The sequence below is a fragment of the Stegostoma tigrinum genome, chromosome 5 (genome assembly GCF_030684315.1).
Source record: "Stegostoma tigrinum isolate sSteTig4 chromosome 5, sSteTig4.hap1, whole genome shotgun sequence".
Taxonomy (NCBI): domain Eukaryota; kingdom Metazoa; phylum Chordata; class Chondrichthyes; order Orectolobiformes; family Stegostomatidae; genus Stegostoma; species Stegostoma tigrinum.
Window position 1 is genome coordinate 83,278,860 of NC_081358.1, and position 144,179 is coordinate 83,423,038.

General features: G+C 39.6%; 3 protein-coding genes across 6 annotated transcripts; 1 reads left to right on the forward strand and 2 right to left on the reverse strand.

Annotated features, from left to right (window-relative positions):
- Positions 1-8,055: 8,055 nt before the first annotated feature.
- On the reverse strand, positions 8,056-27,975 carry zfand1 (zinc finger, AN1-type domain 1). Its single transcript, XM_048528730.1, has 8 exons — positions 27,470-27,975; positions 19,096-19,138; positions 18,909-18,948; positions 16,269-16,393; positions 16,099-16,190; positions 14,918-15,042; positions 9,900-10,055; positions 8,056-8,827 (listed from the first exon to the last, which is right to left on the reverse strand). The coding sequence occupies exons 1-8, from the start codon at positions 27,522-27,524 to the stop codon at positions 8,657-8,659; spliced, it is 807 nt and encodes a 268-aa protein (XP_048384687.1). The 5' UTR covers positions 27,525-27,975; the 3' UTR covers positions 8,056-8,656.
- Positions 27,610-68,991, forward strand: chmp4c (charged multivesicular body protein 4C). Its single transcript, XM_048528733.2, has 6 exons — positions 27,610-27,924; positions 49,001-49,178; positions 57,895-58,009; positions 61,861-61,966; positions 63,873-63,984; positions 67,365-68,991. The coding sequence occupies exons 1-5, from the start codon at positions 27,699-27,701 to the stop codon at positions 63,938-63,940; spliced, it is 693 nt and encodes a 230-aa protein (XP_048384690.1). The 5' UTR covers positions 27,610-27,698; the 3' UTR covers positions 63,941-63,984; positions 67,365-68,991.
- A 635-nt stretch (positions 68,992-69,626) lies between these two features.
- On the reverse strand, positions 69,627-107,255 carry snx16 (sorting nexin 16). 4 transcript variants are annotated; one of them, XM_048529546.2, is made up of 8 exons: positions 107,136-107,255; positions 104,270-104,722; positions 99,223-99,309; positions 94,683-94,831; positions 87,418-87,487; positions 79,091-79,227; positions 77,979-78,095; positions 69,627-74,130 (listed from the first exon to the last, which is right to left on the reverse strand). In XM_048529546.2, exons 2-8 carry the CDS (start codon positions 104,642-104,644, stop codon positions 74,025-74,027), a joined length of 1,041 nt encoding a protein of 346 aa, XP_048385503.1. In that variant the 5' UTR covers positions 104,645-104,722; positions 107,136-107,255; the 3' UTR covers positions 69,627-74,024. The 4 variants fall into 4 exon arrangements, with proteins under 4 accessions (XP_048385503.1, XP_048385500.1, XP_048385502.1 ...); XM_048529543.2 differs by lacking the exon at positions 107,136-107,255 and adding an exon at positions 106,722-106,841; XM_048529545.2 differs by lacking the exon at positions 107,136-107,255 and adding an exon at positions 106,594-106,715.
- Positions 107,256-144,179: the final 36,924 nt, after the last annotated feature.

The window sequence follows — 144,179 nt, forward strand, 5'->3', positions numbered from 1 at the left end:
AAAACCACAGAAGGAAATATTAAATTCAAATTACAAAAAGATTTGTCAAAGAATATTTTGAGGAGCATCTTTAAGAAGAAACACACTAGACTGTGGAAAGGTGTGTGTTGCTATATTCCATGGTCAGTATGTTTGTATATCTTTAAGAGACTTGCTTATGATATTATTCAGGGTAGCTTAGCATGTGACCTGAAGGTACAAAATTTTCATACTTTGCCTTACTCAAGATCATTTGGTGCATGGAAGTGTGTTGCTCAATGTTGTTCTGTTGCCATCTCATAGCTTAATGGAGCTCAAATACTTGGAGTATCTGAGAAATGGAATGTCTGTATATAATAGTTAGCTATATTTAATGTCTGTTAGATTTTTTGGTACTATGATATCCATGCCTTGTTTCTTGTTATGAATGATAACATAAACATTGCTGTAACCTGCTCAAGGCAAAATCACAACACTGCAGAGATTCTAGCCCAGAACATGGGTTAAGACAATTGAAGGCACGGCCACCAATTTTGGACGAAATAAAATTGAGATAAGAAGACATGAAAAAGAGGAGTGTGCATTTCTCAGAGAGTTTTGGGACTGGATTATAGAAATCGGAAGAATGGGAAGAGGGAGAGCACAAGTCCAGAAGGTATTTCAAAACAGGGATGATCATTTTAAAATCAAGAGTTTGTTTGACTAGAATTAAAATCCCAATCAATCCTCACAGTGTGCACACACATTTCCGATGCAAGTCATACTGAATTAGTTATTGTTGAGTGCATAAGGGGGTGCATAGAGTTGACAGAGCCAGAAATATGCAGAGCAGGGATATTGTGATGTCTGTGTATTATTGTACTTTTTTCACAAGGTTATCAATGGCTTAGAAAGTATTTATTGTCTGTACTTAATTATCCTTGAGAAGGTGGTGGTGAGCTGCCTTCCTGATTGCTGTAATATGTAGTTGGTAAGTACACCCATTGTGCTGTTAGGAAGGAAATCTCCATATTTTGACACCAGCAGTGATATTTTGGAACTTGCTTCTTGGGCTAACATCATAAAATCACAGACAGTCGAATAGAGTCCATTATATAAAAAATAACAGCAAAGTGCTTGGGGTCAAACTGGATTGATAAGTCCGTTTGAATTTTTCAAGGATGGAATTAGTAATGTTGATGAGGGAGAGTCAGAGGATACTAGGAGAGTCATGGTTTGTTTGGACTTTCAGAAGGCTTTCAATAAGGCCCCATATGAGAAATTAGCATGTAAAATGAAGGTGCAGGCATTGGTGGGGTAGTGTACTGACATAGATAGAGAACCATTTAGCAGACAGGGAATAAAGAGTAGAAACAAATGGGTAAAAGCCAAAAGAACTGTGGATGCTGTAAATCAGGAACAAAGACAAAGTTTCTGGAAAAGCCCAGCAGGTCGGGCAGCATCTGTGAAGGACAAAACAGAGTTAATGTTGCCAGTCTGGTGACCCTTCCTCAGAACTGATGGTGATTGGGAAAATGTCCGTTTATGTGCAGAAAATAGCGAGGGGGTGGTGTAGGGAATCAACGATATGATAGAGCCTGAAGAGAGAGAAGAACACTTGGACAGAAAAAGAGCTGATAACCATCAGGTTGGGAGGGTAAATAATTGTTAATGGGGACTGTTAGTGTCTAACAACAGGGGTTGTGCGGTGGCAGGCTATGTGGTAACAAGGCCAGGTGTGTGTTGCAGGGGCATGGGACATGGGAGAGTTTAGGCCCGAAAATTATTGAATTTGATATTGAGCCTGGGGGGCTGCAGAGTCCCTTAGCAGAAAATGAGGTGCCGTTCCTCCGGGTTGCATTGAGATTCGCTGGAACACTGCAGCCAGCTAGAGACAGAACTGTTGGCCAAGGAACAGGGTAGTGCATTAAAGTGGCAGGCAACAGGTGATTCAGGGTCATTTTTGTGAGCAGAATATAGATGATCTGTGAAGCAGTCACCCAGACTACATGTCGTTTCCCCAATGTGGAGGAGACCACATTGAGAGCAGTGAATGCAGTAGAGCAGTGAAGTGTTGCTTCACCTGGAAGGTATGTTTGGGCCCTTGGATACTGGGGACGGAGGAGGTAAAATGGGCAGGTGTTGCATCTTCGCAGTTTACAGGGGAAGGTGCCGTAGGGCTGTGGTGGGTTGGTGTTGGGCTTGAAGGAAATGTGGAACAGGGTGTCCCGGAAGGAACGGCCCCTGTGGAATGCAAACGGTGGGGGGAGGGGAATGTACCTGGTGGTGGCATCTCGCTGGAGGTGGTGGAAATGGTGCCTGATGATTTTCTGGATGTGGATACTGGTGGGATGGTAGGTAAGAATAAGAGGAACCCTATCGCTGTTGTGGCAGGGAAGAGAAAGGATGAGGGTGGATGAGTGGGAGATGGTTCGGACCCAGTTGAGGGCCCTGTCAACGATGGTACTGGGGTGCCTTCAGTTGTGGAATAAGGTGGGCATTTTGGAGGCTCCCTTTTCAAAGTTGGTCTCATCTGAACATATACGGTAGAGATGGATGAACTGAGAGAATGGGATTGAGTCTTTACAGGAAGCAGGGAGTGAGGATGAATAGTCCAGGTAGCTGTGGGAGTCAGTGGGTTTATAGTGGATATTAGTGTCCAGTTTAACCCCAGAAATGTCAAGGAAGGGAAGGGAGGAGTCAGAGATAGACTGTTTGGAAGTGAGGGCAGGGTGGAAATTGGAGGTGAAGTCAAAGAACTTTTCCAATTCTGGACGAGAGGGAAACAGCACCGATGATATCATTGATGTATCGGAGAAAGAGTTCTGGGTGGGGGCCAGAATAGGACTGGTTGAAGGAATGTTCTTTGTGCCCCATGAAGAGACAGGCATTACCTGGGCCCATGTGCATACCCATAGTCACCCCTCTTCGCTGAAGAAAATGAGAGGAGTTAAAGGAGAAATTGTTGAAGGTGAGGACGAGCTCAGCCGAGTGGTGGAAGGTGGGGGTGGGTAGGGATGCTTTAGGTCTTTACTCCAGGAAGAAGCAGAAAGCCCTTAGACCCTCCTGGTGGGGAATGGCTGTGTAAAGGGGTTGCACATCCATGGTAAAGAGGAGGCAGCTGGAACCTGCAAACTGGAGTAAATGGGTCTTTTTCCAAATGCAGCCGGTGACTAGAGGAGTATCCCAGGTATTAGTGATCAGTCTCTGGGTATTTACAACATGTATTAGTGATTTAGATGAGGGAACTAAATGTAATATCTCCAGATATGCAGATAACAAACGCTGAGCAGCTGGATGAACTGTGAGGAGGATGCAGAGATGCTTCACTGTGATTTGGACAAGTTGAGTGAGTGGGCAAATGCATGGCAGGTGAATTATATTGTGAATAAATGTGAGGTTATCACATATTCAATTTTATGTAAAGGTCTAGCTTCCAGAGCAAATTTTCTTCTGAATGGACATGAATGACCATGGAAAATCAATTGATAAAGGATAAAATTTGGAATTCTTTGATCCAATGTGTTGTATTGATTAGCTTCTGTGAGAAATTACACTGAAATCTAGTGGAAACATCTATTCACAGTGTTTTATTGGTTTTGCATTTTTTTCCTGCAGTTGTGATATCTTAACAGAAATGTTAACTCATAAGCTGCACCTAGAGCTCACAATGAAAGGAGCAGCAGAGCTTAAGCCATCTTCTACTTTTTACCTAGCTACACTTTCTATTGCCAAAGGGAGTTTTTAATATGCTGATAGCTGAGTACTCATTAAAGAGACCGCATAGCAATCCATTGGAAAACAAATTAGGGTCAGTCCTCTGCGGGGGTGTAGATGGATCTCGTCACAACCAAGAGGGAGAATTGAATTGACTTGTTTTATGTGTCTTTTCTGAGCATGCGAAGTAGATTTTTCTTTACAAAAAGCAGAAATTGCTGAAGAAGCTCAGCACATCTGGCAACATCTGTGAAAAAAAAGCAGAGGTAACATTTCGAAACTGGTGACACCATTTCAGTACTGTTAGTAGCTAGGAAAAACTAATATTTATGCTGAAGCTGAAGTGGTAATGCGGAGGTGCCAGTTTTGGACTGGAGTGGACAAAGTCAGAAATCACATGAAACTAGGGTATCATCCAACAGAATTATTTGTAAATACAGGCTTTCGAAGCCTCAGTCCTTCTTCAGGTGTTAGTGGAAAGAAAACCTGCATTTTCAAATAAACTACAACCTGGTGTCGTGTGACTTCTGAAGCTGAAGTGGGGTGGTGGGGTGGCTGGAGAAGGGGTGAGGTGAGTGGATAGGTGGAGGTGGTGATAGAGTCCAGAGAGATATGAAAGGGTAAGTAAACAAGGAGATTATGGATAGCAGGCCAGGACACAAAAAAAAATATTGAATAAGCGTTAATAAGAGCTAAGAGGGAGAAAATGTGTGAGCTGGGCTGAATGCAACACATATAATTTGATAGTGGGCCTAGCAGTATGTGAGAATGGGTGACTTTGCTAAAAGCAACCAGTCTCATAAAAGGACCTGGTGCGGGGTCAATGTTGGATCCTAGATGCTACATGGTCCCCAAGTGGGAAATGAGATTTTGTCCCTTTTAGCTTGTGCTGAGGCTCACTGGAAAACCGCTGCAGGCTTGTAGACATGGGAACATGGTGTCTGTCACATGCAGGTAACTGGAAGCTCGGGGTCTATGGACAGATGTATGTGTTCTGCAAAGTGGACAACCAGCCTGTGCTTTGTCTCCCCAGTGTAGAGGAAACTTTTGTTTTCTTATTTGACGTATTTTATCCTCTAAATTAGACCCGGATGCGTTTTCAAAACCAGGGATGATAAATTTTGCCAACACAAGCATACAAGAAACAAAAGCAGTTGTTACAGCTATGAATAGACAATAGACAATAGGTGCTGGAGTAAGCCATTTGGCCCTTCGAGCCAGCACAACCATTCATTATGATCATGGCTGATCATCCACAATCAGTATCCTGTTCCCACCTTATCCCCATAACCCTTGATTCCACTATCTTTAAGAGCTCTATCCATCTCTTTCTTGAAATAGCTTCAAACAAAGACATTGATTCATTAATAAGCATGTGAATCTGAGTCCAGAAAGTATGAGTCTAGTGAAAATTCTTGCAGTTAGCTAGTCTGACAGAATTCCTTATAGTGTGAATTCAGATGCATTTGAAGGGGTAAGAATACAATTCTTATAGATTGGCAAATAGTTTACCTTGCAACTGTAATACAGGATTCTTCCTAGGAATAAGGTTTTGACAGAAGTCATGACTGGAGACTAGTTTTAGTTGAGTTTGGAATTGCTTGTCATCTGTTCCAATGTTAAAAATCAGTCAGTGAATTGTATAAAAGTTGGTGGGTAGTGCAACAAACGTGCATATAAAAATATAAAGCAAGCTTCATTTATAAATGATAGCAATGACTGCCCTATTCAGTTTAACCTGGCACTAAGTTTCTTATCTGGGGCCTGAGGCCACCATTAGGTTTTTATGAAGCCTCCTCATTCATTCAGCTGCCTCTATTGCATTCCTACAGTTAGCTGTCTTTTATGTATTAGGGAGTTAATGGCTGCTTCCTTTGAACTGCAGCAGCACATTGAATGTGTGTCAACCATACTCTCAAAGTGTATGGTTGTGAGGTGATGATGTCAGCCATGTATGTGCAGCTGACCCTGATGTCTATCATGGCTGGCTGGCCCCAGCTCCACATGCACTAGAACCATTTTGATTTTTGGAGTAATCACTCCTTCTGAAATAAGAGCTAACAGCTGTACATCAAAGCAATTTTTTAAAAAAAGTCATGTAACAGGATTATTGGATAGCAATATTTCAGTTGAACAAGGTGATTTAGATGTCTATCATGAAAAACCATTGGACATTATAGTCCCCAGCTTACAGTGCCTTCTTACTCTTACTACTCTCCATTCTTCTTTCAACATAAACCAAGGGAGAGCTGTTGGTCATAATCACCTGTATCTTTCCATGTCTACGTTGAGACGCCATATGCCTGGAATCAATAAGAACTTTTGGAGCCGCTTCATACATTAGTGTAGCACTGCGATGTGACCTCTGGTACATCTGACTTGCTGGTAGGAGAGGACATTTGCAAGAAGAGTGATGGAGAATTGCATGTTGGCAGACATGTGTTATTATGATTACACTAAATTGGCAGACAGGACCAGATGTATCTATATCATGTCAAAATCCTAAGTCATGGCAAGTGGTTTAACTTCTACACATACTTAAAATACACTACACACACTTAAACAAGCAGAGCCTCAGTTAAATATCATATCAGGATGACGGCACTTCTGACCTGACAGTACAACACTGCTTGCTTAGTACCGTATTTAAGGGGCAGGGGTGGGAGTAAAAAGGGGAAAGGGGGAAGGGGAGGAAGAGGAAGAGAGGGGCGAAGAGGAGAGGGTGGGAGGGAAGGGAGAGGTGAAGGGGAAGGGGAGAGGTGGGGCAGGGGGACAGGGGAGGGGAGGGGGAGATAGGAGTGGGAGGGATGAGGGGGGGAGGGGTGAGGGGGAAGGAGGGGGAGGGGGAAGAGAGATTCCAGAGACCAATAGGTATCACTAAGTTGTTGAGTCTTGTGTGCTTTGATGCCTGAAAGGAAAAGTTTATTAGAATGTCAATGAGGTATAGGGCGAAGTGGAACTGTGGAAGTGGTGCAGCCCTGAGCCAGTGTGGTGCAGTGCTGTTGGGGAGAGAGGCCAAGTGTGTATATGATAACACATAGCACTGTGTGGATCTCAGATAGTGACGGCAGCAGCATGTCTGTGGAACATCAAACAGCACGAAGATATCTATGGACCTGGTGGATTCAAAGCATGAAGGATGAAACTTGAGTTGGAATCCACGGCGGGTGAGTCTGAGCAAGAGACAATCACTGTGGAATGTGATGTGGCTGTAGGAACGGATTTTTGTGAATACCTGGTCAAACACCGGGAGCAATACTGAAATTAATGTCAGTTGACAAGAAAATGATTGGAACAGAAATCCCGTCGACAAGAAGAGCAGAACTTTTTCACGGTGGGCATGCCTAGAAATGGCAATGAGTTAAATACTAAATAAAAACTGAAAGAACTGCGGATGCTGTAAATCAGAGACAAAAGTAGAAATTGCTCGAAAAGGTTAGCTAGTCTAGTAGCATCCGTGGAGAGAAAACAGAGTTAACAATTCAAGTTGAGTGACCCTTCCTCAGAACTTGTTCACTATTGTTAATTTAGGGAAAGTAACTGCCTTCCTTACCTGGTCTAGCCTCCAAGTGACTCCAGACCCACAGCAATGTGTTTGACTGTAACAGCCCTTTGGGCAAAAAATGCCTATTAGTCAACTATGCCTGCATCCCATGAATGAATTAAAATAAACACAAATTGTTGCTAGATCTCTCAATTTTGTCTCAAGGGTAATGTTGTCTACAAATTAGCATTAGATGTATTTGTTTACTAAAACTGTCACCTCTGCTTTAGTTTCCTCAAAATTTCCCACTGGGTCAACATTTAACTGACTGCAAACTTGTTTTACAGGGATTACCTCACTCAGCAAGCCAACTAACCACATACTGTTCTGTATAATTATGTGCATGGCACACAATTTTTAATTGCTGAATTAAAACAACACACTTTGATCCAATAACATTCCACCACAGATGAAGTCTGCTCTTGATGCCAGTAAGCTAGGCCACAGAAAATCAATAGGTTTTTAATTTTGTATGTATTTGACTTTGTCCAGTTTCTGGTCGTAATGTTTTTTGATTAACTTGAATATAAAGTGATTGTGGAAATCACATGGGTGAGTAAACTCTGCCCAGAAGGTGGCAGCGATTCCAAAGTTTCTTTCCCAACTATCAATGGCCTATACATAAAAAAACTTTTCCCTCAAATTTTAGCGTTGCTCATGTTTTGTGACTTGACTCCACTGCATTTTTACAAATGATTACTTCAGTGACTTCAGCGATACAAGAAAATCAGTGGAGAGACACCACTGAATATAACTTCAACTACAAGCAAATACTGCATAAATAAAACATCTGTCTGCAAAATCTTTCATCAAATTCAAGTATTTTAATACTGTGCAGTGTTTACATGACTTGTGGGGTAAAACCTTGTAATGATAGTTTACGTTAATCCAGTAATTTAACAAATAACCTTTTGACATTTGCATCAAGCTGATTAAACTTTCAGATGTCATCTCTGCCCATTCCATTAAGAGACACTTCCAAAATACCAAGTTGCCAAAAAAACCTGTTTAAAATGTAACACTCTTATATACTCCGTTTTTAATTTAACATTTACATTAAGATTTTCTCACATTATTCCAAGGGCAGTTACATAATTTTATATGGCGAAGGAGAGTCCCTAACGTGATTTAAGTAATAGATTATCCAGATGAAAAAAGCATCAGATATAGAAGACATAATTTGGGAAATTTATTTTTTCTCTAAATAGAGGAAAGGTTAAACATCATCTGAAATTACCCATCAAGCATGTAACAATTACATTAGACAGATTTATTCTAAATAAAACGTTTTACACTTAAATAAATGACAACAGCTAGCAATATAAAGAAGGCTGTATAATTTACAGTGTTTAAAGGTCATCTTGGATATGATAACAGAATAAATTTTCTTCAGAGTACTTTCCTACAAATGATTACATTTGTTCACTTTAATAACTGTCATTCCATGTATGAATTTATGTTTTCTACTTTCATACAATCATTGTCTAAATATTCAAGGATAATTGTTCCTCCATTGATTAGTGGGCTGTCAGTATTTGATATCCACAATTCCAAAGTTTGGCCCATAGGCAAGGCATTTCCTGATTCACCGTGGCAGAGTCGCAATTTCTAGGGAATAAGAAGAAAAAGAGAATGAGAAAGGTTGCGGTGGCAAAAAGCTGTCTATTCCTGAAAAACTTTTCTGTATGCTACATTAACTGTCACAGAATGCAGGCAATAAAACCTTATTTTTTTAAAAACTTTATTATATTGCTTGATTATTTCAAAAACCATTTGAGTAGAAACAGTTTTCTTGATAGCCATTATATATTTATGTTTAACTAAATTCCATATGTCCTCTAGTCCTATTTTCTTGGTATAATTTGAAGTACTGTTTATCATCATATGCATGCACATTTATATTTTTGAATGGATATTCTCTTACCAATCATTTTGCTAAACTTCAGCAATCTAGTCTCATTAATCTTTCACCTAGCTCAACCTTTTCAACTTGGGATTAGTCTTGTTGCTCTTTTTAGTATCCTTTCTCTTGGAAATGTTTTGTTTTGTAAAGTGATGGGATAACATCTTTAGACTTTTATTTTGCTGTTTGGTAATACTGTGCTGTAACCACATGAAAAGTAGCATATCTACTTGATTCAAATTCTCTCCTTAACCATGTGCTGTTCAATGCCTCCATTGTACACCCATGTCTTAGCTTGCATTTGTCAGCTTTAAGTTTCATTTGCTATTTATTCACCTAATATCATACCTATGTCATTATATTTGCAAATTGCTGCAGGGTGCTTTGTGTCCACTGTTCACCTAATTTTTTGGTTTTAAAGTAAGAGTAAAATTACACTGTTTTAGCAAATCAATTTTTTAAAAAAAGTTTACTTTTGTACCATACGATTTCCAGCCATGTCCTACTTGTAACTTCCAACTATGTAAAAGGATGCTATATAAATGTTCAACACGACAAGAGACTTATTCATGTTCTTCATACCGCAATATTGCAAATCTGTGCTCAAGCCACTGTAACACTTTCAATTTTGTTGAATCTTTGAATTATCAATATTAAATAAATAAAATACCACTAGATAGCTAAATAATGGACATAACCTAGAAGAGACAACAACAGTGATACCAAGTAGGCAAAAGATGAATGCAAAATCGTATGATTTTATTATACGATTATTACCTTAGATGCCAAAATATTATTGTCATTCCGAAGGTTTAACAGTGAAGCAGCATTATCCACCATTTTTCCAATACTCCATTTGCAACAAAAGAACATCGAGCTGCTTTTCTCTTTGCTTCCTTTTGGCAAAAAAACTTGGAAATATCGTCGCTCACTCTGCATATAACAAATTAAATTCAATGATTTTTGGTCATTTTTACATTTGAGAAAAAACAGCTTCAACTTCCATAACCTTGCCTCATTATCCATTGCAAATGTAATACTGGGAACACTAACTTAAAGAAGAGATAACAAGGTGTAGAGTTGGATGAACACAGCAGGCCCAGCAGCACCAGAGGAGCAGAAAGGCTGACATTTCAGGCCTAGGCCATTCTTCAGAAATGGAGGAGGGGACAGGGATCTGAATAGAAGATGGATGGAGGAGAAGATAGGTGGAGAGTAGACAGACAGGTCAAAGAGGCAGGGATGGAGACAGCAAAGGTGAGTGTAGATGGGGAGTTAGGAAGGAGATAGGTCACTCCAGGGAGGACGGATAGGTCAAGGGGATGGGATGAGATAAGCAGGTAGAAGATAGGGAATGGGGCTTGAGGTGGGAGGAAAGACAGGTTAGGGAGGTGGGGACAAGCTGGGCTGGTTTTGGGATGCGGTAGCGGGAGGGGAGATTTTGAAGCTCGTGAAGTCCGCAGTGATACCACTGGGATGCAGGGTTCCCAAGCGGAACGTGAGGTGCTGTTCCTGCAACCTTCGGGTGGCATCACTGTGGAGCTGCAGCAGGCCTGGGATGGACATGTCGTCTCAGGAATGGGAGGGGGAGTTGAAATGGTTCGCGACTGGGAGGTGCAGTTGTTTAGTGTGAACCGAGCATAGGTGTTCTGCCAAGTGGTCCCCAAGCCTCCGCTTAGTTTCCCTGATGTAGAGGAGGCCACAACAGGAACAGCAGATACAGTATACTACATTTGCAGATCTGCAGGTGAACATCTGCTTGATGTGGAAAGTCTTCTTGGGGCCTGGGATGGGGTTGGCGTGGTGGGGGGGAGAGAGTGTAGGGGCAGGTGTAGCACTTCCTGCGGTTGCAGGGAGAGTTGCTGGGTGTGGTGAGGCTGGAGGGGAGTGTGGAGCGGACAAGGGAGTCACGGAGACAGTGGTACGTCCAGAAAGCAGATAAGGGTCGGGAGAGAAACGTAAAGCTCCATGCAAGTTCCAGGCCTGAGAATCAAACTCTATTTCACTAACCAAAATTTGAAATCATAGAAAATTAGAACATGAGTAGGCCACTTGGCCCTTAAAAGCCTGCTTCATCAGAGAATGACAGAGAATATGGCAGAGAATTCCACAGGCTCACCACTCTCTGACAAGAAATTTCTCCTCATCTCAGTCCTAAATGGCTTAGGCCAAATCCTTAGACTGTCGCCCCCTGAGTCTGGGCACTCAGTCATCACGAACATCCTTTCTGTGTTTACCTTGACTAGCCTTGTTAGAATTTTCTAGGTTTCTATGAGATGTCTACTCCACTCCCCACCAATTCTTTTAAATTCTGGTGAATATCATCCGGACCAGTCCAGTCTCTCTTCATACATTAGTATTGCCTATCCAGGAATCAGTCTGGTAAATCTTCATTGCACTCCCTCCATAGTCAGAACATCTGTTGTTATTTTGGTGAAATTTGATTCAAACACTTAAGAATTATACAAGAACTAGACCTCAGTCATGTGGTGCCACAGAACAAGGGGTGAAAAAAATTTAACACCAGTCTTTTCCACCTCACTCCTCGCCATCCAAGATCACAAACACTGACAATCAGAATTCTATAGCACGGAGACAGGCCCTTTGGCCAAAACTGGTCCATGCCAACCAAAAATGTCCATCCATACTAACCCCATTTCCCTGCGGTTGGCCCATATCCTTCTAAACCTTTCCTATCCATGTAGTCGTCCAAATGCCTCAACCACTTCTGCTGGCAGTTCATTCCATATGCATACTACCCTCTGTGTAAAAAAGGTGCCCCTCAAGTTTCCATGTATTCTTTTCCCTCTTACCTTTGAGTGATGTCCTTCAGTCCTTGATTCTCAACCCTGGGAAAAAGACCAAGTGCATTCACCTTATCCACGCCTCTTATGATCTTATACACTCGTATAAGATCACCCCTCAGTCTCTTATGCTGTAAAGGAAAATGTCCTAGCTTGTCCAACCTCTCCCTATAACTCAGTCCCTTGAGCCCTGGCAATATCCTTATAAATTTTTTCTACACTCTTTCCAGCTTAATGACATCCTTCCTATAGCAAGGTGACCAAAACTGAACACAATACTCCAAAGTGTGGCCTCACCAACATCCTGTACAAATGCAACATAACTTCTCAACTTCTATATTCAACGCCCTGACTGATGAAGGCCAGTATGCTGAAAGCCTACTTCACTGCCCTCTCCTACCTGTGTCTCCACTTTCAGAGAATTCTGCACCTGAACTCCAAGGTCTGTTCTACTACACTTCTTGATGCCCAGCTTTCACCACGAAACTCCTACCTTTATTTGACTTTCCAAAATGCAATACCTCCCATTTATCTATATTAAACTCCATTTGGCATTTCACGGCCCACTTGCCCAGCTATTCAAGATCCTGCCAGAATTTCTGATAAGCTTCCTCACTGTCGACAATACTGCTTATTTTAGTGTAATTCACAAACTTACTAATCATATCTAGTACATTCTCCTTTCAAGTGAAGCAGTGACTTGCATGCATTTCTTTCAATCTGGTGAAAAACATTTATTGCTTACAGTAAGTGCTCTCCTTTACACTGGGGACATTGAACATAGACAGGGCAACCATTTTTGGTGCACTTCCATTCCGTTTGCAACCAGAGTTTCAGATGGCTTTCCATTTTAATCACTTTTATGCCACTGCTCTCGGATAGAGATCTCTTTGTTCTTAGCTTGTCTGCTTGTCAGTGAGGCTATATGTAGCTTGAGGAACAGCAACTCATTTTTCCATTTGGTACTTTCCAGCCTCCTGAACTCAATATGTAGATCAACAACTTCAGACCATAAAGTCTGTTTCCTTTCCTTTGCCTTCTTTCAGCCAGCATCACACTTGCTCTGGGCAAAACATTTACTGCTTTCTTTTCTTACCCTATCACCATTCCCTCTGGCCCAAAGGACTAACTTTTCTGCTATTCAACGTTTCCTGTCTTTCACCTTATAATAGACATTCCTTTTGTTCCTGTCCCACCTACATTTACTCAAAACCTTTTCCACCTTTATCTTTTCTCAGTTCTGAGGTAAGATCACAAACCTGAAATGATAGCAGTCTTTCTTGCTAAACATATGCTGCATTTTTTCCCAGCATCTTCTGGTTTCACCATGGAATCACGTTAGTTGTCTGGATATTTTCTTCTCATCAAGGATATGGACTATTGCAAAATATTACTGGCAATTGCAGATTCATAGTATACATGGACAAGAGTTTGGTGGAAGTCAATATCACCATACACAAAATAGGTAGGTAGGTAGCAGTTTAGGCAATTAGCCTGTGGTCATTTATCTCTTGGCCTTAAAAGGCAACAGAAGCAGAGTCTTTGAACATCTTTCAGGCAAGGGTAGATAGATTATTGATAAGCAAGGTGCTAAAAGATTATCAGTCACAGATAGGAATGCGTAGTAATCAGCTCAGTCCTGATCTTACTTAATGGCAGAATAGGCTTGAGAGGCTGCCTAAATAAAAACCAAAAGAACTGTGGATGCTGTCAAATCAGGAACAAAAACAAAGTTGCTGAAAAAGCTCAGCAGGTCTGGCAGCATCTGTGGAGGAGAAAACGTTTCGGGTCTGGTGACCCTTCCTCAGAACTCTGTTCCTGATATGTTCATATTGTCTTTTAGTGGTTGGGAAGGAATTTCACAGAATTATTTGTTGTAAAATACCTTATGGATTTTTAATTTTGTTTTACATTACGCAAAGAATACTAGAGCTGCTAGAGGCCACAGTAGAAATTGTGATGCTTAGCTGCAACATGACTTTTTAATTCATACATGGGATATAGGCATTGTTGGCAAGGTCACTTCTTTTGTAACCACATACCTATGACCAGGTTTAAATATAAGAGACACCAAGGAAACAGGTTAACCATCTTCTAATCTTAAAAAGATACAATTAAGTACAATTACAATTATTAGTCCAATTTAGGGCCGCACAGTGGCTCAGTGGTTAGCACTGCTGCCTCACAGTGCCAGGGACCCAGGTTCAATTCCAGCCTCAGACGACTGTCTGTGTGGAGTTTGCATTCTCCCATTGTCTGCGTAGGTTTCCTCTGAGTGCTCCAGTTTCCTCCCACAGTCCAAAGATGTGCAAGTTTGGTAGATTGGCTACGCTAAATTGCCCATAGTATTCAGGGATGTGTAGATTAGGTGGGTTATAGGGGGATGGGTCTGGGCGGGAGGGTCTGAGGGTCAGTGTGGATTTGTTGGGCTGAAGGGCCTGTTTCCACACTGTACGGATTCTATGATCTTCTATGATCTATGAAGTATTTAAAATCACAATGCACGGAAATAAATTTTTAAAATTCAGTACTTTTATGTTCTAATCATTTTGATAGAGATAAAACCCTATTATTCTGGCCTTACAAATGTAACTGTCTCCACAAACAGTGCAATCCACCACATCCTTGACTTTGAAAAAATGTACAATTTGGACAAACCCTTGGCCTTCTTGCTAATTCTGGCAATCCATTAAGGTGGTGACAAAACTTTGTACTTAAATCAAATTTCTGACTATTGAAATATTATGAAAATTTTGACCTATTTATGTTGCCTTTACAATCCACACAAAATTTGATCAGTGTACAGAATGGTTAAAGACATACTAGAAATGAGCTCTGCTTATTTTCACACTTTATCTTAATCTATTTGAAGATAAGATGACACTAAAAATCAGCTCCAAGACATCATTTGAAAATTCAGAAATCCAACATATCATGTACTATCCTCATTAAGAGAGCTTCAATAAAGATTTCACCTTAAATAACATTAACCTGTGGTACGGAGTTGTCTCCAACAGCATGTAACTTCATCTTCATAAGTGCTACTTTTGCAGCTGTTGCATCGTTCTTTGCACCTCTTCTACCTTTCTTCAGTGGAACAGAGACTGCATCTCTGGCTTTTGATGTTAAAAAAATGATTGAAACAAGGCAAATGCAATACTGATAATGGTTAAGTTAATCATTTTTCCTATCCATTCTAAATCAATGTGATAATTCTACATCTAAATTCATATCACCTATCCCTGTAATAGATAACATCATAAAGAGGCTTGCATTTTTATATGTTGAGCCACTTTGTGGTAGGGAAAACAAAGTACTTTGGAGCCAATGAAGTACTTTTGAAATATAGTTATGGTTGTAATGCATGGAACATGGCTGCTACTTTACACAAAGTAAATTTCTAGAAACAACAGTTATAAAGCCAAGATAATCTACAATTTTTCTGTGATGTTGATTGAGAGGCAAATATTGGCCAGTACACAAGTATACAAATAGTTCTTCTGTCCTTCCTTAAAATAATGCTGTGGTATTTTTATGTCCACCCAAGGGGATATCAGAGGCCTTGGTTTAACATCTTATCCAAAGTCTGGCACGTTTGACTGTGGACCACTCCCTCAATGATTGCTTTGTTTAAGTCTTACAGCGGGACTTGATCCTCCAAATTGGCTCACTGCCAAAAGTGCACTTACTGATCCACAGCAGAAGCTATACAATACTGCACAATAATAAAGGCGAAGAAGAGAAGCAAATTGACGATAGGGTATTAATGTTTTGTGCTGCTGAACAGTACATGAAAGATTAGCCTCAGTTATTCAGCAAATGAAGATCCCAGCGAGAAGAGAACACATATTCTTCCAAAATAATCGGAAAGTGTTAATCTGCACTATAGTCATAAACCCACCAACAGCAGATTATAGTTCCTTTAGAAAAGGTGTGTCTGGTTTTATTGTTTCATTAAGTATCAGCACATAAGTAAAACAATATTCACAAAATTCTAATTGTTTCCTGTCCTACTACAAAGAGCACACAATTATATTTGTAATTGTAATTTTTACTGAGCTGATTTGGGGTTTATATGCATGCGATTAAACTCTAAAGACTAATTTACTAGTAGCCAGGTCATAGATAATAGAAAGGCTACAATAGTTTCTGAAAGGTAACTCAATACTTACCAAATGACTCTTTAACCACTTGCTGAGAAACACCCAAGTGTGATTTAGGCAACTCTTGTTTTTCACAATTGTGATCTGACTGGTGTCGATGACTGCAACAGAAACATCAACATTCTAAAGTGTAAATCTTAACCAAAACTACAGGAAATTCAGCTTATACAAATACTCACCCCAAACAAAAATGTTTCTTGCAATGTGAGCAAATTACTGGCAAGACTTCTTTTGCCTTACAGCTTTCATATGTACATTTGTAAGAATAGGTTCCTTCAGATTTCACTGGTTTTCTTAAACATACCTGAAATTGGAATTTCAGACTGTAAATATTTAACTCCATTTTTTAGCATCCGAAATTTTGCTTTATATTAGATCTCCCCTTCTATTGCTCACAGCAGATAGATGCATCTACAACATATCAGGCATAGCGTTCTGACAACTGGTTAAATTAAGAAGTTAAATTTCTGTTTTTACTATAATATATTTTTTCCGTGAAATAATAATTCAACAGTTTATTAGTTAATGAAAATTGAAACTGAGTTTTTTGTCTATGTAATGAAATAAATAACAGAAACAATATTATGTTGTAGAACAGAAACTGCACAATGCACCATGCTTTGTCAGTTGAATCTAGATAATCAATAATTAATACTGTAGGCAGAGGCAGTGAAGTTAGCTACGTTAGGGACATCAGCCTTTTTGTTGCACAGGCAGGACTGTCCAGGGCTTTGCAAGAACTGGAGGAAGAGTCAGGGAGCTTACAATAGATTGCTTTGATTCATCATATTTCCAAGCCAGGACCACGAGTGGCTTAAAGGAGTACTTGTAAGTGGTGGTACTTCAGCATATCTGTTACCCTTGTCCTTTTAGATGAAAATGGTTGAGAGTTTGGAACATGTTGTCTATGAAACTTGGTGCTTATAGAACACAGAACATAGAACAGTACAGCTGTTGTGCTGAACTTTTACCATAACCCTAAAGTCTATCTAACCTCCATCCTATCTTATACTATCATCCATATGCCTATCTAATAGCCGCTTAAATGTCCCTAACGAGGCTGACTCCACTACCCTCTCAGGCAAGGCATTCCACTCCCCGACCACTCTCTGAGGAAACAGCCTACCTCTGGCGTCTCCCCGATATCTACCTCCACTCACTTTAAAACTTTGCCCCCTCATAATAGCTACCTCCACTCCAGGAAAAAGTCTCTGGCTGTCCACTCCATCTATACCTCTGATCGTTCTTTTACACCTCAATCAAGTCACCTCTTATCCTTCATCGATCCAAAGAGAAAAGCCCGAGCTCTCTCAATCTTTCCTCGTAAGAGCTTCCCTCCATTCCAGGCAACATCTGGTAATTCTCCTCTGCACCTTTTCTGATGCTTCCACATCTTTCCTGTAATGAGGCGACCAGAACTGGACACAATACTCCAGATGTGGCTGAACCAGGCTTTTGTATAACTGGAGCATAACTTCATGGCCCTTGAACGCAATCCCTCTATTAATGAAAGCTAACAAACCATATGCCTTCTTAACAACTCTATCCACCTGGGTGGCAACCTTCAGGGAACTGTGGACATGAACCCCAAGGTCCCTCTGCTTCTCCACACTTCCAAGAATCTTTCCATTAACCCTGTTCTGCGTTCAAGTTTGTCCTTGCAAAATGAATCACCTCACACTTTTAACTTATGATGGTAGGATTTCTTGCAAGAGTACTTCTGGAGATTGTCTCTGCCTATTCCATAGAAATAAATATTAATTTATTTTATTTATTATTGTCACATGCACCAAGATACAGTGAAAAATATTGTTTTGCATGCTATCAAGGCAAATAGTACTTTACATAAGCCCATCAGGGTAATAGAACAGAATGAAGAATACGGTGTTACAGCGAAACAGAAAGTGCAGAGAAATGTTAACATTAATATATGAGGTCCATTCAAGAGTCTGGGAACAGCAGGAAAGAAGCTGTTCCTGAAACGGTTGGCTCTTGTGTCAAACTCTTGTATCCTCTTTGACATAAGAGGTGGGCATTTATATTTTCCTCTTATATTTCTAGGACACATGTGATTTTTGGTAAGGCTATACTTATAGACTATCTTTATCTGCCTAGAGATGGCAACGGTGATGAATCCTTCCGTTGTACATGGAGAGGGCTCATGCTGAAGATATTGCAGAAATATACTGACCCAGCATCATCTGGAGGTATATGTCCAAACCAATGTGGCTTGGAGAGGGTGGTGATCCCATGACATTGTTGTGATTGTTTTACTGGACAGTTGTAGAAGTCAATGGGAAAGCAGGTGTTTTTGAAGTAATACCAAGGAATGCAGTGCCTTTTGTCCGTGACTGTAGTGTCACTATGACTTTTCCGACTCAAATTTTGAAGTTTACAAGTGTCAATACTTCTGTTTCTGTTACCATTTAAGACACTAATTTGTGAAATAAGATTACATGAGAAATACACCACAGACAGATAGCATTAATTCCAGTGACAGAAATTTTAATATTTCCTTTGAAAAAATTTCCACTTTATGTTCCTCATATTATTAGCAAGTTCAAGTAGATAATGGTCCCTGAAAGTCCTGACAAATATTTGTTGTAATATTCATTAGGAAATGTAAAACTGGAATTTCCTCGTTAAAACAGTGGAAAAAGTATGTTAGGTTTCCTGGAACATTTCTGGCAAAGACCTGGAGCACAAGTCAAATCATGACGTGCGATCAATTTAAACAGGGAAAGTGGCCCAGCTATAAGCAGATATTAACTGAAAGAAGAAATAAAGTATTAATTGCACAATTTTTTTGTACAACTCACCCCAGAGCAGCCATGAGCATCTTTACCTCTATGTTCAAGGCTACAGAAAAAGAAGAAGATGTCATACCCTTGCATTATTTTAAAAACGACTGCAAGCAGTAAGAAGACATCGACCCAATCTTTTATTTGTAAAGCTTGTATTCCTGTTTAAAAATGTAGGTGTTTATTTTGATGAACAATACTATACCAGTAAATTCCTGAACATCCATCACAAACAAATGGTAGAAAATCTGAAAGAGTGAAGAATTCTTATTAGTTTAATAAAGCTCAGCCAACTTGACAGCATATTTGTTATTCATTTAAAATTACTTTAGAGCTTATAGGATGGTTATTTGTCAATTATACTGAGGACAGGAAAAAAGTTAACTCCCTAAGTTCAAAATGGACCACCAAATATTATCATAAAGGAAGGTTAACGATCACATGATAATATACGAGTATGATTTGATTTCAAATTACTAGTAAATAAGCCTACTTAAAATACGTCATTTATACACAAAAAACCAAAAGAATTGTGGATGCTGTAAATCAGGAAGAAAAACAGAATTTGCTAGAAAAAGCTCAGCAGATCTGGCAGCATCTGTGAAGGAAACATCAGAGTTAAGGTTTCGGGTCCGGTGACCCTTTCACAGAACTGAGAAAGGGCCACCAGACCAAAAACGTTAACTCTGATTTTTTCTTCACAGAAGCTGCCAGACCTGCTGAGCTTTTCCATCAATTTCTGTATATTTCATTGTCTACTAGACGAAAAACTTTTGGGCTCATGTGTGCACATACAAATGCGGTTGAAAATGGACATTCCACTCCCTAGCAGATACTGGGAACTTCACACTACAATTGTGGAGATATTAAGATAGTAATTTCCTCTCACTACTTTTTTTCATTACCTTTCCCCTCATTTGTTTTTACTGCTCATTTTAAGATCAAATGCAATCTAGCTGGAGAAATACAGGATTATTGGAGAAACTGGGAGAGAGATGGCTTCTCTTGACTTGGTAAATGTAAGTAAATCAAAGCAGAAAAAAGGGAACATGTGGCAACCTTGAGGGCATCAACTATAAATTGATCAAGCCTAACTTAAAGACAGAATAGCAAAAGTTTTCTAAATAACTTTCTCTTCCAAGTAATTACTTGAAAGTAGTTAAGCAATAATAAAATCCCAAATTTGATTTATTACAATAAAGAATCAATGTATTTAATATTAAAAAAATAAGTTTCCAATAGGGTGAAAGGGCACAAAAAACATACTCAGAAACAGTTGGGTATTTATGTCAATGCTGAAGTTGGCTAGGAAGGAGATGTGACAACATTAGGGCTTCATTCAATATTACGAAAGCAACATTCTACATAGACCAAAGCAGCAACAAGATTCAAAACAGCCTCAAGCAACGAAGAAATAATTGTCTCTTATTTTAATTGTGCAAACAAATTGATTTTATGCAATCATTTAATTAGCAACAAAGAATAGATTCAGAACAGAAATATGGTCCTTAACTTCAGAGTGTATTATCCCAAAAGGATGATGGTAATCTTAACAAAAACGTATGGTGGCTAGAAGTTGAGAAGGTCTCCAAAAACGTTCCGAATGAAAAGGTATTATGCATAAAGTTGAATTAGATCACAGAAAAGAAATTAACTACAAAGAACAAAATAACAAGAATTTATCAGAATTACAATGACAAAATGGTGAAAGATATTATTTCAAATTTATATCTATGACTTAGAAAGCCGACACACATCAGCCAAAATTGCAGATGATACCAAATTATAAGGAGCAGAGGAATTATGGGAGCAAGTACAGTGAGTATAAAATAAACTGGATTAAAACAAGTTGAAGATGTCAAAGGAAAATTAATTGAAAAAGATACAAGGTACAACGAGTTGGAAGGAAGTGGGCAACCACATACTTGTTTCAAACCTAAAGCAGAAATTTTTAGAGAAATTCATCAAGATTGACAGCATCCATGGAGAGAAAGCAGAGTTAACATTTCAAGTTCAGTGACTCTTCTTCCGAACTCACTGGACTTAAAATCTTATATCTGCTTTCTTTATAGCAACTTTTGTTTTTATTTCAGATCTTCAGCATTCACAGTTCTTTATTTTTCTTACATGTACTTGATTTCTGATTTTGAAAAAACTTCAGGATGAGGCTGACAAAGACCTAGGTATCTCACATAACAAAATGCTTAATCAATGCATAGCACCAGTTAACCAAATCAACAAAACTGGCAAATCTGGAAAAGGAATAGGTCAATAGAAATAAGTGGATGACATTGATGGCGATACTTCAGAATACCAGGAAGAATTACATTCCAACAAATAAGAAATTTCCAAGGGAGAACACACTATTTGTAGTTTACTCAGAAAAACTAGACATAGTATCAAACTTAAAGAAAATGGATATATGTGTGCAAAGATAAGTGGCAGGTCAGAAGATTGGACAGAATGTGAAAACTCAATAAAGAATGGCTAAAAGATTAATAAGGGGAGAGAATGAGTTTGAGAGAAAGATAGTTAGAAATTGATAGACAGTAAGTGTTTTTTTAGTAGACAAAAATAGTTGACAAAGTGAGAAGGTAAGAGACAGATGGTGGCTGGGAGCGGTTGTTCTTCTGGACTAGAGGCCTATGACCAGTGGCGTGCCACAGGGATCGGTGCTGGGTTTGTTGCTTTTTGTCATTTATATAAATGATCCGGATGTGAATATAGGAGGTATAGTAAGTAAATTTGCAGGTGACACCAAAATTGGTGGTGTAGTGAACAGTGAAGAAGGTTATCTCAAGGAACAATGGGGCTTTGATCAGATGGGCCATGGAGGGACAGATGGAGTTAAATTTATATAAATGTGAGGTGCTGCATTTTGGTAAGGCAAATCAGGACTTATACAGTAAATGATAGGGTTCTGGGTAGTGTGGCTGAACAAAGCAACCTGTTAGGGAAGTGGAAGGGAGGGGGAGGGGGATGCATAGTTCCTTGAAAATGGAGTTGCAAGTAAATAAGGCAGTGACAAAGGCATTCAGCCCACTTGCCTTCATTGGTCATTGCATTGAGAATCAGAGTTGGGATGTCATATTGTGGCTATGCAGGACATTGATGAGGTTACTTTTAGAATACTGTACTCAATTCTGGTCTCCCTGCTGTGGGAAATATGTTGTGAAACTTGAAAGGGTTCAGAAAAAAATTTACAAGGTTGTTGCTGGGATTGGAGGGTTTGAGCTACAGTGAGAGGCCGAATAGGCTTGGGCTTTATTCCCTGGACTGTCGGAGGCTGAGGAGAGCTATTATAGAGGTTTTATGAGGGGCATGGATAGGGTGAGTAGCCAAGGTCTTTTTTCCAGAGTACGGTTCTCCAGAATAACAGAGCATGGGTTTAAGGTGATTTGGAAAGGAGTTAAAAGGGTCTTAAGGGGCAATGTTTTCATGGAGAGGGTGGTGCATGTATGGGACAAGCTGCCAGAGAAGCTGGTGGAGGTGGATATACTTACAACATTTAAAAGGCACCTGGATGGGTATATGAATAGGAAGGGTTTAGAAGGACATGGGTCAAATGCTAGCAAGTGGGACTAGATCAGTTTAGGTGATCTGGTTGGCACTCTCGAGTTAGACCAAAGAGTCTGTTTCCATGCTGTATAACTCTATGACTCTATGCTGAAAATCTGAAACAAACAGAGTGTATGCTGGCAGCATCTGCGGAGAGAAATAGACTTAACATTCCAAGTCCAATATCTGAGTGGGTTCAAATCTGGCAAATGGATATTATGTGGGTAAAATGCAGTTGTCCACTTTGGCAGAAATTAAAAAAACTATACTATCTAATGGAGTGTGTACTCTCAACACAACTGATTATTCAAGATAACCATCGAGAGCTACTCGCATATGGGCAGCACAATACATGTTTGCACATTGTCCCATAATGTTGACAAAGATCTGGGTTGTGCCAGTGTGCCTCTGTGCGTGCATGAGGAGATTCTGGCACAGGTGAGCATCAAACTCTGAGTCAGTTGCTGCAGTACTGGATCAGGGATTTTATTGTTTCCAAACTGTTTGTGCATTTTGAAGCTCCAGGGAGTCCTTAAAACAGCACAAAAACCATATCAAAGTCTCAGAACTCCACACATAGACTACGCATTAAACTGTGCTAGGCAAGATCACTTCATTCCAATTTCAGGCTTCAGAAGCCAACGACTCAGTCTTATTCCAACATCACCTGAAGGGCGCTGACAAGGCTGGTTTGAGGAATTGTGTTCCCTACTCCATTACGACCCTACCAGTAGATTCTCTGGAGTTTGTTTCCACCTTGTGATTATATAGGCAATGCCATCTTTATGAAAGACAATCAGATATAGGAGAAGTAGACAATTTGGCCTATCAAGTCTACTGTTTTCAATGAGATCGTGGCTGATCTGAATCTTCAATTCTTCTTGCCTTTTCAACACAACCATTGCTGGTTTAAAATCTGCTTACTTGAGCGCTGAATATACTTCATCACCCAACCTAAACAGCTCTCTGTGATAAACAATTCCACAGACTCACAACCATCAAAAGAAATTCCCCCTCAACTCTATCTTAAATCTATAACACCTTATTCTAAAATTATGCCCCAGACTCCCCAGTAGGAGGAAACAACCTATCCGCATGTCCCCTATCAAATATGTTTCAGTAAGGTTGCCTCTTACTCTTGTAAATTCCAAGGAGTACAGGCTCAACCGCCTCAATTATCAGTATATCTCTCTTTAGGTAAGAGGTCTCAGTGGTTCACAGTGTCGCAGCAGTGTTCCACCTAGCACTTTAAACAATTCTAGCAAATCCTTCCTATTTTTAACTCCATTCTCTCTGAAACGAAGGCCAACATTTCATTTGCTTTTCATCTTACGTCCTGAGCTTGGGTGTTAGCTTTTCGTGATTCATGAACGATGACTCCCGAATCCCTCTGTTCTGTTGTAGGTTTCTGCAGTCTTTATATATTTAAATATATTCAGCTCCAGGATTCTTTCTGCCAAAGTGCATAACCTACATTTCCCAACATTATATTCTATCTGCCAGGCTTTTGCCAATTGCTTTAACCAATCTACATTCTTCTGCAGACAGCTTGTTTACTTGGCAATGGCAGTACTACAAATTCCATTTCTGCAAGTAAGCACTCATTTCTCCACCAAGCATTGACACAACCCACAAAGAGAACTATTATTTAAATGGTGAGAGATTGCAAAGCTCAAAAATATATAAGTATTTTGAAGATCTAGTGCATAAATTGCAAAAATTAGTAAGCGCAGCAAACAATGAGCAAAGCTAATAAAATGTAATTGTTTACTGAAGGGGAACTGAATACAATAGAAAGGAGGTTATGTTTCAGTTCATTGATGAGATCACATCTGAAATACTGCGTATAGTACATTTTCCTTATTTAAGGGAGGAGGTAAATGTGCTGAAAACAGTTCAGAAAAGGTTCACCAGACTAATGCCTGAAATGTCTTATGAGGAAAGGTTGGTCAAGCTAGACTTGAATTTGAATCAATTTGAAACATACAAGATCCTGACTGGTCTTGACAGGTCAGATGTGGAAAGGATCTTTCCACGTGCAGGAAAATACAGAACCCGGCTCACCGTTTAAAAATAATGTTCACCCATTAAAGATAGAGATGAGGAGAACATTTTTCTTTGACTTTTGGCTACAGAATTCAGCCATTATCTTATTTAACAATAAAACAGCCTTGAGGGGCCAAGTAACCTAATGCCGCCCCTAATTTGTCAGCATGTTTATAAAATGTTGAAAGTGCATATACAGTAACTGAAAATTTATAAAAGTCTAGCAATACTTCGAGATAAAGATGTGGTAGACCAGTGGAATTGGGCCGGCATGTGTCATTCACAGATTTTACTGGTGTTTATTTCTAGGGTTTGCTATTGAATGAAAAGTATGTTCTGATACTATATCAGATGATAGTCCAAGTACCATGTTCAATCACCAAAAGCAGTGCAGCAAATTGGACTTTCAGTCTAAATAATGCATCTAAGTGTTGATTTTAGAGAAATTTACAAGATTATAAATAACATGGAAGGTACAAAACTGTAAAACTGCTTTAAACCGTGACTGCATGAACCAACCTCAAAATAAAACATAAAAAAAAAGAATGGAGTATGTTGGAAATCAGAAACAAAAACAGAAGCTGCTGAAAACTCAGCAGGTCTGGTAGCATCCGTGGAGAGAAATCAGAGTTAATGTTTCAGGTCCAGTGACCCTTCTTCAGAATTTCACAGATAGAAACAGAAGATAGGAGCAGAAGGAGACAATTCAGCCCTTTGAGCCTGCTCTTCTATTCGTCATGATCACTGCTGATCATCCAACTCAACAGCCTAATCCTGCTTTCTCCCCGTAACCTTTGATCCCATTTGCCCAAAGTGCTATATCTAGTCGTCTCTTGAATACATTCAATGTTGTGGCATCAACTACTTCCTGTGGAAATGAATTCCACAGGCTCACCACTCCTCGGGTGAAGAAATGTCTCCTCGTCTCTGTCCTAAATCACCTACTGAATCCTCATACTGTGACCTCTGGTTTGGGACAGACCCACCATGGGGAATATCCTCCCTGCATCTAACCTGTCCAGTCCTGTTAGAATTTTATAAGTTTCTACGACATCCCCCTTCAATCATGTGAACTCTAGTGAAAATAATCCCAACGTAGTCAAACTCTCCTCATATGTACGACTGGCTGTCCCGGAAGCAGCCTAGTAAACCTTCAGTGCACTCCTTCGAGAGCATGAGCAACCTTCCTCAGAAAAGAAGGTCAAAACAGCACACAATATTCCAGGTGTAGTCTCACAAGGCCCTGTACAACTGAAATAACACATCCCTACTCCTGTACTCGAAACCTCTCACAATGAAGGCCAACATATTATTTGCCTTCTTTACAACCTATTGCACCTGCATGCTTACCTTTAGCAACTGGTGCACAAGGATGCCCAGGACCTGCTGTACACTCCCTTCTCCCAATTTACAGCCATTCAGGTAGTAATCTGTCTTCTTCTTTTTGCTTCCAAAATGAATAATCTCACATGTATCCAAATTATACTGCACCTGCCATGGATTTGCCCACTCACCAAACCTGTCAACATCATGCTGAAGGAGCTCTGCATCCTCATCACAGTTCAGATTTCATCCAACTTGGTATCATCTGCAAACTTGGAGATGTTACATTTTGTTCCCTCACCCAAACTATTAATACATATTGTGAATAGCTGGGGTCCCAGCACTGATCCTTGTGGCACCTCACTTGTTACTGTCTGCCAGTTTGAAAAGGACCCATTAATTCCGACTCTTTGTCTGGTCTCTGCCAACTGGTTTCCTATCCATCTCAAAACACTTCCCCAATCCCATATGCTTTAATCTTGCACATTAATCTCTTTGTCAAATGCTTTCTGAAATTCCAAATATACTACATCAACCAGCACTAAGGGGCACTCCTTAAAGTCAGATGTTGGCAGACCTGAGTTTTTCCAGCCACTTGTCCAAATAAAACATTAGAGGCAAACAAAATAAATGGAAATTTTTGGAAAAATTTAGCAAATCTGGCACCATCTGTGGAAAGAAAACAGAGATAACATTTTGAGTACAGTGAATCTTCTTCATAAAAGCGTAATTACTCTGGGTCCTTGGTTAGTAGGGAGGGGTTGGTAAATGGGCAGGTGTAATACCTTCACTGGTTGCAGGAAAAGGTGCCATGGGGCTGTGAGGTGTTGGTAGTGAAGGAAGAGTGGACCAGGGTGTCCCAGAGGGAATGGTCCCTGCAGAAAGTAGACAGGAAAGGAGAGGGGAATATGTAATTCTGAAAGGTTACTGGATTTGAAACAACAGATCTGCTGAGTTTCTCCGTAATTTGTTTTTGTTTATGATCTTCTGCATGCACAGTTCTTTGCCTTATCACAGCTGAAAAAAATCCCTTAAATTATTTTAGGACTAGAAACGACAAGAGAGAGGCACTCCTTACAGTCAAAACTGAAAGAACTAAAATGCCGTAAATCAGGAACAAAAACAGAAGTAGTTGGAAAAGCTCAGCTGGTCTGACACCATCTATGAAGAATAAAATCAGAGTTAATGTTTCGAGTCCGGTGACCCTTCTCAGAACTGATGGTAGCTGGGAAAACGTCAGTTTATTTCCAGAAAATGGGAAGAGCAATGGGGTACGGAGTGAACGACAGGTTAGAACTCGAAAAGAGAGAAGAGCAGTTGGATAGACAATGGAGTTGATAACGATCTGGGTGGGAGGGTGAATAGTTGTAAATAGGGACTGTCAGTGACTAACAACGTGTAATGGCAGGCTATGTGACAATAAGGCCTGGTGTGTCAGACCTGTTGAGCTTTTCCAGCAACTTCTGTTTTTTTAAACTCCATGAAGTCAGTCTGGGAGGAGGAGGTTTAATCGCTTTCCTATCTTTAATCTTTGTCCGATCCAAGCAAAAGCAACGAGCAGCATTCTTCCGCTTGAAACAATTAAATATTCCCTCCCCCATTGCAAACAGGGTTCAGTACAGAAGTACAATTTTCCATGATTTACAACCTACCTAACTGACGGCAATGCTGTACCTCACAATGTTTACCAATCTCCAACTCCGCCATTTTGACACCAGGCGGACTCCCCGCCCCCTCATCGATTGAGAGGCGCGTTTCCCGGAGTGACGTCAGACACAGCCCAGCGCCCTCCGGTTGATTGACAGCGTAGCAGCCGGAAGTGTGCTCCAGTAGGTCGCGAGCTGTGTTTTTGTGTCGGGCTCGAGGCGCCGGATTGTCGTTATGAACAAAATTTCCAACATCTTCAAGAGCGGATCGAGCTCCGGCTCGGGGTCCGGCTCGTCCCGGTCCCGATCCCACTCCCGGAAACAGGGCCCGAGCCCGCAGGAGGCTCTCCACCGGCTCAGGGAGACCGAGGAGATGTTGACCAAGAAGCAGGAATTCCTGGAGAACAGAATCCAGAGAGAGCTGGAGATCGCGCGGAGAAGCGGCACCAAGAACAAGAGAGGTAGGAGCTCTCCCGGCCCGCTGCAATCCTGGGGGTAAAATGAGGATAAACTTCACTCGTCCACCCCCGCACACCACCACCACCTAAAATCCTCCCTCTGCCCTCGCCTGGGTAAGGACCCATCCCACACTCCTGCGTATACTCCACACTGAGGAAAAAACACATCTACCCTACACCTCCGACTATGTACAACACTGAAGGCAGGGACGTACCAACCCACACTTCCTGAGTAGACACTCCAAGGGCTGCAGGAACTCATACCCCGCTTTCCTGTATGTACGCTCCAGGGGTTTCAGGAACCCTTTCTGAGGAAGGGTCACTAGACCCTAAACGTTAACTCTGTTTTCTCCTCCACAAAGGCTGCCAGACCTGCTGAGCTTTTCCAGCAGCTTTGTTTTTGTTCAGGAACGCATGCCCCGCTTTCTTGTATGTACGCACTACAGGGAGGGAGCCGGGAACAGCAGGAACACCAGGAACACACATCCCCACACCGAATATACGCCACAGCGGTGGAATGGACAGATCTACCCCACACCCTCACATATACACAACAGGGGGAGGAACACATCTACCCTACATTCCTGAATATAAACTCCCGGGGAATGAATGCTCACATTCCTGAATCACCTTATTAGGATTGTACTATTAATCCCCCTCCCCCCAAAAAAAATGTTCACGGGAAATTGAGAAAAAAAATTGTAAGGAGTTCTTAGTTATGTGTGAAAATAATAGGGTGGTTATGGAATGGGATTTTAATTTTCCAAACATAGATTGGGATTACTATACTGTTAAGGGCTTTGATGGAGAGGAATTTGTTAAGTGTGCTCAAAAATGTTTCTGTTTCAGTATAGGCATGTGCCTACTTGAGAGGGTGCAAAACCTGACCTACTGTTCGGCAAAAAGGCCGTGCAGGTGACCGAGGTGTCAGTGGGGGAGCACTTTGGGGCCAGTGATTATAATTCAATTAGTTTTACAATTGTGGTGGAAAGGGATAGAATGGATCTAAAAGCAAGGCCAATTTTGATGGGATTGGGCAAGAACTTTCAAAAGTTGGTTGAGGGTGGATGTTTGCAGGCAAAAGGACAGCTAAAAAATGGGAAACATTCAAAGTGAGATAATAGACCAGAGACAGTAGGTACCTGTTAGGGTGAAGGGCAAGGCTGGTAGGCATAGGGAATTCTGGATGTCTGGAGAAATTGAGGGTTTGGTCAAGAAAAAGAAAGAAGTATATGTTAGGTTTAGACAGCAGGGATTGAATCCCTAGAAGAGTATAAAGGTAGTAGGAGTATACTTAAGAGGGAAATCAGGAGGGCAGAAAGGGGAAATGAGATAGCTTTGGCAAATACAATTAAAGAGAATCCAGAAGGATTCTACAAATACATTAAGGACAAAAGAGTAACTAGGAAGAGAATAGGCGCCCTGAAAGATTAGGAGGGCCACTACATGTGGAACCGCAGGAGATTGGTGAAGATACTAAATGAGTATTTTACATCGGTGCTTACTGTGGAGAAGGATATGGAAGATTGAGAACTTAGGGAAATAAATAGCGATATCTTGGAAAAATGTTCATATTACAGAGGAGGAGGCGTTAAACATCTTAAAATGCATAATAGTGGATAAATAGCCTAGAACTCTGAGGGAAGCGAAGGAAGTGATTGCTGGGCACCTTGCTGAGATATTTATATAAATCAATAGCCACAGCTGAGATGCCAGAAGACTGGAGGTTGGCTAACATGGTGCCACTATTTAAGAAAGGTGGTCAGGAAAAGCGAGGGAACTGTAGACTGGTGAGCCTGACATTGGTGATGGGCAAGTTGTTGGAGTGAATCCTGATGGACAGGATTTACATATATTTGGAAAGGCAAGGACTGATTAGGGATAGTCAACACGGCTTTTTGCTTGGGAAATTTTATCCTACTAACTTGATTGAGTTTTTTTGAAGAAATAGCAGAGGATTGATGAAGGCTGATTTTATGTGAACTTGAATAAGATGTTTACCAAGGTTCCACATGTTAGACTAGTTGGCAAGGTTAGATCACATGGAATACAAGAAGAACTAGCTATTTGGATGCAAAATTGTCTCAAAGGTAAAAGACAGAGGTTGGTGATGTAGTGTTGCTTTTCAGACTGGAGGCCTGTGACCAGCAGTGTGCCACAAGGATCAGTGCTGGGTCCATTGCTTTTTGTCATTTACCTAAATGACTTGGATGTGAATATAGTAAGTGTGTAGCTGACGCTAAAACTGGAGGTATAGTGGACAACGAAAGAGGTTACCTCAGAGTACAGTGGAATCTTGATCAGATGGGCCAATGGGCTGAAGAGTGGCAGATGGAGTTTAATTTAGACAAATATGAGGTATTGCATTTTGGAAAGGCAAAACAGGGTTGGATGTACACACTTAATGGTGAGATCCCGGGGAGTGTTGCTGAACAAAGAGACTTTGGAGTGCAGGTTCATAGTTCCTTGAAAGTGGAGTCGCAGGTGGATAGGATTCTGAAGAATGCATTTAGTATACTTGCCTTTAATGGCTAATTCATTGAGTATTGGAGTTGGGAGGTCACGTTGCGGCTGGGCAGGACATTGGTTATGTACTTTTGGAATACTGTATTCATTTCTGGCCTCCCTGCTATTGGAGGGATATTGTGAAACTAGAAAGTGTTCGGAAAGGATTTACAAGAATGTGACTATGGTTAGAGGGTTTGAGCTATGGGGGAAGCATGGAGAGGTTGAATAGACTGGAGCTTTTTTCTCTGGAGTGTCGGAGGCTGAGGGGTCACTTTATAGAGGTTTAGAAAATTATGAGGGGCACGGATAGGAAAAATAGGCAAGGTCTTTTTCTGGGGTGGGGGATTCCAAAACTGGAGGGCACAAGTTTAAGGTGAAAGGGGTAAGATATGAAAGGGACCTAAAGGGCAACATTTTCACGCAGAATATGGAATGAGCTGCCAGAGGAAGTGGTGGAGGCTGGTACAATTACAAACTGTAAAAGGCATCTGGATGGGTATGTGATTGGGAAGGGTTTAGAGGGATATTGGCCAAATGCTAGCAAGTGGGACTAGATCTATATAGGATATCTGGTCAGCATGGACGAGTTGGACCGAAGAGTCTGTTTCCGTGCTGCTTGTTCCTATGACTCTAACTGGAGCAGGAACACATGAACAAACATTCCTGAGTGCTCCCTATACTGGGTGCAGCAACACACAGACCCCACGCTCCTGAGTACACACTACATGGGGTCGGGCAGGAAGATCTCTACCTTAAATTCATGAATGCACTACATCAAAAGCTTAACAATCCTATTCCTGGGAATCAGTCTTTTCTGTCCTTTGTATAATGGGCAGGCACAGAAAATCAGAATAATAGTCCAACATTAAGAAACTCTCTCAAAACAAAACAGGTAATAAATTAGGTTAGAAACACAGCTTCAATAGCAACAGGACAGATCAAACTGCTACTTCTACCTCTCAAGTATCAAATCTGTCTTTCATTCCCTAATATATTGCAATACTGCAGCAAAAAAGTGACAATAACCATGCCAAGAGTAAAAGTTAGAGAAATTAGAATAGCCTCAGAGCAAAGAAAGCAGGAACATACTGTATCTACCCTCCTCACAGAGCAAGCGTGACAAATAGAATGACGGCAAGATTGAAATATCAAGGCCAAGGAACACCAAAATTAGTACAGCCCAAAAAGTAACAGTACAAGTATGTAGCAGTGAAGTTTCATAAAGAATGATGGTATTGCTAGTAACCTATATTGTACCTTTAACATCCAATAATAAGAAAAATATAAATTAGAAACACATTAAGAAAGGCAGGCTTTAGTTTTTGTTCACTGCGAAGGCCAGCAATTATTTCTGATTCTTAATTACCCAGATGGCATTCTAAGATGCAGTGTGTTGTTGTGGGTCATTTATCACATGTCGGCCAGATGAGGTAAGAATGACAGATTTCCTTCCCGAAGACATAGAAGTATATTTTACTAATGGGTATTGATGACAATTGACAGTGGTTATATGGTTGTCATTGAGTCAGCTTTTTAGTGAATTCACATTTTGCCATTTGCCATGGTGAGATTTGAACCATTATCCCCAGAATATTTGCGTGCGGCTGTAGATTACTAGTCCAGTGACATTACCACTGTGCCATCACCTCCAACAACAGTGAAGAAGAAAAGGTTAGGGCCTTTTTTAATCCCTGATATGTAAGTACTATTTCTTATAGATACAATGATGAGAATAAAGACTGTTGATTAACACTACTTCTCCCTTCTTCCTGAAACCAAACAACTCTATGCAAACATGGAAGAATAAGATTAGCAACAGACAGCTAATTGAAACATCTGCAAATACCAAGTATATAATCCAGCGATATTGAACCAAGGAAAAGAATCTGGGAAGTTGCAACAAATGAATTGGACATATTCCAATGACTGGATTATCTAGAGCTATAGCGTAAAGATTGATTTAAGCTAGGCAAACTTAGAATATATCAGGTGCACATTAAAGTCAGATGCCTATATAAAATGTGTCTGTAAACAAAACTAGCAACAAAGAGCAGCACCAGGAAAAGAAGAATGACACGATAATTGTAAAGGCGCAAAAATAAAAATTGGGGTGATTTAATGGAGAAGAGAATACTAGAGCATAAAAAGGAAATCGATGTAGAATGGTGTTATGGGACAATTTGATTACTTAACTATACTCACTTCACTGTGGGAGAAACTTCAGGCTAAGTTATTATTGGATCACTGTTTTGTGCTTCTAGTTGCAGAGTTCAAAGTTGCATTGTGAAAGACCTGCCTTCAAAGCGCCAAGTGTTATGCAACACGAAAATCTGTATGGAAAGTAAAAGAAATACAAGCATTTCCTAAGTTACCATGTCTTTTTTGTAAGAGTGCAGAATGGAGACTGCACTAGAGTTAATTTAGTAATTAATAATGAGTTAATAGTGATCATGCTTTACATTTCCGAGCCACCCTGAGTGCATAATTTTTTGTCCACTGACATTAAACTACACCTTTCTCTTGGAAGTGTGTGTATATTCTGGTCTTGCTGAAGGCAATCAACCACAGTATACTGTTTCCTCAAATTTCACATGGTCAATATTCCAGGGTGGGGTAAGAAAGACACTACAAAGACAGCCTGTAATTTTCTTTGAATACAGTAGCACTCATTTTAATGATAGTGGAACTTCCTGCCCATCTTTCAAAATGGCGACAACTTGCCCATCAAATTGCAAACTTTGAGTCTCAGCATTTTCATGCTGAAGTAGAATGGTTGCAGGAAAGGGAAGAACAGGAAGTAAATCCTGTAGATTCATGGCAGAGACCTGCAACCTCAGTAGAGATAGCCCTCGAGTTGAGGGACAACTGACAATGCTTAATACAGCTTTATACTTGGAGATTTATGGATTAGTTGCAGAAAATCATAACAGAAAAGGCCATACATTCATCTAATTTGTCTTTTTGTGATCCTAAAAACTTGTAATTGATGAAATGATTCTCTGAACGATGTGTCCAATTCACATTTGAAGAGATCTAAACCAATTGTCCTTTCAGTCTCTCAGAAAAATACACCAAAGTATCAGTGAAAGTATTGCTTTGTGTACTGCTTGAATCAGCTTGTACTGGTGCACTACTTTTTTTTAACATGGAGCCATTCTTGAGCACACGAAGTTTTACTAAATTTTATATTTCAATATCCTTATAAAGATTTTTTGGGTGGGTATGTGAGCTGTGAGGTATTTTAAGTGTGATTTAGACAAACTGAGTAGGCAACTGCAGGGCCGATGCAGTATGATGTGGGTAAATGTGAGGTTATCCATTTTGAGGAAAAGTAGGAAAGTAGATTATTATCTGAATGACTATAAATTGAAAGAGGGGAATGTGCAACAAGACCTGGGTGTCCAGTCAGTGACGGTAGGTATGCAGGTACAGCCCTCTGTCAAGAAGGCAAATTGTATGTTGGCCTTTGTAGTGAGAGAATTCGGGAACGGGAGCAGAGATGTCTTGCTGCAGTTATCCAGGGCTTAGGTGAGACCACATCTGAAATATTGTGTACAGTATTGGCCTCCTTCTTTGAGGAGGATTGCTCTTGTTTCAGACAGAGTGTAGCAAAGGTTTACCAAATTGCTTCCTGGGATGGCAGGACTGAATGTGTAAGGAGAGGTTGAATTGTTTGGGATTACATTTGCTAGAATACAGAAGAATGAGGAGGCATCTCATAGAAACCTACAGTGTTTTAACAGGACTAGACAAGCTAAATGCAGCAAGGGTGTTCACGATTCTGGCAGAAGTCTAGAACCAGGGGTCACTGTCCAAGGATATGAATTAAAGCATTTAGGACTGAGATGAGAAATTTCTTCAACCAGGATATTGCCAAGTATGGAAGGTTTCAGTTATAAGTAAAGGCCTGATAGGCTGGGACTTATCCTACTGGAGCGTAGGAGCTTGAGAGGTGATCTGATAGAAGTTTATAAAATAATGGGAGGTATAGATAGAGTTGATGGCAGTTGTCTTTTTCCCAAATTGGGGAATTCTAAGACTGGGGGTACATTTTTAAGGTGAGAGGAGAGATTTTTAAAAAAGATATAAGTGGCAATTTTGTTTTTTTACAGAGGTTTATTCGCATGTGGAATGAACTTCCTAATAAAGTGGTGGATGCAGGTACAATTACAACATTTAAAAGACATTTGGATGGATATCTGAAGAGGAAAGCTTTGGAGGGGTATGGGCCAGGACCAGGCAGATGGAACTAGCTTAGTTTGGGATTATGTTCGGCATGGATTGGTTGGACCAATGGGTCTGTTTCTATGCTGTATTGCTCTGTTTGCTTAATGTCTTTTGAGATTTATCTCTCACTGTTGGATCCCTTTCCGGATCCATCCTAATCTTATAGTTGTCCTTCTTAGCACTTTATGTAGTTTGTCCCCATTTTCTACTATACTAAGAAGGGGTTAAAAAGGAACTTTTGCTTATAAGCTGAATTGCACTTCCTCAGAACTTCCAGAGCATTTCAATTAAGTACTTTTGAGTTATAGTCGGTTGCATTATATAGACAAATATGGCAACCAATTTTTGCAAAGTTTCTCAAATATTTAAGGACATTTAAAAGTAGCTATATAAGCTGCTCTAGGTAGGGTGGAAATCACTGAGGGTCTGTCCACAATCTTGCAATTTGAGATGGTGCAGGAAAGCTGGAGGATTGCAAATCTTACATTGGTTTAGAAAAGGGCGTATGACAAACCAGGTAACTGTAATTTAATCAGCTAAACATTGCTGCTGGGCAAACTGAGGCAAGAATCCAGAGGAAAATTATTTATCATTTAGAGAACTATTGGCTAATGCGTGGAGATAGATTTGTTAAGGGTGTATTGTGCTGGGCTGATGTAATTTAAATTGTAGACGATTATGTGTTTGATATTGTCTGTAAATTTTCAGTAGTGTTTGACAAAGTTTCACACAATATTTGTACGAAAATTAATTTTGAAAGCTGACAAATCACCTGGTATTGAGGCACTGGAAGTGACATTGGCAATCTCAGTCCTATTAATCTTGCAATGTCCTCACCTATATTGTGGGGCTAGTGCCAAAACTGGGAGAACTGTCTTACAGACCAGTCAAACATCACCTGACATGGATACTCTGTGAATTATACTTTACATGCCACCCCAGACAATACCATCACTCTGGGTATTTATTGACTGACTGAGAGTAGGACAGGCCAGTGGTAGGCAGTCAGGAGGGAGTTGCACTGAGAGCCCTCAACACTGACTGACTGCATGTTGCATGAAGTGTGATAGAGTCAGGATAAACATGAATGAGGAAACATGATTACCATGCACCCCCACAACCCCAAACCCACCACTTTATTAGGAAGTTCATTCCACATGCAAATAACTCTGTTTAATAAAAAATCGCCACTTAGATCTTTTTTAAAATCTCTCTCCCCTCACCTTTAAAAATGTATCCCCAGTCTTGGAATTCCCCATTTTGGGGAAAAGACAACTACTATCAACTCTATCTATACCTCCGATTATTTTATGAACTTCTATCAGGGCACCTCTCAAGCTCCGATGCTCAAGTAGAAAAAGTCCCAACCTATCCAGCCTTTTCTTGTAACTCAAACCTTCCATACTTGGCAGTATCCTGGTAAACAGCTGTTACAAAGAAAACAAACAAATATAATGAACTCAGTACTCCTCCATATTGAACTCCACTTGAAGGAAGAGGACGAATTCAATGTTCATCGCCAAGAGTGACCCAGCAGTTACACCACTGACTGCGATAGTTGAGTCATAAAGGACATAGCTGTTAGACTATGTTTGTGGCAGGTGGTGAGAGAGCCAACAAGAACAAAAAAACACACTTTACCTCAGTCTCACCAATCAGCCTGTTATAGAAGGCACCAATTGTGACAGTGTCAGTAGGAGTGACCACTGCACAGTTCTTGTCGGTATGATGTGCCATATTTGCATTAATGATACCCTCCATTATGTTATATGGCACTGTCATTCATGTTAAATAGGAAATACTTCAAACAGGTTTGGCAACTATGGGCATCCACAAAGGGCTGTGGGCTCTCAGCAGCAGCAGAAATATATTCAAACACAATGTGCAGCCTCATGACCTGTATGCTTCATCTCCAGAACTTCCCAACAAGCACCAAAACATTGCATGCTTGTTGATGAAAAGGGCACAACCTGTGAGATCCTTCATGTACACGGGGTTGGTCTGCACCGCTACGTGCTGCCCTCAAAGCGACTGTGGGAGGGTTGAGACAGTCTTGCATCTCCTGCTAGAATATACCTTTGCAAAGGAAGTCTGGAGAAAGATGCAGTGGATTTTGCTGAGGTTTGTCCTGATCAGCTCTGTGATGCAGGGCCCTCCACTCTATGGTCTGTTCCCCAGGATGCTTACTGAGACAAAAATGGACTACATCTGGAAGGCTATCAACTCGCTGGAAAACACTCACTGGTCTGCCCAAAGCTCGTTGGTCTTCCAGAACAAGGAGTTGACCTCGACTGACTATTGCAGCATGGCACATTCCAAGGTCCAGGATGAGTGCTGAGGGGCCCCCTAGAGCTTGGGGCAAAACCACCATAAGGTCTTTTTGCTGATGTTAAATGGGGGTCCGTTTGGTTGTCCATCCCTCCTAGTGCCTCAAATGCACGTAAATATAGTCTTGTATGTGTAAAAGATGTCTTTGCTCTGTTTGGATAGAGTCAAACTCCAATGTTTGTTTGTTTCCTTCATACAAACCGAACTGCACTTGTGACTCTGTGTAAATACAAAGATATGATTTACGATAAGTATATTTTTGAAACAAGAAAAATCTCCAAACTCTACCATTACCATCAAGCTAAGTGATCAACGGATCAAGTTAAAATGTAAGGCAAAAGCATTTGCAACAACCCTTAGCCAGTTGATCCAGTTGGAGTCCGAGAGTCATACAACATGGAAACAGACAATTGGGTCCAACTCATCCATGCTGACCAAGTTTAACAAGATAAACTAGTCCCCTTTGCCTGCATTTGGACCACATACCTGACCAAATGCCTTTTAAATGGTGTAACAGTATTTGCATCTACCACTTCTGGCAGTTCATTCCACATACAAGCCACCGTCTCGTGAAAAATTCACCCCTTCGGGCCCTCCTAAAAATTATGCTCTCTAGTTTTGAACTGCCCTACCCTCGGGGAACAACCATTACTATTCACCTTATCTGTGTCTCTCATGATTTTATAAACTCTATAAAGTCATCCCTCTACCTCCTACTCACCATTGGAAAAAGTCCCAGCCTGTCCTTAACTCAAATCCTCCAGTCCTGGTAACATCTCTAAGTCTTTTCTGCACCCTCTCCGATGTAATAATGTCCTTACTATGGTAAGGCAACAAGAACTATATACATTACACCAAAATGATGTCGCCAACGTCCTTTACAACTGCAACATGATGTTACAACTCCTATATTCAGTGGTCTGAGCAGGATACACAAGTGTGCCAAACATTGTCTTGGTCACCCTGTTTACATATTACGCAGCATTCAAGGAACTTTGTACCTGAACCCCTTGGCCTCTGTATGACAACACTTCCCAGGGCCCTACAATTGTCTGTGTAAGTTCTGGTGTTGTGGGTCTCACCCAAATTTATCTAAATTAAACTCCATCTGCTGCTCCTTGGCTCATTGTCCCATTTGACCCAGATCCTTTTATAATCTTAAATAACTTTCTTCACTGTCCACTATACCACCAATTTTGGTTCCATTCGTAAAAATCACTAACCATGCTTCCTATATTTGTATCCAAATTGTTTATAAAATTGACAAACATTAATACACCCAACACCAGTGTCTGCAGAACACCGCTGGTCCAGTCCAAAAAAAGCCAACCCTTCATCACCACCCTCTGTCTTCTCCCTTCAAACTAATTTTATATCCAATTAGCAAGATCTCCCTGAATCTCATGTCAAATAACTTTACTAACCAGTCTACCATGCGGAACCTTGTCAAAGGTCTTACTAAACCCTATATAGACCATGTGTAAAGATCTGCCCTCCTCTATCTTGGTCACATCTTCTACAAAAAAATTTAATCAAGTTTGTGAGATGCAGTTTCCCATGCACAAATCAATGCTGAATATCCCTATTCAGCTCTTAGAGACAATAAAAACTGCAGATGTTTGAATCCATGGTAGACAAACAGCTGGCTGGAGGAAAAGGAGCAGTCACTGTTCTGGGTATTACCCTTCTTCAGAACTGGATGTTGAGGTAGGGGGACCTGTAGATAAAGGAATGGGTGGAGGCGGAATGGTGGTGATAGGTGGATACTGATGGTAGGTACGACCTGGTGGGTCGATGGCAGGGATGAATCTGGTTGGTGGCTGGAAGGGAATGTCAGAAGGTAGAATGGAAGAGAGGAGGCGGGGAATGGGTGGCAAGGCTATTTGAAATCAGAGAACCCAATATTGATTCCTCCAGGCTGTAGGGTGCCCAGGTAGAAGATGAGGTGTTGTTCTTCAAACTTACAGCCTGAAGGACTCAACATTGGGTTCTCCAATTTCAAATAACTTTGCCACCCAGCCCCACCACCTCCTTTCCATTTTACCTTCTGATCTTCCCTTCCAACCACCAACTGGGTCCATCCCTCCCATCGACCAAGCAGGTCGTACCCACCACCAGTGCACGTAAATGCATGTAACTCCTGTCTCTCAGAATCCCATCCAACAACTTACCCACCACTGACATCGGACTCACTAGCCTATAGTTCCCAACCTTCTCCTCGCAGCCTTTCTTAAAGTCTTCTGGCACCTCATCTGTGACTTTAGATGATACAGATATTTATGCTGAGAGCTCTGCAATCCCCCATTTCCTAAGGAGCCCAGCATTGCAGATACCAGTCTTCAGCCAATTCGATTGTCTTCATGTGTTATCAAGAAACCACTGGAGATACTGGATGTTGCGAAGGCTACGGGCCCTGACCGCGCTGCTGCAGTTGTGTTGGGTTTATGTGCTTCAGAATGTGAATTGCTGTTCCAATGCACCCACAACACTGTCATCCATTCCTCAATGTGGCAAATTGCCTTTGGAATGCCACTACATGAGAAGCAGGACAGATCCAGCCTGACCAATTACTGCCTTAACAATCTACTCTCAATCATCACAAAAGTGAAGAAAGTTGTTATCAACAGTGCTATCAAACAGCGCTTTCTTAGCAATAACCTGCTTACTGTTGGTCATTGGCCACTTTGTTCAAAATGAAGGCCAAATAAAGTTTTGGCAAAGAGCTGTAGCTCAGGTTGTTGGTGAGGTTGTTGACTTGCTTGCCAAGCTGGCTTGTTCTCGTTCAGACATTTGATCGCCAAGCTAGGTGACATCATCAGTGGAGTTTTCAATGAAGCAGTGTGATTCGACTCAGCTTGGAATTTAGACTGTTTGGTTTGTTAAGGTGAGTAGAGTAGTATCATTTATGGTTTCGATCTGTATGAGTTTGTATATGGGGTCCAATTCTAAGGGTTTGTTGATTGCATTATGAATGGAGAACCATGTCGCTAGAAATTCCTGTACGTGTCTATATTTGGCTTGTGCTACTATTGTTACCACGTCTCAGTTAAACTGGCGTTCATTGTTTGAGTGTACTGATGTTAAGGAAGATCTGTCATGCTGCGAGTTAATGTTCATGTGTCCTGTCTGTCTGATGTAATGTTTGTGGTAATTGATGCATGGTATTTTGTAAACATACCTTGGTTCTACATGTTGTGGGAATGGGGTTTTTATTCCTTGTAAGTGTTTGTTCTAGACTGGCTGTGGACTTATGGCTGTGACCTTTGAAGTCTTGTTGTCAGTTCCGAAATGTTCTTGATGTATGGCATTGTGGCCAGTGTTAGGGTGTACTGTGTCCTTCTGTTGTGTGTTTAGTAGGCATCTATGGATGAGGTTATGGGGATATCCGTTTATAGCAAGGATTTTGTATAGGTGCTCTTCCTCTTTCCTGCGTAGTTCCAGGGTGTTGCAGTGTGTCCTGGCCAGTTTAAATGGTGCCCTAATGCAGCTTTGTTTATGGGTGTTGGGGTGTTTGCTGTGGAAGTTGAGGATTTGTTCAGTATGGGTTGCTTTTCCGTATACTGAGGTTTGGATCTCCCCGTTAGTCACATGCTCAACTTTTAACATCTAGAAGTGGAAGTTGATTATTGTTTTCTCCTTGCCTTGTGAATGTAATCCCTGTGAATTCGCTGTTGATAAGGTGCTGGGTCTCTTCTAATTTGTTGTGTTTAATAATGACAAATGTGTTGTCTGCGTACCAGATCCGTAGTTTAGGTCGAATGCGGGGGAGGGTAGTGTGTTCTAGTCTTTGCATGACTGCTTCTGCAATGAGTCCTGAGATCGGTGTCCCCATTGGTGTACTATTGATCTGTTTGTATACTTGACCATTAAAGACGAAGTGTGTGGTGAGGCAGAGATCTTGTAGGTCAAATAAGTCAGCACCTTTTTCATTTTGAACCGAGGCTATAAAAGGGCCATGAGCTAAATGGCCAATGAGGCCAAATAAGAATGACTGTATTTGCCATTGAGGCTGCAGTTGACCCTGTGTGGCATGAAGTACTCGAGCAAAACTGGAGTCAATGGGAGTAAAGGGAAATCTCTGCTTGTTAGAGTTGCGTTTAATACAAAGGAAGATAGTTGTGGTTGTTGGAGGTCAGTCATATCAGCTGCAGGACATCTGTGTAGAAGTTTGTCGTGGTAATTTTTTTAAACAATCGGACAGTTACATGGTCTCCATTACTAAACTTTAATTGAATTTATGAATCTGCAATTTAAAACTAAGTTCCACTTTCAATATGGTGCGACATTGGGCAAGCCCTGATCCTGTGAGAACATCTAAAAGTTCCCTCCTGAAAGAGGGAACTTTTCTCAACATATTTGACAAAATAACTGACAGCAATTGTTATTCATATAAATATGAATATTGTCTTTTCAAATACAGGGTGCTGATTTTTGACCTGTTTCCTCCATGACAGGAAACAGGTCAAAAATCAGCACCCTGTATTTGAAAAGACAATATTCGTATTTATATGAATAATAATTGCTGTCAGTTATTTTGTCAAATATGTTGATATTTGCTAGTGAAATTGGGATGTATATTGAATTGTATGAAATAATTCTGCCATTACCTTAGAACATTTGAACGTGTTTTACAAACACTTACCTGATATAGAAGTGTGGTGATAAACAGCAAAACTGATTTTTGGACATTTATTTAGGAACAGATATTGACCAATACAACTTCCTGATCTATTTTAGTGCAATACTATGAGGTTTTTTAATGCAGTAAAGGGTCTTGATTTAACAACTAATTGAAAAGTCACACCTTCAACATCCATAGTGATCTGGTAGCAAAAAATGCTATGGACACCTTTTACAACTTATATATTTTTCATTTTCATTCCTTGGACTGTTTTGCCTGTTGTAATTATATTAGAGTCAAGTGTAAGATAAACCATGTGGATAAGCTTTATGGATACAATTGTTTCACGTTCAAATAGTGACAATTAATAGTAATTAGCTAATCAGCTTCCATTCTGGGAAATGCATTAAATAGTGTTAAGCATTTAAATGTTCTCCGTGAGATGCAAGATTCTGTTTCCAATGAAAAATAATTTTTCAGCACGGAATCTCACTTCTAAGATTTTTTTTAACCACTGTTCAAGAAAATTCCACAGATCTTATTTGTTCTAATTTCGGTTGTCACAGAAATCTGTGGAGGCCAAATCATTGAGTGACAGGCTAAGACAGTGGGCAGAGAAGTGGCAGTTAGAATACAATGTGGGAAAGTAAGAGGTTATATATTATGGTCGGAGTAATAGAAGCATTGATTACTTTCTTAATGTGAAAGTCTTCTGAAATCTGAAGCACAAAAGAACTTGTGAGTTCTAGTTCACGCTTCTCAAGGCTAACGTGCAGGTTTAGTTGACAGTTAAGAATGCAAATGCAACGTTTGAGAGGGCTGGAATACAAGAGGAGGAATGGCTTTATAAGGTTCTAGTCAAACTTCATTTGGAACGTTGTGGGTAGTTTTGGGCCCTATAGCCAAAGGAGGAAGTGCAGAGGGCATTCACAAGAATGATCCCAGGAATGAAGAGCTTGTCATACAAGGAACTGTTGAGGACTCTAGGTCTGTTCTCAAAGGATTTTCAAAGATGGGGCTGGGCATTTCATTGAAACTTCCAGAATACTTAAGAGGCCTGGGTAGAGTGGACTTGTAAAGATATTCCCTCTAGTAGGAGATACTAGGACCTGCGGGTATAGCCTCTGAGTGAAAGGATGACTCTTTAGAGCTGAGATGAAGGGAAATTTCTTCAGCTGGAGTGGTGAATTTGCCTTGGAAGGTTGTGGAGGCTGAGTCAACCAGCTGTTCTACTTGTTATCTCAGATTCTCCAGCATCGGCAGTTCCTACCATCAGTGTAGCATATTTTGAGTGGATCTCAGGATTAGTAACATTGCTGTTCATATATGAGGCAGCACTTCAAATTTCACTTGGGAACCCTGCAGCCCAATGGTATCAATGTGGACTTCATAAGCTTAAAAATCTCCCCGCCCCTGACTGCACCCTAAAACCAGCCCAGCTCGTCCCTGCCTCCTTGACCTGTCCGTCTTCCCTTGACTGACCTACCCCCCATCCTACTTCCCCACCTGCACTCACCTTTACTGGCTCCATCCCTGCCTTCTTGACCTGTCCATCTCCTTTGCACCTATCTGTTCCTTTATCCAACTTCCATCCGTCTCCCCCTCTCTCTCTCTATTTGTTTCAGAATCCTCCCTCAATTCTGAAGAAGGGTCTAGACCCAATATGTCAGCTTTCCTACTCCTCTGATGCTGCTTGGCCTGCTGTGTTCATCCAGCTCTACTCCTTGTTATCTCAGATTCTCCGGCATTGGCAGCTCCTATTATCTCCGTAGCATATTTTGAGTGGATCTCAGTACCAATAACATTGGTTTAAAGTTAAGTAATTGTTTATAAGTAAAATCTATTTTACAAACCAGTAGAGAATAAAATTTAAATGAAATGGAACAAAATTACCAGACTGTATTATTTTAATTCTTCTAGTTGAATAGTTCTTTTTGGTTTGGCTGTACTTGAGTGCATTTTCTTCTGTATTATGTATTCTGTATTATTAAGTATAAAACCTGTGCTAATTACATTCTGGTAAGCAAACCTGTTATGCGATTCTATACACTTAAAGAGAATGAAGTATTGTACGTTTCAAGCATTATTCTAACTATACAAACAAAGCACTTCTTAATTTTATAAATTAAAATGTTCATTGTTAAATGTGTGAAAGAAAGGAAAGAGTGCACTTAGATGTTTTTATTTTAGTGCATGATTTTCCTGATTTATTTTGCATGTTTTAATTGGGTACATGTGTTTCTTTTGACAGATCACCTCAAGTTTATTCACTTCCTTCATACTTGCAGAAGGAACATCTCCAAATCTTTTGTCTTCTCTGGCCTGCTCTGTGATAAAATGCTACGTAAACTTGTAATCCTCCTTTCTGTTAGATCATCTTGACACCTGTAAGTCACATTTGGTGAATGGTTTAATTTCTGGGACTGTTCTTTTCTCTTTCCTACAAACTTCCTTTCTGTCCCTAAATATGAATGGACCGTGGAGTAACAAGTCAGCATTTTGCTTATACTGAATCTGCTTATACTGAATTAGGAGCGGCACGGTGGCTCAGTGGTTAGCACTGCAACCTCACAGCACCAGGGACCCGGGTTCAATTCCACCCTTGGGCAACTGTGCAGAGTTGGCACATTCTCCTCGTGTCTGTGTGGGTTTCCTCCGGGTGCTCCAGTTTCCTCCCACAGTCCAAAGATGTGCAGGCTGGGTGGATTGGCCATTCTAAATTGCCCATAGTGTTCAGGTGTGTGTGGGTTACAGGGGGAAGGGTCTGGGTGAGATGCTTCAAAGGGCAGTGTGGACTTGTTGGGCCAAAGGGCCTGTTTCCACACTGTAGGGAATCTAATCTAATCTGCTTCCATAATATTTTGAAGATTTTTAAATAAAAATGATGGATGACATTTGAAAGTGATGCCAAATATCAGCAAAAGTTATTGTAATTCAACTCATTATGAAGCATTGAAGTCATATGTATATTTGACAGCATTTCAAAGCATTTTTCTCTGCCTTCTTAAATCGTGATCAACTGTCAGTCAGGCATTCTGAGATGTATTGTTTTTACAGATGATACTCAATGTTGGAGCAAATTACTGCTGCTGCTGGAATCTGTACTGAAAACAAAAAATGCTGGCGATAGCAGCAAGTCAGCCAGCATCCATGGAGAGCTCTGATGAAAAGGCATCTAGACTCAAAACGTTAGCTTTCTCTCTCGTTCTTGCTCTTGCTCTCGCTCTCTCTTCCTCCCTCCCTCCCTCCATGGATGCTGCCTGACATGCCATGATGTCCAGCCATTGTTCTGTTGATATTTAATGTTGTTGTTCTAGTGGCTCTGATCAGATATACTGATTCCCAGTTCCTTGTTCTTCTGGTATCTCCACAGAAATTAGGAGGTTTTAGATGTAAACCTTCAAGTTACAAACTATTATTTTTCTGGATTGTTGGATAACAATTCACAATATTGCAAATGTAGCAAAATTCCTCATGACTCTGCATAAAGGCATCTAGAACTGTGTTCTGAAACAATACAGACAATAACTACATGTGACAACCTACCAATTTTTGAGAAAAGGATAAAAACTGAAAGAACTGCGGATGCTGTAAATCAGGAACAAAAGCAAAAGTTAATGGATAAGCTCAGCAGGTCTGGTAGCATCTGTGCAGAAAAAATAAGACATAACATTTCGAGTCCAGTGACCTTTCCTCAGAAACTTTCCAGACCCTTCCAATTCTGAGGAAGGATCAGCAGACCTGAAATGTTAACTCCTTTGAAAAAAGAATTTCTGAAGTAATTAGTACGTTACTGTGTTGTTTGTATGTAATTAGTGTTCTACATTTAAATCAGCTATTGTTTCATTACACTACTGCATTGATTGGCTTATTGGAATATTCAGTATGGTTTCCTAATGTTTGTCAATATTGTTTCCTAATTCATATTGCTCTTAATACAACAACACCATAACTGGGTTTTAATGTGTACTTGATACACCACATCAGAGTGCAATTTTGTTATGTACTACAAAGATCTCGCTGATTGCATCACAGTAGGCTGGATGTGGCTATAGATTGTCAAAACATTTGACCATCATGTATTTTAGGAACAAAGCCTGCATTAAAAAGTATGTTAATAATTTGTTACCTCCAAGTAGAAATATGCATCAAATATATAAATTTGTTTTCTTTGCTGCTTCGGTGATTTTATTTGTAGGCAGAGTTTCCTTTTCCACGGAGAAGATGTGCAACTACTTTAGACACTGTAATCCTCAATGCCAGTTTCTATTGGACACTTCTATTTTGCATCGGGACTTGATTTTTCACTTTGTTATACAAGTGTATATTTTTGTCAGTGTAACAGCTTCAGACCAAAGTGTCTGCAACTGGGCTGAGTGAGAATGCAAGTAAGGAATCAAAATCTATAGCCATGTGCAAAACAGGGAGACATATTTAAGTCAGCAGAGTGGCCTAGGATATGGAGTAACATTTTGCTATTTAGTCACAAGTAAATTGTGGTCACAGGAGAAGAAAAGTATTGGAAAATTTTTAGATTATAAAATGGAAGAACAAAAACTGTCACTCTTGTTTATTTCTTTCTCAACTGATAATTGGAACATTATTCACATCAGACAAAGTTAACTGTAATATTGAATTAATTTTTCTTTTGAATTTTTTGGTCTATTGACTTAGATTTTAAAATAATTATAAACATGGATGTATTTCTGTATAAATATGTGTTTTATGGTCCCAGCTGATGATTGTAATGGTCAAGTCAGATTGTAGAATTAAGTCTGGCTTCATGGATTTTTGAATATTAGTTGTTAATACGATGGTTATTCATTGCAATAGTCACAGAAGGCAGCAAAGTTTTAACTAATGATTGGAGTTTCTAGCACAAAAAGAAGAATGCACAAACTGAGCTATCTAAATGTAGAACACGGTTTGAAAGACCTTGCAACGTAGAGCAAAGCAAAGTCTAATCCGATGTTTTGGCACTATCCAAAAAGAGACTCATCCAGTGAAGTTAAGTTTCTGTCCCAAATCTTTAAGTTTGACTTAAAGTCTCTCCATACCTTTCCCGTGAACTATGTAATCTTTTCTCATGAATATTCACCAAACTGAGAGCTTTGACTTTCTTTTTGTAACATCCTGCTGATTTCTAACCAAACGTTCATGGTTTGGAAGTTTAACAAGCTAAATTTTTCTAATGTGGTAACTGCGCTTTCTCTGAACTGCCCTATACTTCTGTCTAAGTCAGAAGCACTATTTGCTTCTAAATCCAGTCATGTATTCTCTGATCTGCCTCACAACTTTCAATCTCTGTGTTTCCTAAGTTAACATTGATCCATGATATTTTGTACTATAGGAAGCTTATGGCCTTCAATGTTTACCTTCCCGGCCGTAAATCAACAGAGTAAGAACAATTTCCCATTAGTCTCTTGAGGGGTCCCTACTCTCTGAATCTAATAGATTAGATCTCTGTTCGGGAAGGATAGATGACATTGTTATTATTATAAAAATTATTATTATAAAAACCTTCATGAACTAACCAATCCTAAATTGCCATTATTTTAAAGTTCAAACCAAAATGATATACTAACACAAAGTTGTAGTGGCTTCTTCAAAAAAAACTTGGTTGTGATACTGCCCATATTTCAAGGATTGGTATAAATCTGCACCACCTCCTCATGACACCACCTACTTGTGTCTTTTTTTATGATCATTTTGTGAATGCCACATGATTATAAAATCAAAGTCTTAGTTGAAAAAGGTCATTCTACTTCAGTATAAGGATTTTTGAGACCCACTACGCAAAATATTACTTACCAGTAAGCATTCTGTCGTGTAATCCGTGATAGTTCAACTGTAAATTAGGTTTATTGATTCCTTCTGATTGTATTTAGCTATTTTATATTTGGATTGTGGATCAGAGAATAAATGCTCTTACCAATGACAAGATTTGTTTTTGTACTACATGTAAAGAGCTAAATATATGTATAGTTGGCAGAGATGCATTATCAATTTGCCCCCCTCTTCAGACTATCATTTGTTGAATACCCCTTAAAAGCATTCTGTGAGCCCAGGTATTAGTTTTAACTATTTTGCTATGTGAATGTAATATTTCAGTTGAGAGCTCCCTACCGAAGTGCCAATTTATGCACCTTATGAAATGCTGACACACATTCCATATTGCTGCCACCTTTTCTTCTCGAGAAAGTGGGAATTAAAACTAAGTTGGAGTTGTTAATAAAATGTGAAAGTCAGTATTGAATTGAAAAGTATCTGATAATGGGGTACTGCTGTTTAATAATCTTGTTCTAGATTTTTAGAAACTGAAATTATTTCCCATCTAAGTCGGTCTGGCTAAATGGATGAATACCTCAGTTAGCTGAAATAATATATATGTTGCCTGTCACATTTTTTCTCTTGCTCCCTCTCTATGTATTACATTGGGAATTCTTATTTCTGTAGTTTCCATTAATGATCATTATGTGGTGAAAATTATGAAAATCCTTTCTGAAAAATCTGATAATTATTCAAAATTGAATTTACAATATTCATAAATCAAAACCAACAACCTCAACTATACAGGGGACATAAAGCACAAACTGGATGACCACTTTGTAAACTACCTCCTCTCTATCTGTAAAGGTTTCCATGCCAACATTTCTGTCTTCTGTGATGTTCCAGTGAAACTCAACACAAGGAGGAGGAACACGACCTCATCTTGGTACTGCTTTCAGGACTAAACATTGAGTTCACAATTTCAGAGCATGGACACCTTTCTTTATGTTTTTTATCCACCCCACACCCCGAGGTCCTGGTCTGTATTTGTTGCTCCCCAGCACAGCCAATCTATTTTCAACTGGGAACACAAGAATTAGGAACAGGAGTAGGCAATCCAGCCCCTGGAGCTTGTGAGATTCACAACCCTATGAGAGAAATAGTTTCAGTTTCGGTTTTGAACGTACGTCCTCTCACTTTATATCAATGACTTCTTGTTAGAGACTGTCCCAGAAGGGGTAACATCTGTTCAATATCCACTTTATCAGTCGCCTTTAGCACTTTATATACCTCAATCGGATCCCCCTATTCTCAATTCTTATTAGAACCCATTTAGCAATTACTTCTCTCCTGGCTTACTAACCACAATTCTTTTGTCTGCTCCTTTTTTCTGTGTCTCTGTGCAATGTCTCTGTCCAGCTCACCCCTTTTTCCTCTGCCTATCCTCCACCCATGTTGTCAGTATAAATAATGCAATTTCCCAGCCTTTATCCGTTCTGATGTAGGTCACTACATTCAAATCTTTTAATTCTGTTTTTCTCTCCACAGATGCTGCCAGACCTGCTGAATTTCTGCAGCACTGTTTTTGTTTCACTATATTCATAGTCTTGTTGTTTCTATTCCCAGTTGCCCTACAAGCACTCAAACGAAAGAAGCGACTTGAAAAGCAGTTGACACAGATTGATGGTACGCTCTCTACAATTGAATTCCAGCGAGAAGCATTGGAAAATGCAAACACAAACACAGAAGTATTGAAATCTATGGGCTATGCTGCAAAGGCCATAAAAGCTGTCCATGAGCGCATGTAAGTGTTTTAGTTTTACCAGGTACTGGTGAATTTATTTCCATATCAATGGTCATTGGACTAGATTTTTCTGAAATTAAGTTTTTGAAGCATGCACACCATTATCAGTGTGCAAATAGGCCAGCAATATAGTGAAGAAGGAATAACCCAAGAAGTGTGATTTGCTAAAAGTCAGTGACCCAACTGAATGTTAACTTGCCAGTTAACTTTTTGGTTCAGCAGTAGAGTGGAGCCTCATTTTTTCATGATTATGAATTGGTTAAAAATAAAGTGCTGGAGAAACTAAGTAGCTCTGGTAGCATTTGTGGAGAGATAAACAAGGTTAGTGTTTCAAGTTGGAAGCTTACTTCCAAAGAAGAGTCACAGCAGATCCAAAAATTAACTTTATTTCTCTGGTGTTGATAGTGTTTATATTTTCTCCAGCATCCGCAGTATTTTGCTTTTATCTTTTGTGAATTGTTTTACTTGGTTTTAAAAATATCCAATTTTAACTTCTTTTGCCTCTTTGCCGATGCCTCTAAATCCAGTTTTTCTTCCTTTTTATTTCACTTACTTAATTGAATTGACATTGAAATTTACCCTGCTTCTCAGGGTTTGCAGTTTATTTCTGCATTCTTGAATCACACTGATTGGTAAGATATATTGTTTATTCTGTTACTCAGCAGGATTCCAGATTCCCTTTCCTTTGCGGGGTTGGATCAGCTTGCAGATCCAGAAACTTTGTGATGAAAGAATTTTGAAGATTTAAAAATGCCTAATCTAACTAACAAGGTTCACCACAGGATACCCCATTCCAGTAAAATCTGGCTTATTGTGTTTGATATTTTGAGTCCACACTATTTTCAACTTATTTTTGTACCAATTGTGAATTGCTGTATAGATAGATGTACTTACATCCTGAATTTATAGTCAAGTAACACATATTGAAAATAGACTAGCTATTCCACTTTAGCGTTGATAATTCCTTTGGAACACTTCATTGTGATATACATTGTTTCAAATAATGTATGTTGATGAGTGTCATGGCATTGAAACCAGCCTGTTAACCCTGAATATTGAAGGCTGAGGCACATTCTTATTTAGGGATTAAGCTTTATTTGGCCTTAAACTTACATTAGACTAGTGAACTATGGGCACCTGCTTAAGTTGCAAGTTAGTTAATTTAAATTTTTTTTTAATGTTGACTTGGTTGCCATGCTGCCATTGGGAAAGGAGGATGAATGAACTTGAACAAGTTGCTAGTTGAGATTTTGGGTAAGTGGGGTGGTCATAGCCCACGGTTTTTATACAGGATGTGTTTCTTCCAGCTCCACGCTCCAGTTAGAATCTTTCATAAACTTACTTCTTAGTTGCAAACTTCCCTTAAGGATTACATTAGGCCCTGTAAATCAAGTTTTCCTGGTGTCAGATATGATGAGAGGAACCTAATTGTGTACAGATATATTAGCCTTTATTTCCTTTATTCATTCACGGGATGAGAGTGTCGCTGGCTGGGCAGCATTTATTGCCCTTTCCTAATTGCCCAGAGGGCAGTTAAGAGTCAACCACATTTCTGTGGGTCTGGAGTCACATATAGGCCAGACCAGGTAAGGATGGTAGTTTCCTTCTCTAAAGGATGTTAATGAACCAGATTGGTTTTTCCGACAATTGGCAATGGATTCATGGAAATTGAGATTCTTAATTCCACATTTTATTGAATTCAGATTCCACCATCTGCTATGTTGGGGTTCGAGCCTGGGTCCCCAGAACATTATCTGGGTCTCTAGATCAATAGTCCAGTAATAATACTACAAAGCCATTCCCTCCCCCAGTCTGGTTTCAATGCCATGACACTCATCAACTATATTGTTTCAACTAATGTTTTGTACAGAGGTTTTTTTCCATGTGCCATTTTAGATGTGAGTCTGGAGGTGTCTTGGCAAAAAAAAGACAACTCATTAGGATCAAAAGTGCTTTATGAAATTGTGCTATCCTTTGGTTCAAACGTGTCATACAACCATCATCGTGTGTGTACTAAATGTGCCAGGTAACACCATAATCAGCGCTTACATATGAACTCTCAACAGTTCTGGGGACACAAAAGAACAATTCTACAAGGATCTGGATTACTTTATTAAGTCCACATTGTCAATAATAATTCATGAATTTGGGATACTTCAGTGACTATATGGAGAAAGTCAGAGACAGCAGGAGACAAGTTCTAGGTAAACGTGAAGGTGTAAAACTGAACAGAAATGCCCGGTTACACATAAGCAAATGTGCTGAGTGCAATCTCTACATTATCAACACATTGCTCAAACAGGCTAATAAGTGCAAGATTTCTTGGATGCATTCCAGACAGTGGTACACAATCAACATGAACGGATCTTCAGGATGTACAAATCCTCCATGCAATGTGAGGTGCAGAATGTTTGTTGGATCACGGATTAATGAAACTATGAAGGAGAAGTGGAGCAAATCTAAAGATATTGTCAGTGAAACAGCATAGATTGTTCCATGACCAAATAAACAGTGCACCGGAATTGGTTTGAAGAAGATGACAAATATCCTGCATATAATTAGATTTTTTACGGAGTGGTAGAATGATCCAACCTCAATCTCCAAAGGAGACAAGTTGTGAACTTGAAGAACCGTGTTCAAAGACTTTCGTGAGATACAAGGCAGTCAGTAAAAGGAAAGCTAAAGAAATATATACCCTCGCGTGAATCATCAAATAAAGTTTTTCTGTTAAATCTATATGGATCCTCTAGGACAGGCTCTTCACTGCTCGTGGCTGATGGGCAGATCAGGCAGAAATAAGAAACTAGGCAGGATAGTTCAGTCTGCTGAAAAGACTGATCATTGTCAACATTCACAGCCTTCAGTGACCGGTCCTTGATGAGCTTGACTTGCCTGCTTCTGCTGATGATTGCCAGGAAAGCCATTAAGTAGATGAAATTGTGTAAAGTTTCAAAGCAACAGACTCTCACACAAGGTCTTCCATGATATTCCTTGTGCATTTGGAATGAAAAAGAAGATGCCAAATTTCTTTTGTGATGCCATGACTATTGGTGTCTAAAAATACAAAAGTAGCAAAGCAGCGTGTGTCAGTTAGAGAAATATCTCCCTTCTGTCCATAGGAGGAAAGGTCTTCACTCTCACCATCCTGAAGAGACTTCTCAACATCGTGGCAGTCTACTTGAGACTTAGCGTGGCTTTCATCCAGGTTGCAGCAGTGTGGATGTGATGTTCAAGAAAGATGCCTCAAGCAGAACATGGCTGTTCACTTTATTTTACTTTACAAAGCATTGACATCATCAATAGGATGGCCCACTAGACTATCTTAGAACAGCGTGTTTGTCGGAAAAGAAAAGTGACACACTAATAAAGCTTTTTGATGGTGAAATGACAAACCACGTCCCTTTTTAAATAATGAATCATCAGCTCTTTTTGTTACCAAACAAGTAAGCAGGGCTGCATTGTGGCGTCAGTACTGTTTAACCTGTTCTTCACCCAAGAACGTAGTCTTACTGTTAAGGATGTTGAAGAGGGAATAAGCTTCATTATGATCTTGATTATTCAGTCTTTGACCTGTTATGTTTCTGCGCAGAAACCATCCAAGAATTTCTTTTTGTCAATTTTTGTATTTGTCAAAGAAATGAAGTTATCACTGGCCAGGGTAACATTTATTGCCCATCTGTAATTGCTGAAAGAGCACTTGAGTGTCAGCTACATTTGTCAGAAGTTACATGTGGGCTACTCCAGGTAGGAATAACAGTTTTCTTTATCTAAAGGACATTAATGAACCATATGGGTTTTATGACTATTCAGTGATTCTATGGTTGCCACTGAGCCAGATTTTTATTCCATATTTTATTGGATTTAAACTTCACCATCTGTGGTGGAGAAATTTGAAAGTAATAAACTGTTTCAGCTGCAAGTGTCCTTCACTGAAGTAAGATACAAGTAGAAGAGAGCTGAACAGATGATTTGCTACAAATCAAAGCAAAATACTGGAGATGCTGGAGATCTGAAACACAAACAAAAAATGCTGGAGAAACACTGTGGAGAGAAAGAAATAGAGTTAACTCTTTGAGACTGGTATGACTCTTCAGGACTGAATGGGTACCCATGGCCACATTTGACGGGGAGAAAATGAGGCGAGTTCAAGGAGAAGTTATTCAAAGCGAGAACAATCCCAGTCAGGCGAATGATAGACATGCTGCAGGTCTATTTTTTTAGGAAGAAGTGGAGACCTTTCAGATCATTCTGATGCAGAATGCATGTGTATTCATGGCGAATATGTGGTGGCTGAGATCAGAAAACTGGATATTGTGGAAGCAACATAAAATGTCAGAATAACCATTCTCATTCATGCATGGCACGTATCCGTGCAGTTGCAGATGATGTCCATTCGCCTCTTCTCTTCTTAGTGTCCCAGGCCTCAAACACACCTTTCAGGTAAAGCAGCATGTTCTTTTTTTATTCTATTCACTGATTATGTTGCAGTTTCCTTTACATTGGCAAGACCCAAGTACAGACTGGGTGCCTCTTGGCAGAACATCTCTGCTTTCTCTGTAGGTATGACCCTGCCCTTGCAGTTCCATGCCATTTCAATCAACTACCTTGCTGTCATCGTAACATTCTATCCTGAGCCTGTTTCACTAGTCCAGCAAAGCACAACTCAATCTCGTTGAACAGCACTTCGTTTTCTGCTTGGCACTTTACAGCCTCATGGTCTCACAGTTGAATTTTATAACTTCAGAAATGTATTGCTCTTCTCCATTTTACTTGCATTCTGTCCTCACCCCTGACCTGCTCTCGCCTTACCCTTATTGTGTCTTGTTTACTTGGTTTTTAGTAGAGAGGGCCCATTCTCTCCCTGTCACACATTGATTTCAGCCATCTGACATCTCTTTTTCTCTTTCACCACCATGAACACCCCTTTGTTTCTTGCAGTGGTCCTCCACACCATCTGTTCCCTTGCTCCTGTTCTGCCTTTGTTGAAAATATTAAACAAAACTAATTTTCCAGCAGCTTTCAATTCTGAAGAAGAGTCAGACTGGACTTGAAGCATTAACTCTGTTTTTCCTGCCACGGATATTGCCTAATCTGCTGAGTTTCTCCAGTATTCTCTCTCTGTTTGAGATGATTAACAGATCTACTGGAGACAGGAAAGAAATTAGACTAGGGCAAAGGGACAGGCCATGGAATGGGTAATGGAAACAAGGAAGCAACCCAGACTACACAATCAGGAAGATAGAAGATGTGTTGGATGGATAAGAATAAGGCCTAATGTACATACTGTAGGAATTGGGTAAACTGACACCAGGACATCTGTGTAGCATGTGATTGAAATTTGACAGGATTACAATTGAGTAATGGTGAATGTATATGAATTAAGGTGTGTAAAAAAAGAAAGACTTGTGGCTGTCCTGAGTACTGTCTTAACCTGCTGGCTTTCCTTGCAGAGGCTTGAACAGTCAAACTTGAATTTCTTAGCGGTTTGTCATATTGCACCTCAACAAGATTTGAACTCGTCCCCACAACATTAGCCTGAAATTCTGTATACTGCTGATCCAGTGACATACCACTATACCACCACCTCCACTCCTAATAGTTCTCAGAATAAGAGATTTTAAGGGTTTCAGAGCTGTTTTGAATTGATCATCAGTCCTATGCCAAATTCTAACTCTGTTCAACCAGAAGTCCACAATGATACAAAGCTGAAAAATACTGATAGCTTTAAATACTTACAAACAGTAGCCTCCAGTGACTGTATGTTTGAATGAGAGAAATCAGCCAGCATTAACAAGGAAAGCCAGGTGCTTAGTGGGCATGACATTAGGGTTCAAAGCCACCATAGAATTAAACTGTCCACAAAGATCAAGATGTACAGTGCTCTCGTTGTAACTTGTCATGTTTACAGCTGAGTCCTGGATTCTATAATGTAAACCATAAGACATAGGAGTGGAAGTAAGGCCATTCGGCCCATCGAGCCCACTCCGCCATTTAATCATGGCTGATGGGCATTTCAACTCCACTTCCCTGCACTTCCCCGTAGCCCTTAATTCCTTGTAAGACCAAGAATTTATCAATTTCTGCCTTGAAGACATTTACCGTCCCCGGCCTCCACTGCACTCCATGACAATGAATTCCACAGGCCCACCACTCTCTGGCTGAAAAATGGCTCCTCATTTCCATTTTAAATTTACCCCCTCTAATTCTAAGGCTGTGCCCACAGGTCTTAGTCTCCCTGCCTAACAGAAACGCTTCCCAGCGTTCACCCTTTCTAAACCATACGTTATCTTGTAAGTTTCTATTAGATCTCCCCTCAACCTTCTAAACTCTAATGAATACAATCCCAGGATCCTCAGCCATTCATCGTATGTTAAACCTGCCATTCCAGGGATCATCCGTGTGAATCTCCGTTGGATATGCTCCAGCGCCAGTATGTTCTTCCGGAGATGTGGGTCCCCGAATTGGACACAGTATTCTAAATGTGGCCTAACTAGAGCTTTATTAAGTCTCAGAATCACATTGCTGCTTTTATATTCCACCCCCTTGAGATAAATGACAACATTACATTTGTTTTCTTAATCACGGACTCTACTTGCAAGTTAACCTTTAGAGAATCCTGGGCTAACACTCCCAGATCCCTTTATACTTCGGCTTTATGAATTTTCTCACCGTTTGGAAAATAGTCCATGCCTGTGTTCTTTTTTGCAAAGTGCAAGACCTCGCATTTGTTCATGTTGAATTTCATCAACCATTTCCTGGCCCACTCTCCTAAACTATCTAAATCTTTCTACAGCCTCCCCACCTCCTCAGTACTACCTGCCCTTCCACCTATCTTCGTATCATCGGCAAACTTCGCCAGAATGCCTGCAGTCCCTTCGTCCAGATCATTAATATATAAAGTGAACAGTTGTGGCCCCAACACTAAACCCTGCGGGACACCACTTGTCACCGGTTGCCATTCTGAAAAAGAGCTTTTTATCCCAACTCTCTGCCTTCTGTCAGACAGCCAATCCTCAATCCAAGTCAGTAGCTCATCTCAAATACCATGGGCCCTCACCTTGCTCAGCAGCCTTCCGTGAGGCACTGTATCAAAGGCCTTTTGGGAGTCTAGATAGATAACATCTACTGGGTTTCCCAGGTCTAACCTACTTGTTACCTCTTCAAAGAATTCTAACAGGCTTGCCAGGCACGACCTCCCCTTATTAAATCTATGCTGACTTGTTCTAATCCGACCCTGCACTTCCAAGAATTTAGAAATGTCATCCTTAACAATGGATTCTAGAATTTTACCAACAACTGAGGTTAGGCTAATTGGCCTATAATCTTTTGTGTTTTATAATCTTTCCATCTTTTGTCTTGATCGTTTCTTAAACAAGGGGGTTACGACAGTGATTTTCAAATCATCTGGGACTTGCCCGGACTCCAGTGACTTTTGAAGGATCACAGCCAAAGCCTCTGCTATTTCCTCAGCCACCTTCCTCAGAACTCTAGGATGTAGCCCATCGGGCCAGGAGATTTATCAATTTTTAGTCCTTTTAGCTTTTCTAGCACTTTCTGTTTTGTAATGCCTACCATACTCAACTCTGCCCCCTGACTCTCCTTAATTGTTGGGATACTACTCGTCTTCCACTGTGAAGACTGACACAAAGTATTTATTAAGTACTTCAGCTATTTCCTTATCTCCCATCACTAGCCTTCCAGCATCAATTTGGAGCAGCCCAATGTCTACTTTTGCCTCTCTTTTGTTTCTTATGTATCGAAAGAAACTTTTACTATAATTTCTAACATTACTGGCTAGCCTATCGTCATATTTGATCCTCTCCTTCCTTATTTCTCACTTTGTTATCCTCTGTTTGTTTTTGTAGCCTTCCCAATCTTCTGATTTCCCAGTGCTGTTGGCCATTTTGTAGGCTCTCTTTTTCTTTGATACATTTCCTGACTTCCTTTGTCAGCCATGGCTGTTTAATCCATTGTCAGCCATTTCCTGCTCATCACTAATGAGTTTGCACATCCATTGTCTTTGGACTGGAAGAACAACTACTATCGTAATCTATTGTTGAGGAATGATGACTCCTGTAAACTGTGTGACTGTGGAGCAACTAAGGAATCTCAGTGCAAGTCATAAAAGTCACTCTTTTTACATTATAGCCCATTTGTAGATGTACATAACAGTTAGAGGACATAGACTTAAACAAATAGAATGTGCACAACAACAAAACTTTTAGGGAATGTTGGTTAGGAACAGAATTTCTGGCGTCTTTTCAGATATCCTTCCCTGACCACATGGACACAATCACTTTCTTAACATAGTTGTCACACTAGCCAGTATTGGTTTAATCAGTACAAAATAGGGTTGAAACCTGGAACATTTTGTATTTCAAGCCTCTGCCCATTTTCTGTCTCTGATTCAATTTATGATGCACAAAACTTTAATGTAATCATGATTCATTGTAGTCATACTGAATTTTTTTAAATATAAGGATCTAGAAATTGGGTCATATTGGCTTTAAAACAACTTTTTACTAGGCTCGTTTAAAATTCAAAATTGTATGAAAATTTGCAGTACTATTCTGTAAATAAACAAGAATTACTGTTTTATAAATAACTGTTCATAAAATCTTCAGTTAATGCAATCCATATTGGAAATGGTTTGAAAGAAATTGAATTGGTGAAAGTGAAGAAAGTTTAGAGGTATTAATTAATGTTTTCTTTTCAGAGATTTAGATAAAATTGATGAAATGATGCAAGACATCACAGAACAGCAAGAAATAGCACAAGAAATCTCTGATGCAATTTCTAACCCAGCAGCATTTGGCTCAGAATTCGATGAGGTATGTAAAATATTTAATAAATCTTGCTGACATACCTGGAGTTAAGCTGGGAATGTTTTTTTTAAATTCTTGGACTCATTCATCTTATGTCTCTGATCAGCAGCAGTCAGGAAAAGATTTGTATTAAGCTTGTTGATTTGTTGTTTTAGGCTGATTGTGATAAACAAATTTGATCTCTTTTCATTACTGTTTATTTTTAGACATCAGCTGTTTGGTCTTCAACTTCCTTTTATTCTTAAGTTACACAATTCCTCTTTGGAGAATCTGTGTGCTGTATTTGAAAAGTGATAGACTGCTAATAATCTGGGGAACTTACTTCAGACAGCCTAGGCTGTGTTCCTCAGTTCTCATCCTTTTTGTACTTTGCATCATTTTCTCCCCTCTGCAAACCCCCACCCAGGAGAAAGGTATAGACTTGTTATTGATAAGATCATTTAGGCTTATGAATTTTGGTCTTCTTCAGTTGAGTCAGCCATTGAATTAGTTGATGTGTTGTCCTGTTAATGGAAAATATCAATCATGTCATTGACTGCATTGGAGCAATGTGAGGCTATACTTATAATGTATGAAAATAGAGGTCTTGGGCCCATTTGTTAATATGTGCTACAGACAGTGAGTAATGGTCTGATCAGAATAGTTGTTTATCCCACAAGAAAGCTTTGTGTTGTATTTCAACATCAAGTGTGCAATGTGAGCAAGTGGCTCCAGCTCTGTTTGAGAGATTGCCACCAAAAAAATAACTTGTAAGAAGCCTACAAGACATGGTCCATACTTGATAAATTTAAGAAGATCCACAATCTGCCCATGGAAGAAATTTATTGTGGCGTTTGAGAGGCTATATAAAAGACTAAATAAATTCCATCTAGAAATTCAGGGGTCTGTGCTTGCATTCAAACTATTAGATTGTGTACAAATATATAAACTGTTAGTTTTGACAGATGTTCAATTTTGTAGAAATAACTCTTTTTGAACAAATGACTACTGCTCTGAAAAATGTTTAGAGGAGACAATCCAGCTGCCTTCACAGGATAAATTGGGAGCTATGCTTAATACAGAGAATGGAATATTTATTACAGCTTGAGAAAGTCACAGGTGGCCTAGTTGCAGACACTTGTGTAAGGACGAAATAAATTGGTGAAAGTGGGGGGTGCATCATATATTTAATAGATTTTTGAATCAAAAGAAAACACAAGAATCAGGTGCTAGCTGACTACAAATTAACCTTACAAATCCACAGATGTTATTTAGTCATGCTTTTAATGTGGCACAAAATTTTCTGGTCAGCATTTGTCCAAAAACCAAGAGTCTACTATTTGAGGCAACACACAAAACGAGGGGTTCTGATGTTGAATATGGTAAGGATGAGCGGTATGAAAACATTGTATTCATAGTCAAAGACTTAAGTCGTCCCATAAGCATTGCATTCAGTGGTGCTGTACCAGTTAATGGCTATGTCTTATCAGCGTGAAGTTGATTGGCTGAACTTTTATTTGGAAACCAGGGACAAAAGCATATTCAAATAGAGTTAAGGAATATGAAAACACAAGGGATTATTCAGAATTATACACAAGTATCACTGAATAAGTCTTTGATTGGAAAACAATGAAAATACTCTGAGACATGAAGAGTGGCAAACCTGCAGTTAGTGGGGTGTCAGCATTATCATAGTCAGTTAAGGAAAGCGGGTGTTTCCCTGTGTATAGGTTCACCAAGGCTCCTGAAACAGCAGCTTCCAAATCCACTACCATATCTTCTAGAAGGATAAAGGCAACAAATAGATGGGAAAACCACCACTTGCAAGTTCCGCTCCAAGCAACTCACTGCCCTGACTTAGAAATATATTACCATTCCTTCAGCGTCTCTGGGTCAGTATCCCAGAGCCCCCGTTACAATGGCATTATGGCTATACCTACATGAAATGGACTGCAGCGTTGGAAGAAGGCAGCTCACCACCACCTTCTGGACGTCCACTAAGAATGGGAAATAAATAATTGTCCAGCTAGTGATGACCACATTCCAACATTAAATCATATGATAATCACATTTTTTTATTTTAAAAAGAGGCATTGACCACTAGTCAATAAAACAATTATTGGGACCTGAGATAATGGGTACTGCAGATTCTGGAGAATCCAAGATAACAAAGTGTGAAGCTGGATGAACACAGCAGGCCAAGCAGCATCTCAGGACCACAAAAGCTGACGTTTCAGGCCTAGACCCTTCATCAGAGAGGGGGATGGGGAGAGGGTTCTGAAATAAATAGGGAGAGAAGGGGAGGCGGACCGAAGATAGATAGAGGAGAAGATAGGTGGGGAGGGGATAGATCAGTCCGGGGAGGACGGACAGGTCAAGGAGGCAGGATGAAGTTGGTAGGTGGGAAATGGAGGTGCGGCTTGAGGTGGGAGGAAGGGATAGGTGAGGGGAAGAACAGGTTAGGGAGGCGGGGACGAGCTGGGCTGGTTTTATGATGCAGTGGGGGGAGGGGACGAGCTGAGCTGGTTTTGGGATGCAGTGGGGGAGGGGGAGATTTTGAAGCTTGTGAAGTCCACATTGATACGATTGGGCTGCAGGGTTCCCAAGCGGAATATGAGTTGATGTTTCTGCAACCTTCAGGTGGCATCGTTGTGGCACTGCAGAAGGCCCATGATGGACTTGTCATCTAAGGAATGGGAGGGGGAGTTAAAATGGTTCGCGACTGGGAGGTGCAGTTGTTTATTACCTGTCACCTGAAAGGAAAAAGGAGATTTATCCCTCTACTGTGCCTCTTTTGAATTTGAAAAACAAACTGTGGAACTTTTGCAATATTCATGGAAAATCATCAATCTTTTCTTATTCATTCTAAGTTATTGCTCCTCTTTGAATTTTGGTGTTCTTGTATCTGTCCTAATGAATACAAGACAAAATACTTGGATAGAATGCCTCTTTTTAAAATAAAAAAATGTGATTATCATATGATTTAATGTTGAAATGTGAATACTATTCAGGTCAGCCACACTTGGGAATGGATTCTGTCCCATTCTACCTCTCCGCAACAGCTGTGCTGGTTTAGTTCTTGACTTGTTAAGTTACCTCAACCATTATGTTAGTTTTCTTTCTTTAACTGTTTGGCTATGCGAACATTGAGCAGACAGATACACTTCCATTTACCTAGTGCCTTTTAAAACTTTAGGTTTCCCGAAGCTCTTCACAGTTAATGAGATACTTCTGATATGCAATCACTGTTTTTACATGAATGTACATTGAACACTTTGATTATTTCATTCTGAATTGCTTTTAGATCCTTAAATGGCACTCTTCTCACTACACTTATAACTCGCATTATTGCAAACATGCTCGTAGATAGTGAATTAGAATTGATGCAAGATTATTTTCTTTCTAGAAATGTATAGAAAATAAATAATCAATAAAAAGAAACGAGTTTGCTCAGCAGGACACAGAAATCAAAGAGATTCAAATCTCAAAGTCAGGCAAACATGAAAGATCAAACAAATAAAAATGACAAAACTAATTAAAGCAATTAACAAAAAGGTTACTAGTCCACAGAAAAGCTGTGTCTAAATCAGTGTGGATGGTGATTGACCTGAAATGTTACTTCTGTTCCTCTGTACAGATGCTGCATGATTTGCTGGGCATTTGTAGCATTTTCTGTCTAGAATGATCCACATTTGTTTTTATTAAAATTTTATAATCCTCTTTGACCAGAGAGAAGGCTCTACATCTGATTATGATATTATAAATCATTAAATTTCTTCCAATTATTCATTCCTTGCTTTTCTTTTATTAGATAATAATTTTTAGCTGCTTTAAGGTCTTCCATGATGCCATGAGTTAATTGAAGCATCTGTTTCCAGGATGAATTGCTGGCAGAATTAGAAGAGCTGGAAGAAGAAGAATTAAGTAAGAAGATGACTAAAGTATTGCCAAGAGTTCCAACTACCTCCCTCCCATCCAGACAAGGTGAGCTAACGAGAACCTGGTGTTGGAATTAATTGAAATTTACAGGATATTTTTGTGTATGCTGATGTACTATAGAAATAGTGAACAGTTGAAGAAGGATGGAGTGAATTATACAACTTTTTCTATACTTTTCTTAAAATCAATAAAACTAATGTTAATTTTGGCCATGAAAGTGAGCAGCTATAAGGTATTTTGCTTGTTTGGAAATCTACCAATGATATAGCTCAAAAAGTAATGGAGAGATTTCAACTAAACCTATTACATAGAGTATGGCCCAAGGAAGAACTGGTTAGATTTTGTCAAAAATGTTGATCTGGGTCTGGAATGTTTTTAAGTGAAACTTTAAATATAGGGATGTCTATAACACACAATTACATTGTGTTTGGCAATATTGTTAACGGGTTTGGAATGTTTTGGATTGTCTCAGATGCTTGTTGTGCTATTCATCACAGATAACAAAATGTGTACAGTTTCTGAGAAGATTTAGATGTGGATTAGACTGAAGCTCTTAAAAAGTTTTTTTTGGTTCTGTAATTATGGAGAATGAACCAAACAGGGGAATATTCCAAGGAAATTTTGCATAATCGTAATTACATTTCTGCAACATTGAGAAAATGTGCACTTAGGAGTGCCCTCTTCACTTATTAAATAACTAATTCATGAATCATGTTAATTACATTTGCTTATCCATATCATATAACAATTAAGCATTGTCATATACTTCAAAATTATGGTCAGTTTAATTTTTGTCTTTGAGGAGGAATCTTTGGAGAGGGAAATTTTAAATTGGACTGCAAGCTGCATTTGGTGATTGTGTTTGAGATCTGTATGTCAGTCCACTCCCTTGAGAAGATTAGTGTGGTTGGGAAAGATGAAAGGAAAGGATGAAAGTATATCAAATATTTGGATGTTCTTTGGAGGTCGGTAATACATTGGGAATTAGTGCTCATATCAATGCAATGCAGTGCTAGTTGAAATTGCCTGGGCAGTGTGTTAATCACAGAAGCTCTGTGATAAAACACAGGCGTGTTTCTAGTCTCACTGATATGTGCTGACTTGTGCTATTTCATAGCTTTTGATTTGCTGTATTAGGGGAACACTTCAAAAATACCACCTTGTCCCTCTTTAGCAATATGGGTAATTGGAGTCAAGAAAATATCATTTCTTGCCATTTACTTAAGTATTGGATGTAGCTTTGTCTTCCCCACTCTCCATCCTTCTGGTTTTGCCAAAGAAGGCTGCCAGTTTAATGTCAAATTTTGTTTTGATTTTCCTTTTAGTTTCATATTTATGAATTCTCTCACACCGGGATCTGGACTGTGATTATTCCACTCAGGCAGCTCCTCACTGATAGTGGAGTGTAGGGAAGTTGTCATCCAATAGTTGGTTCACTTTGAGCTTGGGCCTGGTTGAAGTTTTTAAATTTCCAGCACCATCCTCAAGTTGGTAATCAGTTCTTGAATTATTTGTACTCACAAATATGCTTTAACATTGAATATTTTGTTCTGTTCATCGTCTTATTCCATGTGACAGTAATCATTATAATTATAAAACATTTTTGCATTGTAGGACTGTTGAATATTGTAGGCCGGCCATCATCATTATATCTCTGTTTTTGCTTCAGAGCTTAGCCAACTGATCCAGAATTATATGAATTCTGTTAATAGATTACCATTGTTGACCCTGATGCATTTGACTTGTTCTGGTGTAAAGCATGTAGTCGGTTATTTATACAGGGACGCTCATTCAATTAAATGTAAAGCTCATCAATTTTTACAAGCTAGACACACTATAGCCTTTGTCTATAACCTTTGTCTTCCTTTATCAAGAATTTGTACCTTTATCTGTCCAAGCAAATAGGCAATTTATCAAATATATTGAAATATTTTATGATTTTATCTTGTAGTTAAATCTAGGAAGAAGACCAGTGAAGAAGATGACGGTATGAAACACTTAAAAGCTTGGGCATCGTAGAATCATTCAGAAGAACCAAGAATAATAATGCTAGGGACATGAAGGTGACTTTGCATTCATGTATTTGGTAAAGAGTTCTACGAAACTTGGATGTACTGTGGCTATGGGTATCTGAAGTTCAGTTCTGCTGTGGTAAACTCTGATCGTCACATGGAATTTTTTTCTTTTAAATCAGTATTGGTAAATCATCCACTCTTCGTGTATTAGCATACTTAAAATCTCTACGCAATTTGGATCAGACAAAGTTTGGAAAATGTAAAAATTCAGGTATCATACTTTGGGGCTGAAATATTCAGAATATATTGAGCAAAGGGCTGATGAAAGCCTGCTATTTTCAAGTGATTATCTCATAGTGCATAGACTTTTTTATTTGAAAAAAACAGAATTGAGTTTTGATGTTTAAGCTAAATCCTTGTGACCTGATATTCTTTGGCATTTGTTCTGTTATGGATCAGAAGTGTGTATATTGGACAAACTGAGTCATTCCTCACGAATTATTATTGTAACTAAGCAGATGTTTTATAATTGGAAATTAGATTTCCTAACTCTGAAAGCATTAAGTTTAAAACTTAAGCTTTGCTGAAGCTTGTATCACTAGAATAATAACGGTGACAACCAATAAAATACTCCAAAATTGGAGTCAGACAGCCATATTCAAAAAGAAGAAAATAGCCTGGGAGCAAACGATGCTGCACAATATATGCAGTATGTTCAGTCAGCATTAAACACTTCCAATAATTTCACATAAAATATTGATTTTTCAGCTAAATGGATTTTACACCATTCAGTGCAAGACAAGCTGGTTCAGAAAAACACTAAAAGATTAATGACCACACAACTAGCCTTAGCTCAAAAACTAGTAAACATATTTGGTAAGGGAAATAACATTGAAATAACAAATAATAAAACCAAAAAGGTGACTATGACAGTAATATTTCTGTCTCCAGAAATTGATTTTAGATCTGTCCACTTCAGCCTTCCTTGTAAATGTACTCTGCCAAGTTTTTATTTCTGCTTGAACTTGTCCACTTATTTATTACTCCCTAATCTTTAAATGGAAACTAGGCACAATAGATCACAAATAGGAGATAACAAGGTGTAGAGCTGGATGAACACAGCAGGCCAAGTAGCATCAGAGGAGCCGGAAGGCTGACATTTTGGGCCTAGATCATTCTTCAGAAATGAAGAAGGGTCTTTTCTGAAGAAGGGTCTAGGCCTGAAATGTCAGCCTTCCTGTTCCTCTGATGCTGCTTGGCCTGCTGTGCTCATCCAGCTATACACCTAGTTATCCCAGATTCTCCAGCATCTGCAGTTCCTACTATCTCTGAAACAATAGATCAAAAGCATGATGAGCATTCATGGAGTTTGGGGGTAATAGATTAGCTTGGGTAGACCATTGGTTAAAGTACGGAAAACGAGGAATAAACAGGCCATTTTTGGGTTTGGAAGTCTGTTGCTAGCTCATGCCAAATAGATCAGTGCTGGCACGTCAATTATTGACATTCTGTATTAATGACTTGAATGAAGGACTGTGTTTAATATATCAAATTATACAAAACCAGGTAAGGAGTGAGTTGAAAGAATGACAAGGGTTCTGCAAATGCTTTACAGTTAAATTGAGTGAGCGAGCAAGAAGATGCAGATGGAGTATAATGTGAGATTTGGTAAGAAGAATAGAAAAGTAGAGTATCTTATAAATTGGGAAAAATTATTAAATCTTTGTTCTTGTAAACAACATAGTCAATGTGCAGATACAACAAACAATTAAGACAAATTGCATGTTGACTTTTATTGTAGGTAGTTTTCAGGACAAGAGTAAGGAAACCCTGAGATATGATGTAACAATCAATATCAAGAACACCCTTCCTTGGCAGTGAAACTAAAAGTACATTGTGTTCCAGTGGTCAGTCTTAGGAGACCTCTGCATAAATGCTCACTAGTGTATTCTTAGGTTTAAAGTTGTTCTAGGAAGAAGAATTGATTAGGATGTGTCTGCACACTCAGGATTTTAGAATGAGGTGATCTCATTTAAATATTTAACATTCTGAAAAAGACCAGAACAAGTAGATGCCAAGAGACTGTTTCCTCTTGGGGAAGAGTCTGGAACTCTGGCATAGGCTCAGGATAAGGAATTGGATATTTAGGACTGAGGTGCATAATTTCTTCAGCTAGAGTTGATACTATTAGATTGGAGTGGGTGCAGAAAAGACTTACCAGCATGTTGCCGAGAATATTGTGTTTGAGTTATAAAAATGGGTTGGATTGGCCGGGACCTTTTTCCACTGGAGTGTAGGGGGTTGGGGGGTGACCTTAGAGGTTTATAAAATCATGAGGTGCATAAATAAGGTGACTAGTAGGATAATAAAATGTGAGGCTGGATGAACACAGCAGGCCAAGCAGCATCTCAGGAGCACAAAAGCTGACGTTTCGGGCCTAGACCCTTCATCAGAGCTGATGAAGGGTCTAGGCCCGAAACGTCAGCTTTTGTGCTCCTGAGATGCTGCTTGGCCTGCTGTGTTCATCCAGCCTCACATTTTATTATCTTGGAGTCTCCAGCATCTGCAGTTCCCATTATCTCTGACTAGTAGGAGTCTTTTTCCTGTTTGGGGGAAGGTGGGGGAGTTCATAACTAGGGGCATATATTTAAGGTGAGAAGAGAAAGTATAAAAAAGGACATGAGGCTCAACTTTTTTAATATATAGAATGAGCTGCCAGAGGAAGTGGTGAATACAGGTTATTATATTTAAAAGACATTTGGTTAAGTACACGATTAGGAAAGGCTTAGAGGGATATGGCTCAAATGCAGACAAGTGGGACTGGTTTAATTTGGGAATATGGTCAATGTGGACTTATTGGACTGAAGTGTCTGTTTCTCTGCTGTGTGGTGCTATGACTCTATCTTTGGAGTTTTTGATACTACTTCGTTATATTCAGGTCTGAGATCAATAGATTTTTAGAGTCAATGCAAATGAAAATAAACCGGGTAAGGTGGGAAAATGGAGTTGATGCCAAAGATCATTACATCAGATATGCAACACAGACAGATCATTTCACCCAACCAGTCTCTTCTCTTTACTTTAGACCATAAAGTCTTTAGATGTAGTCAGAGCAGAAATAAGCCATTCTATAAGGCGTAGGAGCTAAAGTAAGTTATTCAGCTCATTAAGTCTGGTGTGCTATTCAATGAGATGATTGATCTGATAACCTTCATTCCCATTTTCCTGCTTTTTCCTCATAACCTTTGATTCCGTCATTGACTAAAATTCTGTCCATCTCGGCTTTGAATGTACTTTACAACCTACCCTTGGCAGCTCTCTGCAATAGTGAATTTGTGAAATTTCTTACCTCTGAGAGAAGAAATTCTTTGTCATCTCTGTCTTAAATGTGCGATGTCTTATTCTGAGATTTTTCCGTCTGGTTATAGACTGTCCCACGTGGGGAAGTAACCTTTCAGCATCTATCCAGACAAGGCCCGAAGAATCTTTGAATTTTTAATTACTATTTCTTTGACTAAGCTTTTGACTTTTTAAAAATTTACTTGTTTCTATGATGTGGATTAAGATGCTTTATTCGACATTAAAGATGCTGTACAAATGTGAAATAATGATAATTTGAGCATATGGTACCACGATACATTTGTGATTATCATTCAGTTGAGATGTGATAGAGATATAGTTGGAGCAGTACAAAAGCAAAAATCACATAAAACAGAAGTCTTGTCAAGAATGAATGTAGGTCAGTCAAAATAAAGTATCCAATCATATCCATATCACAATAAAAAGCTTGTGTCTGTACACCTATCCTAGATACCTATATTGTGAAAGTTCGTAAGTCTACATTTAGAATATAGATTGCCTCTATTATAAGTTTAAAAATGTTTGAGTTTCCACAGAAAAACTCAAAATGAGGCGGCATGGTGGCTCACTGGTTAGCACTGCAGCCTCATAGCACCAGGGACCTGGGTTCGATTTTACCCTCGGGTGACTGTCCTGTGTGGGTTTCCTCCAGGTGCTCCGGTTTCCTCCCACAGTCCAAAGATGTGCAGGCTAGGTGGATTGGCCAAGCTAAATTTGTGTCCAGGGAAGTGTAGATTATGGGGGGGATGGGTCTAGGTGGGATGCTCTGAGGTTCGGTGTGGACTTGTTAGGTCAAAGGGCCTGTTTCCACACTGTAGGGATTCTATGAAAAAAAAACTTCCTTTCCACTGAAACCTCAGCAAAGAGTACCGTAGTCCTGGGCTTTTCCATAGATGAGTGGCAGAACCACTGCAGAACTTGGAGATATTACCCAGTAATTGCATACGTAATACAAGGGCAACATGCAGGAGAAACCAAACATGCCCACAGTATGAACAGTACAGCTTTCGAAGTTCATAGAGTGTGCCTTTCAGAGATTTACTGAGTCAACTGCTTCACCCAATGTCCCATACGAAGTTACAGATTTTGGCTATTTTGTATATGGAAATTACTGAAATTCTAGGCCACTACACTGTTGTAATTGCATTTTTAAAATGTAATAAAGCACAAATACCTGTAATACAGAAATATGACACTAGCTTGATAACAACAAGAAAAGTTAAATGAAGCCTTTCCTTGCACTTTTTATTTTCTATTGCATTGCAAGCTTTCAAATTACTTTATTTTATTTTTGAGAAGATGATGGAGTTGACTAACTATTTGATATGCTATATTTAGATTTTTTTAAGCTACTTGATTTTCCTTTTGGGCAAAATAACGAGATATAAAATGGGGGACAAAATAAAATTTAGATCTGAAATTTTGCTTTCAGTGGAAAATCTGATTGAACACAATTTTATATTATGGTTGAGATGTATTCAAGCAATTAAGTCTTATTTAAAAAAAATCCAATATCATTAGTACCATTGACACTAACTGTAGAGGTTAAGTTTTAAATAGAACCTGTGTGGATTTTATATATTTTGGTTTACCTGTATCATTGTTCACTGAAGATAAATGCACCTATTGAAGCCAACCAATAGAAAGTGATGTCTAAGAACATTTTGTAAATAAAAGTACTTAATTTCCATATCATCTAATGTCTGAGTTTTATGTTACAAGAAACAAAAGTTTTGAATGAAACAGTTTTCACACATTGATGCCTTAAGTTTTTTGTTGACCATCTCTTCTAACAATTTTCTGTGTCTTTGAACATGCACATACATTTCAAAACTGATGTGTAGGATCTAGATACTGGAATCTGGCTAATGTTCCATTATCTAGGGCATTAGCGGCAGTCATTATCTGCTGACATAGTACAGATCCAGGTTTACACGTGACTTAATTGTGGTCAAGGTAACTTTGTTTTCATTTGTTCCTGGTATGTGGGCATCACTGACTAGGCTAGTATTTATTGACCATCCCTAATAGTACAATCAGTAAGGTATTGTTTTGTTTTGAGGGAACAATGATAAACATTTATAATTCGAATGTTATTTCCACTTTTGAAAATACTAAGCGTTTTTCAGTGGTTTTATTCAAAATGTTAAAATTTTGCCACTAATTTCTATATTCACTTTTTCCTTTAATTTACAACTTTCTTCAAGATTTGTGCTTTTTAAAAAATTACTGTTTTATGATACAAAACTCTGGCATTGAACTAACAACCTTCAAATAAGTTAAAATTGTTTTTTAAATTAGATGGTTTGCAATAAATAGGGGCTGCTTCATAGTGACAGTTATCTGTCAATCAGTGGAAAAGAACTGATGAAATCAACAATGATGTTGCTTCCTTGGTGCCACAGTCAAGGATATTAGAGAAGTTGCACTGTATTCTGCGATTTGCAGCTTTTGGTGTTGGGAGAGATGCATAAAATAAAGGCAAAAGAATAGTTCCAGAGATGAGGAATTTTGGTTCCAAAGATAGTATAGAGATTGCTGACAGGAGTTTGATTCAAGTTTTTAAAAAAAATCAGGATATGAAGAAATATTCCACACATGAAAAGATTCTATGGTTCATGGGTGGATGATGACATGGAGAATGCATCTGTAATAATGGCTGACAGTTAACTGCCAATTCACCAACCAGTATGCTTCTCTCCCAAGCATTATTTTCCTTTAACCTTGGTATTTTTTTGAATTTTCCTAATGTGTACAAAAAGGAAAGCTTTGAAATAAAACACTTTTGCTCAGAAATATAAAATTGTTTTGCAAATGACTGTTTATACATTTAGTTATTTTATTCATCAGTCATGCAAAAATTGTTCATTGTACATTAGGCAGAGACAGTAAGTCTGCTCACAATTACTGTTCATCTCCTTAATTAATGCTATGAGAAGCCCAAAGTTGTAACTGCAAATGCATGCAATCACACAGTGCAAGAGGGAATAATCCAGGTTGACAATGGGTATGAATAAATGCCCTTGCTCTTTTATTCTTGCCTTGTTTCAAAAAATTTCCAATTGGTTGGACCCCAGAAAATTAGGCTATAGAAATGGCTACTTCATTCCCAATTATTCCAAGTTACTGCCTTGCTCTAATCATTATCTTTTGGATCTAATCAGGTTATACCGATCTTGCTACCTTATCCCACCACCAAATAATTCCTGTATTTGTCTGCTGTTTATTTATATGGTTCAGCGTGGTTATTCACTGAACTTGGCCATGTTAGATTTATTTGCCCCTTCCAATACATTGAACAAAGCTCAATTCAATAAATGAAGTTTGCTGGTAGGAATTACAACAGTTGGCAGTCACTTGTGTTTCCATTCAAGTGTATAAACATCACTGTCAAGAAACAGCCAACCTTCCAATCTGACCATTATCACATCTGCAGCAACACAACTTCAAATGCAGGGCAGAGGCTAGTACTCTGGAGAAGCATTCTGGCTTGCTGTAGTGCCACTTAGATATTTTCAGAAGAAATGTTGTCATTTACTGACTTTCTTATCTACCTCTAAATTGGAGATCTGCCTGGGAAATATGCTGTTAAATTGATAGAGCAAATTGTCATGACTGCTTTCTACTGGCAACTTAAAAATATTTCACTCTGTGGCATGATTAAGCCAGTCCAATTTACTACCTCACCATTAGAGAACCAGAAACCTCATGTCTATTAAGTGAATTGAACAATCACAACACATGGGATAGAAAGTGTGGGATTTTAAATCAGTTACTATTAATGGTAGGTTTGAATTTTTTCTAATTTGTATAGTTCAGCATACTTAAATCATGAATGAAATCCTTGGAATTACAACTGTAGGTTACAAAACAAGTTACTTGTCTTTACAACTATTCAGTTTATTTACAGGCTCAAAAGCATTGGTTATTGTAGCATGGACTAGATGGTCTTAATCAGGACTTTATGGTGGTTTGCTATTTCTCTTTTTAATCTGTTTGCTTTTCTAGAATGAAAGTTTTGAACTGGTTACAAACAGCAAACATACAACAAAATGTTTAATGATTCCTGAAAATGAGCTCTATAATTTTTAAAAGAATATTCTCAACTATTTCCCTTTGTGCAGTTACTAAATGCAACAGGACACATAATAAAAAGTATGCTGATCAATACAATGTTTCACATTTCAGAAAAGAAGTGACCCCATTAGTTACTTTGTCAAGTAACTGGGTGCAATTTAAAAAAATACAATTAAAAATCCTCCAAATTACACAGTAAATTGCTAAATACTAGCAAAAACAACTGTGGTGAATGATTTTTTAAAAAAATTGCACCAACACAGCTTTTGTTGCCCTATTAAGTACCCAGACATGGATAATAATTTAATTTTGAATAATGCAATATTCTGAAATTTGCATATCAACCAGAACTTAAGAGGCTGGTAGAAAGGGGTGATATGACACATTGAATTCAATTTGTTAATTCAAAAATCTGTACAGAATGTAGAAGAATGACAAACAATATAAAGTATTCACTTTTAAAGGGAGACATAGGTGCACAAATACTTTAAAGTGGTTAATAAGGTGCATGCAATACCAGACTTTAGGAAGACCCATAGCTGACATAAGTAAGGTTATTGTGAACCTTTATATTCTACTGTTTTGGTATCAACAGGAGTACTGTATCCAATTCTAGGCACCAGACTTTGAGAAAATTGTGACAACATTGGAAAAAATGCTGAAAATATATGCAATGGCCCCAGGGAAGAGGAACTTCAATTTACATATTAATAGGGCCTTTCTCTTTAGAGCAATTAAAAGGGGATTCAATACAAGTGTGTAAAAAAGAAATGGTGTTGAAATGAAACAAATTAGAAGTAACAATTTTCATTGACAGAAGGCTCTAAGTGAGCAAAGATTTAACTATGCACATGAAAATTTTGATTGAAGGCCAGGCTTTCCGTCCACATGTTAGAGATTAGGCTCCTTTCAAATTTGATGAGGTAAAAAGTCTTAATGTCTTCAGTTAACCTCAGCTTTGCAGACCAAATTTTGATCAGTAGTTTGCAGCTCTACATTTGGGATTTATGTGAAAGATGCTTCAAATTTCTGTGCAGCCTAGTTTAAATACTTATGGCTGAGTTACAAGCACAAGTGACAAGCAAAAGAGTGTATTCAGACTATTACTTAATCTGTAAAGGCAACTGCTTGGAGCCCTGTTACTTGAATTTTCATTTCAAGAAGAAAATGCATGTTAGACTAATCAATCACGTACTAAGGTGCATTAAAGAATTTCAAAATGTTCAGTGTACTGATTGACAAATTTAAAAAACTTTATTTAAAAAAGCCACCAATGCACCCTTGCAAATTAAAACCAATTCAAGTTTCTACCGTTTCAGAATGTTCTATTTGTTTTTATGCAAGTGTTCTTAGTGTGATGGAATGAGTTGTATTTTATATCATGCATAAAATCTCCAGAAACTTGGCATATCACACAGAAGAATGTATACCCAGACCTGACAAATCACATAATGCAAGACTTACAGTGGAAGATTACAGCATTCAATAAAGTTCATCTTTAGGGTCTAGAGAACACAATGTAAATTACTAGCATAAATTAAAATATTCCTAATAGGAAATCAGGCAGTTGCAGTACAAATTCTCAAAAAAATCTCAGCCAAATTTTATGGCTCTCACTTATCACAGATGCTCATAACAAATAGCTGAATTAAAAATCATTGCATATCTTATAAATCCAGAAAAACAAGGCACTTGAAGTAATCAAGGCATGCAAGTTTGAGAAACCAACATTAAATGAAGAACTAGTTAACTTGATTGTAACAAGAAAAAACAATTCAAGCTAAAACATCTTTCGCCAATGAAACTTGTCAAAAACTTAAATACACAGTTTGCACAATGGCTGTGAACTATGTTCCTTCTCGTCACAACTTGGTAATTAAATTGTAAATCACTGTAGAACAGCTAAAAAAACCAGTGAGACTGTGACTGGTTAGTTTGAAAAACTGAAAAAAATAACAGGTTTATTTTGCTTTTGATCTTAAATAAAAATCTGTTTAACAGACAAATTTAAGGAACAAAACCAAATGAGATCAAGAGCTGCATTTGTGTACAGACAAAGTGATTTATGCGGCTTAAACAAAGGTCAAATCACATTAACCTGGAGGCCAATCAAACGACAGTTTCGCCAAAGTATACTTCCAAAGTAACATTTAAATAGTTCAGTTAGTGCCAGGAAAGAAATTGGCTTTCACGTTGCTAGGTAAGTAGCTACACAGTTTGATTAATGAAATGGCTACATCACGTTTAAATTTAGCTGTAATACATTTTAGCTAAACTATTCCTACATACATTTCCAGATAGAAATTGAAAGCAGCTTGCAAAAAATATATACAGGTAAAATTGACCGGCTCCAAAGAATTAATAGCCTAATTTATCTGTAATTTTTTGGCTTATACTTAAGCACTCAAACTTGCAAAATTCAGAGCCTAGTAAAGCTGATGTGCTAATAAAATCTAACTTATTGCATCAAGCAAAAATATATTGAAATATTTATTCATAGAAAGGGAAAATTTCCTTGGCTACTTCACATACAAATTTTAGAAACCATATTGATTCATAGCTTTGAGCTGTATTCCAGCTACAGCCATTGTTGCGATATATTACCAAGAATTATATATCAGCATTAACAAATGCTAATACTAAGTGTTCTATCAGTCTTCTTCCGCAGCTTCTGCTTCTTCTACTGGTGAAGACGTTTCATTTACAGGGCTATTCCAAGAGGATCCAGATTGTTCTTTATCAGACGTCATTCGACAGCTTAAAAATATTAAAATTAAATAAAATTGAAAGGCTTGCATTTATATTTTGCTTTTATTAAATTAAAATTGAAGGCAAAGTCAACACAACTGAGTAAGAGAATTCTTTCAAAATTGGGGGAACATAGTGAATTGAAATTGTGCAGGTAATGAGAGTTAAGGCACTTAAATTCAATACTGCTGTTTCTCATGTATACTGCCCTTACATCTCTGGCTCTATCTTTTCATTGCTCTGCTTCAGGCTACATGTCAAAAACATAAACAAGACTTAAAATTAGTCCTAGTCTTACTTGCTAGCATTAAAAAGTGTTGCATTAAAGAAGAAGAACTGTGCTTATGACAAAAGTCAAATCGTAAGGCAACTTCAAACTAAGAAGAACACAGAAGTATCAGAGGGGAGAAGCATATTAAAGGAATAAAGAGGATTATGAGGAAAAAGACTGGCACCTGCATGAAGAGGAATCCCAAAGTCTTCTACAGGCGCAAAAAGGACTAAGGGTACAAATAAAGAGGGAAATTACATGTGGAGGTAAAGGGTGTGGCTGAGGTATTAAAATGAATACTTTGCATTTATCTTTACCAAGGAGATGGATGCAATGCAGGTAGTGGTAATAGGCAAGGAAACTCTGTCACTGAAAGGGGTCAAAATTGATGAGGAAGAAAGATATGTCAGATAAACTGTTGATGCTGGATCTTGACAAAGCACTGGGATTGGATGAAACACATCCGAGTGCATTGAAGAGTAAGTGGAAACTGCAGGGGCACTGGCTGTAATCCTCCAATCTTCCCCAGACTTGAGAGGTGGCAGGGGACTGGAGAGTTCTAATGACAGTTAGAGAGTCAGTTTAACTGTGGTGAGGAAAGTTAGAATCATCAGACCATACAGTACAGAAGAGGCCCTTTAGCCCACTGAATCTGCATTAACCAAAAGTACTCTAACTGTAAAGCACATGAACTGCAGCAAGAAAAGATGGCAGCTCATTACCACCTTCCCAAGGCCAACAAGGGATAAGCAATAAATGTTGGCAACATCCACATCCTACAAGTGAATTAAAAAAAACACTAGTGCAACTTTCTAGCACTTAGAGCATAAGATATAGGAGTGGAAGTAAGGCCATTCGGCTCATCGGGTCCACTCTACCATTTCATCATGGCTGATGGGCACTTCACCTCCATTTCCCTGCACTCTCCCCGTAGCCCTTAATTCTTTGCAAGATCAAGAATTTATCAATCTTCTGCCTTGAACGCATTTAATGTCCTGGCCTCCACTGCACTCGGTGGCAATGAATTCCACAGGCCCACCACTCTCTGGCTGAAGAAATGGCTCCTCATTTCCGTTTTAAATTTACCCCCTCTAATTCTAAGGCTGTGCCCATGGGTCCTATTCTCCTCGCCTAACGGAAACAACTTCCCAGCGTCCACCCTTTCTAAACCATGCATTACCTTGTAAGTTTCTATTAGATCTCCCCTCAACCTTCTAAACTCTAATGAATACAATCCCAGGATCCTCAGCCGTTCATCATACGTTAAACCTACCATTCCAGAGATCATCCGTGTGAATCTCCGCTGGACACCCTCCAGTGCAAGTATGTCCTTCCTGAGGTGTGGGGCCCAAAACTGGACACAATATTCTAAATGAGGCCTAACTAGAGCTTTATAAAGTCTCAGAAGCACATCGCTGCTTTTATATTCCAACCTTCTTGAGATAAATGACAGCATTACATTCGTTTTCTTAATCACAGACTCTACCTGCAAGTTAACCTTTAGAGAATCCTGGGCTAACACTCCCAGATCCCTTTGTACTTCGGATTTATGAAGTTTCTCACAGTTTAGAAAATAGTCCATGCCTATATTCCATTTTTCCAAAGTGCAAGACCTCGCGTTTGTTCACTTTGGATTTCATCAAACATTTCCTGGCCCACCCTCCTATACTGTTTAAGTCTTTCTGCAGCCTCCCCACCTCCTCAGTACTACCTGCCTGTCCACCTATCTTCATACCATCGGCAAACTTCGCCAGAATGCCCCCACGCCCTTCATACAGATCATTAATATATAAAGTGAACAGCTGCAGCCCCGACACCGAACCCTGCAGGACACCACCTGACACCAGTTGCCATTCCGAAAAAGAGCCTTTTATCTCAACTCTCTGCCACTTAGGCCATAGATTTCCTCATTGGGTGGGTTGTTGACAATCTGTGTCATTTGCAAACTTATCAATCTCCCACATTTTCTTCAGCATATATATCACAAACAATAAAGGTACCCAGCAATGATGCTTGCGGTATGCCACTGGAGACCGGTCTCCAGCCACAGAAACGGCATTCTACTACCATTGTGCTCTCGTCTTCTACTGCATTTTGGAATGAACTTGCCAGTTTCCCCTGGATCCCAAGTGCTTTTATCTTATTTATCAATTTCCTATGTGGGACTGCGTCAAAGGCTTTGCTGAAATCTGTATAAACTGTCAAAGACCTTCTCTCCATTATAAAGGTCAGAAGTGGAGATGTTTGCCAATGATCACACAATATTCAAACCTCAGATACTGTAGCAATCATTGTGCAAATGCAGTAAGATCAGGACAGTGTTCAAGCTTGGGTTGAAAGGTAGCAAGTACCATTTGCGCTACACAATGCCACACAAGAGTTATCTCCAAGAGGTAATCTAATTATGATCACGTAACACTCAAAGACATTACAACTGCTAAAACCCCCTAACATCTTGAGTGTTACTATTGACTAGACACTGTATTGGACTTGACCCACATAAATTGCAGCTACAAGAGGAGGTCAAAGGCTAGGAATCGGAGTGAGTAATTGACTTTTCAACTCCCTAGAGTCTGTTGCCTGGATGAATGCAGCTCCAAGATTAGAAAATTGACACAATCACAAAGAAGCCCACTTGATTACTGTCATATCCACAAACATTAATTCCCTCTGCCACCAATTAACTGTAGTAGCAGTGGGTATTGTACACAAGAAATATTGCCCTTAGCACTTTCCAAACCTATGACCATCTAGAAGGACAGGGCAGCAAATACAGGGGAACATCACCTGTTGGCTCCTCTCCAAGCCACTCACTGTTCTGATTTGGAAATATATTGTTCTTTTAACGCTGACAGATGACAATGCTTCAGCTCCTTCTCTAACAGTTTTACGCGTATATCTAGAGCAAGTGCACCACAGAAGTTCAAAGCGGCAGATCAATTGGGCTTCTGTTAATGATACAGTATTTTGGACTGTAACATGAATTTCAGCCCCTCAAAAGTAGTATCCATGTAATAGTTGATACCATAAAATTAACTTATAAAAACACTCAAAAATTCGGCTTTTACACAAGTAGATATGATAAACATAGGAAGACTCTAAATAAAGGGAGGAGTGAAGAACGCAGGCATGAATAAGGACTGGCTAGATTAGGAAAGGGTACAAAACGCACCAAGAAAAAGACAAAATCACAAATATGGATCATAATTAAAAAAATGTAAGAGAGGGGGAGGGGCAAAGGAAGTGACGTGCTTTAAAATCAGATAAACAGACCATAATGTATGAAAAATGAAGTCAAAAATTAAGTGAGAAACATGCATTGTCATGTGCAAAAAATTAAAAATTACTGAAAGAACAAAAAAATCTTACAAGTATTTGATCAACAGTAAACCATTTAGCATCTCAAGGCTTTCTGCTATTCAGATACATGTACAAAACAAAAATCAAAACACAAAGTAACTGACGCTGGACAAATCTCCAGTTTCTAGAATATATAAAAAAAAAATGAAGAAACTGGAGATGATTTATAATCTTTAAAAATTGAGCATTCTTTTCCATGGCTTCGTCTATATGGCTTCAATAATACCTGTTGTCCCCTATTACAGCTTGGTCAGCTTCTACTGCAGAGGATTCAACTTCGCCACTAGATTCACTCTCCTGCCCAGAGGGTCTGCGTGTTTTCTCTTGTTCCAAGGACATTTCCCTACAAGATAGTCAAGAATACAAAGCAATATTTTATTATTCAAGAAAGAGGAGAAAAACAAGCATATATAACCAGGTTTGAAATGTTCTGCCATTACTAATTGCAACCTTCAAACTCATAATAAAAGCTGACATATTGGTCTTTAAAATGCTACCACAGCAGTTTTCTCTGATTATGAGAAGGCTGACAAGGGCAGGTGAGATTTATAGTTGAACAACCTACTTAACATTCAACAACTAAATCAGAAAAGCTGCAGTGAGGCAGGATAGGGGAATCGATAAGTCTTAAACATCACACACATTTGAGTTTGAAATAAAGCTCCTAATACGCAATGCCACAAAAACATTTGCTGGTCAACTGGAGTATAAAATTCTACAATTCCTAACAGGCCAGCGTAACTTACATTTCACAAAATGAACAATCTGATACTTCAGCACATAAATCTATACTGTGATGTCGAAGGCAATACTCATGAAGGAACTCTGGGATACTGGAAAACTATGTCCACACATCACTTATTGCTCACTTTGTTAGTGTCTGTATTGCAGCATTTAAAAGTATTACAAGTTCCATTGTGAAAAGTTTTTAAAAAAATTTTAAGTATTTTGGGAAGTCTTTTTTGTTTAATTTTTTCTGCCAACAGGCCAAGTGAATCATGTTCCAAAATGACCACCCAAGCTTCCTCACAGACATTTGATGAAAAATATCAGGAACCATAAAGCTACTTTACATTAAGTTTCCTTCCAGTCTTGCTGGGCAGACTCCTGACCATTGATAACTTGATCATGCATTAAATATCATGTCTCTACTACAATTCTGAAACTGCACAGACATCCAAGGACAAAATTTGCATATTTAGCTGAATAGCTAATAGGAACCATGAATTTTAGGTAAAAATAACTGAATTGTTAAATCAGTCGCCAAGGAGATAAAAGTATTTAGGGTATTGACCTTACATGTCAAAATCATTTTCACAAGTAGATTTCATTAAATACCTTATTCTACTTTCTAAAACTTCTATATGAAGACATTTTTCTTCCAGTAATTTCTTCAAAGCCTCAACTTCCTTTTGTTTTTCAGCAAGTTCCTTTTGTAGTCTGTAATTAGTTTCTTCTAATGTTTCACAGAAAGCCTGTGGTGGTAAACCATTAATAAATTTAACACACTGGTCTTTCATTGAGCTAAACTGTTCCATAGTACAACCATAAGACTATGCCTTAAAAATTTATAAATTGCGATGCAAAGGTATTTCAATTTCCATTGCACAATAAGACAATATCATACAAATAAAGACAGAACATGCTGGAAATACACAACTGGTCAACCAGCTTTTGAAGGGATTATACACAAATTTGCAGGTACAGCATTTGGGTACTTCATTTTACCACTAATGCTTCAACAATGTGACAATATTATGGCTTGAAGAGCTGTATTTTGTCTTGTTCCTTTTTTTAAATAAAATGAAGAAAGGCTGAGACAGAGGCGCTGAGCAGTCTGCTCAAAAAAAGAAAAAGTTGGAATAGAAGCAGCCTAAATGGGTAGGATCAAGCTCCCAAAGAGCCAGGATTTCGAGTTTTGGCATTCTACAGTTGCAGAAGTCCTAAACCTGGATGTGGAAGCTCTTATTCCGCTCTCTGTTACAGCTAAAAGCTAGGGTTCTCTTCCTGCTGCTAGAAATGCATGTGACTCTAATCTATTTTATGACTTACCTTTGCTAAAGGTGCATTTATGGGATATCACTACATTGGAACAGTTAATTAATATACGTCTTATTTTGTTAAGCATTTCAATACGGTTACAGTTATGCGAATTCTCTTTTAATTTTGTCTGTATTTTAGTGTATGAATGAAGCATGTTTCATTTCAAGCCTAGTAGTTTGACCAATCAAATAGCATTCGGACCACAACGCTTTAGACTTATCTTTAAAAATAAGAAAACTTTAGGGTCTAGATATCTTAATATATTTGGAGGGGGTTTGATCTTGTCCATAAGAAATAAGTAATAATTATAATGGTAGATTAAATTAATCTAAACTAGTTAAATACAGTAGGAATACAGGATACTTACTGTCTATTCATACTGTTGCTCATTGGATGCAAGAGTTACTAGCTCAGCTAGTATTTATTGCTCACTTCTAGTTGTGCTTGGAAAAGGTGATCATGATCAGCCTTATTGAAATGCTGTAATCCATTTGGTATAGGTACTCACACAATATTGGTTAGGAAAGGGGGGAGTTCCAGGATTTGACTCTGAGACAGAGGAAAAGGAGATACATTTCCAAGTCAGGATAGTAAGAGGCTTGGAAATGGTAATGCTCTCATGTATCTGCTGCCCTTGTCTTTCTAGATGGTAGTCAGTCATTGTGAGATTTGAAGGTGGTGTGAATTTCTACAGTACCTTTTCTTAATAGTAACACTGCTGCTACACAGCCTTTGTTGGTGGGACTGAATTTTTTTGTGGATATGGTGCAAATCAAGCAGGTTGCTTTGTCCTGAATAGTGTCAAGCTTTGTGTTACTGGGGCTAGTACAAGTGGAAAGTATTCCATCGCATACCTAGCTTGCGTCTTCCAGGTTGAGGAAAATCTTGGGGATTGAGGAGTCAAGTTAATCACTCGAAGATTCCTAGTCTCTGACCTGCGTTTGTAGTCACGGTATTTATGAAGTTAGTCCAGTTCAGTTTTTGGCCAACAGTAATCCCTAAAATGTTAATAGTGGGAGGTTCAATGATGGTGACATTATTGAATATCAAGGAGCAATGATTAGATTTGTTTTTAATGGAAAATGGTTATCACCTGGCATTTGAACAGAGTGAACATGACCTAGCATTTGTCATCCCAAGCCTGGATATTGCCCAGCTCCTGCTGCATTTGGGCAAAGATTGCTTTAGTGTGAAAATAATCATAATATTGTTGTGGTTTTGCAATTAGATACTGCATATCATTTCTTATTCCAGTGCTGTACAAAATCTCTGGTAACTGCAAGAGTTTGTTTTGAGTTAAATCTATAGATCATTCATCACTCGATAGGAATTATCCAGTCTTAAAACAACACTACCCTGTAAAGGCAGAACCAAAACGTGTGCAGTATACATAGCGGCTGAGAGAAACACTGTACGCTATGTAACCTATTCTATTCCCATCCTTTGGTACAGAGAGGTTTACTGAAACAAAATTGGAAGTGAAGGGGAACTCCCTGCATTAGAGTCCTAACACCAAACACAATGCATTTCAATTAAATTCAGAATGAACAGTCATGCATCCTCCTTGCAAGTAAATGTGCCAGAATTTATACATTTAACTGAACAGATCTTATAACCTGTAGTAACCAACAATTTTAAATAAAAGTGGCATGAATGAATTGTTAAAAATCTAGCACCAAATTGGATAACCGTGCTTAAGACATAGATCTTACAAGATAAAAAAAAATTCCACAAATAAATCTTATTTAATGCCTGCCTCTTACTTACTAAAGTTTAAGTGAAGACATTTTTCTTCCATAATCCATGCTGAAAAGGCAAACTTTCCATCTTAAAAGGTTCTGAAGGAGGAAGGGTCACTGGACCCAAAACAGTATTTCTGATTGCTCTCCACTGATATAGCTCCAGTAATTTCTATTTTGGTTTCAGATTTCCTGCATCTGCATTTCTTTGTGTTTTTTTTAAGATATTCCATCTTAAAAGGCAGGCCTTATTAATAAACTGGGAGACAGAGTTTAAAAACTGCAGCCTCCCATAAGACTAAGATAAAGGGCGTTTTCTTCTGAGGTTCAAAAGTTTTTCAAACTGGTTTCTACGGTACTGGTGGAGGCACAGTAATTGATGACAAAAGCAAAGGTAGATTAATTCTTGACCAACAAGAAAGTCAAAAAGGGTATCATGCAGAGGCAGGAGTATGGAGTTTTGATCACAGTCTCATCTACCAGATCTCATCAAATGACAGTGCAGAAGTGACGGTTCAAGTAGCCTACTCCTCTTAATTTTCTGAACCTCTATCAGGTCACCCCTCAACCTCCTGTGTTCCGGGGGAAAAGCCCAAGCCTCCAGCCTCTCAGTAACATTCTTGTAAATCTTTCTAGTTTAATAATATTCGTCTTATAGCAGGCGATCAGAATTGTACAGTGTGGCCTTACCAATGTTTTTGTACAGCCTTAACATGATTTACCAACTCCTACACATAATGCACTGACCAATGAAGGAAAGCGTGTTAAACATTGCTTCCATCACCTTGTGCACCTGTTAAGTTACTTTCAAGGAACTATGTACTTGCATCCTAAGGTCTCTTTGTTCAACACTCCCTACAGCCTTACATTAACCAACTGTGTAAGTTATGGCTTGGTTTGTCTTACCAAAATGCAAGACCTCTCACTTATCTGAATTAAATTCCATTTGTCATTCCTCAGCCCACTGGACCAGTTGATCCTGATCACGATGTACTGTTAGATAACCTTCACTGTCCATTATACCACCAATTTTGGTGTCACATTGCAGTATTCACTGGTATGAGGGAATTTGGATATCGTGGTATGAGTGACAAAGTTGGTAATTAGGAACAGCAAGCTATTAGGAAAGTACATGAAATGTTAGAGTACATTGCAATGGGAACAGAATATAAAAATTAGAAGGACCACACGAGGACTACTGTCAACTTGTTGAAAAACAAATGCAAATGCTTTTCTCAAGAAGAACTGTCAAATGGGTTGAACATGTAACTCTTGAAGTTTAGAAGAATGATATTTAATCTTGGGAAAAGATAAGATCCTGAATAGAATCAAGTGTTTGCCTGGAGGATGTTCCCTCCTATGGGGTCAACAAATATATGAATTGAGAGGAGTAGGCTATTTGAACCCTCACCTCTGCACTGTCATTCAATGAGATCATGGTAGATGAGACTGTGATCAAAATTCCATACTCCTGCCTATGCATAATTCAGGCTGACCTTTCAATACACTGTACTGTGGAAGGAGTGCAAAAACAGTGTTTACATAGTGAAATGTTCCAAGCAACTTTACATAAATACTATTAAACAAAGCCTGCCAGTATCACATGGGAATCATTAGAACAAGATGTAAGGTAGAATTTAAGGAGCATCTTACTGGAAAAGCAATTAAAGGAAAGAATGTCAGAGTTTAGAATCTAAGCAAATGAGGGCACAGCTGCTCATGGTGAAACAAAGAAAGAAAATTAATTTTTTTCCCCCCCAACTCGCGACGTGGACATCACTGGTTCATTCATAGTTGTTCTTGAGCCAGTGGTGAGCTGCCTTCTTGAACCACTGCAGTCCATTTAGTGTGGGCAGACCCACAATGGTATTAGAGAATTAGTTCCAGGATTTTAAATGAGCAACCCTAAAGGAGCAATGATATATTTCCCAGTCAGGATGCTGAGTGGCTTGGAGAGGAACACACAGGGAGTTATCTTGCCTTGTATCTGCCACCCAGGTCTTTTTAGATGATTGCAGTTGTGGGTTTGGAAGATTGAGAAGTTTTGGTAAATTTCTGCTGTGCATCTCATTGATGGTACACACTGCTGCTCTTGTGTAGTAGTGGAGGGAGCAAATGTGTACATGGTGCCAATCAGACAGCTTCATCCTGTTTGTCCAATGTAGTGCAACTAGTCAATTAATCCAAATACATTGGACAAACGGGCAGAAAGCTAGCCACCAGGATGCATGAACATCAACTAGCCACAAAAAGACATGATCCACTATCACTAGTATCCTTACATACAGATGAGGAAGGACACCACTTTGATTGGGACAACACATCCGTCCTAGGACAAGCCAAACAGAGACACGCACGAGAATTCCTAGAAGCATGGCATTCCAACCGGAACTCCATCAACAAACACATTGATTTGGAGCCCATCTACCATCCTCTGAGAAAAAGAACAGGAAATGACATCAATGCAGGAAATGACATCACCAACCCAAGGAAACCCAAACAGATGAATAGAAAGCAGGACATAACACCAGTGCTTCACCGGAGGCTCACTGATGATGTTACCTAGAATGGTGACGAAATGTCTGAAAACGAACCTTCCAGCTCAGCGAGCAAACTCACATCCAGAACCTCAACCTGGAGCTACAAATCTTCTCAAAACTCACTAATCGTGTTACATATTACAGGATTCACAGTTTTGATCTGTTCATACAGCCAAGTTACTTTTACAGCTATAAGAGTTGTTCCCTGTTCAATAGTAATCCTAGAGTGTCAAATTCAGGATTCACATCGAATATCAAGGAGTGATGGTTAAATTTATTTTTGTTGGGAGATGGTTATTGCCTGGCAATTGTGGGGCACAAATTATACTTTCTAATTATTTGCTTAAGCCTGGGGATAGTCCTCGTCTTTTGGCATTTGGACATGAACTGCTTCAGTGTCTGAGGAGTCACAAATGGTGCTGAACATTGTGGAATTATCAGTGAACATCCCCACCTTCAACATCATGATCTACACCTAACAGCCACAGCTATCTATTTATGTGCCAGTTAAGAATCTAACCAGCAGATGCTTCTCCACAGTTCCCACGGACTCTAGTTTGGCCAAGGTCCTTGATATCACACAATCAAATGCGACATCGATGTCACAGGCTGTGTGACTCTCAGCACACGTCTGGAATTCAGTTCTTCTCTGTTTAAACCAAGGTTGTAATGAGGTCAGTATGTACATGCCATCAGAATGAGAGAAAAGCAGAAACAGAAGGTTGAGGGGCTGAAGGAGGTTAGGCATAGGGAGAGACTAAACCTTGCAGAATTTGGAAACAAGGACTCAAGTATTAAATCTATGATATCTCCAGATTGCAAAACATTGTAGGTCGATGAGAATGCCATGCCTCCAGTACAATAATAAATAGGCTTCAAAGTAGTTCATTGGCTGAGTGTTTTGGGATGTCCAGATGCCATGAAAAGGAACATTTAGATGGGTGTCTTCATTTCGCCCATCCATTTGAAGGAATGCATTCTTCCTAGTGCCTTTTACTAAGACAGAACCAAAACTCATGAACAGATTTTTTGAATTCCAGTGTAGGACTGGTTGGCCAAGTTATAAATGGAATTTTAAGTCTTCCTGATGCAGCAAAGACATAGAAGCCATTGTTCACACACTTCTTCCTCAACACAATGACCATGGGGGCGGGGGGGGGGGGGGGGGGGGGGAGAAATACAGGAAAGATTGCGTCACTTTCTCTCCTGAGTTAATGGATGTATCAGGAAATTGCTAATTGCAAAAATTCCAATTTTCATGCCATAGGTCAGCATTCTGGCAATTTTATACGTATGATATGCATTATATATGGGGTTGTCTAAGTAACAGAAGATTACTGTCTTGAAGAGCACAAATTTCTTCTATATGCTTTGTTTGAAAAGACTTCCCAAACCTTGCTCGGTGAGGCACCCAATAAGTATCAGAGAATACCTTAGGGAAAATGAACTGATGCTGAAGTTTTCAGGGCATCATACCTATCAGAACAAATGAAAAAATACGGCACTACTTAATTGCCACATTATGAAATTCCCATGTTTGCTCAGAATATAGGTTTTATCAGTCTGGGCTATGCTACAACAACAAAAAAAAGGGTGTGGAACAAAGTTATGGGCAGGATGTAGATAATTCTGTTATTTCCTATCATATTAGCAATCACGCTGAAACCAATTAAGAATTCTTCAAATTACTGGTCAAATTAGTTTTACTTCCTTTCACAAAGCAGTTAGGAATTGCGACTAAGTTTGATTTTGTAAAACTTTATAACAAAGATGATCAATAACCCGCCCAGATTTATATACAAAAATGTGATCAATACCAATGCCATCAGAATCGCAAAGTCAAAAGATTAAAAAAAAACAAACAGCCAGCTTTGACTACAAGAGCTAGGTCTTAAAACATTTAACAACAATGCATGGAATGTTGTTTTTGCTGGTTGGAGGTCTGTGACCAACGGTGTGCCACAGCAATTGGTGCTGGGCCCATTGCTTTTCATCACTTATATAAATGATTTGCATGTGAGTATAGGAGGTATAATTAATAGTTGCAGATAACACCAAAATTGATGATGTTGTAGTGGACAGCGAAGAAAGTTACCTCAGAGTAACAAGATCTTGATCAGATGGGCCGCGGAGTGGCAGATTGAGTTTAATTTAGATAAACACGAGGTGTTGCATTTTGGTAAGGCTAATCATGGCAGGACTTATACACTTAATGGTAGAGCCCTGGTTAGTCTTGCCAAAGTAAGAGAACAAGGGGTGCAAGTGCATAGTTCTTCAAAAGTGGAGTCACAAGGAGACAGAATGGTGGTGGTGGTGTTTGGCACGCTTGCCTTTGGTCGCCAATGCACTGAGTGTAGGAGCTGGAATGTCATGTTGTGGCTGTACAGGACACTGGTGAGGCCACTTTTGGAATACTGTGTTCAATTCTGGTCTCGCTGCTTTAGGACAGATGCTGTTAAACCTGAAAGAGTTCAGAAAAGATAGACAAAGATGTTGCCAGGAATGGAGAGTTTGAACTGTAGGGAGAGTATAATTAGGCTAAGTCTATTTTCTGCTAGAACATTGGAGGCTGAGGGGTGACCTTATAGAGGTTTATAAAATCACGAAGGGCATAGGTGGTGTTAACAGCCGAGGTCTTTTTCCCAGGGTAGGAGGTCCAAAACTAGAGGGCATATGTTTAAGGTGAGAGGTAAAAGATTTAAAAGGGAGCCGAGTGGCAACTTTTTCAGACAGAGGGTAGTGTGTATGGAATGATCTGCCGGAGGAAGTGGAGGAGGCGGGTACAATTACAACATTCAATAGGCATCTGAATGGGTACATGAATAAGCAGAGTTTAGAGGGATATGCGCCAAATGTTGGCAAATGGGACTAGATTAATTTTGAATATCCGGTCGGCGTGGATGAGTTGGACTGAAGGGTCACTGTTTCCACGCTATATATCTCTGACTTTATACTTACAAAAGCAAAATAAAAAATTCTCTCTCCAAACTATAATTGCAATTTTTATTCAGCTTTACAACATCTACAAAATATCATGGGTGTAACTGTAAAACATTGAATACTAGTACAGTCTCAGTAACAGTCCTAGCAACAGCGCAAATATTATTTTGACATTATAATTTGGCACAGTTTGACAATATAAAGGTCATCTTGTGTAGAGAAATTCGACATCAAATTGTACGTAACTCTACTGTATTAAATTCGACCATGCCCAGCATTCCTGCTTTCTTCTGCAAATGTTTCAATCTGTGTGAAAACAATAATGCTACTGTACACAGAAACCACTTGTTCTTTTGCTGTGTTCCACTTACTCCTTAGAAAATTAAGCAAAAAAATAACTTACCCTACTCTCTTCTAGGCTGTCAAAGGGGCCCGGTGGATCATCCAGACATAAAAACTCCCTCACTGAAGTGCTGAAACAATGAAATTATTTTAGTAGAGAAGGTTGATCTGCAACAAAATCAATTCCCAACAAGGTCCATAAATATTAAATACACAATGACCATGTGCATGAGCAGAAGTGGTTTAAAAAAAAAACCATGGTAGTCAATATTTTATTTTAAGAGGAATGGTAACCTCAAATGAATACTGTCGGCTCAAGTTCTCTCATGATCTTATCTTAAATATTGTTTTGTTACCAATTACTATTCATTTATATTTTTCTCCACTCTGCCTTTCAAATGCCCCATTTCTACCTCATACATCCTCTATTTCAATTAAACTAACAGTCTCTACATTGATGCTTTCCTCAGCAACAATTCTCATTCCCAAGTTCATTTATTTCCCTGGTTTATGCCCATCCATCAAGAACACAAGAAATACACAATCTAAAACTTAAACTTGCTTAGAATAACACACAGGCAAAGTTAAGTAATCTCAGATAAGTATATCTACTTAAAATGGTATTAATAGCTTAGTGCAAGCTAATTTACTATTTGAAATCTTTCACATCCATAACGTCATCAATATATCTGCACTCTAGTCATTTCCTTGGAGGGCAAGCATAATGGTATTTTCTTATGATGGTTGGTGTTTGGGCCATGATCCACATAAAGACTGGAATATAGCAACAAAAGGACAATCTAAGAAAACCATCTCACTTGTTTCTACCTGGTTTGCACTCTGATCTGGGGAATGAATGCAAATGAGAAAAGCAATAAAGGGTATTTTGAAGATTATGCTGGGGGCAAGGGATGGGAGACTTCTCCAGTGTTTCTAGGGCAAAAATTTATTTTTCTGTCAGCACTGGTATCATGTTAATAGTTGCTGCAGCACGAGCCTGCTTGAGGAACAAGTAGGGATATCACAGGGAATAAACATCCAAAGCAGAAGCACACAAAAATTGCATGGTACTCCGATATGCAAAACTATTGGGAGACAACTTCCTTTTGAACCTAATCTTTATAATTAATAATGGAGCCCCAGTGTTTCTTTTCTAAAGACTAAAAATGAATGGATCATTAACCGTAGGTGAGATTTTTGTTCAATTCAGCATTCACTGTGATCTTGAAGTTTTGAACACATCTGCATTAAAGAGGTTTCTTTGTCCAACAGATTCTCTTGGAGAGCAAGGCTTTTGATTTCAGCCTCATAAGGTTAATTCTGATGCTTGAGGGCTAATAACAGGACTTTAGTTCCTTTGTCTTATAGAGGTAGTTGGAATATGCCAATTTGTTTTCTGTGCTTTCAAGCTCAGTCCTGTATCTATATTTATCCAACCTTCCTTCCCAGGCACTCAACTATCCAAACGTGCATGCTTGGGCTGGAGAAAACTCTAGCTCCCTCTTGGCTGTCTGATGGATTTTTCTTGCAGCCTCTGGCCGCCATTTATGAAGAGCAACAATTTCTACATGAATAAATATTAACACGCATCTCTTTGAGCTTAAGGATCTCTACCACTCTGGAAAATTCATTCCTTACTTGAATTTGTTGTACTCCTTGGTGAGTCTTTGCTGAGGATTGAAAGTTTTCTCTAGATAGGATATGCTCATATTGATTTCTTCTGGGCATAATATCAAAAATCTGTAGAAGTTTCTAAAGCTTCACTTGCTGTTGTTAATGATAAAATAAGTGCAAGGTTTCTTTCTTGCTTTCGAGCAGAGAGGAAAGAATTTCACCTGACTGCAGTTACTGCATCTTCTGGGTAGGTTCTTTCCAGTAACTGAATAACATTTTTACATGCTTCACAAAAAGACTGATACCCTTTGAAAGAAACAGAACAATGTCCCTTAAATCCATGGAAATTTTGAATCTGAGTAAATGAATGACTCGCATGCCAGTTTCCGCCACTAACAATGTTCTCAAGGTGCAAACAATATCTGAATGCTGTGGTGGCTGGCTGGCCATCACCCTCTTTTTACTGCTTTATCCAGTTTGTTAAGAAAAACTGAGATTCTGTTCTGGCAATACTCATACTGAAGGACTTCAGTGTATGCTAACCAAAGGATTTCTGGCTAGGTGGATCAGCCATGTTAAATTGCCCATAGTGTTCAGGGGTGTCTGGGTTAGAGGGAGATGGGTCTGGGTGGGATGCTTCAAGGGACAGTGTGGACTTGTTGGGCATGAGGGCCTGTTTCCACACTGTAGAGAATCTAACCTTAAAATAAGAAGTAATCTTAAAGCTATGCAAACTTCTCTGCTTCACAAACAAGCACGAGTATTAAAAATTACTTACAAGGTCTTCATAATCTTATCTTTATTGTAGTGAAGAGCAGTGAGCACTTGGCATCTTACTCCCGTTCATGTACTTAGCAGGCTCCCAAAATTTAAATGGAATATTGACAGAGGATTCCTGACTATAACCATTCTCCATCACTCAGAAGGATTGACGCATATACTTCAGCATCCAATTTAAAGCTAGTTTCTCTGTCATTTTCTTTCACTGCTGCGGGCTTGTCCTATCAATAAAGTTGAATTATTTTTTGGCATGACGCAGGCCACAGGAAATGTTCACCCTGACACTCCACATCCCCTACTGCTGGGACGCCTGCAGACTGCAGTGGTTGGTGTTTAATTTTTGGTGCTACTGCTAAAACCTTAGCTGGTGTCTCCCTTTGCACTTGCAACTCTCCATAAAACTGACTGAGTTGGATTCCTTCCAGTAGGAATCTTTTGTGACTTAAATTGTATCCTATTTCTTCACGCAACTGGCGTCAGCACATTTTCAGAATGCTTGTTTCTTCCAAATTCAAAGTAGTTTTGTTTCTGTAATGCTCTACTTACTGTGGCAAATTGATTTCTCCTTGTAGCTCTGCATGGGACTTCTATAATTTCAGTTTCTGCACAGGATTTCCTATTCTACTGACATCAGTGTGCGTTAAAGTCTACTTCTTCTAAGCTTCATTTTAAGTATTTTCACGATGCCTCTGTTTGGACTGCTGGCCTGGTGTTGTAGTTTATTGTCATAAGTCTTCACTTCAGGCTCATACTACCTCCCATTAGTTCCATGGGTCTGGTTTCTGTTGGTATCAGGTACTAATGGGAGATCGACAGTACCGAGGGAACAGTAAAAGCGTTTACTGAAATGTAACCCTATAAACAGGATTGTTAGAGAGGCCAACTTACTCAGATTTCCACAGACCCAGGGTCTGATTCCATGTGATCAAGAGTGTCTACAGCATAACTTCTACTGTGTACTGAGCGCATGCAAAAGGTTCAATTCCCTTTACTCGAAAGACAGAACTGAAAGAAAGGGTCTCAATTTTGTTACAAATAAAAATGCTAGCACTCAACAAAATGTGGCTAAACTAAAAATCAAACAAGCCTGTCACTGTTAAAATGTGAAACAAATACTTTGTGATACGAACAGCACTGAATGAATTTAGAACATGCCTACATTTATTCTATGCTCCAATATGAAAAGCAGAACTAACTAGTGTTTAATCACTGCTGTTTTCAAGGGGCTAACTATTCATCTTAGTTAGTACCTCGACTTAAGGGCAACAGTGCTTCCTCCAAAACCCAGATTAGTCTGTAGAAAATTCTTGAAACATACTTATAAAAGAATGGCTCTAAAGGAAACCAATTTAGTTCTTCAATAAAAAGGAGCTTGCAACCATTAGAGATTAAATTCTTTCACTTTGTCTGACTACTCAGTGAACTTTTAACAAGGCCAAAACTGAACATATCAATCATAATGAATTAAAAACAAATGTACCAGAGTTGAAAATTTCTTCTGTTAATAAATGTAGTCTTAAATGAGCCTTATATTCACACTTGAATTCATGCAGTATTATTGTTCAAGCAGCTTATGTTAATATTAAGAGTGCAGTAGGAAAGAAAATGCCAAAATCAAAAAATCATGTTTGATTATTCAGTTTGACAGATAGGGTGGAATAAAAGATACGAGTTTCAACTCAGTAGGAGCAGAAATAGATTGGATTCCTCTGCTTGAAACTGAGCTCGGAGAATATTTTTATGGTTTGGATTTCTTGTTAATTCATTTGTGGGATGTGGGCGTCGCTAGATGAGGAGCATTTATTGCCTGTTCCTAGTTGCCCTTGAGAAGGTGGTGGTGAGCTGTTTTCTTGAACCGCTGCAGTACACCTTGCTGTGGGTTGACCCACAATGCAATTAGGAAGGGAATTCAAGGATTTTGGCCCAGTAAGACTGAAGGGACAGCAATATATTTTCAAATCAGGATGGTGAGCGGCTTGGACGGGAACTTGCAGGTGATGGTGTTCCTGTGTATTTGCTGTCCTTGTCCTTTTAAAAGGAAGTTTCATGGATTTGGAAGGTGCTGTCTGAGGATCTTTAGTGAATTCCTGAAGCACATCTTGTCAATAGTACACACTGCTGCTATTAAGCTTTGCTGGTGGAGGGAGTGGATGCTTGTGAATGTCATCCCAATTAAGCAGGGCTGCTTTGTCCTGGATGGTATCAAGCTTCTTGAGTTTTGTTGGAGCTGCACTCATCCAGGCAAATTGTGAGTATTCTATCATATTCCTGACTTGTACCTTTTTTTTTGGGGGGGGGGGGGGGGGGTCAGTTGTTCAGTTACTTGCCGCAGTATTCCCAGCCTCTGACTTGCTCTTATACCCACTATGTTTGTGGTGAGTGGTGATGGTGTTGAATTCATTAATGATAACACCGTTGAATATAGAGGGGTTGCAGTTAGCTTGATTCTTGTTGGTGATGGTCATTGTCTGGCATGTGACTTGAATGTTACTTGCCACTTTTCAGCCCAAGCCTGGATATTGTCCAGATCTTGGTGAATTTGAACACGGTTGCTTCATCATCTGAGGAGTCACAAATTGATTGCACAATGTTCACCACATCGGTGAACATCTCCATATCTGACCTTATGAAGAAGGGAAGGTCATTGATGAAGCAGCTGAAGATGGTTGGGTCTAGGATACACCCTCGAGGAGCTTGTGCAGAGATGCTCTGAAGCTAAGATGACTGACCTCCAACAGCCTTGACCATCTTCGTATGTGCCAGGTATGACTCCAGCCAGTGGAGAGTTTGCGCCAATAATAATTGATTCCAGTTCTGTCAGGGTTCCTTGATGTCACACGTAGTAGAATGCAGCCCTGTCAAGGGCAGTCACTCTCTCCCCTCAAATCAGCTCTTTTGTCTGTGTTTGAGCCAAAGCTATAATGAGGTCAGGAGTTGAGTGACCCTGGTGGAAACCAACCTAGGCATCACTGAGCAGATTGTTGCTGAGCAGGTACTGCTTTATAGCACTTTTGATCATTTTATTGATGATCAAGAGTAGACTGATGGTGCAGTATTTGGCTGGGTCGGATTTGTCCTGTTTTTTATGTACAGGATATAACTGGGCAATTTTCAACATTGCTAGGCAGATACCACTGCTGTAACTGTATTGGAGCAGCTTGGCTAGAGAAGCAGCAAGTTCTGCACCACAAGTCTTCAGCACAATTGCTGGAACGTTGTCAGGGTCCACAGCCTTGTGCAGAATGCAGTGCCTCCAACTATTTATTGATGTCACTGGCCCTCTGCAATGAATTCAAGGTAGATCAGAGATCAGGTTGTAAAGAAGGCTGGTAAGTGTCTTTTGTTCCTCATTATCTCCTGAGTTTGATCAGTTGAAGGAACCAGAGAACTAGTTTGTGATTTCTCTTCTGTTTGTTTTTGAATGTCCATTCATGATATAAACTGCAGAAACAATGAGTTTGGCCATGATGGTCCAGATAATGTGGTGTAGTGCAAGCTAGTCTTTCTCTACCTGTCACGTGTGCATTGATGTATTTGCATTCCTCAGTGTCTCTGGGCTATAGCTTTGAAGAGACAGGATTAGTTAGATGTTGTAGAACTACCTGCTAAAGCTGGTCTCTCTGCTCTTTCGTTTTACTGCTCTCAACTGTCACATCCTTCCTGATGATGGTTATTTGAAACAATTTAATATTTTTGCAGAAATAGCAGGATAGCAGATCAGGTTTTTAAAAGATGGATAAGATTCTGCAATAGAACAACATTTGTCCTGAATATGCAAAGAAATTTGCTGACAGGTTCAAGATAATAAAATGTGAGGCTGGATGAACACAGCAGGCCCAGCAGCATCTCGGGAGCACAAAAGCTGACGTTTCGGGCCTAGACCCTTCATCAGAGAGGGGTGGATGGGGAGAGGGTTCTGGAATAAATAGGGAGAGAGGGGGAGGAGGACCGAAGATGGCGAGAAGAGATTACAAGAGAGTTGCAGTGGGAGAGAGATTCCCTGAGGTTGGTCCGAATCTCCTCTTTTCTCTCCATCTTCGGTCCGCCTCCCCCTCGCTCCCTATTTATTCCAGAACCCTCACCCTATTCCCTGCTCTGATGAAGGGTCTAGGCCCAAAACATCAGCTTTTGTGCTCCCGAGATGCTGTTGGGCCTGCTGTGTTCATCCAGCCTCACATTTTATTATCTTGGATTCTCCAGCATCTGCAGTTCCCATTATCACTGTTGCTGAGAGGTTCAGTCAGGTTCATAACATGGTGCACTTGCATGTATTGGAAGCTCATTGCAGACTGGAAGAGCACATACACATACAGCACCAATTTCAACTCTACAAAACAGGCCATTTACCAAACAAACCAAACCATTCACTTGTTCACTTATCAGGGAAATGCCTTGTCTAAATCAAGATAACTTACATGGCTTTAAATTTAAATAAAACTTGGCTGTTAACTGTCAATAATCCATCGGTGTATCCTCCATGGTGATGCCTCTACCACAGCCCACTTATCAACCAATCTGTACGTTCCTCTCATGCAGTGGAAGAGTTGTTATTCCCATTAAATTGATATTCTTGCAAGTTCTCCTTGTGAGTGCAAGATCAAAGATATTTTGTTTAAAGTTTTTTTTTTAAATTAACAGAAGTTCTATTAGGTCAAACAACTGAAGAATATTAAGATGAACAGCAAACAAGCTGAAATACTCCTTTTGCCCAATCACTGCTCTGTGAAGAATGGATCTATTTGCTTTAACAGAGCTGTGTTGATGCACAATGGCCCAGACTATTGTTATAAAAATAGATTTGCAATTCCTTGGTACCTCTCTCAAACTCTGGATGCTCAGCTCTTTACTATCAATGCTTTTATGGTGTAGTCATAGCTGCAATGTTGCAAAAGCCATGCACATTCGGTATGATGTATACAAAGATTACGCTACCTGTTAGCAATATCTTTGTGCGCTACAAGGTTTTGTAGAAATGCTTGCAGTCCTAGTTGTCTGTCTTCTAGAAAGTTAGGATCATAATTATCCTTGAACCAACGCTTAGGAGGAAGTGCAAGACGAAAACCAGGAAACATCTCCTTCAGCTGGAAGAAAATTGAAGAGTTTTTTTTTGTTTTATCAATTAAATGAAATTTCTTACTGGCAATACGTCCTTAGAGTAGCCTGAACAAATTTCTTATTCATATCAGATTGACACTGAATCAAAAAACTGCATCCATCCATGCAAAAATTGACAGTCTAAAAATAAAGGTAATGTAAAGAAAATTAAAATCTAGACACAATGCCACATACCGGAAGTATAAACTCTATTTTCCTTGTACACAAAATGAACTACTGATTTCAAAATTTAGACTGTCTACTTATAAACAGATAATCTCTGGTTGGAGATAATTTTATTTTAATGAATGAAACTAATTACAAAAGAATTCTACCAAAGTGATATGGTCAAATTGAAAGTTTTGGCTTAAAAGCAATGAAACCTTATAATAATACTGTAGAACTTAGCATTACAATTCAAATATTCATATAACTTAAGTTAATTAACAATAAAAAGTTAAATTACCTACCAAATTACAGCAGCTATTCAGGTCATATCACAATATAAAAACATAGCAAAATTATGCTGAAAAGGAGCCAATTTTCAAGAAAAAAATTTATTTGCTATATTCTATTTGACCAGAGCACTGAAAAAATTTAAGAGCGTCGTTAGGAATATCATCTGATTTTTCAAAACATTTGTTTGCAGGACACAGACAATGCTGACAAGGCCACATGTACTGACCATCTCAATTACCAAAACTTGGGATAAATACAGTCTATTTTGATGCCATGCACTTATTGTGTGTTATCTGAAATACGAACTCTGCATTACTAGCTTTCTGGTTCAGTTCCACATTAAACACTTTCCTCTGACTGTTTCCTCATCTCCGGGGCTTTTAAATGTTAATTCATTCAATAGAGTAATAAGTGTGTGAAGAGTTACATTCATCGGAAAAAACACTCAAAATAATTTTACATTAAGCTACCTCAATTCTAACACTATCAATTCAAGATATCAACGTGCAACCAATATCCAATATCCACCTTATAACTACTTAGAAAAAATATTGTAACACAATTTCTCTGTAAATACACAATGTTCTGAAAGCAACATCAACCTAAATACAGTACTGACTGCAGGAAGACTGGTATGAAATGAATCATTTAAGTTAAGGAATGTGCTGGCTGCAATACAGTCCTGGATTACAGAAGTGCTTCTGCAATCACGACATACCCTGAAGTCAACTGCAAATTCTTTAACATACAGTCGCCTGATGAGCAATTCACAGGGACAAACTGCAATCCCAATTTGAGTGTGGCAGGGCTGAATGAGATTAATTGCACATTCCACGTTCCAAAGAGCACTTGCTGTGACAGGTCCCACACAGTGTTAGATAGGAAGTTTCAGGATGCTTAACTACTAATTACATTGTAACAGCTACGTCAGATCTCTGGTAAACTTGAAGGTGGCAATGATCCAACGATATGGCTGCCCTGGTCCTTGATGATTGAAGGTACAGAAAAGGGAAGTATGTATGTTTTGTTGCAATGCACTGTGTAGATTGAACACACACATAGCCAATGTGCAGCAAAGCCAATCAAATAAGCAGTACAATCTTGAATGACACTTGAGTCTATCAAATGTTATGGCCAAAACACGTACAATTCAGAAGCAAATATACTATTACTCATGACGAGCCCTTTAGATGTCCAACGGGCTTAGAAGTGGCAATTGCTAAGCCAGGTATCTGAGTAAATCAACACTACCACACTACTAGAGATAAAAAGGTGTAGAGCTGGATGAACACAGCAGGCCAAGCAGCAGAGGAGCAGGAAAACTGACGTTTCGGGTCTGGACCCTTCTTCAGAAATGGGGGAGGGGAAGGGGATTCTGAAATAAATGGAGAGGGAGGGGGAGGTGGATGGAAAAAAAGGAAAAAGGAGCAGATAGGTGAAGAGACGACAGACAGGTCAAGGAGGGCGGGGATGGAACCAGTAAGGGTGAGTGCAGGTGGGGAGTTAGGGTGGGGAAAGGTCAGTCCAGGGAGGATGGGTAGGTCAAGGAGGCAGGATGAGGCTGGTAGGTAGGAGCTGGGGTTGGAGCTTGAGGTGGGAGGAGCGGAAAGGTGGGAGGAAGGACGGACAGGTTAGGGAGGCAGGGGTGAGCTGGGCTGGTTTTGGGATGTGGTTGGGGGAGGGGAGATTTTGAAGCTTGTGAAGTCCACATTGATACTATTGGGCTGCTGGGTTCCCAAGAGAATTATGAGATGCTGTTACTGCAACCTTTGGGTGGCATTGTTGTGACACTGAAGGCGGCCCAGAATGGACAAGTCGTCCAAGGAGTGGGAGGGGGAGTTGAAATTGTTTGCTACTGGGAGGTGCAGTCGTTTGTCGCGAACTGAACGGAGATGTTCCACAAAACGGTCCCCAAGCCTCACTTGATTTCCCTGATGTACAGGAGGCCACATCGGGAACAGCGAATACAGTATACCACATTAGCAGACGTTCAGGTGAACATCTGTTTGATGTGGAAGGTCTTCTTGGGGCCTGGGATGGGGTGACGGGGGCGGTGGTGTAGTACTTCCTGCAGTTGCAGGGAAAATTGCCGAGGGTAGTGGGGCTGGTGCTGAGCATGGAGCAGACAAGGGAGTCAGAGAGAGGCTGGTCCCTCTGGAAGGCCGATAAGGGTGGGGAGAGAAAACCCTCTTTAGTAGTGGGGTCAGATTGCAGATGGCAAAAGTGCCAGAGGATGACGTACTGGATCCAGAGGTTGACGAATTGGTGCATAAGGACGAGGCGTCGTCTGTTTTAGTTGTTATTCCAGGGAGCGGGTGGTCAGGGATGAGCTGCTGCGGAGAAGTTGCAGTCCTTGAAAAATGAGAACACCTCATTGGATGTCCGGGAGTGGAATGCCTCATCTTGGGAGCAGATGTGGCAGAGGGGAGCAATTGGGAATAGGGGATGGCATTTTTGCAGGAAAGTGGGTGGGAGGTGTATTCTAGGTAGCTGTGGGAGTCGGTAGGCTTGAAATGGGTATGGGTTTCCAGGTGGTTCCCAGAGATCAAAATAGAGGTGTCCAGGAAGGAGAGAGAGAGAGGTATCGGAGATGGTCCAAGAGAACTTAAAGGGTGGAAGGTGTTAGTGAAGTGGATGAACTGTTCGAGCTCATCGTGGGAGCACGGCATAGCGCCGATACAGTCAGTCATTGATGTAATGGAGGAAGAGGTGGGGAATAGGGTCAGTGTAGCTTCAGAAGAGGCAGGCATAGCTTGAGCCCATGCAGGTACCCAGGGCCACCCCCTTTGTCTGTAGGAAGTGGGAGGAATTGAAAATGAAGTTGTTAAGGGTAAGGACGAGTTCAGCTAAGCAGATGAATGGGGACTGGTCAGGCCTGCGGAACAGCAAGAAGCGGAGGGCCTTTATGCCATCTGCACGGGGATCGCAAGTGTAAAATTTTTAGCACAGCGAAGATTTTGTGCTAAGGATGCAGAAGTCCCTTTAAAATGCAATGACCCGAAGTGTTATAGTTCTCAAAGCCATAATCATCTTCATTTGGAGCAATGATGATTCCAGTTAGTGCATAGCTTTTTTTTAAAAAAATGAAATTCACTGACATAACTTGCACTCAGAATCCTAAATTACACATTCTGTTGCAAGTTAGTTGGCTGGCAAAGGAACCAATTCTTCTTTCCCTTTTCCTTCGATAGTCACCTTCCATCAAGAGGAGTAATCCTTTCCACTTGAAAGGATATTTTAAAAAAATTATCCTTTCCTATCTTAAGATTAAAAATTTGTTTCAACCCAAATTTTAATTCTCCCATCACCAAACTCAGCACAGCAAGGGACCAGATGTAGGTCAAGGTGTGCCAATTTAGCACCAAAATGCTAAAATGTCTGAATGTTTCAGTCATTTATGAGACAGTGCATCTAGTGAGTTAATGATATTAGAATCTTTCATTTGTTGTTGCGGCAATTTTAGGATTTTTCTTTGACATATGACCCCATGGATTTAAATTTATCATCTTTCAGTTAGAGTGAAATAAATCCTTTGTAGAGGACAAATACAAATTTGAACTCACGTACAGACAAACATACAAGTTAAGAGCAGGAATATCACTTGGTCCCTTAAGCCTGCTCTGCCTTTCACTATCATCAGATGATTACTCCACATTTTTGCCACCTCCAATAACTTTTGCTCCCCTCGCAAAGCCTTGCTAATCAAGAATCTAACTATGCCTTATAAGTATTCATTGCCTACTAGGAAAAGGGTTGCAAAGATCTGTGAGAAAAGAGTTTGAGAATAAGTACAGAAGCACAAGAATTTTCTCTTTACTTTACACTAAACCTAAAATTGGAATATTATGTAAATGTATAGTGATACTTCAAAATCATTTTTCTATTACTCTCGCTACTTGATGAATAGAAAATGACAAACCTTGTCATTCAGCCGTGAAAAATCTGTATATCTCCGAAATACCACCCAGTTCTCATCAAGGTGATTTTTCACAAGTATCTTGTAAACCTATGATTGATAAAATAATATAATAGTAAGCAAACAAAAATGTAACCACACTAAATTAAAAAAAACAAACTACACTTGAGTTGAAAACAGAAATAGAACTTCACTTCCAAAGAAAATACTTTTTCAATTTTGTATGCTTTGTTAAAATGGAGCATACATCTTCCATTTCACTACTTCCTCACTGCATCAGGTGAAAGCATGTAATTTCAATGCAGATCATCACAAATTCTGCAGCCATGTCCCAGAGCTTTAGACGTGGGGAAGAAACAAAACTATACTGAGGTACAGCTCACATCAAAAGATTTGATTTCAGTTATTGTTGTCGTATGTACCTCAGTACAGTCAAAGATTTGTATGCAATACAGGCAGGTCGTAACATACAAGGACGTACAGATCACAGGGTGTTTGGACGAAGCAAAGCGTACAAGGTTATGGCTGTAGAGGGTGTTCACAAAAAGAAAGATCAACATTAGATTTGAAATTAGAGAGGTCCATTCAGCAATTTAACAACCGCGGGGAAGAAGCTGTTCTTGAGCCTGTCCTCAGGCATTTTAAATATACTTCTAAACTGGACAACTAAACAAAACCTTAAGTATACTAAATACCATCACAAAACATTTAAAATTAAATTACAGCATCATGTTGATTTTACTTGAGAGTTATGTTACATACTCAGATTGCTTGAACGCACTACTTCCAAGTCAAAAACAATTCATTCATCCCCATCCAGAGGTTACGCATTACAGTTTGCTTACACTAGGTAATAAGAAGATGCGACTTATAAATAAAAGAAAAACAAACACAGTTACAGGACTGTTATATTATCTAAATATCAGAAAAAAATCACTGATAAGCAGATTGCCTTTTGGCTTATCAATTCTATGTCTCTTTGATGACTTTTGCTCCATAATCCTTTAAAATGCTTTCCCTCCAAGAATTTATGCAATTTCCCTTGGAACATTAGCGCAGTTTCTATTGTCACCATGCTTTCAGAAAATGCAATTAAGATCTCAAAATCTTGAAGTTTAAAATGAAATTTTATGTTTTTAAAAGGCAAAGTACCGTGTACGTTGTAAATCGGAAATAAGAATAAAAATGCTGGAGAAACTCAGTCGGTCAAGGCAGCAGTGATAATGGGAACTGCAGATGCTGGAGAATCCAAGATAAAGTGTGGAGCTGGATGAACACAGCAGGCCAGGCAGCATCTTAGGAGCACAAAAGCTTTTTCTGAAGGGTCTAGGCCCAAAATGGCAACTTTTGTGCTCCTAAGATGCTGCTTGGCCTGCTGTGTTCATCCAGCTCCACACTTTGTTATCTCGGTCAAGGCAGCATCTGTGCAGACAAATAAACTTAATTCTTCAAATGATAACCTTTCAGTGGAACAGTGCTGCATTTTACCTTTATTTTTCTGACCAAAATCAGTCTTGACCCATGCTCTTCTGCCACTAAATCTTATTTACTCTAACTTGTACACCTCTAATTTCCCTTCCCTGTGCATTTTTAATCCCCAAAAAAGATTTCAGGTTGCCTACAGAAAAACAAAAATAAGTAATGAGGAGACTTGGTCAACTGCACAACTGCAATGAAGTAGAAATTTCAAATAACTTGTGAAGAAATCTGAAACACCTGAGGTACTTGAGATCAATTCAATCCAGCTCCTAACTTTATATTCTTAAAAATATTTCTGCAGTGGAGGAGTACTTTTTTGTCCTGAATTTCACAAAAAGGTGAGCAATGAAATCAACAATTGCAAATAACAGGGTCTCGAGGGAAATTTAATCAAAATCGAGCATGTGAAACCATTCCAATTTGCTGGCCACAAAGGATTGCATCAATATGATTCTTGTCCCATTGTACCAGAACTAATGCTCATGCTGTTGTCTGCAGAAGCAGAGAAGATATATTTTAATGCCAAACAGATCAATGTCATCATAAATAAATAGATCCACTATACTAAGTGCAGGAAACTAAGATCAATATTGTATGCAGTTCTGCATTCCAAACATTTACTAGTAATCTTCCCCTATCCATATTCATAGTTGTCTGTTTCTAAGAGTTCTGGTATTCTACAGGAATTTGTTCATATTTATTTTTAAGTCAATAAATACCAGCTGGTGACATAACTGACAACAGTGGCAAGTCCAATCCTGTCCTCAGCAGAGATCTCAACAATCAAATTCCAGAAGGGATTGATGGATTCAACAGTGATATGGAACAGCAACTGTGGCCACTGCCAGAGAAAAAAAAATAGAGAAAAAAAAATCAAGTCCTATTGCTGCCTTGTACAATTCAGAAAGCAGATTAGGCCAGGAAATCTTACCTGTGAAAGTTTCTGGTTTATATGCCTCATTGCGGTTATCAGCTAAACCTCAGACAAAAGATCTTTAACTTTTGTTCTGAATTGGAGAAATATTTTAGACTGCTGCAAGTATCTCCCTCTGATCTAAAGCTGAAAGCTCTTGCCACAGAATAGCCAGTAATTCATCCAAATAGCTCCTCTGAATGTGAAACAAAACCAGAACAATGAAACCCATTGGATTCAATAGGTACAGTGCAACTGCAAACAAATTTCAACCACACCAAAAGCAGGAATTAAAGGTTGATTTCTCTCTCTCCACTTTAGAATGGAAAGATCTAATCACTACGGCTTTTCCAAACTCTTCCTTTTTCCAGAAACTGCAATGAAGGTTGATCACGTTAAATTTGGGAAATTAGGTATAAATTGGAGGAAAAGTTATTTTACTTTTCAATGCTGTTAAGGTTGACTTGTTTGTTTTTGAATAAGGGTCAAAACATCATTCCTGAACAGCTAGTTTAAAACAGCATTTCAAGAAATAGTCTAATGTTTAATAAATATTTAGACTCCTTTCTGTGTAGCCTCATTCCCAGTCCCTTGCAAGCAATAAAATAACATGATAATAACATTTCAAGTAAATAAAAGTATGGGGGAGAGCCACTCATTTACCCGTGACAATTCCTTGACAAGAGTCAGCTTCCTTCTCTCGTTAACTGTTTGCATTTGGTGCATTTGCAATAGCAACACCTCTACCAATCAAAATCCACTTGTCAATGAATCTGCATCTTCTCATGCAGTATAAGTAGTTGTTCACAGTGTGATTTGGTACCCTTGTGATTCTGTCCCTATGAGTTAACACACTGCTTTTATAAAAGTCCTTCCTCATTTATTCGTGAACTATCTTGGGGATGTGGTTTTCATTTAAGTTATTCTATAAAGTTGCTAATGTTAAAACCATAAATTCATACAATTATAGATACAAAAATACAAATTGATTAACTGCAATTAAAATAAATCTTATACTACCTTTTACATATACATGACAGCTTCTAAACTAGAAGTTATTTTGCCTCTATATATCAAAATAGTAATTTGACATGTGTATTCCTATGCAACACAGGTATTTGAAAACATGCACAATATCTTCTAAAATTAAAACCAATAAGACTAAGTTCTGAGTTACAAGCCTACAAGAGTTCATGGAGCGACAAGATTAAAAAAAACCTGTTCAAATTAAACTCTATCAGTAACGGAGACAAAAAGATTTGCATAACAGGATACCGTACATCTGTACATAGATACTGCTATGTAGTTTGCTTACAGTCTCAAAGATGGCAAACCTCAAACTCATTTATTTTTAAAGATCTGATCTGAATACTAGAGTAGAAAGGAGGAACATACATTTTAACTGGATCTTTCTATATGAACTTTAAAATCAGAACATTACATTACACCACAGAAACAGTTCAAAGGCGAAAACTGCACAAATTTAGTTTAATTCCTACCTTCTGTTCATCCCTTGCAACTTGCAATTCACGGCCCTAACAAGTACCTACTTATGTTAGTGATGAAAACAAAAACTATTTTCTTTTAATGTAATTTCTCTTAATGAGTGCATTGTCTCCTTTAAAACTGAGGTAGACTGGGAGTGTTCTTAAAAAGGTTTCCAATTATGGCATCATCAGGATCAAGAAATACTCACGGAACCTGAAGTTGCCCACAGGATAAACAATGAAAGAAAAGGTAAATGAAGATTAACTGCAGATGTCTGAACTTTTACAGCAGGTCTTTATGGCATATAGTCCAGAACACAATACTTTTCTGTAGAGAGGAAGCGAGCAATATTTTCCCTGAATGGAACAGGTCCTGGCATTGAAGTAGGTCTGTGTTTTACCATGTGTTACACATCAGAGTTAAAGCCAGGAAGGGTAGGAGATTGTGAATTTGACAAGACTAATTGTTGCTGTTTCACTGTTGCCACAGCCATGAGACCTTTTTGAGTCAGAGAAGGGAGACTCTGGAGATTCCAGGCCATCTGAACTGTTGTGACAAGAGTGACGGAGTTTGTGGTTGTGTACCTTGTTGGTGTTAATTCTGCCTGGGATTTTATGTGGAATTTAACTGCTGGTGAAAACAACTCAAATATCCCCAAGCTCCCATACTTATCCAATAATACAAACAGGACAAAGAAAAAAATGGAATGATACCAAACTTTATTCTGCCTGTGTAAGCACTACTTTCGTTTCTTATTTCTTTGATTTATCTGTGTGGTCAAAGTAGGTGGGGAGCCCTGGGGAACTGCCATGTCTGATGAAGTGCAAACCAGAGGAAGTCAGAGCAATGGCAATTATTTTTAAAAGATGTCCGAGCAAAAACAAGCAGGCTTTGCGAGTTAGCAGACAAAGAAACAATACTGAAACTGTGAATCTACAGTGAACGCCCAAAACTAGACTAATTACGTTCAGAAAGTTAAACTTCAGATGAAGTGAGCCATTTGTTCCATCAATTTGAAGTCACAGAAGGGAGACCCAAATGTTCCATACTGTCTGGACAACTGTGGCTAGAGTAGACTGTAGTTTGTGACTGTGTGCCTTGTTAGTGTTAACTGAATCTGGCAAGAAACAAAGAAATTCGTTAATAAACATCAATAGAAGTATGACTTACTGTAAATTTTGCTCTTTCTTCCATTACTTCATATCCCAACATAGTAGGTGTAGGAGGTCTCTCTTCCCAGTTTGCTGATTCAATCTCTTTTTCAGATTCCACAGGTTTGGAAGAATATTCAATAGATGTGTTTGCACCATTGAGCTTAGTCCGTAGCAAAGGACTATTATTTGTTGAGTTTGTGGAAGCTAAGTGCTCAGATGTAACTGTTTTTCGAAATGCACCTGAATGCACATCACTAATTTGACTTTTTGAAGAATTTGAACCAGTGGATACACTGTCTATAGACTGAAGTGAAGAACTCCTCCGACTTCTACTTGTAGCTGTTCCAGAAGTCCCAACCGGTATGGGGACAGGGACAAACGAAGTGGTCATCCTTCAAGTGGCACACTTACTGGAACCAGTTTCTTCCTGCCAGGCATAAGAGAAGGCAAACGAAGTTGACCTTTCAACCTACAAAATTGAGAAGAAAAATAATAAAGCATTATTAATTTCTGATATCTGAAATTATACTGCAAGTATCCAACGGCACACTAACTAAAATTGTACTGATTTCATAGGGGCCTAAAAGAACAGATAACAAACCTACCAGTGTCCATCCACATATAACCATTTTCAATAATCAGTAATCCTTAGGATTAAAACAAATTTTATCTTAGCATTTTATATGTAGTTACAAGACTAAGCTCTCTTTTCTACAACTAATGCTAAATGTGGTGGAGACACAAGCATTAGATTGTAAGTTAGGAGGAACATGGGTACTTTTGGTCTCAAAAAGCCATGTCTCAGACAAGTAGAAGTAACAACGTTACTGAGAATCAGATACTTTGCTACGCCCAAGAACAAATACCAGAAATTACTGCACACGTCACAGAAAGCAACTCTTGAGCTTGGTGACTTAAGTCAGAGCAACAGATACATTTTGCTACCCGCTTCTTCAATGTAAAAGTGAGGTTGATTGAAAATCTTGCGACAATACATGAGCAGTAAAACAACTGTTGTAGCTCATGAGTAGCCAATGAATTGATGTAACTATGCTATTAATAAACTTATGCACAACAGGAAAATAGCAAAGGAATCTGATTCGAAGTCATTTTCCCCATCTCCTTTACTGAAGGCCATTTAAACTACTTTTCACAGGCAAATTGTCAGCATTTTTCATAATGAATCTCTGCTGTTGCAGAAATGTATGAAACAACATACTTGTCCACAGTAAGAGAGGATGATGACATATCCAACATTTACACCCTCAAGTAGTGATAATTTACTTCTTAAGAAATCATGAGATAAACCAGACCTACAAACAAAGCAGCAAATGGGGTAACAGAAGATAACAAAGTGTGAAGCTGGATGAACACAGTAGGCCAAGCAGCATCTCAGGAGCACAAAAGCTGACATTTTGGGCTTAGACTCTTCATCAGAGAGCTATTCATCAGACAGAATTGGGTAACATGCCAGGTTATTTTTTCCAGTTTTCAAAGCAAAGCACTCTCACTTACAGCAATCCTTTGGTCACCTCAGTGCATTCCAAAATGCTTTGCAGTCTATGAACCTGTCTTAACATGTTGTAGTTTAGGAAAAGTGGGGAAACATCTTGTACACAGCAAGCTCCAGAACCAGATGATCTACTTTGGTAATGTCATCTGAGGAATAACTATCAGGGGGAATTCAACAGTTACTCTCGCCAATGGTGGAACGGTATAGACCAGATCCTTAACTGCAGGAGCAGATGAAAAGGGTAGGCCATGGCCAGCTTTGGCCAACGGGCTACACTGGTTGAAATGTCTCAACAGAAGGATGCGGGCCTTTGGCACATGTGAATTGAAGTGTCGGTTTGGATTCAGTACTCACGTCTCAGAGGAACTTGAGCCAACAACTTGCCAATGCAAATGACAGAGTGCAACTAGTGGACCAAAACTGAGCTTCAATATATCCACATTCGTGACTGAGCACCAAAGCGCATTTTGTCAGCAAGCCGTCCAAGTAGAGAAGCCCTCATTACTTAAAACGGGAACATCAGCTTCCCACAGACCCCCGACCTGCATGAAACTCTTACACCACAAAGCCGTGTAAATAGTTTCGCCCACACTAAAGCTCTCGATAGTTAAATCCAGCCACCAAACATAAAATCCTTGCTATTGTTTCTCCTCATTTGTAAAGGACAGCCGAAATATAGGCCAATTAGGCTTGTTCCCAACCACGGGACCTGCGCATGTTTGTAAAAACAGAGGCGTTAACGTTTGTGTTTACATGGTGTTGAAGGTGAGTGTGCATTATAGTGTGTTTAAAGTCTACAATACAGCGTATTGCTCAGTGTTATATACCTTCACTCTCGGCTACAATCCTAGTGTCATGAAGCCCTAATCCTGAGCAGACAGACATTAAACTCGGATCATCTAACCGCCGAAACAAAGCTTCTTTTATTTTCCGAATCCAACTCCAATTCACTGACCAGTTTTTACAAACGCCATTTGCTCTCGGCTGCACCTCCACTGTGAGGCCGCGGGTCAAACCGGCTCCCGGTCACCACGCTCCGAACTGAGCGGCGCACGCGCCCCCGCCTACCCCGGAGAACCACACCCACCCCAGAGCGGTGCGCTCTCCCGCCTCACCCATTTCTCCCCTACCAGAGCGGCGCGCGCCCGCTGCTCACACCCCTCCCCCGCTCACTGAGCGGCGCGCGGCCCCCCCTCCTGGCAGTTGATGCAAACAGTGTCACGCGACCAGCCTGCAGCCAGCGAGCCGACCCCCTCCAGCCGCAGTTATTATTACAACACCCTCACCTCCCACAGAGACAGAGGGGGGAAAAGACACAACCCCTCCACCAGGGAGAAGGAGGGCAATCATGCAGGCACACCATACTTACCCCTGCAGGCAAATCAGCTCCACTGAGAACACCGGGAAGCGGGCGGCTCCATTCACCATGTGACCTGCAGCTTCAGACAGCCCAGGAGGTTAACTGCTGACTGCTCATGAACTAAAACTCCTACTGGAAAGAACAACTTGGAGCTGGGGGAAAGGGATATCAACGACAGCGCTGTCAGTTTTCCGGAAGTTAGCTTGGCGTCTCCAGGAATCCGAACACAGCCAAGAGCAAGCGAGAGGAATGTTATGGGAACGTGTAAAGCATCTATTTATCAATTGAGCAAGGAAAAGGGACTAGCAGGCCCCAGCAACACGTTCAACCAGGTGTCTGCCATAATAAATTGTACTTAAACTACTGGAACACTGCCCCATGTGATACTCAGTTTTGCCGTGAAGCAGCTGTACAAATAATTGACATAGAACTGTGGATGCTGGAAATGTGAAAAAACAGAAATGGTTGGAGAAACTCAGCAGGGTGTGGCAGTATATGTGGAGAGTACAGAGTCAATGCTTTAGCCCCTGTGGCTCTTCTTCAGAACACCTAGGTTTTGGAGTAAAATTGGACCCCAGTATGTCAAAATGGCCCAAATCTTGTTCCTACTCCTGCACCCTAGTTCATATATTTGAACATTAGCCTGTTAATCCTTTCTTGATAAGTATGTTCCTTTAGATAGTGACCTGCTATCAACCATTGAAATTTTGGTGCAGCTTTCTCCAGTGCCTCTGCATGAGGTCCTATAGCAGCCTGAGCTCCAATGAGATTTGTGGCAGAATTGGACAAGAAGTCCAATGAGGCCTACTTGACGGTGGGAGAATTGCACTTTTTTTTAAGGCTTTTGCCATGTGGTTAGGCAAATTTCTCAATGCACAGTTGCTTGATGGCAATTAGGGGAAATTGTTGCTTGTAGAACACCTTTGTAATGTCACTGTTCATTAATATTCAGCCTCCTGTCATGCCTCCAACAAACTCGATGTCAAACAACTTTGATATAGAATTCTGAGTGGATAACCAGCAAGTTCAGCTTGTTGCATCAGCCGTATGTTTCCCTCAACCATGGACATTGGCATCTGGCATTTGGAAAACTCTCGCGCACGATGGCAATTCTACAGATCAACTTGTAGGGTGCTTAGGAAATACAGGCTTGCATTGCACATCACACTGACAATTTGAATTGAAAGTCTGCTGCAAGGACACTATGTGCAGGCACAGGCACCTTATTTACAGATTAGGATCACGTATATTGGCAGCGATCACTATTGTGACCTTCACAAGGCATAGAGAATCAGAGTGGGTATCAGTAAGGCAAAGAGGACAATAGGAGATGAATTTCAGTTTGGTAGGTCTTCTTATGGGGAGACAAGTAGAAATATGATGTTAGGGTGCTGCATGGTACAAGGAGGAGAAATTAGGCAACTAGGTAGTGCCTGCTGCTGACAGTATCCACCATTAGCTGTGTTCCCTGCTGTTACTTACTGTTCTTTGGATGCACAGTATGACTGAATAATGGCTGGGACAACACCTGGGGTAACGCAGTCAGTATCACTTTGATGGGTGAAAGCACGTGATCCTTTTTTGCGGGATGTAAGGGCAATGAAGAAGCAAGTACATGAAGTATGGGTTTTCAGACTTCAGTTACATTTAATTTGGAAGGATTCCTTTGCATAACTGTGGATTCAGTGAATGTGCTTAGGCTTCAAATGCTGCCCCATACCGTTGGAGCTGATTAAGCCTGCACTGACATTTCAGTAGTGCAGAAGTTAGCAGTATTAATTTTTTAAAAAAGAGGACAATGCTGGCCAGAAACAGTCCATAACTTGTGGAACTTTCAAGGATGCCGTGCAATGAGGGAAATATTGCTGCATTGTATGTTATGTATGATAAAGCACTTTACTGATTGCAATAAGGCTCAGGTGAAACTGTATTTGGAGTATGTGAGCAGTTTTGGGTCTGATATCTAAGGAAGGACATGTTAGCATTGGAGGGGATCAAGAGGAGGTTTGCAAGAATGATCCCAGAGAAGAAGGGCTTGTCATATGAGAAGCAGTTGAGGACTCTGGGTGTTTACTCGATAGAATTTGGAATGAGGAGGTATCTCATTGTAATCTGTAGATTACAGAGAGTGGATGTGGAGAAGATATTGTCACTTAGTAGAAGCAACTTGGACCTGATAGTACAGCCTCAGAGTGAAAGGATGACCCAGTAAAACTGAGATCAGGAGGAATTTCATCAGCCAGAGGGTGGTTAGTCTGTGGAACTCATTGGCTGTGGAGACCAAGGCATTAAGTGTATTTAAGACAGAAATGGATAGGTTTTGATTGGTAAGGGGACAAAGGTTACAGGGAGATGGCAAGAGAATTGGGTTGAGAAACTTACCAGTCATGATTGAGTGGTGGAACAAACTTGATGAGCTGAGTGGCCTAATCCCCAACTGAAAACTGCCTGGACAGATTATAATTTTTTTATCATGATTCCTGTTGCCTAAGTGATCTCTTATTAAACCATATGCATGCAACATTTTAGCAATTAAATGAAACAGAAGCTTATGAACAACAGAAATGAAAAGAAAAACAGACTGGAGCAATCACAATATATTCTTTTACAACACGGATTCAAAGATTTTAAAAACACAGTAGAAATAACTCCAACACTTTTTATAAATTCAGCAGATTTGTATCATAATCAGCATACCTTGGTGCTGTTTACAAACAGTTGTAATTTAAGAGCATTTAGCTTTGAGTCTTTAGCAAGACCAAATTCAGATAATTTCCAAGGGAGAGAGACTCCTAAAAAACGCACAGATACACAAGAACCAAAGAACTGTGGATACTGAAAATCTGAAACAAAAACAAGTTGCTGGAGGAACTTAGTAAGTCTGGCAGCATCTATGGAAAGAAAGTAGAGTTTATGTTTCTGAAGAAGGATCACTGGATCTGAATGGTAACTCTGCATTGTCTCCACATGCTGCCCCATGTATTGAGTTTCTGTAGCATTCTCTGTTTCTGTTGTAGAGCGATTCTTGTCTTGATCTAGGAGATTGAAATAATTAAAATTTCAGCATATTTGCTAGAACTTTAGATAACTTTCTCCTTATGCTCCTGACTTGTCTTCTTGCACTATCCCTGAAATAACTTCAATTCCTTTTCTTTTAAAATTTCAAGAACTTCACATTTTCTCCATTGACTGTGTCTCAAAACTTATGCTAAGAGAATTTCATTACTTTAAACACATATTCTTAGGAACTCCGCATAGCAGAAGTAATCAATCTAAAACTTCTCAGCACTTCAGAAATTAATTACATGCTTCTGTCTGAAATGATTTCCCAACACAGGCTAAAAATGAATGAGAGCCTGAAACATTGTCTCCCAAGCTATCTGGGTAATTCTGTAGGAACTTGGGGTAATTTCCTCTCACTCATAATTATAGGTATTGTAGTTTTTAAAAACTAACAGTTAACTCCAAACACATAGACAAACCCATAAGTTTAACTAAGAATTCCAAGAACTCAAGCTTACACTAAATGACAATAAAATATATATACATCAATCTCACAATTTTATTCAGTGGTTTTAGCTCTAGCAGCTTGGGCTCAAAGTTTATGAGCTGGAAACTAAACCGCAGATATTGTGGCATATGTGGAAGTAATAAATTACCTTGACATTTTCCAGCAGGAGTTAGTCATGATGGATAGATTGTCCTGATTTGGTCAGTGGTCAGGGAAAGGAGGATCAGTGAATATGGCAAGTAAGGTGACTCAGAGAGCAGAAAAGCAGGAGCTTTATCCTTGGCAATTGTTTTGGGGTTCTTCCTACTCATTTGAGAGAACAGACTATGGAACAATCATACAAAAATCTATTTGAATGGGGGAGCAAAGAGAAATACTGGCAGCAGGGGACAATACCATGAGGGGAATTGACACTGCATTGGAGTGATGAATGGCAGTCCAGAAAGCTGTGATTCTTCTCCGGTTCCAGGTTTTGAGATATCTGTCAGGTCATTGAGTACTGAAGGATCCAGGACTAGGGCCCCATGTAGGTGATAACAATATAGGCAGGACAAGAAATGGGACACGACATTGTCAGCCTGAGAACCTAAGCACCAGATTGAGAAGCAGAACCTTAAAGGTAATAATCTTTGGATCATGATCTCGGTTACATGCAAATTGGGATAGGGCAAATACATCAGAAAGTAGAGTGCATGACTCAGAGACTGGTGTGAGAGAAAAGGCTTCTGGTTTTTGGGGCACTGGGAACAATATTGGAGAAAGTAGGAGCTGTACCATTGAGATGACTTACACCAAAAGTGTGCTGGGATTAGGTTCTAGTGAGCCACATTACTATGGAGGTAAAGAAGGTTTTAAACTAAATTCTTTAGCCAATGTATCAAATTTTGGAAGAAATTGTAATTCAAAGAGTGGAAAGAAGTCAAGAAAGGAATATGGGAAATGATCAAAGGGCATTGACAGAAGAGATAGAGAAAAAAGAGTGTATCAAAGATCAGGTTAGAGCTTAAAAAAAGATAAAACTGAAGGCTCTGAATACATATAATAATATAAAAAAAAATTGTTGATATAAGTAAATGCAATCTGATAATCATTACAAAAATGGTGGCAGAATGAAATATGTTGTGCCTGAATATTAAGGAGTAGGATGTTTAAACAGGATAGAAAGCTAGGAAAATGGCTGTCTCTCTTAATCAGTTATGGTATGAGCAAAATGAAGAAGGGAGTGCAGTAAAGAGAAGTGGCCCAAGTTCAGGAAACTAAATTGTAGAGCAGTTGATAAGAGATGAGAAATGATAAAGGCAAGAAAACCTGTGGGAGTGCTGGACAGGTCCCCTGCAGTAGCCACATAGTAAGATCAAGTATAGGGGAAGAAATAATAGGAGATTGTCAGAAAGATACCTCATAATCATGGGGTTTTTCAATCTCGATATAAACTAGAAAAAACAGCTGGGTAAAAGCAACCTAAATGAAGGGTTTATGGAAGGTTTTTGGGATAGTTCTTAGAACAGCATGTTCTGATGCTGACCAGAAAGTAGACTTGGTATTGTGGAATGAAACAAGATTATCTCATCATATAATGGTAAAAGTGCCACTATGACGGAATATTAACCTGAATGTTGAAGAAAAGAGTGCACCCAAGACTAGAGTTTTAAACTTAAATACTGACAATTATGAGGGCATGAAACCAGAGCTAGCTAAAGTGAACTGGCAACTTGGACTAACTATAATTGCAGGGAAATATTACTGAACAATTCATTGGAGTTATATGCTATACAAATGTGCAGATCAGCGTTGACCAGCCAGAAGAGAGAACTACTTTCTTTCTGATTATAGGTGGCTTACCTGTGTGCATAGATTGGTTGGTTTGATTATTTTTTCCTTTCCGAAAAAGCAGAGGCAAGCCCCTTTTGTATCATTATTCCATACTTGGCGCAGCCGCCATTTAAAGGCTGAAGCCTGCAACTTTTAAATGACAAGCCTGGAGTTCTTCAAAATTATACTCACAGGAACAAATAATAGTAAATGGCTAGCAACAAAAAACTGAAATGAAATGAAAATAAAAGGAGAAAAAACACAAAACCAAAAAAGATATAAACAAACATTGCACTGCAATTTAAAAAAAAACAGTAAGAAGTGAAAATCAGAAACACAAACTTAACTGGACAGTAAGCAAATCTTTATTATCTTACAATTTACTCATATACGCAGTTTTATTTTACATATCAAGCGATAGATGATTCTGAGAACAGAGGTCTGAAAATCTTCAGGGAGGAACTTCACAGAATTACCACATTGAGATTTTCCATAAATGACCAGTAGGATGCAGAAAAGATTTGAAAGGTTCTCAAAGATTAGGTCAATACAAGACTTAATTTCAATGTTACCAAATTTCAAATCATGTTGAAACCCTAAGTGTTGATTGAATAGTTTGTTGGAAGATGCCATAGCAAAAAGCGTGAGTGTGACTTTTCCATTGAAAAATACTTGGAGAGGCTTGTTGAATTAATATTTGTCTCTCATCTAATTAAAATCTTGAGGAATGATTTACTGGGCATGGGGAAAGGACTGCACCATTGATACATAGCTTGTGGATGGGCACAATTATGAGGCCACAGTGGCAGGCCAATAAAAATTACATTGTTTAGTATTAGCAAACATAATTGCTCTGATAGTTAAATGCATCAAACTAACAAAATCTGTAGCACATGTTGTTTGTCATTCCTGTCCAGGTATCCATCTTTTATGAATACCTGTAAAGTATGTGTAAAGTAAGAATGTTTCTTAAATCAATATGTAGAGAGACCTACACAAGTGGGAGCAACACTAGATCGCCTCTTAGGAAAAGAGGTCGGGCAAGTGACTGAAGTGTCAGTCAGAGAGCGCTTTGGGTCCAGTGACTATGATTCTCTTAGTTTTAACAGAATTATGGAAAAAAGAAAGGACAGGTCCACAGGTTAAGGTGCTAAACTGGAGCAGGGCAGGATCTAGCAGCGATTGATTGGGTGAGCCTGTTTGAAGACAAAGGAATGACTGGCAAATGGGAGACTTTTAAAAGTGTGATAATCAAGGGTCTAGGGACAGTATGTGTGTGAAGGGAAAAGCTGAAAGGTTTAGGGATCCCTGGCTGATAAAGGATATTGAGGCTCCAGTCAGGAAAAAGAAGAAGGCTGACATAAAGCTATTGGGGTCAAGTGAACTCCTAGATGACTGCAAAAGGTGTAGGACCGCACTTAAGAGGGAAATCAGAAGAGCAAAAATATGAATCTGGCAGACAAGGTTAACGATAATCCCTAGACGTTCTGTAGCTATATTAAGAGCAAAAGGGTGGCTAGGGAGAGGATAGGTCCCCTTAAAGATCAGCATGGATGTCTATGTGTGAAGTCATGGGTGATGGGGGAGACTTTTAATGAATATTTCTCCTCCATGTTTACTGAGTAGAGAATCATGGATGCTAGAGAAATAAAGGAAACACGTGGGGATGTTTTCGACTGCATACATATTACCAGAGAGGAGGTGTTTGCAGTCTTAGATCGCATTAAGGTGGATAAAATCTCTGGGCCTGAGGCTAGGAAAGAAATTGTAAAGGTCCTTGCAGAGATTTTTGCTTCAACTTCAACTGGTGAAGTTTGGGAAGACTAGAGGGTGGCTAATGTTGTTCCATTACTTAAGAAAGATAGCAAAGACAAGCCAGGGCACTACAGGCTACAGAGCCTGGCACCAGTGGTAGGCAAGTTATTGGAGAGGATATTGAAGGAAAGGGTCAACCAACATGTGGATAGTCAAGGTCAGATAGTCAGCATGGATTTGTGTGCAGGAGGTCATCTCTGACAAATCTTTTAGAGTTTTTTGAAGAGGTAACCATGATAATAGATAAGGGTAGGGCTGTGGGTGTTGTCTACATGTACTTCAGTAATGCCTTTGACAAGGTCCCAAACTGCAGGCTAGTCATGAAGGTTAGGTCGCACAGGATCCAGGGAGGGCTAGCTGATTGAATTCAAAATTGGCTCAATAGTAGGAAGCAGAGGGTGATGGTTGAATGTTGTTTCTTGGACTGGAGGCCAGTGACGAGAGGTGTGCCACAGGGGTCGATGCTGGGACCTTTGTTATTGATTATTCACATAAATGATCTGCATGTGATGTATAAGGCGTGATTAGTAAATTTGTGGATGATGCAAAATTAGGAGGTATCATTGATAGCAAGGAAGGTTATCAAAAATTACCGAAGCAATTTCCTCAAATGGAGAAGTGGGCTGAGGATTGGCAAATGCAGTTCAATAGAGATAAATGTGAGGTATTGCACTTTGCGAAGTCAAACCAAGGTCGGACTTCGACAGTAAATGGTAAGGGCCTGAGGAGTGTTTTGGAACAGAGAGGACCAGATAGTACAAGTACATAGTTCATTGAAAGTGGTGTCACAGGTGAACAGGGTGGTGAAGAAGGCATTTAGCATGCTGGCCTTCATCGGTCAAGGCATTGAGTATCGGAATTGGGACATTATGTTACAGTTGCACAAGTCATTGGTGAGGCCGCACTTGAAGTTTTATGTACAGTTTTGGTCACCCTGTTGTAGGAAAGGCATAGTTAAAGTGGAAAGTGTACAAGGAAGATTTACATGGATGTTGTCAGGACTTATAGCCCTGAGTTATAGAGAGAGGTTGGCCAGGACAGGACTTTATTCCTTGGAATGTAGGAGAATGAGGGAAGACGTTATTGAGTTGTATAAAATCATGAGGGGCATGGATAGGGTGAATGCATATCGTCTTTTTCCCCAGGGATGGCGAATTGAAAACTGGAGGGCATAGGTTCAAGGTGAGAGGACAAAGATCTAGGAAGGACCTGAAGGGCAACTTCTTCATGCAGAGAGTGGTGTGTATATGGAATGGGCTGCCAGAGAAAGTGATTGAGGCAGGTACAATAGCAACATTTTAAAAAAGCATTTGGATAGGCATATTGCTGGGATGGGTTTAGAGGAATGTGGACCAAATGCAGGCAAGTGGAACTAGCTGAGTGGGCACCATGATCTGCATGGACCAGTTTGGGCTCATGGGCTTGTTTCAATGCTGTATCATTCTATGACTCTATGTGGTACCAAAACACATCAAACACACATGTGCAGGAAACTTGATACTGAAGGTCAAGCCAGATCCTACGCAGGTGACCAATAAGATGGTATAAGACCACAACACTGGTAGAAAAGAAAATGTTTTGAAGGAAATTTCCTTTCAAGTTTGTGGCTGTGTGGAGTTTCCATGCATGCCAATTGGCATACCAACGCACTGACTTCTAGTTTCAGATTCCGCTGCCATGCATGGACCTCAAGAGATCCGTCTCACAAAGTCTGACAGGTCATCAATTCTGTGCATTGACAGAATTGCACCACAGTGCCAATATACATTCTCATTTTTGGCTTCCTGAAATCTTTAAACCTGCTTGTTACCAATGGTCCAGCAATGGCAGGACTACTGGCATGCACATAGTTGGGTATAGTCATAAATCATGAAATTCAAACCAGATCATATGGGAAGCTTTACAACACAGTCCCAGAGCACTAGTGCTCATTCTTTTCAGAACAAATTTTGCAATAGTATTCTGGTGGTAAGTGAAAGTTCAGAACCTGATTTCTGGAGTATTTAGAACACTTGGCCCTTTACAGGGTAGAGCAATGCATTTGCAACTGGAAAATGTCTCACATGAACAAGAAAAATAGTCGTGCAATGGATGTGCAGTGATCACTAAGCTAATGAAATGAGGTTTAGCAACAATTTACATTGGAATCAGAGATAAAATGAGCAGGAGTAAGGAGGTGGGTTACCTGGCACAGTAATCCTAGCCACAGCGTTCATCCGGTTGAGTTTCTTATCAATGGTACCCCCCAGGATGTTGATAGTAGGGCATTCAGTGATGGTAGTACCATTGAATGTAAAGGGACAGAGGTTAGATTGTCTCTTATTGGTGATGGTCATAGCCTGGCAGTTGTGTAGCATGAATGTTCTCTTCTCAGCCCAAGCCTAGATATTGTCCTGATCTTGGTGCATTTGAACATTAACTGCTTCAGTATCTGAGGAGTGACAATTGATGGTGAACATCATGAATCATCAACAAACATTCCCACTTCTGATCTTATGATGGAGGGAAGGTCGTTGATAAAGCAGTTGAAGATGGTTGGGCTCAGAACACTACCCTGACAAACACTTGCAAAGATATCATGGAGCTGAGATGACTGACCTCCAACAACCACCACCACCAGGTGTGACTCCAACCAGCGGAGAGTTTGTCCTCTGATACCCACTGATTCTAGTTTTGCTTGGGCTGCTTGATGCCACACTCAGTTGATTGCAACCTCAAGGTCAAAGGCTATCACTCTCACCTCACTTTTGGAATTAAGATCTTATGTCCATGTTTGAATTAAGGCTGTAATGAGGTCAGGAGCTGAATGGCCTGGTGGAACCCAAACTGGGCATCACTGAGGATGTCACCAAGGATGTCATTACATCATATACTCATTTCTGATCTTATGGTGGAGGGAAGGTCTTTGATGAAGCAGCTGAAGATGACTGAAGTTATGGACACTACCCTGACGAAACCTGACGAAACATGTCCAAGAGCTGAGATGATTAACCTTCAACAACCATAGCCATCGTTCTTTGTGCCTGGTATGATTCCAACCAGTGGAGTTTTTCCTCTGGTTCTCATTAATTCTAATTCTGTGAAGTTCTGGTGATAGGTCACAGACCGGAAACCATAATTCCATTTGTCTCCAAATGCTGCCAGATACGTTGAGCATCTCCAGCATTTTCTGTTGTTTATAAAAATACGTGCTTTATTTCTCAGAGGGTTACTTGTTTTTGTCTGATACAATGACAGTATCCTACAAATAGCATTCCAGTACTTGTTTTTGTATCTTATTCAGTAGGTAATTGTTATTTTTCTTGTTCCATAAACTGGTTTTGACATTTTATAATGAAAACTGCACACCAGGAAGTATTGGAAAGCAGCAATCTGGGGTGTAAATACTGTCACAAACTGTAAGAATAAAATGCATGTATCTTATAAATGCATCTGACCCATTTTTTAAATTTTAGATTTGTGTAATTCACACTGTTTAATCTCATTTAGTTTTTCAATTTAGTGCTTGATATTTTCTGAGTTCTTTGTTGTTATTATATCAGATAATATGTGCTCCTTATCATTGATAAATATGCTATACAAAATTACTGATGTAACATGAGGCATTTAAGTTTATTCAGAAATAACTTTATTTTGATTGGCTATCTCTGTCCCTACCGCATCGTATTTCTACCAAAATCCTCATCCTGCATTCATCACTCCAAGCTTAATTTTTCCAATGCTATCTTTACTGACCTCCAAAGTGCCATTTTACCTAAGCTATAGTTTATCCCAAATGTACCCTTGCTCCTGTTCCACTTGAATAATTAGACATTTTACCCTACAGTCTAGTAATAACATCCCAGATTGCTCTGCCATACTACATCTACTTATATCTTCCTTGTCTCCTGTTTCCAATTTAGCTTCAACAATCTTACTGAATTGTTTAATCTGCTTTGTGTTCAGCCTGTCATTTCTGAAGTCCAACTTTAAAAGGTGCGATCAAAGTGCAATTTGTAGATGATTATTGTCATTTTACATGACCAACTTACTTAACCAAATTAAATTTCATAGCTGTAATGACTCTGTGAACAAAAAAAATCATAGAATCCCTGCAATGTGGAAATAGTGCATTTGGCCAATTGAGTCCACACTGATCCTCCAAACAGCATCCCACACTGACCCATCACCCTACCGTATCCCTGTAACCCTGCGTTTTTTGGCTGGTCCACCTACCCTGCACATTCCAGGACACTATGGGCAATTCAGAATGGCCAATTCATCTAACCTGCACATTTTTGGACTGTGGGAGGAAGATGGAATGCCCGGAGGAAACCATGCAGGTAGAGTGAGAATGTGCAAACTGCATAGAGCCAGTCACCTGAGGCTGGAATCAAACCAGGGACCCTGGCGCTGTGAGGCAGCAGTGTCAACCACTGAGCTACCATGCTGCCCTAGTGAGACAGTACCAAACCTGCAGAAACAGCAAAAGACTATATTCAGAATCTAATACAGAGAGAGAAATTCAGTAAGAAAGAAGATTGATATTTAACTCTATGACATGATGGCTGGTATTTTCTGTCCCTGTGCATTCAGCTATCATATTCTGACTTTTGAAAACGTATGTGAAAATCTACAGGTTGGAGAAATGTAGGAGCAGAAAATCCTGGTCACTCTACTACAAAATATTTTTTTCCAGTCTGAAGCCAGTCTAAAATATCCAAGTCTCCCTTAAATTAGTATGATTTAATTCATTCATTCATTTTCTTTTTGCCATGTTACTATATATACCAACCTGGCTTTTGTATCAAAATCTTCTTTAATAAATATATGCTTACTACATATTGTTCTGCATTTTGCTGGTCTTGAGTTTGAATTTGCCCCCTAGTGTACAATTTGTTGTTGCTGCTTCAGCTTGACTATGTTATGATCCCAATTGATGCTATTACTGGACAAGTCAGATCCCAGACTGAGTCTAGCTTGAAAAATGTTTTTTCTGTTATTCAGCAAGGTGGCCTTTTACTGAAACACAAACCAACAAAGCCGCAGATTTGTTATTAAATAGAAAAAAGTTTATGAAAGAACAAAATTAAAATGAAATAGAATAAACCAAGTTGTTTACGTATAACAAAATTGAAAGATTTTGAATCATACACCAAACATACAATCCCATCTTTTCCAACACCATTATGTTACAGAACACAAGCACAACAGTTTGCTTCTGGATCACAACTACAGTTTTTTTTTATTTAACTATTTCTTCCAAGTTCCAGTTTTTAGAGTTTGGTAGTTTCTTCCTTGATCAGTAACTCAATTAAGTTTTGACTTTCCTAACTTCGAATAACCCCTTTCAGGCTCTAAACAAACACTTCTAACTGGCAATTTTCAAATTAAAATTCCATACACTGAGGTAACCTATTTCCTAACCTTTCTGAATTATCTAATTTTTCCCGGAGATACTGTTTCATACATTTAACTTCAGCTAAGATTTCTGCAAACTGAAAACAAAAGCCTTCTAAGCGATGTTTTTTTTTAGAAAGTAGAAGCATAAAAGGAGAAAAAGTAGGCCATTTGAGCCTGCCCTGCCATTCAATATGATCATGGCCAATCATTCTACTCAGAACTCTGTGCTCACTCCATATCCTTTGATTCCTTTAGCACTATGAACTAAAACCATGTTCTTTTTGAAAACATTCAATGTTTTGGCTTCAACTGCTTTCTATGACAGGGAATTCCACAGGCTCACCAGTAAAGAAAATTTTCCTCTTAGTTCTAAATGCCCTACTCTATATCCTTAGATTGTGGCCTCTAGTTCTGGGTTTCCCAGTAATCAGGAATGGCCTTCCTGCATTTACCTTGTCTAGTCCTGTTTGAATTTTATAGATTTCTATGAGATCACTCCTCATTTTTCTAAACTCCAGTGAATATAGTTCTAGCCAATCCATTGTCTCCTGATAAATCAGTCCCGCTATCCTCGGAATCAGTCTGGTAAACCCTTGTTGTACTCTCTCTATACCTGAAACATCCTTCCTCAGATAAGGAGACTGAAACTTCATACAACATTCCAGGTGTGGTCTCACCAAGGCCGTTTATGGTTGCAGCAAGTCATCCCTGCTCCTATTCTTGAATCCTCTCACTATGAAGGCCAACATGCTGCTTGCGCTCTTCATCATCTGCTGCATCCGAGAGTTTATTTTCAGTGACTCACATACAAGGACACCTTGATGTCATTGCAGCTCCCCCATTCCCAATGTACCACCATTCAATGATCTTGGCTGTCCTCACAAAACCTGTATAGCAGTCTTTCAAAGACATTTGATGGATACCCACTAATGGTGAGTTGTTCCAGGAACAGCGAATGATAAGATGAGGCTGGAATTGGACATGACATTGTCATAGGGGCGGGGTAGGTACTTAATGTGGTCAATTTGGTAAGATATAGTGAGAAAACTTGCTGGACTTCATGGTGAAAGTCCTTTGAAAAACTGCAATGCATTTCAAATGGAGCCAAAAACCCTTGCAAGAATCAATAGAAACTAGTTGTCAACATGCAACAAACTAAATGGATTTCCTTGACCACACTGAAACTTGCAAGTCCTGTAGATCTTCGTACTTAGAGAAGATGATGGGAGCAAACCTAGCATAAGGTGAGGTGCAGACTCAATTCAGCTTCAAATTCAATAGGATGCTGTGTAATTATTCAGTTTGGGCCCAAAGCAGAAAAACTTTCTGCATGATGAGAACTTTGGGACTGAAGATATGTAAACAGTGAGTAGTTCCTTTCACAACTCCCCAAAATTATTGATATTAGTTATATTAATAATCTTGGGCAGGGAACAATTTCAGCATTTGCAGATGAAACTTGGAAGCATTGTACACTGTGAGGAGGAGAGTGTGGAACTCCAAAAGGACATTGACACATTTGTGGAGTGGACAGATAGGTAGCCGATGAGATCCAATGCAGAGAAGTGAGAGGTGATTCACTTTGATCAGAAAAACATTGACAGGCAACATCAAAAAGGGAGTAAAATTCCAAAGGGGTTGCAGGAGCAGAGGGACCTGGGAGTATACATGCAGAAATCTCTGTAGGTGGCAGTACAGATAGAGAGAGCAGTCAAAAAAGGATGCAATGTCCTTAGTTTTATTAATTGTGTGAGAGCAAGAAGGTGATGTTGAACTTGTATAACATATTTGTTAGACTTCAGCTGGAATATTGTGTAGAGATGTTGGTTCCACATAATAGGAAAGGTGTGATTTGCTTTCAAATGGGGTTGATAGGGTAGACATGGAGAAGCTGTTCTTACTTATATGAGTAACAAGAATGAGAAGGCATAGATTTAGAGTAATATGCAAAAGAAGCAAGGATATCGTGAGGGAAAAAAAAAGTATTTTCACACAGCAGGTATAGTGTATGGAAAGCTGGAAATGTGGTGGAGGGGGGATCAATTGTGAAGAGGCCTGTGCAACGGTATGGAGAAAATGCAGGAAATTGGTAATAGGTAAGGTTACTCATTTGAAGAGCCAGTGCAAGCATGATGTGTTGATTGTAAAAATTCCGTTATTCAGTGATTTAAAGCTTATCCACCAACTTCAAGGTCCAATCAAAGAGTGAGATGGAATGCTCCCGACTGCCTGGATGAACGTAACTCCAACAACATTCAAGAAACTTGAAACCGTCTAGGACCAAGCAAGCTGCTGATTGGCACAACATCCACAGGCATTCACTCCTCCTAATACCAATGCTCAGTCATGATAGTGTGAACCACCTTCAATATGCATTGCAGAAATTCTCCAAGGCTCCCCCAGACAGTACCTTCCAAACCCATGACTAATACCATCTACAAACAGCAGATATATGGCAAATGCCATTACCTGCAAGTGCCTGTCCAAAGTATGCAGCAACCTGATTTGGAAATATATCACCATTCCTTTGGTGTTTTTGTGTCAAAATCGTGCATTTTGCCAATTCTCCCTTAGAGCATGGTGCATCTAAAGGGAAGCAGTTCAAGAAGGCAATTCACCACCACCTTCTCAACTGCACTTAGGGATGGGTGCTAAATGCTGGCCGAGTCAACTACACTCATATCCAATGAATAAACAAAAACAACGTTCTGCAGCCCAAGTTCTCAAAGCATTTAAAGCGAATAGATAAGTACAACAGCTTTGTGGGAAGGTGAATGGAATGTTAGGCTATATTTAAAGCAGACTGAAACGCAAAATGAAAGTTTATGAGGCAGAGCATAAGTAGAATGACACCAATATTTACTTGATTAAATTAGAAGCCAAGATGGCAAAAAATACCCAGCTTGTATCCCTCCCCAATTACAGGAGATTGCAAGGAGATTTGGTTGAGGGTGTTTAAAATGTCGAGAGTTATTAATTCAGGACCAAATAAAGGACTAATTTCCCATAAAAAGAATAGCAGACATTTGGGACAGTCAACACTGTCCTCCTTAAAAAAAACTGTGGATGCTGGGATAGATTTTTGTGAGGTATGAAATGATACTGATCAAAAGCGTAAAGATAGTGTTGAGATGCTGATCAGCAATGATCAAATTAAATATCAGATAAGATTAAATGACCAAATAGTTTAGTCCTGTGTACTATATTACAGGTGAACAAAGTCCTCTCCAAATTAACTGTTCAATGGTAAATGTGACAATTGTCTTAGTTGATAAGTCAAAATATTCAGGATCTAACTGAATCAATGCTTATTACTGGATAAATTAAAAAATATTTCTGCTTAATTTGACATTACTTTGAGAACAAGAGTGGGCACAAAGGTGGCCAAATCCAGATCTTCCAATCACGATGGGGAAGGATTTATGAGGATTTGAACTACGGGAAGTTCTGCTTTAATGTGTGTTGCTATAACCCGATTGATGAATAGTGGATAACAACGTGTGAAGCTGGATGAATACAGCAGGCCAAGCAGCATCTCAGGAGCACAAAAGCTGACATTTTGGGCCTACACCCTTCATCAGAGAGCTCTTCTGATGAAGGGTCTAGGCCTGAAACGTCAGCTTTTGTGCTCCTGAGATGCTGCCTGGACTGCTGTGTTCATCCAGCTTCACACTTTGTTATCTCGGATTGTCCAGCATCTGCAGTTCCCATTATCTCTGATGAATAGTGGACACTGTTTGGATTATGCCAACTTTCTGCTCTACAGGGATAGCAATTTCCCTACAGCGCAATTTTCTATGTGATTTTCTATAGTGAGAGGTTGCATAAGAATGCAACTATCATGTTATAGCAGAACTGTCTGTACTTTGTATTTTTCCGTTATATGAGTGCTGCTGGATTAGTGGAAGAATGGAAAAGGAACAGTAGATGGCAGCATTTAACTTTAAAAGTTGGATTGATGACGCTAGGACAGTTACTGAACACACAATCAAACTGCAAACTTGAAATAGCTTTACCTGATTATTCTGTCCAGCACAAATCATCTAAGTCAATCACTTACAGCACATTGTGTAACCTACAGACATTAAAACTAACAAACAGCTGACAAAATATAAAGATGATTACAAAGTGTTTTAAATTTAATTCTGTAAGCATAGCGACAATGCTTTGTAATATTCCAAAAGACGTTTTCAAATTTGAAATGTTCATTATACCTGAAGGTGGTATGACAGTTGAAATGCTTCCTTTAATGCATAATGCATCTATTCATCTTGTGAGATACTTCACTCAATAAAGCTAAAGTCTGGATCACTTAAATTTCTTTAAAGTTGTGTTTGAAGTCAAACTTCAAGATTTCCCAATAGATTTGACTTACTGAGGCTCAATTTGAGATAAATAGAAACCACAAACTTTTGTGTAACTTTGGCCATTCATCATGATCATTCACCTTTAATGGCTGTCAAAATGAACTCTTAACATGTGGAATAAGACATTGCCGGTAATTTCACTGCTCTAACCTGGCTAAAAAAAAAACCCGAGTGGATCTGACACTTGTTATATACCCCACCTTAGGTTTGATAGGAAGGAGATGTTGTCATGTATAAAATGGGCAGCTGGTCCAGTATCCCTTTTCACAAAACAATAAAAGTTAAAAACCCCCTCTGACTTTTTTTAACAACTTCAATCCTGTAAGAGAAACACTCAAACAAGAGTTTGTACTCTCTCCAGAATGACTTACATTATCTGTTTGTAGAATCAAAGTTTCAACAAAATATAAATGAAGTCACTGTGGTATATTATTGAAATGATCTTACTTCTGATAATTTTGAAATGTAGCAAAACATATTTCTCTCTTTTGTTATCATTAAACACAGCAATTCAGAAACATGGTTTGGAATAGATTAACAGGGACAACTGATTATTATTAGAATAGATGGTGGTTTTCAGAAAATCACAGCCATGTTATAATGCAGAAGGAGGCCATTCAGTCCATTGTGTCTAGATCAGTTATCCGAATGAGCACCATGAACTGGTACCATTTTCTTGCCCTTTCCTCATACCATGCGCAATGTTTCCATTTAAATAATCATCTAATGTCTTTTCAAATGCATTAATTGAACATACCACTATCCAACCTCCGGCAGTGCATTCCAGACCCAAACTACTCGTTTTGTGAAAAAGATGTTTGTCACATCACTATTTTTTTCTTTACAAATGATTTTAAATTATGTCCTCTCATTCTTGACCCTTCTATAAGCAGGAAGGGTCACTTCCTACCTACTTTATTCAGATCTCTCATGGTTTTGCAAACTTCTATCAAATCTCCTCATAGTTGAAGCTTCTCATCCTGCGTTGTTCTTACAAATGTCATCCCTCTCTAAAGTATTCACATTCTTTCTATAGTGTGGTGTATGGAACTGTACGCCATATACCAGCTAAGGCCTAACAAGTCGCTCATACAGGGTTGACATCATCTCCTTATTCTTTTACTCTATTAGTAAAGCCAAGAATACTGTATAAGTGGTGTCTTCACCTACTTTGCCACCTTCAGTGATCTGCTGCTCATTTATACCAAAGCCTCTCTGATCCTGCATGCCTTTTAGAGTTACTCATTTTTTATATTGTCTGTCCATGTGCTTCCTATCAAAATGCATCATTTCACACTTCTCTGCATTGAACTTCACCTACCACCCATCTTCCCACTTCACCCACTTATCTATATTCTTTTGGAGCTCCTCACTGTTCTCGTCACAGTTTACAATGCTTTCAAGTTTCATGTCATCTGCAAACTTTGAAATTAACCCATTCACTCCAAAATCTGAATCATTAACCTAAACCAATAAAATCAAAGCTCCCAATAGTGACCATCAGGAAACTCCACAATAAACCTTCCTCCAGCTGGAAAATACCCATTGACCATGCTGTCTGTTTCCCAATTTTGTATCCCTTGTCTTCTAAAAGTTTCCCACTAAAATATGCCTCATAGCCATTTCCATAATAACAGAAGGATTTCAACTCTTTGTATTATTCTTTGAGACCATATGTTTAGCTGCATGTTCCACCTGTATTTGAAGCTCCTGCCCTATTTCCAATATTCCTTCCATTCCTCCGATGTGTTGTGAAATTGGGTAGAGAACTTGTGAATTGGAAAGCAGGAACTTAGAATTTTTGTTTATAACAATGGAAGGGGGCAAGAGCACATACTCCCTTTAAGAGGCAATGTACTTTTCTAAGCTTGGAGATTTAAACAAAAATGTCTGCAAGCAGCTGCAGTTGTACAGACAGTTCTGAAATGGAGACATGCATATCAGTTGGGTGTACGGTTGGAAACGCCAGTGTTTTGTGTTAAGGCAATGAGCTTGAGTATCAGCCAATTAATTTAAACCAGGCATTTAGAGACTGAAGTCAAAGTGAATTTAAATCTGATAGTGTCAACAACCTAGAACTAATCCTATTATAAGAAAATTGACAGGTCATCCAGTGCATATAAGAAGAGGGTTTTTTGACAATCAGGGTGAGAACGAACTGTCATCAGGAGACTAAAACTCTGGTACCCATAGAAATGTTTGATTATACACCATCCAGAAGGTACCATGTACTCCTGATATTCCTGACACCAGAATTTGATAGGAAGAGGTGTTTCAGATATCAAAATTTGACAGAAAAAGGTGTTTCTGGCTGAGGATCAGCGGAGAAGTCATGGAACATTCTGAAAGACACATCCTGACTGTAGTTTTGAGAATCTAAGTTTTAATTTGTTTTCCTTATTACTTTGAGACTTATATTTATTGGAAAAGGAAACCATGAGAATTCTGTTTTATTCAGGATTAGTTAGTAGTTAAGGGGAAATTATTCGGTTTGTTAGTAGGTCTATTAATTTGTTCACTGTTAGAGTGAGATGAATAAATTGTTACTTGTTGTTTATAGAGTGAGTGAAAGGATTTCATTTCATTTAACCTCTCCTTTATAACAGATTGGGAAGTGAAAAGCAGGTTTTCCCATTTATCCCATGTCCTTCAGAGGCAAGGCATGCTTCTCTGAGTGTTTCAGCTTTACTTATCAGAGAGGTTTGAACTCCTCTCTGTAACAAATGCCCTTAAGCACGTTATTGTTGCTTTCCAAACCCATGCACATCTTTCTTGAAACACAATACATGAATTCCACAAATCATGATTCTATCTTGCTCCTTTTCTGAATGGCTCTTATCAAAGTTACAAATAACGCAATATGTGATCCTGACAGGGTAATCTATATCTCTGTTTTCTTTGTGACCCTTTTGCGGCTTTTCATATGTTTGATCACAACATCAGATACAAGTACCTCTCTACAGTCGCCACCTGAACTGACTTGGCCAGTTCTGTTCTATTTCATCTAACCATAGCCAATCATTTGTAGTGCCTTCTATTTCTGCCTTTGCACGCCGTCAACTCTGGTATCCCCCAAGAATCTGCCGTTCCTCACTGTTGTGATTGTAATGAGGGTCAGCCAAAAGTCACCCTTATAGAATATGAGTTCACTGTTAATCTCAGGGTTCAATCAGGGAGCCCTGCCTGATAGATGTAAACCTTTTAGGAGGTTCTGTTCACTCTGAGAGCTAGCTCTGAGGAAGCTGGATCAGTGTCAAGGACTTTCCACGTGTCATTTACATCATAAGAGTTGCTTCATTTCTAGTGAGTCCAAATCCAAGTGACAGGATACCGGCATCTGTAGTGTTATTTCACCCATCCTCACCATTTTTCATCTACGTGCTGTCTCCTCAGAAATATTGGCCAGCAGGCTGAACAATGGTGAATGCTTTACTTCAGAAAATGTTAAACAAAGCATATATGATGAAAGAACGGAGTTATATGCATAACTTTAGGAACAGTACTGAAATAGCAGAGAATGAAATTGAAAAAGAGACATGGGAGATGAGTTGGGTTTTTAATAAGACACACACGCATGAACTAATGTAAATGTGACTCAATGGCAAGATTCTGAAGTTACCATTTACGGCTTGAGGGCAAAATTGAAAAAGATAGTCTTGATGTTGAAAGTTATTTTTTCCATTCTCACTATATTTTCTCACCTTTATTACCATTACTCATGCCAACTCAGGGAGAAAAAAATCCATCTAGGCATTTACTTGGTTTTTCATCTGACAAATTATCAACATTTGGGATAAATTTCCAAGAAAACTGGCAGAAGCAAAACACTTTATAATGATCTGGAAAAACAAATAGAAACCACAGTAGTGGGGTATTTGTTCCTAATTCCTATATGAATCACCTTTCTTATTTTGTTATCAGAATATAGACATGTTATAACAAGAAGTTGCATTTTGTTCTGTGTACTTTCATGAAGCATAACCTCTGGGTGGAAATTTAGTTTCCAGAAATAAACTTGAGTGAGAACACTGTAAACAATGGCTAAATTAATTACAATTCAATGGTTGCCTGTGTTTATTTGTTAAAGTCAGAATTAGAAGGTTAAAAACACTGAACAATGGATAGCCACATTCTGAGTCTTGTTACAGATGGCATGTTTGCAGTTATCTTAGTAAGAGATGTAAATTATTCACATGGTTGCCAGCTGAAAAAAATTTGAAAACAAAGAATAAGGGACAATCCTGAAAAATCTACATATTCCAGATCGAAGAATAGGTTTAAAATGAAAATAATTAATTTTTGATTTCTATTGTGACATCTCAAATGTGTCATATTCTATCAGAGACAAATCACAGTGTGACAGTTTTTGCTTTGTGATTATTTGTGTCTTTTCTCACAGCAGGAGGAGGAACAGTGGGATCTTGGTGTTCAAGTGCATTGCTCCCTCAAAGTTGCCACCCAGGTGGATAAGGTTGTTAAGAAAGCATATGGTGTTTTGGCTTTCATTAACAGGAGGATCGAGTTTGAGCTGCGAGGTTATGCTGCAGCTCTACGAAACCCTGGTGAGACCACACTTGGAATATTGTGTCCAGTTCTGGTCGCCCTATTATAGGAAAGATGTTGAGGCTTTGGAGAGGTTTACCAGGATGCTGCCTGGACTGGAGGGCTTGTCTTATGAGGAGAGGTTGACTGAGCTCAGACTTTTCTCTCTGGAGAGAAGGAGGAAGAGAGGTGACCTGATCGAGGTGTACAAGGTAATGAGAGGCATTGATAGAGTCGATAGCCAGAGACTTTTCCCCAGGGCAGGATTGACTGCCACGAGGGGTCATAGTTTTAAGGTGTTAGGAGGAAGGTATAGAGGAGACGTCAGAGGGAGGTTCTTCACCCAGAGAGTTGTGAGCGCATGGAATAGTTTGCCAGTGGTAGTCATGGAAGCGGAGTCATTAGTGACATTTAAGCGACTGCTGGACGTGCACATGGACAGCAGTGAATTGAGGGGAATGTAGGTTAAGTTATTTTATGTTTGGATTAGGGTTGTTCCACGGCACAACATCGTGGGCCGAAGGGCCTGTACTGTGCTGGACTTTTCTATGTTCTATGTTCTATAAATAAGTCAGTTGGCATGGAAGAAGCCAGCTGTCTGTCTGCTGCTGAGCCAGTACAATGGCCATAGAACCCATTAGAATGAAAGGATTTCTGATCTGGAGCCACTTAGCAGGAAAGGTGAGTGGAGAAAATGGCGAGGGGAGAGAGAGAGACAGAGAGCTCTGGAAGCCTATGTGCCAGTCTGTGAACCATTACTTTTTCAAGGGCAATTCAGAATGGTCAATCATTGCTGGTGCAGCCAGTGATTCCTACAGTTGTGAATAAATAAAGAAACTGAGAGTCAAGATATTCCCTGAAAATGTGTATCACGCCTTGATTTGGACTCACTAGAAATGAAGCAACTCTTACAGTGTAATTTGAAGGGAAACTGTTGGGTGGAATCAGAATCAACAACAGCGATGTTGTTGTTGTAATTTTCAGGTTCAAGTAACAGGGCTTTATGAAATATATATTAACTATTTCTTACTTTGTTTTATTCTTGTGTAATAAAGATTTTTTAAAAAAGCACAGCAATTCTTGTACAGTGTGTGATTCTTTCAATTAATAAATAGGAATTAAAATTCCTCACTAAACATATACAATTTTGCTCCCTTTACTTAAAGAAAGATATTATTTCACTGGATACAGTTCAGAAAAAGTTCACTAGCATGATCCTTAGTAAGGACAGAGTGTCTTATGAGCAAAGGAGAAACAGGTTGGGAGGCTACTCATGATAAGAGGTGATTTCATTGAAACAAATAAGATTCTTAAGGGGCTTGCCAAGGTGAATGCTGAGAGGATGTTTCCCCTCATTGAGGGGTTTACTGACAGAGAGTGTAGTCTCATAATAAAGGAGTGCCAATTTAAGACTGCAATGAGGAGGAATTTCTTCTCTCATGGGTTATGAGGCTTTGGAATTCCTTGTAACTGTTCACTGTGGGGATAAAGTTGTTGTATATATTTAAGACTGAAAGAGGGGGGAGTTGATGGCCTAGTGGTATTATCACTGGACTGTTAATCCAGAGACCCAGATAACATTCTGGGGACCCAGCTTCAAATCCCACCACAGCAGATGGTGGAATTTGAAGTCAATAGAATACCCAGAATTAAGGATTAATGATGACCATAAATCCATTGTCAATTGTCAAGAAAAACCCATCTGCTTCACGAATGTCCTTTAGGGAAGACAACTGCCATTCTTACCTGGTCTGGCCTACATATGAGTCCAGACCCACAGCAATGTGGTTGACTCTCAACTGCCCTGTGAGCAATTAGGGATGGGCAATAAATGCTTCCTTGCCAGTGATGCACTCATCTTCTGAATGAATTTCAAAAAAGATAGATTCTTGGTCATAGGAGAATCAAGGATTGCTGGGAATAAAACATTGACAGTGGATGCGAGGAATGTCAAATCAACCATGATCTTATTGAATGGCAGAGCATACTTGAGAGACTTATGATTTTATGGTCTTAATTTATGGACCATCTTTATTGAACAAGATGTCCAAAGACTCATAACTGAAAACTTATAAGTGGAAAGGAAACCATGACATTGGAGAAAACTTAGAGAGCTGATGGAGGATAGATTGAAAAGATGGGTTTGGTGAAAATTTTCAGGAGCTCAGAGAATATCAAAGTAGAAGAATTTAGAATGTCTTATTTTTGTGTGGTGCTGACATGACTGAAAACTCAACAATTATATATTCATCTGAGAAAATTTGATATTCATGGAAGTCAGAGATAGAAGACCAGGATTCAGATGATATATGGTTCCAAACATTCAGAGAAGTAGAGATCTTTAAGGTTACGGAGGGATTTAACAACAAGTATACAGATATGAAATTCAGTGTGCTGGAAAAATGAGCCAGGTTGATCAGTGAAGAACAGAGCAATTGACAAGCAAGACTTTAATGCAAGAGTTAGACAACTGCTCTAAAGTCAAGTGAGGTAGAGGATGAGAAACAATACTTTGGTGCTGGAGATAATTACGCTAGTTGGCTATTAGTGGAACAAAAGCCATTGCCACTCATGAAAACAGCATATTTAGCTTACAGAGTCTTGCATAGCAAGACACCTAAGTAAATGGTAGATAACAAGGCGTAGAGCTGGATGAACACAGCAGGCCAAGCAGCATCAGAGGAGCAGGAAAGTTGACTTTTCGGGCCTAGACCCTTCTTCAGAAATGGGGGAGGGGAAGGGGGTTCTGAAATAAATAGGGAGAGAGGGGGAGGTGGATAGAAGATGGATAGAGGAGAAGATAGGTGGAGAGGAGAAAGACAGGTCAAAGAGGCGGGAATGAAGTCAGTAAAGGTGAGTGTAGGTGGGGAGGTAGGGAGGAGCTAGGTCAGTCCGGGGAGGACGGACTAGTCAAGGGGGCGGGATGAGGTTAGAGGGCAGGAGATGGGGTGTGGCTTGAGGTGGGAGGAGGGGCTGGGTGGGAGGAAGGACAGGTTAGGAAGGCGGGGGCGAGCTGGGCTGGTTTTGGGATGTGGTAGGGGGAGGGGAAATTTTGAAACTTGTGAAATCCACATTGATTCCATTGGGCTGCAGGGCTCGAAGCAGAATACGAGTTGCTGTTCCTGCAACCTTTGAGTGGGATTGTTGTGGCACTGCAGGAGGCCCAGGATGGACATGTCATCTAAAGAATGGGAGGGGGAGTTGAAATGGTTCGCGACTGGGAGGTGCAGTTGTTTAGTACGAACCGAGCATAAGTGTTCTGCAAAGTGGTTCCCAAACCTCTGCTCGGTTTCGCCGATGTAGAGGGGGCCACAATGGGAACAGCGGATACAGTATACCACATTGGCAGATGTGCAGGTGAACATCTGCTTGATGTGGAAAGTCTTCTTGGGCCTGGGATGAGGGTGAGGAGGGTAGGGGCAGATGTAGCACTTCTTGCGGTTGCAGGGAAAAGTGCCTGGTGAGGTGGGGCTGGAGGGAAGTGTAGAGCTGACAAGGGAATCACGGAGTGGGTGGTCCCTCCAGAAAGCAGATATGGGTGGGGAGGGAAAAATGTCTTTGATGGTAGAGTCAGATTGCAGATGGCAGAAGTGTTGGAGGATGGTGCATTAGATCCGGAGGTTGGTGGGGTGGTACATGAGGACGAGGGGGATTCTGTTTTGGTTGTTATTGTGGGGAGGGTGTGTGAGGGATGAGTTGCAGGAAATGCGGGAGACACAGTCGACAGGGGGCAGGAAGAAGCGGAGGGCCTTTAGGCTATCTGCTTGGGGAATGCAGGTGTATTCAATTCCTCTCCATCTCTGGCAAACACCTAGAACCTGATATCCATTTCAAGTCCACCGACTCCCACAGCTACATAGAATGCGCCTCCTCCCACCCACCTTCCCGCAAAAATGCCATCCCCTATTCTCAATTCCTTCGCCTCCACTGCATCTGCTCCCAGGATGAGGCATTCCACTCCTCTACATCTCAGATGTTTTTCACGCAAGCGTCCCCCCTCAATGGTCGAGAACGCCCTTGACCGTGTCTCCCGCATTTCCAGCAACTCATCCCTCACACCCCCTCCCCACAATAACAACCAAAACAGAATCCCTCTCGTTCTCATGCACCACCCCACCAATCTTTGGATCCAACGCATCATCAGCCGACACTCCTGCCATCTGCAATCCGAACCCTCCACCAAAGACATTTTTTCCTCCTCATCCTTATCTGCTTTCTGGAGGGACCTCTCTGTCCGTGACTCTCTTGAGTGCTCCACACTCCATTCTAGCCCCACCACACCAGGCACTTTTCTCTACAACCGCAAGAAGTGCTATTGCTGCCCTTACATTTCCCCCTAACCCCCATCCCAGGCCCCAAGAAGACTTTCCACATCAAACAGATGTTCACCTGCACATCTGCTAATGTGATATAATGCATCTGCTGTTCCCGTTGTGGCCTCGTCTACATTGGGCAAACCAAGCGGAGGCTTGGGGACCGCTTTGCAGAACATCTACACTCGGGTCACACTGAACAACTGCACCTCCCAGTCGCGAACCATTTCAACTGTCCCTCCTATTCCACAGACGACGTGTTCATCTTGGTCCTCCTGCAGTGCTATAATGATGCTACCTGAAGGTTGCAGGAACAACAACTCATATTCCGCTTGGGAACCCTGCAGCCCAATGGTATCAATGTGGATTTCACAAACTTCAAAATCTCCCTTCCCCCTGCTGCATCCCAAAACCAACCCAGCTCGTCCATGCCTCCCTAACCTGTCCTTCCTCCCACCTTAAGCCCCACCCCCATCTCCTACCTTCTAACCTCATTCTGCCCCTTTGACCTCTCCGTCCTCCTTGGACTGACCTATCTCCTCCCTAAATCCCCGCCTACACTCACCTTTACTGGCTCCATCCCCACCTCTTTGACCTGTCCATCTCCGCTCCACCTATCGTTTCCTCTATCCTTCTATCCACCTCCCCCTCTCTCCCTATTTGTTTCAGAACTCCATTCCCATCCCCCACTTCCGAAGAAGGGTCTCAGCCTTCCTGCTCCTCTGATGCTGCTTAGCCTGCTGTGCTCATCCAGCTCTACATCTTGTTACCTCAGATTCTCCAGCATCGGCAGTTCCTACTATCTCTAAGTAAATGGCAGCTTGGTTACTGGAGGAGCCAACAGTCTCTATAAAGAAGTGTTCTATTGTTCCATTTCTGTTATTCTGTAATTGTTTGCTTTGGTAAAAAAATTACCATTAGTCATTGGGTTTAAAGCAGGAATGGACAGAAGACTGACTAACTGTTGCTGACAGCTCCTGTGATATCCTAGAAAGAACTGAAAGTAAAGAAGATGAGGGCTATCACCACCTTGACTGCACGAGGCAATGCAGTTTTAGCTGTGGCAGAGACTGCAGACAGTATTGGAGGGAATGTTTGAGGCATCACCTTATACCTTTCTTATGATTCTCATGTAACATTTGGCCTATATAACCTACTTGGAAGGGTCAGGATTTTTGGCAGCTTTCCCCTCTTTGTATTCTCCTTCACGTTCCATGTGCTGCAGCTGCTCTTCTCTCTCTATTCATAGTGCAATGGCCAAAGAATTTCCATTTTTGGAAAAAAAAATGTTGCCAGCATTCACTTAAACATCCTGAAGGTTGCAATAAACACCCAGAATTCAGGTTTAAATTAGAGCTTAAATTGTGCTGGAACTGTTGAATTCTGTCCTATGTTACCCATGTTGTGGAAGTTCAGGAAGAATCAGGGTCTTAATTACATCACAAGGCCCTAATTTACTTATAAAACGCCTGCCATTTTCCAATTGAACATTGTCTAAGTTGAAGCCAATCAAACTCGCAACATGCAGTTTCTTACTGAACATCATCTTTTTGTTTCATCTTTGTTCGGCGACCATTCCATTTAGGCTGAGAAACGGGTCAGAAGGTAGATAAAAATCTGCTCCACTTTGTGATCAACTCCAGTTCCAGTACAGTCTACTTTTTGATTTAGTATCACTTTACTGTGCTCATTTACCTTGTCCACCTTCACACAGCTGGAAAAATAAACATCATATATCATTGTTCTACAAACCTAAAAATGTGGAAGAGAGATATTCCCCTAAGACAAATATGATGATGAAAAGTGCGCTTTGGCCATCTGTTCTGAAAACAAACCTCTATATTTTCTACAGTAAGTGAATGTGCTGAAAAGAAATGAGCAGTGATTTCTGTGAGTAAACATGGTTTGTTTGAAAAATGAAAATGTCTTCTTCTGCTCTGTTCTCCTTCTCGGAATCCTTTAGACGCTATCATCCTCAGTAACACTCATCAGAACTCCAGTGCTGGTGGTAATGTTATTTAAAATACAAATTTCTTTGTTGGCTTTCTTGAAAAGAAACTGATTAAATGGAAGGAGCCAATATCATTGCTCTGTGTCAAAGTGTTATGTACCATTGGACATGTGGCGAAACCTTTAATATCAGAGTTCTAAACTGAGGATTTGGTTATAACCTCTGTTTGTTCGAAGGAAGAAGCCATTAAGAACTGCTAGGAAAAGAAACAAGCATTACAAAGGGTTGAGAGACAGGTTGATTCAAAACAAACAGCTAGCTACTGGACAAATCTACGCTTCTAACAAATTTTGCGGAAGTGAGACAGCGGGGTTAAAGTCATAGACTGGGATGGGAATGTTGATGAACATGTTTGCAATGATATAATAGCCATCATAGTGAAGCAAGGCAATCAATATATTAGATCTTTTTTGATTTTGAAAGAAATGCTTAATTAAGTGAAGATGCACAGATGTTATGCAGATGCAATCAATGAATTGAAGAATGTTGGATAATATGATAAGGTGAAAAATCTTAGATTTTTTCACAGTGATTGCTATGATATATACATCATTAGTTAAACAAGGATCTAGGAACAGGAATCGACATTGATATCTAATTATTGCATGTGGTAAAATCATACAGCTCAGAAATCGACTCTTCGATCCAACTTGTCTGCACCGATCTGACATCCCAATTTGACTTAGTCCCATTTGCCAGCATTTAGCCTACATACCTCTAAAACCTTTCTATTCATATACCCATCCAGATGCCTTTTAAATGTTGTAATTGTACCTGCCTCCATCACTTCTTCTGGGCAGCTCATTCCATGCACACATATAAATGCCAAGTGAAAAAGTTGCCTCTCAGGTTCTTTTTAAATCTTTACCCTCTCACCTTAAACCTATGCCTTCTCATTTTGGACTCCCCTACCCTAGGAGAACAATTTTAGCTATTCACCCTATACATGCCCCTCATGATTTTATAAACCTCTGTAAGGTCACACCTCAGCCTCCAACACTCCAGGGAAAATAGCCCCAGTCCATTCAGCCTACTCTTACAACTATCCTTCCAGTCCTGGCAACATTCTTGTAAATCTTTCCTATACTCCCTCACATCCTTCGTATGGAAGTTTTGACTCTCTTGGAGGTCAGAAGGGTTACAGTAGCATCATAAATGAGTGCTGAAATGTGCTACAAGGACTTACAGTCCAAATTGTGCTTCAGATGTTCTCAATAAACATGATGTGCTTGTTGAATAAAACTAAATTACTGCAGATGCTGAAAATCTGAAACAAAGTCAGAAACCTGAGGAAACTCAAAAGGTCTGGCAGCGTCTTGTGCAGAAAGAAATAGAGTTCTGAAGAATCATATTGGAATTGAAACATTCACTGTATTTCTCTCTCCACAGATACTGTTAGACTTGCTGAGCTCTTCAGCATTCTCTGTGTTTAATTCTAAGCAGTTGAAGCAAAGTCTATATTCACACTATTAACAGACTTTCAATAAAATAGCTTATGTACCTTTTGGGAACAGTGGCCATTAAAGAAGAGAACTTGATTACTGGGACAACTAGAATTTTAAACTCTTCAAAGAATATCACTAAACTAATTATAGCACAATGAAAACCTTGAGGCAAAAAACACACAAGTGTATGTAGGGAATTGACTCTTTATTCAAAAGAAACATGCCAAGGGTTTGGTTATGTGTACAGACTTGTATTTTAGTTTTTTTCATGTTAGCAAGTAGACATCAATGTTCCAGTTTGATCTTTGGCTCAAAAATTTCAATTTGTGCTCATAGTAAGGCCTTTTCAAAATTACTGGAGTCTTTTATGAATTATTGAAATCTGCAAGAGTTGGATAGATGGCACAGGCATTGAACTAAAATTCACCAACTGCCTAAAGACTTGTACATGTGTAATTCAAAAGGGGCAAAATTCCTTCCAAGACTAGTACGTTGCACTGCTCTTGGGCTCCTCCATGAAGGGGACACGGAGTGAAGGTTACAGAGATAGGAGGATCCACACAGAGGGGGCAGGAAGATAGCTCCCACCATAAGGCCCACCCATCAAGGGTCTTCAGGGAACACTCCACTATTCTTCATCTCAGCCAAGAGCAGCTGTCTAAGGCAGTAGCATTCATCAAGGTGGAGGTCATTTAATTTTGCCACTCCCTCCAAGTCAACCTATAGCCTTTTAACAGTGGAGGGCTGGTACTGCCAGTGGCCTTCAAAGTAATTGTTGCTCTCTGAAAGAATTTTTCAAATTCATGAGGGGGCTCAATAGAGTATTTAGGGAGAAGCTTTTCCAGCTCATAAAAGGATCAAGAATGAAAAGGCATGTTAATTTTAGGGATTCGTGATCACAGTTACATAAAATAGGCATTTGAGGTGTTGTAAGTAATTTTCTAATAGTTTATTTGTTAAATAGCAGCAGTTTTAATAAGATACATTAATTCATTAGATGAAGAAAGTATACAACTATGACAACTGGGGATAGTCAGACAACAAACAAGCTGTCGATACAGAATGTTTCGGTCTTGTTGAAATTGTGGAGGTAACATGTTGCTTTCTAGTCAAATTGATTGGGAACCTTCTCTCGGTCTTGCTCTTCTTTTTCAGGTCTGCCTCCCATCTGCCTGCTGAGGACTGCATGATGAAGACTGGTCTCTGGGGACTGCCAATGTGAACAGCTACCTACGAGATCTGCTTGATGAGAACTCCCCCAGAAGAACTCCTCTCTGCCCTGGACACTAGCTATATAATATCTCTAAGAGTAGGCATATTTTCTTAATGAGTGGTTCAGGTCTAGAAGGCATTGCCTGGAAGTTTGAGAGGCATTCAGGAGATTGTTTGATGACTATTTAAATAGAAACAATGTACATGGTTCTGGGGAAAGAGCAGGAGAATGTCACTAATTCATTATGGTCATTTGGAGAGCCAGTTGGTTAGGATTGGCAAAATGGCCTCCTTCTCCTCTGAAACACTTCTGTGATTCTCAATTTATGTAAACATGTACTTTTAGGTGGAAACTAACACCAGAGGCAATATTTTACATTTACTGTATATTGTTGAATCAGAATAGTGAAGGCCAGGAACAACACATCCTATGTTAGTACTTCATTGATAGAAGCAGGAAGAGTGACATCCGCTTTTGTTATTATGGGACTCTCTAACATTCAAGCAGTCATTTTCCTGCATGTGGTCACTAATATTAACATGGAGATGTGCTGAATTCACAAGTGCTACATCTGAATCTGGCGCATTACAATGATTAGAACACCATGTTGATAAATGCCACAAGTGTGACAAAAGCCTTGCTCATTACAATTAATCACCATGATGAATCAGAAATTGCCTGCTTCTTTTTAAATTAGAGAAGCCTGTTGGACATATGGCTCATGCTGTCTGAACATGTGACTATTGTAATGAAGCAATAAGGCCAAAAGCATTTGAACATAGGAACAAGAGTAGGCCATTCAGCTTGTTCCACTATTCAATGAGATCATGGCTGATCTGTGACCTAACTCCACATACCTGCCTAATGGTCTGTCAATAGATTGGCTGAACAAAAATTTATCTGCCTTAGATTTAAATTAACAAATGATTATACACCTACTCTTATTTCTTTAGAGGCCTCTGGCAATTTCAGAAAATGTGAAGGGAGAGGAAGATGCAGGAAAGAGGCATTCTGGAGCATTTCAACCCAGACACGCAGTCTATTAGTCGCTGCTGAATCTCTGGATTCCTCTAAGCTGCGTCCCACCACCTTTGTCCACTTATTAATTCATCTGCACCGGACCATCAAAGAGTTGGTTTGTCAAAAGCCTGAAATAATTGAGTGAAAGTATTATTTCCTCCTAGCCACCTCTTGAAATATCACTTTTCCCCCATTCTTTTCACATCCTATGTTAGTACTTCAGGTATACATTGCAAGGCTTGAAAACCGTCCCTTATGTCTCTTTTTAGTGTTTCTCCTTGTGACCAGTTCATCCACAGACATTAGCAGCAGCTTCTGTATAATGTGTGCAGCTCTCCTTTCAGAGGGGCACGCTGTCTTTAAGACATGCGGGCTAACTGAAATACAAGATCATCCTGCAAATAATTGGCCCATCTTTTGAGCATGGAACCAATCAGCTGATGTTTTCTTCACTGGATTGTGGGCTGCAATCCTCTCAATAAAGCAACAGCAGGAGACTTATGCACCAAATGTGTAAATGGAATCATCTGCCCAGTAATTCTGCAACATGACCTCTGGCCCCAGTAAAGGCCTCATCTCGTTTTTCCTTCCAAATTAGGGGCACTATGGTGGCTCAGTGGTTAAAAATGTTGTCTCATAGCACCACGGACCTAGGTTCAGTTCCAACCTCAGGCAATTTTCTGTGAGGAGTTTACACATCTCCCCCTGTCCAGATGCTTCAGTATCCTCCCAAACTCCAAAGATGTGCAGGTTAGGTGGATTGGACATGCTAAATTGCACATAACATCGAGGGATGTGTAGGCAAGATGGATGAGCCATGGTAAATGCAGGATTACAGGGATCGGATATGGGGGTTGGTCTGTGAAGCTGTTCACAGGGTCACTGTTGACTTGATGGGCTGAAAAGCCTGCCTCACACAATAGGAATTCTATGAAAATCTCTTCTGAGGAGCTAATGTCTGAAGACAGGCAATCAATTTAAAGTGTGACTATTCTCTGGCCTAACAAATCCAAATCAACATATGCCTTAGCTCCAGCTAAGTAGTCAATTTCAATCCTCTGTTCAACTAAAGTTTTACATAATAAAATACTTTTCTTGAATTTGTTGCAGGACAAAATCTGCTCCCATAGCAGTGGATAGAAATTGTTTTTCACTGAGTTATAGCCAGATTTCTTCTTGGCAATATTCATCTAAGTCTTAGGACAGGTACATCAAAGCAAAGCTTAATGAGACTTGGACCCGTGGACACAGCCTTAAAATTAGAGGGTGTAAATTTAAAACGGAAATGAGATGACATTTCTTCAGCCAGAGAGTGGTGGGCTTGTGGAATTCATTGCCATGGAGTGCAGTGGAGGCCGGGTCGTTGGATGCCTTCAAGGCAGAGATCGACAAATTCTTGATCTCACAAGGAATCAAGGGCTACGGGGAGAGTGCAGGGAAGTGGAGTTGAAATGCCCATCAGCCATGATTTAAATGGCGGAGTGGACTTGATGGGCCGAATGGCCTTACTTCCACTCCTATATATCTTATGGTCTTATGGTCTTAATATAAATTTCAAAGTAACCTGCAAAATACTAGGGACTGAACAGTAATAGTAATTACTTGATAAGGATAGGTTGCGGTGATATTCTCAATGCTGCATAGGTGGGTATTGCAACACACAGAAAGGACTAGACTATTCCTTTGAGCAAAGGAGGTAAAATTTGTACCTATGACATCAGATTAAAACATTGCCGTTGTTATAAATGATCATGTCACTCCAGACTGGGATTGAACAATATTTACCTGTATGAGAGGAAATAATTAAACAGTGACTAAGATCACTTGGCAGTACACATTGACAACGTGACTTACAAATAATAACTTGGAATTCATTGCTAGCTGATTCTTTGCGTTCAGAAGTTCAAAGGCTAGTTTCTAATTAGATTTTTTCTTGCTTTGAACTTACAACTCAAAAAAGAGAAGCTGAATCATTGAATGTCCTTATTAATGTATATCTGAATAAAGACATGACTTATAAATTAAATTTTAATCCATAATTGTGTAAAAAAAACATGATTTGCAGTTTTATTCCAGTGACTGGTCAGTCTGAAACCAACAGAAAACAAGGCTTTGTGGTAGCATTTCATTGTATATGAAGTTTTTGACCATATCTCAAAGAATATTGTATGATAAAGATTAGTGAGAGATAATTATCTTTATTATTTTGATAATAAGCTTGTGGTTAATATAAATGTACTGTTTGGATTGAAATGTTTAGTTAGATGCCCATGTTCAGTATTGGCTTATTGTTTTCAGCTGGCACTTTAGTTTGAAAGAGTATCGAGACTTCTGGCTCCCAAAAATGAGATTTTCACAGAGCAGCAGTTTTGTGGAAGTAATCAATGAGGTTGCAATAAAAAATAACATTCTTATTAGAAAAGTTAGTAGGATTCATCACCCTTTGTCCTCACATTGTCCACGGCAGCAAATCCAGTATTATTCATGGGCAGTCCCAGTAATCACATTGAGATGTATATAGACCAAGTTTCAAGGCTAGAGATAATAAGGTCTGAAACTGGATGAACACAGCAGGACAAGCAGCATCAGAGGAGCAGGAAAGCTGACGTTTCAGGTCTGGACCCTTCTTCGGACCCAAAACATCATCTTTCCTGCTCCTCTGATGCTGCTTGGCCTGCTGTGTTCATCTAGTTCCACACCATGTTATCTCAGATTCTCCAGCATTGGCAGTTCCTATAATCTCTGAATCAAGTTTTAAGGCAGCAGTTTTCTATTTTTTTTCAAACTTGATGTGGCTAAGCATGTTAGGTGTCAACTAACTCACCGTTCTCGCCACCAAGAAAACTTACTGGGTTTTCTGCCAACCATCTTGTTAGCAGCTGACCAACAAGCCTATCAGCCAATTGCAAGCCTTGACAGTGGCATTAGAATTCATCAGAAGTAGGTAACCATTCATAGATCGGCAGCCTCTTGGTCCTAAGTCTATTAGTTGAGGTCTCCTGTCCAGGGGATATAATGGCACCTCAGTAGATATTTTTCTTTTGGTTCTCATAGGGAGAGGAGGAGCTCAGGGGGATAGGGAGCAAGGGAAACAAGCAAAGGCCAAATCTATGTTTCCCAAGTGTGCTTCTGCACCAATCTGGAGCAAATGATGAGATCTCCCTTGTTACCCAGTCAGGAAAATGATCCTTTTTTATCAGGAAGGCAGGTAATTGGGGTTGTGGCAAGTTGAAACCCTTAAGTGACTGCTTAAAGGCTGTAACAGCTGGCAAGTTGAGAAAGTCTTCAGTGAACTTTCTCGCTCAACACTTGATTCATGAGATAGAGAGAAAGGGGTATGAATGTCTCTATGGTCAATTATTTCCTCTTCTTGCCACTTCTCTCACCATTCCTCAGGAGAATTGTGCTTCTTTTTCCAAATCATGAAATGCTTAGTAGGTACACAATCATTGAATTAAAACTTAGTCACTAGGTTTAACCCTATTAACTACTTAAACCCCAATTAAAACAAGGCTTTGTTAGTGAGTTTTGAGAAGATTTGTAGCTCAGGTTGAGGTTCTGGATGTGAGTTTGCTCGCTGAGCTAGAAGGTTCGTTTTCAGACGTTTCGTCACCATACTAGTTAACATCATCAGTGAGCCTCCAATGAAGCGCTGATGTTATGTCTTGCTTTCTATTTATCTGGTTAGGTTTCCTTGGGTTGGTGATGTCATTTCCTGCATTGGTGATGTCATTTCCTGTTCTTTTTCTTAGGGGTGGACCATGGCTTGGGCAGAATTTCAAGAATTGGAGCTACAGCTCTGTTTTGTCTAAGCTAGATTCTCTCTCTGACTTTTCAAAAAAACTGGCTTAAATGTTTAAGGAGATATTAGGCTGTTTTTATTTGTACATGGGAAGTCGGCAAACTTAAAACACTGATATTTGTTGTCCTTCTCTAGATACCCTTGAACTAAATGAATCTTTTTCTCATTTCAAAGGGAAGTTAAGAGTCAACCACATTTCTGTTGGCCTGGAATTACATGGAAGCCAGACTGGTTAAGAATGGCAGATTTCCTTCCCCAAAGGACATTAGTGAACAAGAGGAATTTTTTTCACAATCATCAACAGTGATTGCACTGTTTCCATTAGACTAACTTTTAATTCCAAGTCTTTTAAAAATTGAATTTAAATTTCACCATCTGCCACAGAAGGATTGAAATGCAAATCCAGAACATTAGCTTGACTTTTTAGGTTATCAGTCCAATAGCATTTTCACCATGCCCACCACCTTAGAATAAAACTTAAAACTTGATTTAAGAGTTAAGCTTCAAGGATTGTCTTAGGAGAGCATTAAAGAAGTGGAAACATTTATGGAGTCAACTCTAAAATCTAGGTACTTGAAAGCACTTCAGCTAATTTACTGAGGCGATTTAAAACCAGAGTGTGTCTAAGGTTATAACTGGAAGGATGCAGAGCTCCAAATTGTAAGGCATCACAAAATTAAAGCAGGTTGGGGTGGTGAGAGGTTTGTAAACAGAGTTGAGAATTTTAAATTTAAGATATTTCCAGATTAGGTTAGTGCAGGTTAGTGAGCATTAAGTGTTGTATGAAAGGGAATTAGTACAAGTTAAGAGAAGACAGCAGAGCTTCACATGTGAGTGTGAATTCATTTTGAGGTCAAATTTAGCAACAAAGTTGTGCACAGTCGAGTTGAACTAGTTGGACAATTAGTTCAAAGACAACAAAAACAAAGTTGCTGCAGAAGCTCAGCAGGTCTGGCAGTATCTGTGAAGGAATGCTGCCAGACCTGCTCAGCTTTTCCAGCAACTTTGTTTTTGTTCCTGATTTACAGCATCCGCAGCTCTTTCTGTTTTTTTTTAAGTAGTTCAAAGAGTCAGGTTAATGTTCTGAATTTACAGTCAGACAGTTAGTAAAGAGTAGGATGGAATTAATGGCCCAGGAACAGTTAGCGACAGGGCCCAAAGGCAATGGCTTTATCTTGCCAATATTTGGCTTGGGGAATATTTCTGATTCAGTTGGACAAGCAGGCTGATAATTTAAATAGAGTGGAGGGTATCAGACGTGCTGGTAGTATAGAATTAGGTATTGTCAAGGTGGAAATGGAAATAGTATGGTTTTGGCCAATGTCATTGAGATATATTTGTGAGATGAAAGGAGATAGGTCAAAGGTGCATGCTTAGTGGACGTTGGAGGTACTGATGGGGCAGCAGGAAGAGAAACCATTGAGAGTGAATCTCTGCCTATGACTGGCTAGAGATTAATGGAAATGATTGAGTTCAATCCTCTCAGCTGGTACCTGTTTAAACATTTGAAGGAGTATAGCATGGTCAGCTACATCGAAAGCTGGGGATCCTCAACAACAGGTGAATGTTTACCACAGGTATAAGCAAATAGGATGCCATTTGAAACTTTGAATAAGAGTTGTATTAGTACTCAGGAAGGGACAGAGCCCAGATAATACAGTGTCAATTATGTAGTTCTGGGAACAATGGACATGGGTGTGGGATGTGACATTATAATTGCTAACTTTGAAGAAGAAAGGTAGTAAGGAGATTGTAGTTTGTAAGGATAGCATGGATCAAGTGTGCATTTGTGAGAAGGAGACAGATGGTGACAGATTTGA

What these genes read in the sequence shown, in the direction of transcription:
- snx16 (XM_048529546.2), bottom strand. Translation starts at nt 104,644, where the DNA reads ATGACCACTTCGTTTGTCCCTGTCCCCATACCGGTTGGGACTTCTGGA. An exon ending in AAGAAAGAGCAAAATTTACA is followed by an intron (nt 99,310 to 104,269) that starts GTAAGTCATACT and finishes TATCAATCATAG; the next exon opens with GTTTACAAGATACTTGTGAA. An exon ending in CACAAAGATATTGCTAACAG is followed by an intron (nt 87,488 to 94,682) that starts GTAGCGTAATCT and finishes TCATTGTTTCAG; the next exon opens with CACTTCAGTGAGGGAGTTTT.
- chmp4c (XM_048528733.2), top strand. Translation starts at nt 27,699, where the DNA reads ATGAACAAAATTTCCAACATCTTCAAGAGCGGATCGAGCTCCGGCTCG. An exon ending in TTGGCTCAGAATTCGATGAG is followed by an intron (nt 58,010 to 61,860) that starts GTATGTAAAATA and finishes ATCTGTTTCCAG; the next exon opens with GATGAATTGCTGGCAGAATT. An exon ending in CTCCCTCCCATCCAGACAAG is followed by an intron (nt 61,967 to 63,872) that starts GTGAGCTAACGA and finishes TTTATCTTGTAG; the next exon opens with TTAAATCTAGGAAGAAGACC.
- zfand1 (XM_048528730.1), bottom strand. Translation starts at nt 27,524, where the DNA reads ATGGCGGAGTTGGAGATTGGTAAACATTGTGAGGTACAGCATTGCCGT. An exon ending in ATGCTCATGGCTGCTCTGGG is followed by an intron (nt 16,394 to 18,908) that starts GTGAGTTGTACA and finishes TTCCAATTTCAG; the next exon opens with GTATGTTTAAGAAAACCAGT. An exon ending in AGTGGTTAAAGAGTCATTTG is followed by an intron (nt 15,043 to 16,098) that starts GTAAGTATTGAG and finishes TAACATCAAAAG; the next exon opens with CCAGAGATGCAGTCTCTGTT.